General features: G+C 39.6%; 7 protein-coding genes and 1 long non-coding RNA gene across 11 annotated transcripts; 4 read left to right on the forward strand and 4 right to left on the reverse strand.

Annotated features, from left to right (window-relative positions):
* Positions 1 to 24,309: 24,309 nt before the first annotated feature.
* kcnj4 (potassium inwardly rectifying channel subfamily J member 4) lies at positions 24,310 to 32,011 on the reverse strand. 2 transcript variants are annotated; one of them, XM_077559223.1, is made up of 3 exons: positions 31,726 to 32,011; positions 28,765 to 28,882; positions 24,310 to 26,151 (listed from the first exon to the last, which is right to left on the reverse strand). In XM_077559223.1, the coding sequence occupies exons 2-3, from the start codon at positions 28,791 to 28,793 to the stop codon at positions 24,513 to 24,515; spliced, it is 1,668 nt and encodes a 555-aa protein (XP_077415349.1). In that variant the 5' UTR covers positions 28,794 to 28,882; positions 31,726 to 32,011; the 3' UTR covers positions 24,310 to 24,512. The 2 variants fall into 2 exon arrangements, with proteins under 2 accessions (XP_077415349.1, XP_077415350.1); XM_077559224.1 differs by lacking the exon at positions 28,765 to 28,882.
* Positions 32,012 to 32,708: 697 nt separating this feature from the next.
* On the reverse strand, positions 32,709 to 35,026 carry LOC144042801 (uncharacterized). The gene is made up of 2 exons (XR_013290979.1): positions 34,913 to 35,026; positions 32,709 to 32,927 (listed from the first exon to the last, which is right to left on the reverse strand). It is a non-coding gene; the product is annotated as an uncharacterized LOC144042801 (long non-coding RNA).
* A 1,428-nt stretch (positions 35,027 to 36,454) lies between these two features.
* kdelr3 (KDEL endoplasmic reticulum protein retention receptor 3) lies at positions 36,455 to 41,211 on the forward strand. The gene is made up of 5 exons (XM_077558860.1): positions 36,455 to 36,810; positions 37,663 to 37,763; positions 38,591 to 38,749; positions 38,828 to 39,080; positions 40,381 to 41,211. The coding sequence occupies exons 1-5, from the start codon at positions 36,720 to 36,722 to the stop codon at positions 40,422 to 40,424; spliced, it is 648 nt and encodes a 215-aa protein (XP_077414986.1). The 5' UTR covers positions 36,455 to 36,719; the 3' UTR covers positions 40,425 to 41,211.
* On the reverse strand, positions 39,459 to 43,077 carry LOC144044445 (GTPase IMAP family member 7). The gene is made up of 2 exons (XM_077558859.1): positions 42,884 to 43,077; positions 39,459 to 42,385 (listed from the first exon to the last, which is right to left on the reverse strand). Exons 1-2 carry the CDS (start codon positions 42,915 to 42,917, stop codon positions 41,361 to 41,363), a joined length of 1,059 nt encoding a protein of 352 aa, XP_077414985.1. The 5' UTR covers positions 42,918 to 43,077; the 3' UTR covers positions 39,459 to 41,360.
* Positions 43,078 to 43,682: 605 nt separating this feature from the next.
* LOC144042653 (ankyrin repeat and fibronectin type-III domain-containing protein 1) lies at positions 43,683 to 63,920 on the reverse strand. Of its 2 annotated transcripts, none has more exons than XM_077555522.1 (19): positions 63,787 to 63,920; positions 61,683 to 62,028; positions 60,917 to 61,214; positions 59,791 to 59,991; positions 58,528 to 58,641; positions 56,014 to 56,111; positions 55,570 to 55,660; positions 54,795 to 54,902; positions 54,549 to 54,648; positions 53,095 to 53,224; positions 51,642 to 51,761; positions 51,321 to 51,427; positions 49,365 to 49,479; positions 48,542 to 48,708; positions 47,981 to 48,158; positions 47,621 to 47,783; positions 47,018 to 47,184; positions 46,659 to 46,863; positions 43,683 to 46,577 (listed from the first exon to the last, which is right to left on the reverse strand). In XM_077555522.1, the coding sequence occupies exons 2-19, from the start codon at positions 61,842 to 61,844 to the stop codon at positions 45,859 to 45,861; spliced, it is 3,243 nt and encodes a 1,080-aa protein (XP_077411648.1). In that variant the 5' UTR covers positions 61,845 to 62,028; positions 63,787 to 63,920; the 3' UTR covers positions 43,683 to 45,858. The 2 variants fall into 2 exon arrangements, with proteins under 2 accessions (XP_077411648.1, XP_077411649.1); XM_077555523.1 differs by having other exon boundaries at positions 61,683 to 61,977; positions 63,787 to 63,900.
* Positions 63,921 to 65,110: 1,190 nt separating this feature from the next.
* On the forward strand, positions 65,111 to 110,936 carry mei1 (meiotic double-stranded break formation protein 1). Its single transcript, XM_077558031.1, has 33 exons — positions 65,111 to 65,307; positions 65,450 to 65,610; positions 66,111 to 66,234; positions 66,549 to 66,599; positions 67,434 to 67,507; positions 67,954 to 68,059; positions 70,246 to 70,455; positions 72,498 to 72,673; positions 73,119 to 73,233; positions 73,631 to 73,750; positions 75,023 to 75,122; positions 77,235 to 77,369; positions 78,671 to 78,785; positions 80,999 to 81,090; positions 83,221 to 83,368; positions 83,504 to 83,615; positions 88,744 to 88,804; positions 90,332 to 90,429; positions 91,435 to 91,615; positions 92,827 to 92,977; positions 93,176 to 93,358; positions 93,483 to 93,605; positions 94,287 to 94,476; positions 95,982 to 96,092; positions 96,383 to 96,493; positions 97,804 to 97,988; positions 98,275 to 98,359; positions 99,375 to 99,559; positions 101,889 to 101,970; positions 103,037 to 103,143; positions 103,325 to 103,456; positions 108,355 to 108,476; positions 108,915 to 110,936. The coding sequence occupies exons 2-33, from the start codon at positions 65,467 to 65,469 to the stop codon at positions 108,982 to 108,984; spliced, it is 3,999 nt and encodes a 1,332-aa protein (XP_077414157.1). The 5' UTR covers positions 65,111 to 65,307; positions 65,450 to 65,466; the 3' UTR covers positions 108,985 to 110,936.
* A 3,507-nt stretch (positions 110,937 to 114,443) lies between these two features.
* Positions 114,444 to 129,831, forward strand: ccdc134 (coiled-coil domain containing 134). Its single transcript, XM_077557296.1, has 8 exons — positions 114,444 to 114,725; positions 115,343 to 115,441; positions 117,793 to 117,929; positions 120,524 to 120,645; positions 124,478 to 124,562; positions 124,868 to 125,049; positions 127,926 to 127,997; positions 128,722 to 129,831. The coding sequence occupies exons 3-8, from the start codon at positions 117,824 to 117,826 to the stop codon at positions 128,845 to 128,847; spliced, it is 693 nt and encodes a 230-aa protein (XP_077413422.1). The 5' UTR covers positions 114,444 to 114,725; positions 115,343 to 115,441; positions 117,793 to 117,823; the 3' UTR covers positions 128,848 to 129,831.
* A 19-nt stretch (positions 129,832 to 129,850) lies between these two features.
* Positions 129,851 to 133,889, forward strand: LOC144043547 (uncharacterized). 2 transcript variants are annotated; one of them, XM_077557294.1, is made up of 3 exons: positions 129,851 to 129,995; positions 131,073 to 131,137; positions 131,414 to 133,889. In XM_077557294.1, exons 2-3 carry the CDS (start codon positions 131,134 to 131,136, stop codon positions 133,000 to 133,002), a joined length of 1,593 nt encoding a protein of 530 aa, XP_077413420.1. In that variant the 5' UTR covers positions 129,851 to 129,995; positions 131,073 to 131,133; the 3' UTR covers positions 133,003 to 133,889. The 2 variants fall into 2 exon arrangements, with proteins under 2 accessions (XP_077413420.1, XP_077413421.1); XM_077557295.1 differs by having other exon boundaries at positions 129,870 to 130,000.
* Positions 133,890 to 144,179: the final 10,290 nt, after the last annotated feature.

The raw sequence follows: 144,179 nt of genomic DNA on the forward strand, positions 1-144,179 counted from the left end.
TTGTCGGGTGGTCGGGGGAAGACAAAGAACATGGCTGAACCAGCGGATGCGGCGTTGTTCAACCAGGCTGGAGGCTCTAGGCTGGTTTGTGCGGGCTCTAAGCGCTTTGTTGGAGATTCACTGGGGCCACCTGATGTTCTGGATGGTTCTCAGAGCCCTACTGTCAAAGCTATTATTTCTTGCGGTCAAGGTCTTACTTAAGGGACATGTTTCAGAGCCATAAAGGAGACTGGAGAGTACGGCGGTGTTATAGATCCGGAGCTTCGTCGTGCATGAGATGGTTTGGTGCCGCCAGAGTGGTTTCCAAAGGGACCGCAGGGCAGAGGCTGCCAGGGCTCTCCTGCGGAGAATCTGGTTTAAAATCCTTGTTATCAGTCACCGTGGACTCTAGGTACACAAAGTTCTTCACAGGCTCTACGGTCTCATTACCAAGCAGGATGGGGGGTGGATCAGGTCCCTCACCAGCATGCATGAACTTGGTCTTGGTCCATTTCACATGGAGACCAAGCTTTTCTGCCTCTTCACTGTATACACTCAGGGCGTCCCTCAGCTGGCTGTAGGAGGTGCTGAGCAGGATGGTGTCATCAGCGTATTCCAGGTCAGTCAGTTGGTAGTTGCCAAGGTGCACTCCGGGTACTCGCTCACAGACCCTGCACATCAGGTGGTCTACTATGCAACGCAGCCCTGGCGAACAGATGGAAAACCAGTCGGAGTTTCGGCCATTGACGCGGACACAGCTGTGTTGGTGTAGAGCAGCTTGAAGAAGGTGGTGATCTTTGAAGGTGCGCCGAGGGCTTGTTGGATACTCCACAGTGATGAGTGGTGGACTGTATCAAATGCGGCCTTGAGGTCTAGGAATCCAATGTAGAGATGCTGGTCTCTCCGGAATTCATAGACCTTCTCAATGAGCAGACGGACGGCGGAGACGTGATCGGATGTGGAGCGGTTTGGCATGAAGCCAGCCTGCTGAGGGCGGTGGCCACTTCTAACGGCTGGGAGAGCACGGGTCAGCAAGATCTTTGTAAAGAACTTGCCAGGGATGGAGAGCAGAGTGTGCCTCTGTGGTTCCCACAGACAAGCCTGTCACCTTTGTGTTTCCAGAAGGGCAGGATGACCCCTTTGGTCCAGTCGCTGGGGAGGAGCTCTGTTTCCCACACCTTGTTGAAGATGTGGGTCAGCCACTCGACAGTGCCATCCCCACCCGACTTTAATGTCTCGGCGGTTATGGAGCAAATGCCGGGGGCTCTCCTGTTGTTTAGTTTTTTCAGAGCGTCTCTGACCTCCTCGGGAGGGAGCCAGGGTAGTGTTGTGCTGCAGTAGGAGGCAGAAGTGCTCTTTCCAGTGTTGAAGGCAGTTTGTCTCTGTTGTGATGAGGTTGCCGTCAGAGTCTTTAATCAGGGCTGACTTGATCTTGAGTAGATTGTAAACACAGCTCATGTTGTTATTGTTGGCTGCAGACACTAGGTGTTCAGCCTCGGCTTGCCAGAACCAATCCCTGTCCTCGGCAATCGTCTCATTTCGCATGCGGTTTAGTTGGCGGTACTCTGTCAGGTCGCTTCAGAGTCGTGCCTCGCGCCGCTGTTCAATGATGTTGAGCGTCCTCTAAGATATCCATGGCTTTTTGGGTGATGGTGAGCCCCTGAGAACTTTCTGGGCTGACTTAAGGACACTTTCTCTAAAGGTCTCCCAGTCGCTCATTTGGTCCAGAGCCAGGGCGTCGAAGGTGCAGTGGATGGAATTGCTAAAGTCCATGGCGATGTTGGGGTTTTTGAGGGCAGAGGAGTCGAGGCGGGACTGAGTCTTGGTCTGCTGGTTGGCTCGAAGCTTTAGCCTAAGTTGAGCCACCAGGAGACGATGGTCTGCGTTGCCAAGCTCGGCTCCACGGTACACCCGGCAGTTGGTGACAAATGACTTCTAGCGTCGAGAGATCAGGATGTGATCCGGCGCTTTCCTTGATCTGCCGTCTGGGCTGTACCATGTCCACTGGTGGATTATTTTCCGGGAAACCAGGTATCAACAACACAGAGGCTGTTATGGTGGCAGAACAGGAGAAGGCGGCTTCCATTATCGTTTGTTGTTCTGTCGGCAAAGGTGGTGCCAACAGGTGAGCCGAGTGACCGATCGCTGCTGCAGAGGGTGGCATTGGCATCCATCAATACGATGGCGATGTCATACAGTGGGGCTTGACCGGCAGCCTGGTATAGTTGGTCATACAAAGCATCATTCTCATTCTCATTAGTGACATCCGTGAGGGCATAGGCGACGATGATCGTCATCTTGCCATGTCGGGGGAGGAAGCGAGCAGATATCAATCTGTCGCTCACGATAAGGGATTTGCGGAGGGCATTTGGGATGGCATGAGCCACACCAGAGAGGCCCGTCCATTTCTCCGGGCCGCTGTAGATGTAACAGTGGTTGCCAGATGTTATTTCACCACTTCCCTGTCATCTAATTTCACAGAACCCTGCCAGTGTGATGTTACAATGGCAGAGCTCTCGGGATAGCAGGGTGGCGGCTCCCGGGCGAAGGAGGGTCTGGACGTTCCAGGTGGCGATACGGGCAGGCTGGGGTTGAGCAGGCCGGCTTATTTTCCTTGTCAGTTTCATAACAAAAAGGGGATTCACCTGAGTGGGTTGTTAGCCCTCCGCAGGATAGTCGGTTGGTGGGGCTGCCACCTCACAGCGTATCGGCACGCTGGAGTCTATTTTGTCTGGAACCTACCTGGTTGCCTGCTTGTCTTCATTAGTCGACGAAAATGCATACTAATTTAGACCCAGTTATTGTTTATTAATGAGGGTTTTAGTCTAGTCTAGTGTAGTTTTAGTCCAGTGAAAAATGTGTGTTGACAAAATCATTTTTGTTTAGTTTTCGTTGACAAAATTAACACTCGTGTACACTCTAAAAATGGATTGGTTAAAAAAACACAAAACATAATCTAGTTATAGTCATATTGGCTTGATTAACCAATAGATTGGTGAGACATTGACCATTCCAGGTGGTTATGGGCATACCAATTTTATTGGTTAAGAACAATGACATTGGTTACAATAGAAAGTAAGTCTAGATTGTGGTCACTTGGAAATATATGTATTGTATCAATTGTCTTCTAAATGTATTAATTACTAATATAATTATTATAAGTGATTATTTTTATTATAAGTGAGCTCAGTAACCTAGTGGTAGAGTTTCTTCCCTGAGACTGGGTGGCCATGGTTGTGGGTTCAATCGCTGGCCGGGTCATTCCAAAGATTATAAAAATGGGATCCATTTGCTTGCTGCTTGACACCCTCATTATGGGTTGGAATTGGGGGGGTTAGATCACCAAATGATTCCCGAGCGCCGCCCCTGCGGCTGCTCACTACTCCCTAAGGGGATGGGTTAAATTCAGAGAATGACTTTCGCCCCGTAGATGGGTGTGACAATCAGTGGTACTCTTTTTGTCTAACACAGATTAACCAATATCTTGGTCAGAATGACCAACTTGTATCGGTTGGCCCAATCACCAATATATAATTAAAGGCTACGTTCACACTGCAGGCAAATGCGACCCAGATCAGATTTTTTTTGCCCTAATGCGATCTGTATCTGACTTTTTTACGCCAGAATGAATTCAGATATTTTCATATCCGACCTGGGTCACTTTCATATGAACGCTTACTTAAAAAAAAATCGGATTTCACCAAAACATCGGAATTGAGCAATAAGACCTCCAGTGTGAACGTATAGCCGAGAGTGTCCAATCAACCTACCATGCATGGTTTTGGAATGTGGGAGGAAACCACCGTACCCGGAGAAAACACACACGGGCGCGGGGGAACATGCAAACTCCATGCGGGAAGGCCAGACCTCTGCACTGAAGTGGTGGTGCCAACCAGATGTCCACCCCACCTTATTAAATCATTGTTAATAATTATGATTATTGATAATAATGCATTGACAATTATTCATTAATTATGAGAAATCATTATCAATGACAATAAAGATTCTTTATTCGCAGTGTGGCGAATCAACGACTTGGATTGAGGAGCAACTTTCTAACTTTTCTAACAACATTTTTTTTTTCAGGTTAATCCCAGGAATCCGAGTCTAGCGCAAATCACAGTCTAACTATGCGCATAAGTGGAGTTTTTTTCTTTTGGTATTTTTTTTAGACTTTTCACTGGTAGAATTGGTTGTAAGGGGATGTTTGCGACATTTTGTGTAGGTGAAGTATTGTGCATATGTCCAGCCCAGCAAAGCTTTTTGGGAACGTCTTGGTGGTCGATTCTCAGTTTTATTATACAATGTGTTTGGGTGAGGTGCGACATGCAAATGTTTCCCCGCAAACTGCAGTTCAAATAATGCAGTCTCGGAAAATATATTATATTAATAAATATAATATTAATTTAATGAATAGATTGCCGGTGTCGAGCAAAAATCTATACTACCTGTTATTTTTACAAATTCAATCTATAGTGTCGAAAATGGCTTGCTCTTGCTTGGTTGAACAAATGTGCCATTTTTTGGGTCTTCTGAAAAGTGACTATTTGGTAGGTACCAACTTTTGGCCAAATGCCAGTGATATATTTGGAAATAGGGACCGGACCGGCCTGTGATCAGCAAAAATCGGTATGTAATTGACACCCATTATAAATGATTGAAAAAAAAACATACTATGATTGATACTATATTGATGATTTAAATGGAATTTTTTTTTTGTCTTGTTTTACAATGACAGGCATATCAAAGTTTGTAAAATGTGGCTCTAGAGTGAGTGAATGTCATGCACAGCACACGTTTTAAGCAAACAGTGTCGGTCCATGTGAAAAAAGGAGGAAGGAGAGGCTGACTGGGGAGTTTTGGATACAAACACAGGCGCTGCTCTTTGGCAACAAAGACCCCCGTGTCCACTCCACACGACAGTCTGTGCCCCAAAATAAAGAAAGTCACCCTCTTTTTTGTCATTGTTTGTCAATCTTGACTCTGTTCTCCTTCTGCCTCAGTTCTTTGCTTTTCATACAGGTGAAATCAAATGATGTGATCAATAGGCATTCCCACAAATAAAAGGGGTTTAAAGCATCTCAATGTACGAGAGGACAAAAGACCAGATGCCACTTAGCCAACTGACAGGTGGCGGGCCAAGGCCAGGGTGGCTGTGTGCTGCAGGTTTCATTCTTCTGACCTCTGGCTGTTTTGAGTGGGGACGCTCAGAGACATGCTCCGCTGATGTGTCCTCCAAACGAGTTAGTTTGTGTGACCACAACAAACTACTATAGTATATTTAGCAAATTTTCTTAAATCGTGAAAATGTTTTTGTTGTCGCGTTGTTTTAAGTGTAGGGCAGTGTTTTCGTTCAAACATTTTTATCCTCATTGATAGAAATTCAATATCATGGAAATTAATCACTAAGAAAAACAATCCTTGATTGTTTCCCTCCGCAACTTTTTCTTTGTTGAACATTACACAATCAAAGGATCGGTCGATGACATTGACAAATTTAGAGCACGATTTTTGTACATCTGCCTTCTGATTTTATTGTCACCTTCCACAGATATTTTGGACAAATATTGAACCATTCCTAATTTTAAACATCACAATGCTGCTGTTGCACCGGGAATAAAATAAATGAATAAATCTACAGTATGATTAATTGAAAATACGTGTCTTTCAAAAGTTATGGGCCATTCCAACAAATTGGTGTCATTTACTTGCGATGGAAATAAAATGTGTAAATGCACAATTAACTATAAAATATATATACAGATATATTTTTCACTAAGCCAAGTGTTCTGCACATTAATCTGATTTGTGCTTTAATTAATATATTTTCAAAGACAATGCAAAATTTAAAAAGGAAGGGAAAATACAATTTGTTGTGTTTTCTGCTTCCTAAAAATAGACTTTGCCAAGAAATATAATCATTTAATTAAATGCGATGTATTTTTTTCTTTACATATTTGTGCTACATCATACTTTATTTTAGGGTTTCACTCACTCCTGTTACCCTAAAACATTACTTCCTCTGAAAATTTGCATAACCCTCAAGTCACACAGTCCACAGGAAGTTGCACCATTCAGATCCTCAGCAGACCATGGGAAGGCCAAAGAAAAATTTACTCCTTGATGATATTTCTCATTGTGTCAAAGAACATCATACCATGCAGCCAAACATGGTGGTTGTAGTGTGCATGACTGGGGCTACTTTGCCTCTTCAGGCACTGGACAACTTGGTCTGATTGATGGAAGAATGAATTCTGCTTTTGACCAGAAAATCTTGAGGGACAATATTGTTTGTGTCCTCAAGCTAAAGTTCGGCAGCAGGACAACAATCCAAAACACACCAGAAAGTCAACTTCTGAGTGACTTGAACAAAAAAACAAAACAAAACAAAAACAGCTGAATGTTTAAAAAAAAATTTGAAATTAGAGCAATTCTGCAAGGGAAAGCCAAAATATCTCCACAGATGTGATGTTATAGAGCAACCGCACCTTCAGCCTTAATATACATGTTGTCAATGAAAACCTCGGTAATGCTACAGCAGTGAATGATCTACGGTATTGGAGGACCAATTTTTGCCAAATGCATGCTGACCACTGATGATTACACATGGTGTTAAATAGCATGTAGTGAGACGATAGATACAAATGTTCCTTGCAGTAACATGAATGTAAATCTGCAATTTGATTGCAATTTAGCCACACGTAAACTCTAACAACAAGCAAATCAGACAAATTTCAACTTTTTTTATTTATTTTTTATAGAATTAAGTTAAGTTAGGTTAGAAGGAAAGGCAACCCTTTAGTTTTTAATCTTGTGCAAAGCAATGATCTCAAATGTAAACGTGAACCAGAGCTATTAAATGGGAGGGAGCTACAATTGACCTATGTTGCAACATATACATTATTAGTCTGATTACATTTTTGTCTGATGGCCTTTTAAATGTGAAAGGTTCTTCTCGATTTTTGGTGATGAATCTGCATACTTAACAAATTTGATGTAAAAGTTTGTCGCCAAAAGAAAAATGACATTAGAAGATTGGAGGACAGACCTTTTGGATTTCTTTATTTATTTGTTGTGTGTGCGCACGTGTCTCTGCAAGTACTGCTTTAATGAATAGCTCGTTGTGTATTTCGCTTCATCAGAAATAATCTGGTTACCGGTACTTTGAATGTGTGAGGGGTAACATTTGAAGGAAAGTGTTACATGGGGTCAAGATATGGATGTGAGGTATTGCTTGGGGCTTGTTTAGGCTAGCGATAGGAATGTTCTGCTATTAGTGGCTGATTTTTAATTTTTTAGTCCTCACTCAATTTCATGTTTTCATGCTTTAAATCAAATAAAGGAACCGTCAATGTGAATGCTACTACACTTTTATTTAAACGTATTTATGATGTGAGAAAACAAACACTATAACGTAGTTAATTTAAGTAATTGTCGTATATTGTAAAAAGACGGACTAAAACCGCGCCCTTCTTTGGTGGCATCCAAACACCCGAGTGGAGTTGATACTTTTGACGTTTACTGATTCACTATACGTAGTCTCAGTCATGATGATTGCTTGATGATGGAACACGATCGATGATGGTGTGGGAAGTGGTCTCCAAGTGCTCACTTCACAGATCTGTAATCTCCCAAGCCAACTTCATATCATCCTCCGCCCGTGGAGGTCTGTTTGCAGTTCCTTCGGAACGTACTTTGCTGGCTTCAAACAGCCGCAGGAGTCTAGCAAAACCAGTTTCTTCTTCATCATCTATAGGGAATGGAAGGAGTTTCTTTGTTAAGTGATGAGTCAAGTTGGCTGTGTTCACACCCCCAATAGCACAAAATTTATTTTCAACCTAGAGATACAAGATGGGGCCAGAGGCTGCTGTTGTTTTTCACCAGATCATATTTATCATGTAAGCTACTACTCCAGCAATAATGACATTTTTAACAAATTTGACGAAAAGGGATTTATTTGAAAATTGATAATTCTTCTTTGAACTGATACTCACTGATGGTGCTGTGCTCCAGTCCTCACTTAGTGATGGTGTGAGTGTGAGAGAGATTTGACAATCAGATGATTGTCAACTGGCAGCGTACAGAGGATGGATGTATGGATGAATGAATGGATATTGACTGATGTCACTTCTGATAGGATTCACCTAAACGGATTAACTATATATATATATATATATATATATATATATATATATACAGTGCTGCTCAAAAGTTTGTAATTTTTTTTAATCGTAATACATCGCATGACTTTTTTTTATATCACTTCTAAATGTACAGTAAAATATTGTTTTCATACTCCTGCTAACATAAAAGCGGATTTTTTTTAACTAATAGAAATATGGCTGCATCTTTTAGTCATTTTATAATAATTCATAAATTTGAGTTAAAATCAAAGGATCTTTGTGCAGTTTGTTACTTTTTTTCACTCGCGACTGCCACCTCTGGCCCAAAGCGTAACTGCAGCATCGCTGTGTCAGGCTCGTTTTTAGTGCACATGCGAATACGTGCACGATCTGAAAGAGATGTCCTGTATTTTTAAAAACAAGTGTGATGCTGGTTTGTGTTGAGTTCATTTTTCTGCCACTAGGTGGCATAATTGTATTTGTAAGACAGTGGTGACAGCTCAGTGCATTTTTCTTTTCATATTAAGAGCTATCTAATCTTTAACATGAAGCAACTTGTGAAATTCTGCACATTTTTAAAATTGTAAAGTATATTGCATTTATTACTGCAAAATACTGCTGCGTTGCGACTGGAATTCCCTCAGTACAGGCTTTCCAAGTAAGCGGTGGTCATTAAATGTGCGTTAAAAAAAAATTGTTGCGTTAAAGGAACTTTAAATTAACTCAAACTTAACGCACTAATTTTGACACCCCTAAAATATATATCGCATTCTATTTCAAATTGCCAAGCTCTCTTGCTAAAATGCAACCCCAAGCTCTAAAAGCTCCCTTGCCTCACGGGGCTTCTCTGATGTTTTTCTCCACGCCGTATTAAACCGTGCAAGGGTGATTTGCATTGCCCCTAGTTAAGTTTGAGTTGCGGCCTAAACAATCTTCAGTTTGGCTCAAGTCCACACGAACGCCTGCAAGTAGGTTGCAATGACATTTCTGCAGCCAGCCACACAAACCCCGTGCTCTTCTTCCAACAAATGTCTTGCAAGGCTCAAATCATTTTTGTATGGAAGACAAATACAGTCAACTTTTCAGACATACGTTAAGTTTTATTCCAAGTGAAACTGATGCACGTTGTCTAACGTTAAATTGAAGTTGCTTAGAATTTGCGTTCGTTCACATTTACTGATGACCACATGTGTATTAGATTTTGTCCTGCATATTTATTATTATTATTATTATTATTACTTACAGCGTGATCATATACAACATGACATCCAAGCTTCTTTTTTGTGTTTGTAATGATCTTGCAAGGCCCTGCCCTTTTCCTCTGGTACTTTCCCAGAACAACTGATGATGTGATGCCGCTCTCCAAAATAGATCTTTTAATTACCAATGTTTTTCACGGTCTGTGAAATCTTCTTTAAAAATCCAACAGAATGTCCAAGGAAGGTGTGGTCGTCACTTCGGGGGCCTGAAAAATTCCCTGACCAGCTCAAAGAAACGTTATTTGTCTCCGTAGTCAGCAACCATAAAAAGGCCGTCATCAATAAACAGATGATAACAGATCATCTTCAGATCTCCTTCAAATCTTTTGGCAAGGGCTACATTTTGATGAATGCATGATTAGCATGAACACAGTGGCAAGCCTCACACTCTTTGACAACAGGCTTGCCGCGACTAGAGCTTTGCTGCAGCTGCAAAAGAGAATTACAAACGGCACCTTGTATAGCTGGCAACAGTCATTCCCATAATAATCTTACATCTGCCACTTTAAATGCGTCGGCTGTGTAAATCTGTGTACATCTCTACACGTATGCATAATATATACAGTAGAGTGGATGGCGTCTGTGTAGGATGGGGGTACTGATTGAAAATTGTGAATCGGGTGGAGGGCGAAGGACGCGGACTCATTTGCAAGAACATTCAGAAAATGATGTGCAAGAATTTAGCTGCAAACAAGGCTCTCCTTTGTTGGGGTGTTTCTCAATCTTGTTCAACTGCTTGCTGTTTTGGCATGATTGCCTTGCAAAAAATGTTTTTCATTTTAATGATGTTCACAAAAAACTGCCTTAGGATTCAGCATTGGCTTCATCTTGTTTGGACTCTTGCAAAATGTTCTTTTAATCAAGCGCGTGACAATCCTGTGGCACCGTTTGCATTGAATGATTTGAAGACAGAATTAATTAGGTGTCCTGGCTTTACTTCATCAGACTTTTTAGCAAGAAGATAAGATATGGAAAATTATCTATTTTGAAAAAAAAAGTCACTTTCTAATCATGAGTTTTTCACGGAACATTGAATTAACCAGAGTGAATGGGCGAGGGCCTCGAGGGTCTGCGGGTGGCTGGCCGCAAAGATGCCTGAATGAAAGAGTTTGTTGTTGGATACTGAGAGACGCAGATGAAAGAGGAGGGGACGGTGAATTTGTCGGGTGACGCTCCCTTCTCCCATCGCCTTCTCGCCCTGCGGCCCTGCCTGGCTTTGCCCATGTGAGCTTAGGGTTCAAATGCAGGGCCCACAGCTGCTTGTTCAGATTGACAACACACGCACGCACGCACGCAGGCAGGCCTTGTGAGGAATCTAGTTATCCCGTTCTAAATCCCAAACCGAGTTTTACCAGAAATTGCAACAAATTCCAGTTCAAAAACTATAACCCCTAAAATTTTCCAACCTGCTCTCATAAGTGATGGTTTAAAAGAAGAGGGGCAAAACACACACAGAAATTTATTTACTAGAGCGCTGTACTCACCTGTTTACACACAGAACAAGTTGCATATTGTGTGGCTAGCATCCTGCACATATTGTTTCAAAACAGAACAATTTGAAGACAATCACTAAATTATTATCAGCTGCTGACATCAGGCAGAAACCTCCAATGTCCACATTTGGTCCCCCCCCCCCCCCCCCCACACACACACACACACACACCCACACACCACCACCACAAATGGATACTATTGGTCAGTCCCCACATTGGTCTGTTATTCTTTACTAATGATTGCCCGATTGTAAGTGTTGAAAATTGCTAGCTCTCTTTGACAATGCAATGCTTCAGCTATGGCTCAACAAATGTGTTGTTTTTTGTTGTTGTTTTTCTTAAACAGTGATATTCTCTAGATTTAGGGATTCTACCCAACACTAGAAACAGGCAATATATTCCAAAAATAGGCATATTAGGTTAAATGAAGACTCTAAATTGTCCAAAGGTGTAATAGTGAATATTCATGTTTAGCTGTATAAGGCCCCGTCCACACGAAAGCCCGTTTCAATGTATCCTCACAAGTTTCTTATTATTCAAGCCGTTCGTCCCCACGATGGCGCGGTTTTGGAGCTTGAAAGCGATCACTTTTTGAAACCGGATTTCAAAACGCGCCCTGTACGTGTCCGTCTGGACACCATATGCAGGATACTCCTCAAGTGATGACGTAATGGTCGCAGCTCGATGACGACTGCGCGCGAACCGTCTGTCAACAACAATGGCGGATAGCCGTGTCAGAGTCGTTTTGCGCAGCCTCCTTAGCTTGCTTCTGCTTTTGCAGCAAAATATTTTTGCTTCTTTATTCCCACGTTCAACAAGCGGTCTTGTACTTGAATCACCCGCCATTGCCACTTCTCCTGTGTTCGTCTTTTTCATGTTGTTTTGATACATGTAAAGCTATGTTTGTTCTGTAGATTGCAATAAAGTTAGGAGAAAAAAAAGTGTTCGTCTTCTTCACTGATTCTTCTTCTACGCTTTCCTGTGACTGCGCTACAGCGCCACTCCACACTTGGCATATACATTACAACCGTTAAATGTCCTCAGCGTCTTCTTTTGGACACACGCAAGTCTTGAAATGCTTCTGTGTGTACAAGATTTGTTTGAGGAACGAAGCCGGCTTTGCTTCCGTCTGGACGGGGCCTAAATGTGCCCTGTCATTGACTAGTGACCAGTCTGGGGTATGACATACCACACTCACCAACACCCTATAAGGACAAGCAGCATAAAAAAAATGGATGGATGGATTTTAGTCACAAGACAGGTATCAGTTTATATCATTCAGTTCAGCATTCATTTTGCTTGCAAAATTACACAACACAGCATCTCTAATGGCAAAACAATTTAAAGTAAATGGCAAATGTTGGGCAAATTCTTTATGTATAAGTCGTTCATTTTATTATTATTTTTTTAAACATACAAAAAAAAAACACATTCACCCCTCCACCCCCAATTTAGCATAAGGTATGTTCGATAACACTTTCTTCAGACCGCTACCTGTTCGAGTACTCAACTCTTGAGTCGTCACCAAAACCGACACCAAGTACAGATACCACTACTACTTTTGATACATAAAATGTTCCTAAAAGTACACTCCAAAAACAGTTGGGGCAATGATAACCTAACAATGGGTCAAAAACTTTGAGTCAAGAAATGTTGGGTCAAATTGACCCATAAAATGGGTTGGTCCATTTTTGATCCATAATTGGGTTACTTTTGACCCAACAGTTTTTTTTTCTTTTTGAAGTGAACATTCCTTTAAAGCATAGGTGTCAAACTCTGGTCCTCAAGGTTTTTGGATGTTTCCGTTCTCCAACACAAGCTGATTCCAATCAGCAGGATCGTTATCAGGCTTATACAGAGCCTGCTATTAAGATGATCATGTATCAGCTGTGTTGGACCGGAGTTTGACACCTATGCTTTAAAGAAAGACCTATGGCAAGTTTCTGATGGTGAAACAGCCACAAGAGGGAGCCCGATACTGGTATCAGCTGCTGTCACTCATATCAATACCTTGAAATAAGGCCAGGTATTGCCCTGATACGGATACTCACCCATCCCTATTTAGCATGAACTTTTTTGTCACTAGTGAACAAATGTGTGGCATGTGTAAACTCTTTGTCTCATTCATCACTAACAGTGTTTCTGTTGCTCAAAAACAAAACAAAAACAAAAAACTGTTATTTTCTCATATGTGAGTCTTCATATGCCTTGTAGTTTGGTTTGGACCCATTCTCCTCTTTTCAAGGGTGTCGTGCTTTGGTCCCAAATATTTGGGGAATCTGTAATTGAACACCCCTAATCCATATGAAAAAAAGAAACAGGATGGAAGCAGTATTTAATTCTGATGGTAGTGTTTTCGGTCTCAACACACAAGAACAATGCCTACATTGACTGTAATTGAAGCTGTGAATTCCCTTCTGGAGGGATCAATAAAGGATCTATCATTGGAATTAAAGCAATAGTCATCGAAGCATGGAAGGATGGCAAAGCAGCTGATTATTTCAAGGGACAGATCAAGATTCGCAATCAAGACAAGAGAAGTGAGGAAAATAGAAACGACAAACCTGAAAGTATGTGGAGCCTTTTTTTTACTTTTTTTTTGTTGCTGTCAACTGAGAACATGTTTGACGTCAAAACATAAATACGAGAAGAGACATCAACATTTAATTTCCACATCTTAAAAGATAACATTAGAATGAAAGTGAATTGGACAATTTAGGTGCAAATTGGATGCTTGCAGAATGTGACTCATTCACATCACTACACTAATGCATACTTTTTTTGTCTTCAAAACAACACCTTTCGGATGTTTGTTTTGGGGATTATGACCTGCAGGATTCTTTCTAGCAGGTAAAATGTACGCTCAATAGGGTTTAGGTCTAGTAGGTTAACGGTTGCTTGTTTGCCATCCATAGAATGCTCTCTGGATTTCATGTTGGCTACACTTCTAACAATTATAGATGTAGTCTTCACCGGCAAAATCCAAACCTAAATCTGTGCGTATACTTGGAGTGCTATTTATGGTATTGATTATCAATTTTATTGGACATATCCTGGGAAACAAAACCGTCAGTCACATGTTCAAAAACCAGTAGCCTAATTTTGCAGAAATGAAGGAGTTATATGTAATTGTATCAGAAAATCTGAACTGTTGATCTCTTGTCTGATACGCATCTTTTGACATCAAAACCAAATTGTTATATTCTACAACGCAAAAAATGAATTTGCCAAACTGTTCCAACACTGTTGGAAGGGAGTGTAACACAAAGATCATCTCGCTGTCAGCGACCACACCGTGACAGCAGAACAGGCGTTGGAGGAGTGCGAATCCCAGGAGAAAGATGGAAAACAGTTGGCGTACACACACATGCACAGACAAATATCCAATAATTAGCATGCTAACGGGCAGTTAAATGTCTGACACAAAGACCCACTGTTGGGTCTCTGTCGCCCACTTCATAGACAATGCACAATACAGAGCCCCCAAATCACCCTAATAACCATCGTGACCCAGCTTGGCTTCTCCTATTTAACCATTCTACCCATGACTCTCATTCACTCACTGACCCGCTAATGAAAAGCTGATAGCCCCCAGGCCAGATCCTGCACGGCTCGGACCATTCCTCCCTTGTTCTCTGGCTTTCATGTTTGTCACCGGCAGATCTGCACTTCCTGTCCTCATGAGACTCAAATGTCCAACTTAGTGCTGGTGCATGGGAACAGCATTGACTTGAAGTGGAAGATCAAAACAGGTCATGAAGATTGAAATGGGAAGATGCTGATTTTTTTAAGACCTTCATCAAGTGTGTATGAACAATTTCAAAGTACATTGGATATAAGATTTTGCAGCTCCCATGTTGAAATGCCAACTCATCAATAAAATTTCCATCATTAATGTGACTTACCTGTGAAACTCACTTAATTAAAAAAAAAAAAATCATTTTGAGAAGGGAAGTAAAAATTAGCAACTGAAATAAAGTGGTTACACAAGTGTGACCTCCTTTCACACTAGATTGTAGCTTTGTTAAGGATCAGCCAAACTCATTCAATATCAATGAACATTCTAAGTCTTAATATATATTTTAGGCCATGAAGCAAGATATTCTTATGGTCTAATGCAGTGTTTCTCAAATGGGTTACGTGAAGGCAGACCAGGGGGCACGTGAGATTTTAAAAGAATAATTAAAACCTAACATCCATGCAAAAATGCTTTAAAAATAATTACTGATTTATGCAAATACTTCAGTAAAATTCATAAAATAAATGTTATTCAACTTAATTGTCCAAAATGGTCATATGCCAACCTAGCATAATTTGTCAATCATTTCAAAACTATTTAAAATTTAAATATTTATTTGTTTTTGAAAACAGGTCTTTAATATGAGGACAGTTAATGGTGATACTTTTTGTGTGTACAAATCTATAATTAATTTAATCCTTTCTTTCTTTTTTTTAGTAACATCTTTTTATTTCCAAAAAGTTCCAGATTATTGAAATGAAGTTCCAAAATGTAATAAATCAGACAATGATGGCACAACACTCTATTAATGCTTTGGGCTGGTATCATGTGACATACCATATAAAAAAAGAATGTACACATTAAATCTTAGTATAATGAAACATGAGTCCAGGATTAGCTTCAACAAGTAGTAGCCTATATTTCAAAATGTAATCAAATGGAAAAGTCAGTTTACATAAATTCACTAGAGCACTGCAGACGTGGACCATTTCATGTCATGTTGTCAAACCTGTGCTGACAGCTTGGAAGAGAATTGCATGGTACTGCTCAGAATGGAGTATTATTTATTTATCATTATTATTATTATTGTATTTTTTAAACAGTATATCAATTTCAAGGCTCAGTCGCATCGAGATTGCCAACACCTGATGAAATTGACTCATTTTACTTTTTTTTCTTCTTCTTTTTTTGTAATCTTTTTTTGGATCAAAATCTCCTTCGGCACATGCCACACTCAGAATGTCATCAGTTGTCAGCTCAGTTTGAAATGCTTTACATTACAGGGAGTCCATTCCTGATGCACATTTTGCTCAACAGGCTGGACTTCATCACTCCCTGCATCAGTGAATGCTAACATGGCAAGAAGAACACTTGCAGCAGCTATTTTTTTCTCTCTCTTTGTCCTCTTTGTTTCTAAACTTGCTGGTTCTTAAACTTTTCCACAGCTGCTACAATTGATATTTCTGGTGACCGGATGAAGGACAAAAGGCTGGGAATGTCGTCCAGAGGAGGGGTGGTCACTATTTTCCCTACAAATTTAAAACACTCAATTACAATATAGAACAGTAAACTAGTACAATACTGAGGTTACCAATTAAACTACAGATGGTGATTTGATATGTACAAGTAGTCTAACTAGTACAAGAGGATGCAGTACACAACATAGAAAAAACATGACACAACATAGATCAAGCAGTAATCATGTTGACACTATTCCTAGTAATACACAACTACTTGTACTTGTAAAAGTACTTCATCTAAAGTCCAGTAGTGATTTCCGATTGGATTAGTATTTAATACTGCAGCGACTCTGTTGAGTGAGTGTTTGGGCCAGAATTCATGTTGGGCCTAGAGCACTTTGATTTTATGTGCGGGTCACAAGACAGAATGGAGCTGCACCCAGCCGCAGCCCCTGGCGAAAAGGGATTGAATCTCTTTTGCTGTCTGACGTCTCAAGGACGTGTTGCTTTTGTCTCTGTTAAATAAATGTGAGAGTTCCGAGCCAATCCTCATGCAACAGTGTTTACATGCGCATACAGTATGCACTTAACGATTGATCGCAGCAGTCACACCGGTGAGTCCGTTACACATGTAAACACCATAACAGTGCCTTCACCATGGCTGACACATGATGTGTGCTTTGAGTCATAGTTGTAACTTTCCTTCACTCCAGATTTGTGTTGCCCATCAATCTGATTAATACTGCTTTTGTGGAATATGAGTTATGCAGCAAAATCCGCTTGTTTTATCCAGATCAGGGGGCGGCCATTTTATCACTTGCTGTTGACTGAAGATGACATCACAGTTGTTCGGGGCTCAGGTAGTGACCAATCAGAACACAGCTTCAGAAAACAGGTGAGTTGCGATTGGTCGTTACCTGAGCCCTGAGCAACCATGATGTAATCTTCAGTTGACAGCAAATGACAAAATGGCCGCCCCCTGAAAACAGGAATTTGCTGCTTAACTCTTTGACTGCCAGACGTTTTCAGAAACGGGTTGTCGCCAGTGCCAGCCGATTTAAGCATTTTTGATTGATCTTTCAAGGTCCACGGAAAATGTTGTGTTTGGACTATGGAAACACACATACTACCAAATGAAAGATTGAACTCTCATCTTTCATCAGAAAAAAAAGTTTGTTTCTACCTTATTCCGTTCTTCAGTAATCAACAATAGAAAATGGTTAGTTTCACCGAAATGCTCTGTTTTGAAACTAGCTTTTTGTGAAACGATGTTATTTCATGCACTCTAGTGAATTCTACACTTCTTTTTGTCCATGAATGATGCCACAAACACCTAAATAGTGCTTTACTTCTGTAATACACCACCACCAACAATGAAAAAGTGATTTTAGATTGCAAAATACGTTTATTTCCATTCAACAGTGTAACAATTTGACAAAACAATTTCGCAAACTATTTACAAATGTGAGCAACTGTGGTACTATTTACAATTATGTGGATGTTTCAAATACAGTTTTTCTTTTTGTAACACTGCCCTGCGTGCAATGAGAGGGAGCAGGATTTGCACAACAGATACGTTTCACTTCGACTGTCCGTTTCGCGTGCAGACGTTACACTTTCTTGACGGCCTTTTTTTTCCGGGGAATAGCAAGTAGCAGACTGTACACACTCCTCCGATGAATATGCATTGGACTCAGGGCACTCTTCGTCGTCCGATTGAACGTCTGCCTTAGCGTGCTCGGTTGTGCTCCGCGTTTTCCGGTGTTAGCATTGCTAGCCGGTGAACCTTTATGACGTCGTCATAGCCGCCGCGTCAGCGCTTCCAACTTCGGCGTCAACCTCGGAGTCACCATCATCATCATCGATGATGATCATCGTCGTCATCAATGTGCTCTTTAGCATTGGTCGATGCTTTTCGTCTTTGAAAAAAACTGCTCCAGCGTGAGCTGCTTGCAACCGGTCGCCATTTTCGCTTCCCATCCCCAGCCATTGTCCCCTCTAGCTCTGCCTCACGTCTTTTACTGACGCCTACCCAATCTTGTCAAAAGAGAGTCATTGCTGCCATCTAGGGGCCAAAAATAGTCATTAGGCTAACTAGATCTGCTTGAAACTTTCACCACAGCTAGCCTAGGCTTTCCTCCACCCGTTTCAAAAAAAAAAAAATATTTAACGTCATTGGCGGCCCTCCGTAGGTTTTTACTTGACGTCTTTTAACGTCCATGGCAGTGAAAGAGTTAAAGTACCACTAAGTAACTTTTCAACCATAATCAAATATTTTCATAACTCTTCTGATGAAGCATTGATTTAAAACTAGTTGAATTATACCTTTGCCATGGCCTGAGGTGGTCTGTATCATTTTTACTCGCAATAAGCAATTTTGAGGAGGATGGTAGGAACACTATCACACAATGAACTACAAATGTGCTGTCTGCTTAATGGCATATGTCACTTCCCCCTTTCTCCATTCATAACAAAGACGGAAGTCAATTTGAATGTCGATGGATGATTTCTGCTTTCATGGCAGAAGTTGCAAAACAACAGAAAAGTTTTGTCTGAGGAGACAAAAAAGGAAAAAGAAAAAGGGAAGCTACCCGGATCAACATTGGCCCGGCTTTCCCTCGCTGGTGTGCGCTTGTCATCATGGGAAATGTGATCTTCCTTCAGGCATAACATTACCGCACTTGTCCATATGGTGCTGCCATAATCAACATAAATTGAAACTTCCTTAGTGTTGCTTTAAATTACATAGAACAAACACAATATTAATCAGAATACCATGTTTAGACTCGTAGGGCTGCTGCAAATCCTGGCAAAGAACCATGCTGGAAACTCAGCATTACATCCAAGTTAGGACAATTGTTTACAGTTACTGTATTTCAATTGTCCAAATATAATTGAGCACCTGAAAATGTACATTACATTATATAAAAAGGCTCTAATTCATAAATGGTAAAATGGTATTCTGTAACACCTTTGAGAGTTTTTAAAGCTACTGAACGTAGAATATTCCATTTTGAATCATTACTGCCACCTTCTGACAAAAAATGAAACTGCACATATCCTTCTAATTTTTTCTTTAATTTTTTTCACTCACTCATACATACATACATACAGAAACGGTCTCCCAGGCGGGGAAGCGAACCCACGCCAACCTGCATCGTAGGTAAGTGACAGTACCGCTCTGCCACCTGGAGCCCGCACATAGTCTTCTTCACATAAACACCACGCACGTGACGTCACATCCGGGAAATTCTAACCCGAATACAGTCTGAAAACTAGACTTGCAGGAGTACGTATTGTGAACACCTGAAGTGTTAATCTACTAATTAAAAGACATTTCAGTGATAAATTGTCAAATAAAAAGGCTACTGTAAAGATATTTTTGGGGGGGCAAGTTCCATATCGCAGGTTCCAAAAGTTCCATATTGCATTTCTTGCAAGCGTGAAATAGATAACAGGCCTCGGATTTTAAAAACACTACACGCATTCAGCACAACCATGCACATGAGATGCAGTCCTGCAGGTTTCCCTCCTCCAACACACCTGAAGCTCATCAGCAAGCTCTGCATAAGCCTTCATTGGAAACAGGTGCATAGTAACAGAGAAACAGCCAAAACCTGCAGGACTCCGGCCCTCGAGGACCGAGTTTGGATAGCACTGATATTAGACAATTACAACAAAATGCGTTCCAATACTGTAAGTCCAGAAAATAGACCAATAAAAATAGTGTACTACCAGAAACAGGTTTAATTTATTGTAAATAAATAAGTAAAGTTGGATTTGACCAGCGAATCTCATCAGCATCGTAGGCAATAGCCTCATTGGCATATTATTTATTTCTTTATTTTAAATACCCATTTTCTTGCTGGAAGGTCCTTATGACAGATGGCAGTGTGCTAAAATTTGTCACAATTTTTACTCTAGCCAACCTCAGCGTCAATCCATGGTTGATGACATCAACTAGTGTTGCATGAATTTCATTTGACAGAACAAATTTGGTCCTCTTCTTAGGACGTTCTCCTCCTATTTCAGTTCTTCCACGACCTCCTGCTCATCTGCCAACCGCTCTCACACTCACTTTTTTCCTTTTGACTTCTTCCATTTTGGTTTAAAGCAGGTGAACTTACCTGCTGCATTTTTGTAGTCCTCAAACCTGATTGATTTGTCTACAAAAGGACAGCTTTTAACCCCCTAAAATTTGTTACACTTAATGATGCTGAACCTGTGTTTTTAAGTGAGGTAACACTGGACAGTTTTGTCCTGGTAGATGCTAAAGGGCTGGAGAAGATGATTTCCCAATTAAAACCAGTTACCTGTTCCTTAGACCCGATTCCAACACTATTTTTTAAATCAATGAATTTTTAACTGCAGATTTTCTTAATATTCTAAATTGTTCTCTTCAGACAGGAGTTTTCCCCAAATGCCTTTAAGACAGCTACCGTTAAACCCGTTCTGAAGAGAAGCAACCTTGATTTTAAAGTTGTTAACAATTATAGACCAGTGGCTAACCTGACATTTTTAAGTAAGATTTCAGAGAAAGAAGTTTTGAACCAGTTAAATGATTTTATAAGAATTCATGATTTAAATGAAACTAATCAACCGGTTTGTAGGATACATCACAGTACTGAGGCAGCCTTGCTCAAGGTTTTCAATGACATTAGAATCAATATGGACATGGGCATGCTTAGTCTTGCTCAATCTGCTGCCTTTCACACTGTTGACCACAACATTTTTATTAAATAGACTCTGTAACTTGATCGGCCTCTCAGGTACTGTTTTTAACTGGTTTAAATCTTACTTGACCGGCAGAGAATTTTATGTTACCCTGGGTGAAGGCTCCTCTTCAGAGAGACACGACATGGTCTGTTGTGTTCCCCAGGGCTCAATTTTAGGCCCGTTACTTTTTAATTAGTATATGCTGCCATTAGGAAACGTCATCAGGAGTCACATAATTAGTTTTTATAGTTATGCTGATGACACTCAGCTTTATATCTATGTGTCTTCTGATTACCCAGGATCACTTGATGTCCTCTTTAACTTTTAGACATGAAGTTCTGGATGGCAGCAAATTTCTCACAGCTCAACCAGGACAAAACTGAGGTTTTAGTCATCGGTCCTGAAGCTCAGAGACAGAAACCTTTACTTAAACTAAAAACATTACGTCTTAACCCCTCTCAACAAGTTAAAAACCTGGGTGGTTTTATTCCACATATTGAAAATGTTATAAAAACTGGATTTTACTACTTAAAGAACATAGCCAGAGTCAGTCCGTTCCTCTCAAGTTTAATTTTATGGCTGATATTTTTAAAAGGAGGCTCAAGACCCACCTTTTTAGTTTAGCGTTTGGCTGATTTTATTTTATTTATTTTTCTGTATCTCTTACTTGTTAATTTTATTTCACTTATTTATTGATTGACCTTTATTTTATCCAGATTTGATATTTTTATGTATTTTACCTGCTAATTTTCCTTCACTCATTTATGGTTTTATTTTTATTTCCATTCGGATTTTACTTAATTTTTTGTATTTCTTACTTGTTAATTTTACTCTTTTATTTATTTGTATCCTATCCTGTTTTAGCTCCAGTGTTCCTCACTGGGGACTGTACATGTTGGGGGCTGTGTTTGGCTCTGGCTGTGGGGTTGCCACCATGTTGGGTGTAAATGAACACAAAAGGTCTACACACACGCTTAGTGCATTTTGATCATTTTCTTTCAAAACCACTTCCCAATAATTTTTTGTTTAATTTTAAGTTTAAACCTTAGAAGGAGCAGATTTTTGTGTGGACTTTTTAGTGGGCCTCTGTACTGTAAATAGCTACACTGACATCTAGTGACGCAGAATGCAACAGCAAAGACAATTCAAAGATTTATTTATGAGAATGAAATGTAAACATCAAATATTAAAGTGTTTGGTATTTTTTTTTTTGAAGGAATCTTGATTTATTTAAAATGATATATTAATTGTATTTGGGGAAAAACGCAGAAAGCTGTTACAACAAAAAAAAAGTTACTATTGTTAATATTTACAAAAAAATTGTTATATGTTACATATTACTTTTACATCCCCAAAACATGAAAATAGAATAAAATTATCATAAGCAACATGAAACACATTAACATCACTCAAACCTCTTCCCTTCTGTTACTTCTGTTAACAATGACTTTTCATGGTTGACATCTTTCCAATGTGTGAATAATAAATTATAGTCCTCTGAACCATATAGATGTTTGATTTTCACTTTAGGGTTACAATCTTTTTCTAGATGGAGTGATAACTACCTGAACAGTCAACAGTTTCATTTCTCAAGAAACCTAATCACACGTTTCTTATTAAGATTATGTTTTCTTTCTGGGGTTCTTCACTATGATATATACTATACTATAATAATCTCTTATTTACAGCCAGGAATTGTTTTTAATGTATTTGTAACAAAGCAGGTGATTTCACACAAGATGAAATGTACTATTGTTGATGACAGATGACAACAATTAACACAAAATCACATGAGTCCCCCAAAAATCAAGAATTCTACCTTGCGTTCGCCCTTCTTCAATAAATATGTCAACAAAATTGGAATAATATGCTTCATTTGCATTTAAGTCAAATGACTGCATGGGTGCCTTGTTTTTAGTTGTGATATCATCATAAAGAATCAAGAGCCAAACGTCTGTGCCCTTCTTGAAGATTTTCCTTTTCTTTACAGTAGAGCTGAGGTTTAAAGTTGAACTGAGATGATACAATACACGCACATCCACTTCTATGTCATTTAAGAATGTTAAAATTTTACTCAGAAAAATACATTTACAGTTAATTAAGGTTTTAAGTTGGTGACCCTGGAATGAATTTGTTCTATTTTCATTATTTGAAATGGGAGATATTATTTCAAAATCTGAACAATTTGTTACAGTGTTCCATTTTGAAGCCTGCTGCACAGTGGGGTTATCCGCTCAGCACAGAGTCATTTGAAATAGTTTGTTCAGCAGGCAGCTCGCTGAAATCACTGAAAATCAAATATACAATAGATTCTCGCAGTAATTACTTAGAACAAAATTAATTGCTAGTCAATCTGGTGTCCACTGGTTGTGTTATTACTTTAGCTATTGCTAAATGCTATCTTGGTTGACAGTTCAGCAGCGCCAAACACGGCCATGCATTCCAACCTTTTTTGCTCGGTCCTGGCAGCTATTGGAAACTGGCTATGTCCTTTTACCTTGTGATACCACGTGGTAAACTTGGAAACGCACCTAAAAAAAAAACTCAGCTCGCGTTTGGAAGCAAGTTCGTAAGTAAGTTCATAAGTAAGTAACTGCAGCATTAGGCTGGTAGGATTACATTTTCCATGATTCTTAGACAATGAAGCAGGAAGTAGTCTAGTTCCAGTATAACATAAACATGGGAAGTCAAATGCGGATGAAAATGAGAATGCAAACGTGAATGTGAAAGTAAATAAGGAATATAACATAATTCCTTTTTATTGGTTTATGAATTGCTGTGACAACTGTGTGATTGACATACACATAGCCTAAACCATTAGCTTGCTGACTTATTTGCTGTGGCATATTCTTCGTTTGTAACGTCACAAAGTCTATCACCACACAATGACACGAATCATCATGTTTTCACCGCAACAACGACAAAAGTCATTCACTACTGTCTCTCTTCGAGTAGCCATGTTTAATTTCCTCCGTATCCGCCCATCGCTACTACTGTTTACTCACGGACTTACATTTGAATATAATATTTTTCATGTGTACATCCGTGTGTTGTCCTGCTTTTATGACATGAGCTCCGCCCTTCGCTGATCGTATCCTCTCACTGTCTGTTTAGTAATGTTTGCCTCGCCTCAGTAGTGTGCTTGATGCCGACACTGACCAGACTCAGCCGCTGGTTTCAGCGATGAGTCGGTTTTTCAGGCTAGCGTAAAAGTGGTACAAAACAATGGGGCTGGTAAAATTTGCTCAAAATGGTTTATCACCTTGTGAGGCGAAAAAAATCAAACATGTTATAGGCTATTTTCATTTCAGGCAGAAAACATCCTGAAAATTATGCGCACATAAGGATCTAGCTCAAGCTTCCCCAATCCTGGTGCTCGAGGGCCGGAGTCCTGCAGGTTTTAGATATTGATGATAGACCCGATTCTAACGATAAGGATCGTTATCAGGCTTCTTGCTGATGAGCTGGTTATAGGAATTAGGTGTGTTAGCGTACGGAAACCTCTAAAACCTGCAGGACTCCGGCCCTCGAGGACCAGGATTGGCCAAGTCTAATCTAGCTGTTGAGCAAGCGGTCTCAAATTAGCTCCAGTGCACAGCAGACTTCAAAGCTGTACTCTAATTTGGAATCTCCGCAGCTGAATTTTTTTTTTACGATACTGACAAGGCAAAAGGAGTTTAGATTCCTCTGTATCAAATCCCAAACTGCAAAAGAGTACTAAATATGGGTCCTCACTGAGCTCTTCAAATTTCTGGCTCATTCTTATAGGTCATTGGATCAAGTGGAATGGCTGTCTGTAGGATGTCAAACTCCATCTGGTTATTGTCCATGTCCAGAACACACATGACATTGTGACTCCCAGATGTCATGGTGGCAGCGTCGTTGAACATATTCTGGAAGTTCACAGAACTCCTTCTCTCCTCTGCTCTTTCCTTACCGACAATGCGAGAGGAGTCAAAGATGTCTTCTTCTTCTTCTTCCCCACAGCTCAGCGCTACCTCGTTCTCATAGCAGAAGGTACTGACAGAACAAGGGATCATTCTTTTTGAAGACACATATGCAGAAATGGGAGAAACCACAGAGGAAGTCCGACTCGTGGTCTCGTCCAGCTCTTTGGCGCTCAAGATGGGTGTCGTCGGCACTTCGTAAGTCTTTTCGAAGCGTGCGTAATCCACCTTATAGCAGTTGCGGTCCTCATAAATGACAGGCTCAAACCTGTGGCCCCAGAAGATCTCCCTGGAAAGGTAAGAACTACGGAACTGGGTGGTCATGGCCGTGGCCTCCACCATCCCTTCCAGGATCACGACAATCTCAAATTCATCCGTCTCCAGGTCAACTCGGCTTACAGTATACAAGGGACTGTCTTTGTCTATCTCATGGACTATAACCAGCGGGGATACGAGAAACAACCTGTCCGTGCCCTCATCGTAGCCCACATTGAGGTCCATCTGCTCCAACGGGATGAATTCTCCTTCTGCTGTGACGTAGGAACGTATGAGCTGCGCCCGGACGTGAGCCTCCACGATGTGGCTCTTACGCAAGTTCCCCACTCTCCACATGAGGCACAGCTTGCCGTCGCGAAGGGCAATGACCGCATTTTTGGAGAACACGAGCGTTTGGTTTCTTTTCTTTGGGCGTGCCATCTTGGCCATAATGGTGCCAATCATGAAAGAGTCAATGATGCAGCCCACAATGGACTGAACCACCACTGTTATGACAGCCACGGGACACTCCTCAGTGATGCAGCGCCAGCCATAGCCAATGGTAGTCTGTGTCTCCATGGAAAACAAAAGAGCACCGACAAACCCCTGGACATGGAGGATGCAAGGCATTCTTTTTGTCTGGCCCGCTGTAGCGTGTCCAGAACTGGGTGAATACAGCCCACTAGCTGCTAGCTCTTCACCCTTTGCCGTGAGGTGCTCCTCAAAGTCCCCATGGGAGAGGGAGACGCTGTAAAAGATGATGCCAAAGAAAAGCCAGGAGATGATGAAGCTGGCGCAGAATATAAACAGCAAGTATCTCCAACGGATGTCCACACACGTGGTGAAGATGTCTGCTAGGTAGCGCTGCCTCTTTTCCTCCATGTTACTGAAAACAACATTGCATTGTCCGTTCTTCTTTACAAAGCGGCTCCGTACCTGGCTGGAGCCCCTCGTCAGAACTCTCCCGTTGTAGTTGTTCATCCCTCCTTGCGCCCGTGTGCGTGTGGCGGGGACAGCAGCGGAGGCTCCTGACCGCCTCCTCTTCCTCCGCTCGCCGTCGAGTTTTGTCTCACAGGCCGAGTGCGAGAGGGCGTCGGAGGAAGTGTGACCGTTGTTGAGATCCAAGCTGCAGATCTTTAGACGCTCTTCCTCCAGTAAGTTGTTTGATACAATGCTGTACCTGTGAGGCAAACATGGGGGTCAAGGCTAATGTACCAGCCACAATTGAGTAAACCATGTTGACTCATTTTTGTTAGCCACTTACAGACATGCAGGAGGGTCATGAAATCAACAAGAATTTGTATACTTTAATTTAAAATGACAAGTGTGTAGTACCTCAGGATTTATTTATTATGTGAGTAGAGTCTTCCTAAGCTTCATTGAGATACGTAGGAGGTGTGTCAGAAAGGTTCCAGGACTGGTGTCAGAAAAGTAGATTTTCAAATCCAAACTACAAACTTTCCAGGTAAGAGTGGTAGCAGGACAACTCGTGGCCTGCTCGCATTAAGCGTCTGACAGTTCCTGGCCAAGACCATGGCCGTGCTGGAGCAACCTCCCTACTTAGATGACCTGGATCGTGTGAATGTTTCCTCCTTTCCTAAACTCAAGTAGTTTTTCAACAGTGCTGAAAACTTGGAGGACATCAAGATAGTCTTAAATGACAATGGAATTCCAGAAGAATCCTTCCAGGAGTCCACAATGTCATAGAAGAGAAGGCTGGGAAAGAGGAAAACCCTTCTGTCCTTTGGATTTTGGATTTTTATCTTTTTTGATACCAGTCCTGAAACTGTTCTGACATCTCCCACATTTTGCATTAGAAATATGTAATGAGATTCCAACCAAAACAAAAATGGCAAAAGAAAAAAAGAAAAAAAAGTGGATACACAGATTAATTCTGCCATCTAGTGGAAGAGCATTTAATTGTTCTACCAGCCACCATGTGTCGTCGTACATAACATGACTACTAACATGACACATTACAACAACAATAATCTGACAAAGACTGAACCAGGGAACTCAACACAAGATAATTGGCAAGACAACAAGGTACACCTCGTCAAGACACGAGTGGCTGAAGGGAGCTGATTGGTTGACACAAGGAACAGGGCTGATGAGAACAGGTGTAAGCAAAAACAAAAAAAAGTCAACAAAAACACAGATGATAACACATTTTTGATTCATGTCAGTTGTATGTGTTGATGTTATGGCAATAGATTTCTTTTTACCTGTAATTTTGTCATCAGGAGCGCAACTACATTTTTAACAGTTGTCTAATTTCTAAGCTTTAGAGGAGACATTTAATTGAAAATCAACTTTTTAATTGTATTTTTTGGGTCTCTGGTGTGTCTGCTCAATTATCAAGTGTGAAATGATACACCAAAGAACAGTACCTACTGCCTTTTTTTATTTATGTGTTTGCACGTGAGTTTTTGATAACTTACATAAAAAGAGCCTTCTTTGCTCGGGGCAGCTATTGTTAACAAACTAATGATAAACAATGTTCATGTATACTGTAGTGTACGTTGTTCCCACGACTCATTTGAGTTAAGTAAATTCACTGAAAAAGACGTATGAAAGATAATTATTGGATGTCATGTATATGCCTATTGCTAATTTAATTAAAAAATCTCAACTACATTTTCTTACCTGAGTATTTCAATTCTAAAAAGTTGTCTCTCCTTTAAATGGATTACCATTTGGGAAGGTGAGTTCAGTTTATCTTCATGGGAGGGATTAGTGTCATGACAGATTATAAGATTATATACTGTACAGTTTGTGTATGAGGCTGAGTCAGTCACAGAGTCCATTTGGAGTTGAATTAACATACATATACACAGAAAGGGATACTTACAGCTATTGTATGTATGTGGAAGTAGTTTGAAGAAGAGAAAAACAAGCTTCAAACTGGCATGTTTTAATGAGTAGTTTGGTGTGAAAGAATGTTCTTACACTGTACAGTAATATAGTTGCCAAGAGAAACCAACCTCATATTTTCTTCAATAAAGTTTAAGTGACATGTCCAAGTGTTCATAACACTTTTATCCATGTACAGGTAGTTTATTAGTTTTGTTAATTAAATATGAAGCACTTTGTTAATCATTCAATACCCCTCCGGATTTGTTGATCTTAATTGAGTTCAGATGAGTAATATCTACCAATGTGAATAATCCATTCTTTTACCGGCAATTGAATTAGGAGCCACGTAAAAAAAAAAAAAACTAATGAGATACAGCCAACTGATATTGAGACACGCATACATAAAACAATTTTTCATGATCAAGATATGATTTGTGTTCTCATAACAAGTGCTAGATGAGGAGGAGAACTCTGTGTAGGACAGTACAGGATGGCCTTTGTGAGAATCTGCTTGCTGTAAATATCCTTAAGCGCCTGACTCACACTGTATAGGTGTCCAGTTAACAATCATATTCTTAAAAAAAACAACTTTTGATTACAAGACTGGCAAATGACATTATGCTGACGTGCTTACATGACATGCATTAATATATGTATTTTCTAGTTTTATATTGGTAGGTTGATCATCCAAGTAACAAGTCCTGTTTTTTATGCAAGGCTGGGACACATACTATAGTCGATTAATGAAGAGAAAGAAAAATCATATGGTCAAAAGAAGATGCCTTGATTGTTAAACACTAAATAAAAAGGTTGTGGCCTGCCTAATACTGCATCATTGCTGATGTCTGGGTTCATCTACCTCCAAAACCGAACCAATCTGTGACACCATTCAAACAGTCCCACACAGAAGACTGCCTCCATCACCTGTGGGACCTACTTGTTCCCATGGCAACAATAATCCCTCATTTGAGGTTTAGGTAGGAGGCCAGAGTCTGAGAACTCCCACAGATCAGGCGTCCAACATGCAGGCAATACTCGGGCCTCTGAGAAGACCACTGCAGAAGAACAGAAGCAGATGAGCACATACACTCTAAAAACAGTTGGGTTAAAAATGGACCGATCCTCTACTTGGGTCAATTTGACCCAACTTTGCATCAAGAAATGGGTCTTTTAGTGTAAAACAATTCATAAATATTGGTCGGACCCTTTACTTGGGTCAAAGAATTGGGTCATTTTGTATAAAACAACCCAGAAAGTTTGGTCAAATTGACCCATAAAGTGGATCGGTCCATTTTTGATTCATAATTGGGTTATTTTTGACCCAATTGTTTTTAGAGTGTGGAGTATGTGATGGACGGTCACACTGTCCATTTGGAATTTAAATAAATCTGTCATGTTTAGAATCTGTTTTCCTTGTGTGTCTTCCTTGTCTTGTTAAGTGTGATCCTGCCCTTCCACGTGTTATCCAATCAGTGCCCTCAGCCACTTGTGTCTTGCCCAGGTGTGTCGTTAGTGTTTGTGTATTTAGTCTCCTGTCTCCCCCCTGTCTGTGTGGGTTCATTGTTTTCCCCACCATGTCATGCTGCTGGTTGTTTCTGTGGCATTTCACCATGTCATGCTGCTTGTTTTTTCCTTGTTGTTCCTCCCCATGTTTTGGTTTATCTTGCAATTTAGATGATCACCTTTTGTTTGAAGTAAATCCCTTTTTTGATTGCAACCACTGCCTCCTCGCCCTGTCTTCCCGCATTTGGGTCCTCAAACTTTCCCTCCCTGACAAAATCAACAGGAAGAATGACTTCAATCAGGGCATATTTGTTATTCCGGGATGTTTCTAAAACCTAATCTGGTTTTGTCCACGCTATTCACAGGGCAGTCTTATATCATCTCTGTTATATTGGTGATATAAAAATGTGGATTTAGACTTAATCCCTATTTCACTCAGACATGTTTTACAGACATCTGAGACGGGATTATCCTGTCGCAAGTAGCAGGGTGGGCCCAGTACTGTATATAAGATTGTGTCATTTCATGACACTTCAATGCAACGAAAACATTGTTTAAAAATGCTGAAAGATAACAAGTAGGAAATCAACGCATTAGGAAAGACACATTTAATCCACTGGTTACATACACTCATCAAGATTAACATTACAACAAATTGCACATTAACATAAGGTTCAATACAAGATGTAAACTAATATTCTGCATTTAAAATTAGGCTTTTTTTAAAAGACTGTTATAGAGATAATATTTAACAATATGTTCAGTAGAACTGTATCATAATATTTCAGTCATCATATTTTTTACATGTGAATGTAAAATTCCCACCCAACAGTATGAGAAAATGTTTCTATACTTGTGAAAGGGGCGTTATAATTTTATTATTTAACTACATTTCCTTGATCGACTGTGGGGTTTCAAAAATGTCCAGAATGTTTGATCACACATGACAAAACTTGACTCACCGACATTACCGACTGACTGCTCGTCACAGTCACGAACACTGAGATCAGAAAAGAAGTGATTCTTTCGTGAAGAATAAGATAAGATGCAATAAGTTGCAGAGAATTTTTCTAATGTGGGTTCCACAGCCGTCTTCCGAGATGTGTTATCATTCTATCATCCATCATACCTATTGTCATAAATAGCCATCTCAGATGCATTTGATTCAATTACCAGAGTCATCTATAAAGATGATGTAATGTAGTGTTAATAAAATGATAAATGGTATATTAAAAAAAGAAAGAATGTTGAAATCACCACTGGCATTTCAAACTGATGGATATAGTGTATTGTGTGCATTTACCCCATCCTTTCTTTCAGTTTAAACACATTTTGCATTTAATATTTAACAAATGTTTGTTTTTACATGTTTATATAGGTACAACTTATTTAACTTTTACGTGAAATACATTTGAATTGAATCTTAATTTACTACCAGTTTTTCTGTTTTCCTATAAACCCAAAAATATTTTATCACAAATTAACAAAATTTTATTAAGTCAAAGCTAATTTATTTTTTAAGTATCCATAAACTAGCAGATTTCCATTTAATAAAAAAAATATTAGCACAAATTACTCATCAAAGCGTACAAAGTTACACCAACTGCAAAACGTTAGGTTAGTTTTTGTAAAACTTTTAGTATTGTGTACTTAATCTATTTGATTATTTTGAATGTTCAGGTTTACAGTGTGTGTATTTTTCCTCAACCAATCAGAGTATACACTTCTCTAATTGGTTGAGCAAAAAGCACAATAGTCTCAAGCATGTATTGGATAGGATGGTAGAAGGGAAGGGATTTATTTTCAACACTTTAGATTTGTCAATAATTCATTAAAAATTTAATTATTATTATTTATTATTATTTTTGTAATAATATATTTATATATAATTATTTTTGCACTGTGATAGTGGTGGTAATTAGGGGTGGATTATTAAAATTACTGCATGTTTTTACACATGATTATTGGGTTAAATCGAATGAAGGTCCCGTATTCTGTGTAAAACTAAAACTCTATGATATAGGAAAGATCAAAAGCTAGTTGTAATTTGTCTGACAGGTACACAACAACAACAACAACAGCAGCAGCAGTTCTTGATGGATCTTTATGTTCCTTCTTATTTTACTACCTTCCAGTGTTGTGACCTCTCTTGTGCCAAAGAGAGATTTCCTACTCCTGTCCTGACAACATAAAATTACCATTGTTGACCTGGTCATACTTGACCCAGCATGCTTGATTCTCAAGCTAGTTTTCTGACCTTCTTTATTTATTATAACACTTATAAACTGACTGTTGATCTTCAGCTTTAAGCAGACACATTCAATAATTACAATATTGAATATAACAAGTGATCTCCTGACATTAAAAACTGTGACTATAATTAAAAGATACTCACCTAATTGCGATTTGACAGTTTTAAGTGAACTTCTCTGTAAAACTTCACAAGTCTAGCTTCACTAGCACTTTCCACAGCAACTATCCAACATGTCTCAATGTGTCTGGTGTATGAGCGTTTTTTTCCTTCTTCCTCTCTTTCACTTTCATTTAGCAATTTCCTCTCCAATACTTCATCATTTCTTCCTTTTAATCCGTTATTGTCCTCCTTTGCGGATTGTGTAATCCTGCCACTGAGCGCTCTCCTGTGTGCAGCCTGGTCTGAAACTCCTCTGTCATGCTGCCCTGTGCACAGCATGGAATATACTGTATGTCATGGGAGGGAGAGGAAGAGGGATGATGATGATGATGATGATGATGATGATGATGATGATGATGATGATGATGATGATGATGATGATGATGATGATGATGATGATGCGCTCCAGTATGGACAAATATGTGTCGGTGTAAAATGTCAAGTTTGCATGTTTTCTGTACTCGCAACATGAATGAAAAGGTGCATTTTTATGTTTTTTGGTTTTTTTAATTAAGTCCACAGCCCACAGAGTAAACACAAAATAATACAAAATACTTCCCTCACAGCAAGTGTCCATGGTTTGTTGAAGCTTTCAAGCTGTGCAGCTTTCAATTCTTTTCTGCTTTTGTGCTGCAATGGACTCCCACTCCCGTTCGTGATTATTCCACAATGGATGTCATGAGGGGCCACATGGGAGCGTAACTATTTAGAATTCCACATCATTGACGGTTTTTGAAATAAGCTACTTAAGTTTATGTGATATTAAGAGAAATCCCATGTTTAGAAGAAGGATTGTAAAAAGTATATGATCATTATGAATGCATTTACACAAACAGATGTAGTCAACATCATGCATCCCCTAGCAATGCATATACAATGTTTTTTTTAATTAGAGAAACTAATGCAACCTTGAAATCTAAATGTGTACTGTGTACTGTAATTATCACCCAAAAAATATGAATAAATACATTCAGTAATTAATTTATTAATTTATTCATTCTGACCAGTTTAAATTCCAGATACATTGTAATAAAAGCATACATGACACAAACTAGTTGTGTAGAAAGGAGTCCTCAACCTGCCTAACTTCACCCACAACCTCCTCGTTGTTCCCTCTCCTATCAAGCGTTGATTGGGATCCTTTTTCAACACCACCTCCTCGGAGTAGGGATGTGGGAGTAACTCTACCAAGAGGAGGAACAAGGGGGTGGCAGGAGATGTGTAAACTGTAAATAGCTTCAACACATGAGCGGCGAACACAAAGATACAGTAAAAGCTGGAAAGAGATTCCCGGAAATTGAAAGGAGTGTATGGGGAAGGGGTTGAGCCACATGGATGAATAGATGAACGTGCAGTGTCTTGAAACTTGTTTGATGATGATGAATCCCATGATAATTCAATTCAGAATGTAAATAATATAGACCTTTAGGCATTCAATCCAATGAATATACAGTATATGACTTCAACTGCCTGTTTTGAAAGAGAACATCAGGTCTTAGTGCGAGATGAGAAATTGATGGTCGGGACCCATTGTACAATATGAACAATACTAGATGGGTGAGAAGGATGATGGGGAGACCTGACTCTCTGTATGTATAAATAGAAGCTAATCAGGCCTGGGTGTCAGATTAGTTGCTATAACCTTTAGCTTAGTCTTGGGGTCAGATTTGTCCACTGTATGTCCTGTCTAGAGTACAATTGATGCCCCTGTCTGGATGTTTGTCTTCATCAATTTGTTTTTTTGTTTTGTTTTTTTTAATGAAATGGCATTGATGTGGAAGAACATCCATAGCTGTGTCGCTGTTAGTTAAACTTTGACAATCAAAATTATAGCATTATGTTACATACACACTAGCCACTGCAAATACATTGAGCACAATCACAACTAAGCCATCATCAAACTCTGTAACAATCTTTCAAACGTTAATATATCTATTAATAAGCATTTCCAGTGAGAGTGATGTATTTATTGTATTTATTCCCCCCAAATTTTTTTTGTCACATTATTAAAAAAAACAAAAAAAAAACTGAATTGCTCCAAATTATGTAGATGGCACAGTGACCATCCATCCATCCATCCATCCATTTTCTTAGCCGCTTTTTCCTCACAAGGGTCGCGGGGGGTGCTGGAGCCTATCCCAGCTGGCTTCGGGCAGTAGGCGGGGTACACCCTGAACTGGTTGCCAGCCAATCGCAGGCACAGTTACATGTGTTTTTGTCCAATATTGATGGTTTAGATGATTGCAACATGGCATAGTGTCCGAGAAGTATATGATACAATGTGGGGTACTGCAAGGATACATTTTAGGGCCACTATTGTTTCTTATATATATATATATATATATATATATATATATATATATATATATATATATATATATATATATACATATATATATATATATATATATGAATGATCTTGCTGCAGTATCAAACGCTCTATGTGTAATATTATTTACAGATGATACCAATTTACTTATTTCCAATAGACATTTTTCTGCACTCATCACTGAAGTTAATAATGGCCTTCATGCATTTTCAAAACAGATTCAAATGAATAAATGGGTACTAAATGTGGAAAAATAAATCACATTTTACGATATTTGCAGGTAATAGGAATTATCAGTTGGATTCTGTGAAAGTGCTGATTGATGGGAAGAAATGATCAAAGTTACATCAACAAGATTTTTAGGCATAACAATTGATGAGAAAGTTACTTGGAAAGAGCATATTAGATTTGTTTGCAATAAGGCAACTAAATCTCTGGGAAAATTGGTACGTTTGTACATTCATCTCGTTTTTTTTTAAACATTAAATTATAGTTTGGTTTATCCATATCTCACCTATTGTAATATTGTATGGGCCAGTGCTTTTCCTACAGATCTTCACCAAATTTTATTGCTGCAAAAGCATTTTCCCACTTTAAAAAAATTTAATGTATTGGCTATTTTTTATGTAAATATTCTTCAAATATGTATATTTATTTTCAAATTGAAGTTCATGGTTCAGACTTGCCTCAAAGTTTTCAAAACATTTTATTTGTAATTCTCAAGATATTTGGTCAAGATTTGGTGCTGCAGAAGCTTGACTGGTTGTATATACAGGATTTAATATGTGTGCTGCTATGGAATTATTTTGCTAAAGTAATGTTGGAATGAAGGATTCTTACCATTTGCGTGTTCAAGCCGTTGATTAATAAAACATACCATGAGATCAGTGAATTCAGGCATTTTCTTTACATTTATTCACAAAATCGTGGACAGGAGAAATAGCAGCCACCCGCGCCATCTTGGATTCTCAACTGTGTAGTTTTCAGCTCCGCCTGTGGGTAATATTCTCTTTGTTCCCCAACGTTACCCCCCAGAGTCACATGACTACGCCCCCATTTGTCACAATGATATCTCAATACAATTGGTCAACCATGCCCCTCCCATCTGTCCTGTAGGAGAATCAACACCCTTTAAACATTTGAATTGTCACACAAAACTATACTGAGTAAATCAAAGCAATTTTGTCCAATTCTAAATAGTTATAACTAAATCAAAACAGTTATAATTAAATTGAAACAGAATATTTCTTTCAGTAATAATTCAGTTATGTTAAAGATGTTTGTTGAGGCTATACATAGCATTGATAGTTATTATTATTATTATTTTACTTTTTCAGGAACCTCTATTTCAACAAGTAAATTTAAAAAGTCACCAAATTTTGAAATGCTCTGGTTGAAATTACAGCCCTAATTGTCTTGTTAGGCGGTCGCTTTCGACCCAGTTACAAAACCAAGAATATAAAACAATAGAGTCAAACCACAAGTGCACACGAAAACTAAGTTAGAGAGGGTACAGGGTACACAACCCATTAGGACCACAGAGTCAAACTTCAAAATCTGCCTGTTCAAACGGCTTTTTCTTAATCTCGCTGTCTTTTATTATCGTTGTGTTGTCAATGCTGCGTTCTGCTGTGTAAAGCATATATTATTATTTATTTCGAGTGTCCAAATTAGCGCTATGTAAATTTGATGAATTATTACTACAACTATCTACATGTGTATTTGCCAGACTGTGGCCAATGGTTATATTATACAACACGAGTGGTATGTTTGTACACTGTACAGTGGTTGTGGATCCACATCCGGTTGAACGCTACTCCGCATCCGTACCCTGCCTCAACCACCAAAAGAAAAAAAAAATTGAAGAAAAAAAGTGGAGAATACTGGTATTTCTTGAGGAGCTGGAAAATTCACTTAAATGTGTCTCTTTTTCATGTGTGTCTCTTTCCCTTTTAAATGAAAGGGTAGCAAGAAATAAAGGCCCAGAGTCCCACATCAAAGAACAGTTTCATAATAAAAAATATTACATAAATTATATTAAATAGAAATACTATTAGCAACTCAAAGAACAGAAGTTTTTTGTCCTCAAAGTACGGTTGATGTATTGAAGTAGACGTCGCATCGTACAGTTTGCATCAATTTTGTATGCAAGAAACAGTAAACAATAAAGTGCTCTTCAAAATAAACCCACACCTTAATGTAAATGAAAAATAAATTGGTATTTTCACATACAAACCTGATTAAAATGTTCTCTACAGAAATACCAAATACGTATTCAATTGCAATAAACTAGTGAAGAACACTGTGTAAATTGACTATTTTCAAAATGAAAACAGGAAACCGTCTAGTTCCTTAATGTAACTTAACTGGACAGTCGCCTTCTGCTACGTGAGCCGTCAGCCACGTCACCTCCTATTGCAACGATTTTCATTCCAGACAACTGTAGAGAATTTGTGAGCAGGAGTTAACCAGTGTACGTTTTAGTTTTCTTTTGTTTATGAATCGACACACAAATTGACCAAGTGTGTTAACAGCGAGTAGCATTTAGCTTTTTGTTGTTTTTGTTTTTGGTAGCCTTTAGGCTCGCTCCTCGCTGCATTTGCTCGTCGGCCCATTGACCAAAAATATTTAACAAACGTGGAACAAAATGAACGTGTTTCGCCTGGCTGGTGATACGTCGCATCTGGTGGCCATCATAATTCTCTTATTAAAGATACACAAATCCAAATCATGTGCAGGTAGGTAGACCTTTTTCCCCCCATGTTTGCACTTTAGCCTATTGTGCACCCTTGCCAGGTGACATTGATTGATTTGAAATCAGGTCATGCATTTACACTACATGTTCGAACATCGCGGAATATTATATCAATCACAAGTTTTAACGGAGGAATTTGAATTATAAGGCTATAAGAGTGGGAGCTACGTGGCAGTTAGCATAGTGACCTGCTTCCTGTTCCATTTATGACACTCATACACTGCTGTCTATGCTTTGTCTTCCACACAACGTTTATAAAGATCCCATTGATATCTTGAGCTGTAGTATTACGCATCAAGGGTCAGAGCAGGACAAACAAACCGAATGAAATCCCTGCAACTTTGTTCAGAGCTCTCCAGTATCAAAGATCGCTTTTAAGCCACAACTTGCTTTTCCAAAACAAGGAGATGAAGACCAAAATTGACAGCATGAATCGACCAATACATTTCCTGGTTCAATTCGAATACAGTCCTCTTCATAATGCTGATCATATTTTGTCTTTTGTCCCATTAGAATAGTAAAAAGTCAAACAGGATGTTCTAAGTGGGTCCTTTGAGAGAATAAAGATATAGACTGGATGAGTCACAGAAAGGAAAATAATTAGACATCCTTGGAAGTTAAAAACAAACCCCTATTGTGACACCCCCCCCCCCCATCTCTTTATAAGTGAACATAAAGTGCAAAAAGTAAAGGTTCATCATGAAATTTCCCCCGAAAACCCAAATATCGCAACCTTTTCATGAGCAGCGTATGCAGAATGTCCACTAAATCCTACAAAACACAACATTGTATTTCTGCTATATTTTAACCACTCTCATTGTGTTTGTGTTTGTAGGCATCTCTGGGAAGTCTCAGGTGCTGTTTGCGCTTGTCTTCACCACCAGATACCTTGACTTATTCACCATATTCATTTCTCCTTACAACACAGTCATGAAGGTAACTAGACTAAGCTAAATTGATTCGCCACTGGCATACAAAGTTACAAAAAGGAAACTAACTGCAAACAAGCCATATTCCTTGCAGTATCATAAAACAGTGAAAACTAGTGGAAATTTTGACGTTGTAATCATGGAGATACATGAGCTATGGATGAAAACATGGTAATCATTAACGTTATTGTTCATTCCTCGTATCACTAGCCATACTTAATTTTTAATCGTGTAAGATTAGCACCCCCCCCCCCCCCCTTTTTTTTGTATGTGTATGCATTTATTTTCTATACTGTTGATCTTCATTAGGATTAGCTGATTTTGGGTGTGTCGAAATTATGCTCATGTCATATTTCTAGCAGGGAGCACCAAAATGGTACCTGTAGCCACCAGGCAGCTCCCAAATGATAACAAGAGCAGCCTGCGGACCTGTTCCAAAAAATAGGTCATCAGGAATTGGACATTGTGTTTTTTTAGGAATGTGAAGTGATAATTTGATCATGTAAAGCACAAAGATTTGCAAAAATGAAATGTTGCAGCATGTCTCACCTCCAACGCCTTATGGTATAATAGTGTACCAAACTGGTAGTCCTTTGCATTAATCAGTAATCATCAAGAATTATCTCTCAGTTTCCAAAAGGTTGGAAACACCTGATTTAGAGTCAACAGTAAACCCAACATTCATGTTTTTGGAAGTTGAAAGGAAGTGTTATCGAAAATGGATAGATGAGTAAACAAAAATTAAAGTTAAAAAATTGGGGAAAAACTGGAGGAGTTTGCAGAAAAGTTCCTTTGACATCATTCATTGTAATAGAAGTTCCACTCTGCCATCAGGTGGTGTTTTTGGCGCTGTCCTACGCTACCGTGTACATGATCTACGTGCGGTTCAGGAACAATTACGACTCTGAGAATGATACGTTCCGTGTGGAGTTCCTGTTGGTGCCAGTTATTGGTCTTTCTTTACTGGAGAACTATGCATTCACGCCCATGGAGGTAAACAAGCTTTTATTCTATAGTGTGACATTCGTGTAAGTTGTAAGTCATACATCTATGTTGAATTCCTCTACCCAGGTCCTTTGGACCTTCTCGATCTTCTTGGAGTCTGTGGCCATAATGCCGCAGCTTTTCATGATTACCAAGACGGGCGAGGCCGAGTCCATCACCACCCACTACTTGTTCTTCCTCGGCCTGTACAGAGCCCTTTACATCGGCAACTGGGTGTGGCGCTACCACACAGAGGGCTTCTTTGATCATATCGCTGTGGTGGCTGGCATAGTGCAGACCATTTTCTACTGTGACTTCTTCTACCTTTATGTCACAAGAGGTGAGCTCAAACTTTTACAGCAGTGAAATTATATTGTAAATTTGATAGGAGAGGAGAGAATTATCTTCTGTCATAGTACAAGTGACTTAATTGATCATTTTTAGTATCACGTACGCTCGTACAGTATTAACAGGGTGTCCATAAAGTATGGATACATGGGTAAAGGGGCCGGCGTGGCTGTGGTAGCGCGGTCGTCTCGCAACCCAGAGGTTGTGGGTTCGATCCAATGCCATTGTGACCACGCCAAAATATCCTTGAGCAAGATACTGCACCCCCGGTTGCTCCTGATGCTGCATCATGAGTAGCTGAATGTAAAGCGCTTTGAGAGCCTTGTAAGGTGGAAAAGCGCTAAATGAAGTACCATTAATAAAAACATACTTCTTAAAACAAAGCAACTTTATTCAATTATAGATAAATAACATTTCCAACATGAGTTCCATCATTTTGAATGTATAATTGGATGCAGTTTGCAAAATTCAGGTGACCTCGATGGGATAGGTTTGATTTCAGCACATTGACTGGTAATGCGTTCTCTTGTGGTTTAAATCTGTCATCTTCATAAAGTACACCTGATGTTTGCAAAGTGCATCAAATTATGCATCGGAAAATGCTGACAACTGTTCCTAAAAATATGAATTACCTCAGTTGCTTGGCAAAAGTCAAAAAGGCATTGCAAACACTTCCATAGCTCTTGTATTCAATTAGAGTTCCAAGTAGTGTAACGTTGTACATCTAACTCGGTGTAGCAACCACTAATTAGTACAGGCTCGACTAGTTTGCTGTCACAGAGCTCAACTCAAAAACACTGAGTAAACCCTTGCAGTGCAGCTCAAAATGACTGCGTACTACATCCACAAATAATGCTTTGTTTGTACATTTCGGAATTTGACCAATTATTTGGGCAAAGTGGGCTTCTAAAAGTCACACAAAAACTCTTAATTGGTCTTTAAAGTTAAGACTGTTTCATTGTGTTAATATTTGACTAGCACCAGTACTTGCCGGTAATTTATTTCCACACCTATGGCATTGTTGAATGGATTAGGTGTTCATTTTAAAACAATGTACACAGACCTTTAAACTTCCTATTCAGTCCAGCTTTTGAAGTTCCGCATTTCAGCTTGTATTTGCTATACAAAAACAACACAACCTTTAAATCCCCTTTTGCAAGACCAAGTCAAGTGAAAGGCCCACAAAAAAAGCAAGTGACAGTGTGTAGCGTTTGCTGTGGGCTCACATGCTAAGCAGGAGTGAATTATTGTTGGGGGGGCGGTTTAATCCCTGGTTTGTATTTTCTTTGCAGTGCTAAAAGGAAGAGGAAAAATGAGCCTGCCGATGCCTGTCTAGTCGCTAGTTGGAGCACAGAGACCACACACCCCTCAACTGTACGTCTTTAACTGTGGGACAGACGAGCCGACATTCCGTCGACCAAAACAAGTGCTTTACTTCAAATTTAGTTCCTGCCTGGCTGGTACTTCTTATCTGTGTCTTAAGTATGTATACATTATTTGATGTGTTATGTTTCCGTGTTTTTCACTTTTGTAAGATGCAAACATGACACTGAAAATGTATCTGATGTTTTTACATGCAGCCTAAATTTGGGCACCTTTACAACACTATATGAACAGGTTTTCTTTAATAATAGATGCTAAGGCCGCAGAGAAAAATGAATGCAGATTCCTACATTTTATTTAATATGAACTGACGAACTGTAGACTCAAAACTGTTTGTCAGATCCATAGTTTGTCTGAAATCTACACGAGTGCTTACAGTTTGAAATGTTCAAATGTTTTGCAATTATCACAAACATTACATTGTATGTAAAAGTGTATTTGTTGATAGAGTATAAAGTGCCTTCTTTCATTTGGAGTTATTGGACACCTTTGCAATACTTTACCTGTCCCCCCTTACTGCCAAGGATGTGACCTTTTTGTATTTTTCCTTGTTTGTTTTCTCGGGGTAATGTATTTCTTCATGGGAGTAAAAGGGCTAACAATTTTTGAAAGAACATAAGCCAAAAATGAGACGTACAAATATAAATTCAGTCCGGTGCAAGCTATCGTTTTAGCTTGTCAGGATTTTTTGTTACTTTAAATGTTTTTCTCCCTAAATTAAATTGCACATCATTTATTAACATTGCCTTTACTGTGATTTGTGAACACTTTAATTGCAATTATGTGATGGGCCGGCACCTCATGTGGTCTGTTGATGATGTGAAAAGTTTTTTTTCTTCCATTAGCAATGTGTGTTTTATAAGACAACCGAGCCTGGTGTGAAATCACTTCAGTGTAGGAATGTTTGACGGTGCTTGTAGAGCACCTTACTTCCTTCCCTCACTGCACCCCCCACCACTTTTACAGCTGAACTGATGGAAAACGGCGAGGTGACCAGAGCCGCCGCTTTCTCCACCACCTTGGCTTTCTTCAAAGCTTTGCCTTTGTCTTTGCCCGTCTCGGTGATCCCAGCCCCTTCTGCCGCACCTGTTCCAATGGCAGTCAACAACTCGCACCAGAAGAGCCTCTCTGCCCTCCGCCTGGCCTCATCTTCCTCCTTCCGCCGCCTATTTTGTAGCTCTGGCTCTTGCCCCTCAGTTTCGTCATCCTCAGTATGAAGCCACCTTTGTCGCCTTTCTTCCAGAATCCTCTCCTGCGCGTCCCCGATGGCATTCTCGGCCTCCTTGAACATGTCATTGCTGTAGCAAGCGCCTCCATTGTCTGCCACGATCTTGTCGATCTTTCTCAGAAGTTGCTCCACTTGTGAGCATGGGGTCATATTCTCCTCCTCGCTGTTGTCGAAGACATGAAACCCTCCATGGCAGCTGCTGACGAATGCAGACAGCTCATCATTCTGCTCTATAAAGTCTTGAACATGTCTTCCTTGCAGCTGGTCTCCCCACGTGAACAGCACCAATGTAAACCTGGTGGCTGCAGATCCAAATGTTGCCTTGATCCACCCCAGGACATCTCTCTCCTCTTGAGTGAACCTGCCAAGCTTCAGGGTCACTAAGAACACATGGGGTCCGAGGGAGGACAGGGTTACACACCGTCCCACTTCTCTTATGACCTCCTGAGGGGACAGGTCTGTGTGGAAGAACCCTGGCGTGTCAATCACAGAGATGCACCTTCCGCCTGCTGTCCCAGTCTCCTTCATGCAACGTGTGGTGACAGAACAGGGGGAGACATCCACCCTGAAGGCCGGCCTACCCAGAATGGTGTTGCCTGCTGAGCTCCTTCCTGATCCCGTCTTTCCTAGAAGAGCAATCCTTAGCTCAGCCTTGGTTGTGGGCTGAGATGCGTCACATGCTGCAGCTGAAACATGGTATAAAAAAAAAAAAAAGTAACATACATAATTTCCCAGTTACATAAAAATACATTTCAGAATTTCTAGAAAACTCAACGTTCATGGTCCTAGATGACTGTGCTTCACTGGACATACATTTTTTTATTTTTTTTATTAGTATTTTATCATTTCTTTATATTACACAGAATAGTTGAGATCACAGTTTGTGTTATTACAGAGTGAATGATGGCAAATGACAAGACTATCTGCCAACATGAAAATGTCGACATATTAGAAACCTCTTCAGCGTGGTGACGCAGTGAAGTTCCAACACACACATAAACAATGTCGACTCGTAATACTGTATCTTAAGGCAACATTTTTGTTACAATGTCTCAGGTGCGTCTATGTGGCTAGTAACCAAACCTACAATATTTTGTCAATCATCTAACGAATTGTTTAGGGCGTTTTGGGGGGTAATTTTAGCGAATAGCGAAATATGATCATGCAATTTGCAAGCGACATACCTCCAGATGACGAAGCATTTTCAGATGTTGACATTCTGACAGAGAAGATAGCCTACTGTGTTTAACAATCTGGATTATTTTTATAGAGTATAATGATATAAAAATGAAAAAAAAAAGCCTAAAGTATGTCATAATGATTTTCCTTCACCATGCTGCAGAGGCATACATCGCAGCATTCAAGTTTAATTTCATGGCCGTAGTGACCTATTTAGGCCAAAAGGGGGCAATCGCATACATATTCTCTCTCTCTCTCTCTCTCTCTCTCGCTCTCTCTCTCGCTCTCTCTCTCTCTCTCTCTCTCTCTCTCTCTCTCTCTCTTCTCTCTCTCTCTCTCTCTCTCTCTCTCTCTCTCTCTCTCTCTCCCTCTCTCCCTCTCTCTCTCTCTCTCTCTCCCCACTCTCTCTCCCTCTCCCTTTACCTCTCCCTCTCTCAGGGGTGTGTCATTGTGAACTGTGTTCTACCACAAAGAAAACTGGTGACAGCTGAAGCTCTCGATCGAAAAACACATCTACCTGATAAAAGTCGATGGAAAGGTTTTGTTCCTACTGTCACATTAAGAACAGTTTTAATATTAACACTGCATTTGGACATTGAGAAAGAAAAAAAGTGTAGGTCTACTTAAATGATTCAATTAAAATGTATTGCACATATGCCAAGTTTTACTTAAACATTTAAAAAGAATCAGTTCTGAAAGTTCAAATGTAATGTAGCCTTCTTACATTAAATTCAACTGAAGTGTACTTAAAAAAAGTTCTGTACTGGATTTTAAAGGAAAGAAGGAAAGAGACAAGTAAGTGCATTGTATTTCACGTTTAAATTTTATTTGTATTTTTAAATTCAGTGTCACTAGCTCTTGGCAAGCTCACATATCACATTTTGAGAATCCCAGCTGTACACCTATTACTATGGCGAAATGTCAATCTAGACAACACTGAGTGTTGAACACTCAAGATATTAATTTGATCTATGCATTGTTTTTCTGCACCACAGGGGAAGGTGTAACCTGTCTCAGATTACTTTGGGTGAGACTTGGGTACACCCTTGACTGGTCGCCAGCCAATCGTAGGGTATGTATAGACAAACTCACATTCACAGTTTCACACTCACATTCACACTAAGCGACAAACTAAGAGTCGTCAGTTAGCCTAGGAAATATGTTTTTCGAATGTGAAAGGCAACATCACTGAATTTTACTTAGTTACTATGCCGCGGTTCCTGCTGTATATTTAAAAATCCATCGTATTACAGTTGTATTTTTTTTTTGTTTGTTTGTTTTTTGTCTAGAACAGCCAAGTGAAGAACGCATATCACATTATTATACTTCTTCGTCATATGTGCTTGATGGAGTTAAGATCTTCTTCCACACCCATCTTTTCTAAGCATGCTCCTTGCTCCTTGTCATGCAACAACAGAGAAATGTCAATAATATTAATAATTGTAATACTATTCATAATGATAATTATTATATTATTATTATTATGCTAAGTATAATAATAATAAAAAATATTAATAATTATTATTACTATGCCAAGTATAATTATTATCATTATTAAGGGTTGTGTCCCAATACTTCAAGGCATATAGAGTAGTATATAGAGTAGCTTCCATTTTGACAGGAGTCAGCAAACAAACAAACAGATGAAGAACTTTTGCCACAAATATTCAATCATTTAGTTTCAACACACTGCAGCTATAAACTATTTGAAAATTCTCAAAGCAGCACTTGTAAGGAAAAACAGAGCAGAGCAATTTATAGAAGTCTCTGCTGCCCAGGCAGTGACGTACACAAAAAAAAAAAGCCTAGTTGACAACACACTGTGTATCACATTCTATGTGATTAGGAAAAAAAAGTTTATGCTTAAACACTTATTACGCTCCCAAACAATATACTTCCCTTTTGAGTATGAATAGGGATATGGTTGTCAACCTAAACAGTTCTAAGGCACATTAAAAATTGGTCGATATGTTGGAATCAATGAAAGTAGTAATTTCTATGTTCTGTAATAGCCTATACTGGAACTACCCCACGCTATTGTGTGGCGGCCGTGGCTCAGGGTGTAGGGACAGTTGTTCAGTAACCAGAAGGCTGTTCGATCCTTACTCTACCCAAGTCATGTGTCGTTGTGTCCTAGGGCAAGGCACTTCACACACGTTGCCCCCAGTGCTACTCACACTGGTGTATGGAAGGTGTGAATGTTTGGTGGTGGTGGTCGGAGGGGCCGTAGGCGCACACTGGCAGCCACGCTTCCGTCAGCCTGCAGCTGAGGCTACTTAAGTAGATTGCCGCCACCACAGTGTGAATTTGTGAGTACATGAATAATGTATCCATTCCATTGTGAAGCGTTTTATATAAATCCAATGCATTATTATTATTCCTTAAATGAATTATTATTCTTAGCATTTTGCCATCCAAAAGTTATATTTTACATCCATACATTTTTGTTCACATTTGTTTAAAAAAAATCTGTTCTCTTCAGTCAAAACATGTGAATAGCTTTCTTTCTTTGCAGCCCAATTTTTATGTTACAGTATGCTGAAAAAAATCCACACAATATGTTTGAAAATACACGCAAATATTTGACACATTTAAAGATAGAATACAGGTAGTTATTATTTTTTATGTCATCATTTGACAGTAAAATTTTGCATTACCACATTTTAAGCGGCAAAAACACCACTATTACATTCTGTATTTGTTTCCTTCTATCATTTTGTGTTTTGATTTGAGTTGAATCAGCAAAATGGTACGAACGGCACAAACTGATTGTTAGGCAGTTCAGGAAGTGCATAAAGGCAGCATATCTATGTATTCTAATACATTAAGAATAGTGAATAGAAATATTTGATTTGTTTCACTGTTTCAGTTAATATGTGCCATTAGATCCAAACGTTGGTGTGATTGATCCAAAAAGTCAGTGTGATAAATGAGCTGGCCTGCAGCTGTATAAATGAGTTGAGTCTTTGCAGACACTTTATCAAGATGAGCTGTTAAATGGTCTGTCCCATACCGCCTGGTTCCTCACTGGAAAAGTCAGTCCCCTTCTGGAAACCTGTTGAGATATGTTATCTTCTGGGGGACTTTCTGTATCACATAGCGTGGCATGTGAGCTGGGCATGTCTTGCTCTAATAAAGCAGCATGGTTAGAGTTTGTGTCTGTCACACTGATGCTTTGATTAGAATGCAGGATTGGCTCAGCCCCATCCATCAACTGTGAATTCCCTGACTCAAAGCAGCTGCCCTTTTCACTGATCCCCAGTCCAAAGCTTTGAAGCATATCCATCACTGACTGTGCAGAAGGACTACTTGGGGTCTCCTCTTCGATAAGACTCAGCGTGGGCAAAATATCCACCAACTCAGCCATCTCCATTGGGTGGATGACTTCGGAGATGCTGGAGTGGAAGTGCTCCGTCGCACTAAGGGATTCGGGTGCATCCAAAGCTGTAAACCCGACTTCCGACGGTCCGACAGCAGCAGACTCCAGTCCGGATTCAATTAAAGTAGCACATAACAATTCTGACTGGCCAATGTTGGTCATATCCACAGTTGATTGGACACTGATGTCGACTGGGTACCCTCCCTTTGCAACGCCTTCCATTGATACCAGTGGGGTCTCCTCAACGACAACCATATTTCCTGCTGTAGGGGAGACTTCGGCCGTGACAACATTTGGTGGAGCAATGCTGACTAAAGTCTCTGAAAGGAAAACAAATACAAAGGAATTACTTTAATTGTCAATTGCTATTTGAATATGATTGAGGACATCCACATTTTTACCTGTGGTGGGCCTTTTTGACTGTAGTCGAAGGGGCCACGTCAGTCTGGCAGTCAATCTTTCATCCTCCTCCTCGGCGTCGGGGCAAGGCGGCGGGTCTCCGCCCATCACCAACCCAAGAGGCACCGCTCCCACCCACTGCTTAGATCGAACGCATTGCAGACAGTCCATAATCCAGCGGGCATCTCGCCACACAACATCCAGACGCTGATAGAAAATGGCAAGAAATTCTGATTATTGTCATTGAAAATTCTTTATTAAGAATTGAGAGAAACCCCATGGGATGCAACATTTTGTTCACCTGAGTGTTATGTTCCACAAAATAGCACTTGAGAGTTTAAAAAAATAAAATAAATCTTACATGGGAAAGGTCGGTGACGTGGTTGAGACGCTCGCGGGCCACTTGCACTTCCCTGGTGTCCAACGCCTCCCGCAGAGCCTGCTGAGCCAGGTGAGAGTCCAGCTCCAGCCTCACCCAGGCCTTGCAGTACTGGGACACAAAGTCCCGCTCATATGTCCAAAGGTGAACTAGTTAAAATGAAAGTTAAAAGGAAATTCACATTAGCGAAATAAAGCAGGTTGAGTACTAATTAGTTTTTTCTTAAATGTATTCTACGAGTGGGAATTACCAAGTGGGGTTAAAAGAAGGAGACATTTATGTCAAAGGAAGGTCAAACCTCCACAAAGATTAGCCTGATTTATCTTCAAAAGGTTTTGTGCTAATTACATGAATCTGAGGGTTATTGATTTTTTCCCCAGAGTCCTCCTTTACAAATAAAATCTATTTTAATTAGTATTAATGATGAATTTCCTCCATGACGTACTGTATATTCCAACTGTGGCAATTAGTCACAAGATGAATCACATTCCTTAGCTGTTAATTAACCTTGTTTGGCATTCCATCTTAGTTTGAAAACTACCAAAAGAGAAGCTAAGGATGTGTTGAGTTGACTTTTGGACCCACCCAGCTCAAAGATCTGCAAGGGCATGGTAAGGCCGGGCTCTTTGGTTCCCAACAGAGGCCAGTAGCTGGAGCTAAAGTCTTCACTTGGAGGAAGAAGCAGCAGCATGGACACTTTGTCGCCTAACTGCAGCAGCTCTCTGGTGTATATGCCATACTGATAAGCCTGTCACAGACACATATGATAAAAGCCATACTTTTATTCCCTATAGAAAGGGGTGGTTTGTCTATATGTGGCCATTCTTTGACAGTCGTCCAGTCCAGAGTGTACTCTTGGCATGTGGGAATGTAAACTTAGCTAGACACGGGTAAAATGGATGGCTCACATGGACGGATACATTCCAGTTGTCAATCTGTGTTTACCCTGTAGAGGGGGATGTTGAGCTTTGTCAGAAGATGTGAGACTGCTGATCTGAGGGCCCTGATGAACTCCACCAGACTGCTGTTTTCCACCATGTTGTCATCCTTGCTGCCCAGTAGGTTCTGAACACCATCACTAGTTGTTTCATAAACATTACTCTGGAGCCATGCCCACTCCTCTCTATACAGTGCAGTTGAAAAGGCAAAAAAATATGAAATGCATCATGAATAGCAAGTCACAGAGACCCTGTGGTACTCTGATAACAAATAATGCATTAACAAAGTTTGTGATAATGAATTTCCAGCGCAGATTTATCAGGACTTGATTTCCTTTGGTAGTCTTGTCTTATCTTTGTTCATAATTAATGGGAAAGAGCAGGAAAGTGTTCAAGCTTAGCTGCTAAATAGCTTCCTTTTAATGGAAGAAATGGAAACCTTTATCTTTTTACACGCATTCATTCAACGACTTTCCAATAACATGAGCTTGACCCATTACGCATCTTCATAGCATACAATCATAATTTAAAGTTGCGCTTTTCCCAATTGTAATTTCATGGGTGTTACCTGGTGACGTGGGCATTGTGTCTGACCCGTGTGTGGCAAAGTAAATTGGGCAGTCTTTGAGGCACCAAAACCCTGATCTGGTCCACTGAGCTCCATAGTTTCAGGATGCCCACATATAGACCCGATTTGGCCCACTGATTGCTGTGCCTATGGTAGTCCAGCTTCTCCTAGGAGCAAAATGGAGATTCTTTGTCGATGAATTCAAGAGATGTTTATTGATTGCATGTAATGTTTTATTGTTTCAGCTCAGCATTAGTCTGCTTTAGCTAAGGGCATGGCGACAGACACAGTTTGAAGTCAAAATGTGGACAAAAATACTAGCTGTTGGAGAGATGCTAGTCTGTTCGCTGGCTATTGTTAAGTGCCCTTAAGCAAGGCACTGTCATCATCCCCCAGCTCAAGAGATGCAGCATTATTTGCACACCACGTTCACTTTGAATCACTCCTCGCATGCCAGCATGTGTGATTTCATCCTCTGAATATTGCGCAAAATAACATTTACAGCAGATTGTGAGTTGAATTTCCCCTGTGGGAAACAATAATTTAAAATAAACAAATAAATAAATAAATAATAAGCATGCATTTATTTTAATCTTTATCTTAGTTTGTGAAAAACATTGCTCATGTCAGAACATTTCTGTACACCTGCGAGATGGGACGACATGAAAACTGTTTTTAAAAAAATCCTACTTTCCAAATATAGCATTTATTTTTTTGCCTGGGATAGCTTTAGGCTGAATATCTATGCATCATTAGTCTTTCTGTCTCTCTCCCTATCTCTGTCTCTCGCTCTCTCTTCTTTTTAAAAGCAAACAAGCCTCACCCTTAAGTGTTCATAGAGCATATCCATTGCGGTGGGTTCAGGCAGCAGAGGAGCTCTGCTACGGTTCTTCTCCAGGCGAGCCAAGGGCATCCACTGCAGTGGAGGCTCAGGAGGGCTTGAAATGGAGAAAACCAAAAGCATTAATGTATAACTACACACGGATGTATTACACACGGTAATTGACTCGCGGATACGAAAATAAAACATTAGAACTCATGAGTCTATTTGTGTGATGATGAAAGCCCACCATTTTTCATAACTTTTCTCAACCTGAATACTCATTGAGGATGAGGGGCTACAAATTCATCCGATGACCAAAGCGCATGAAGCTCAGCTTCCCCGACAGTCCCACAGCACCATAACGGGACAGTGTGTAATATTTCTCGCCATCTAGTGGTGAATAATAATTCATTTATTGTAAAACTCACTATTGATTTCAAATATACAGTATGCAAAAAAAAAAGTCAACATAGCTACATTTTCAAATATAATAGAAGGTCTAGTAATCGCTAATTTGGTGGCCCCGGTCATGACAGGAGGCGAACTTGTTTCGCTGCCATCTTCTTGCAACAGATGCCCAAAAGACAACTTCGTAAACGTAGTTAGTCCTGGCGGTGCTTGTAGCTAGTGTCGGACCCAATGGGTCGACCGCCGCTTACTTTCTACTGTTGAGGCCTGCAAGGGGTCGTTGCTGAGTCCCGTGATTTGGGTGTTTGACACCTTCTGTTTTACTCTCGCAAGCTTTTACTAGCTTTTTTATTTTTATTTTTTATTTTTTTATTAGCCTCTCCCACTAAGTCTCGTTAGCCACTCCGACCTATGGCTCCGGCTAACTCCCACTAGCCACTCTGGTTAGCTGCTTCGACTAACTCTGGCTCGCTCAGTCTTTCGGCGTTGCTCGTCAAGGTCCTCGCCGAATGCCAAGTCACCGTCGCTCGCCGAGATGCTTGCTCGCTCACGCAAAATATTAATTGGTGCGCTTGTGAAATGTGGTCTCTCTGAGTCCACCGCATTACACGTGCTTTGAAATGCACGCACTTGGGCTGTATTCTATTATTTTGCGACGTCTAGTGGTTAACTTTTGCACAGTGTTACTTTAACTTTTAAGTACTACAGTCATCCACTAGACCTGTGAGCGGAAGGCGAGCATGCTCTTGGGTTTAACAAAGCAATGAGATAAATGCATAAATCTAATTTTGTGTATGCATGTATATAACAACAATGATATCTTTATGTGAATTTTAGGAGTTTCATGTAGTCCAAATCAATTGATGAATTGATAATTAATTGGTCATTAAATTAGGACCACTATTTCATGCATACTATATATCGAATAATTGTTTAGGGTTAGGTTTAGTGTTAGGGTAGCTGGTGTTTAACTTAAAATTGTCAAACTCCCCTGATGTCACCCTCACAAAACTGAATATTCTCTGAAGTCATTCATGAAAGCAAACTGATTATCTTTCGCGTTTGATCGAAATAAGACATTTGCAAAAATCTGCTTTTACTTTGGAAAACAATTATAAACATGATTTGCTATTTTCTCACTTGTTACATACCAAAACAGTATTTGAATCATAATCAATTTATTGGGAAAAAAATACTCAGTTTAATTTATTCTTAAAAAAAAATATATATATATATATATATATATATATATATATATATATATATATCATAATGATTTGCAATCATAGAGAACCCGTACTTGATGTGTAGTTAAACCAGAAATTGCATCTCCACATTTATATGCAATCTCCAAGGAAATGTTTTCAGTTCAATTTGGACTTAAACTTGTTTTCTCTCTCTCCTTTTGTGGAAAGCAGATCGATAGTGTAGTCTAGTAGATGTCAGCCCTGGCAAACAACTCCAAGCAATATGCAATGTTTCAAACAAAAGTTCAAAACTATTTTGCTGACAAACTTTTCTAGTTGTCTGGTTGGAATCAGCGCTCACCTGGCAGCATTTGGGAACTCCTTTAATGTCACAAGTAAAATGTTGCCCTGTCGGTCTTTGAGTGGTTCGTAGTACACTTGGCCAAGGTCCATTGTCCCCAGTGAAGACTGGAAGCAAAGCAGGGAGAAGAGGTAAAATGAGGATGAATATACTGAATGTTAACATTGGGGATTAATTCAACAAAAGGGGGCTTAGAACAGCCTAGGGTGGTGAAGTGAAGAGGTAATCACTAATCAGTAGAAATGCTTATAAGCAATTAAAATAGCAATGAACTTATTTGAATTCTTCTTAGTATGCAGCATTAGCAATTAAACTTCCTACCTGCAGCTGGGAGACCGCTTTTAAAATATTGTGCCTGTTCTGTAGGAGGGATGAGGAAGATGAATGAGCAGAGGAGAGTGCTTGCTGGAGCCAGGGTACTTGCTGCCATGCACATGACAACTGTAAAAAAAATAGATGGGCATTCCATTCTAAATTGCAGTTCTTGCATGGACCCTACATGTACGTACTGAATAATTGATGAGAAGGAAAAGCTGTGTGATGACTGCATTCCAATAGGGATATACTGTACTGTACACTGATGCACAATTTAAATGAGATTTAATGTAAGAGTCTCAAAAACTGAGCATTTACAAGCATAATGGTTTGTTTTGCATGCCAATTTATCTACACAGCTCTCATTTTAAACCAGTAGTTTAAGTTTGCACCACTGCACTTCCAACCCAAAAATAAACATATTGTTAAATTAATTCCTATCTGAAAGTGCAATGAGAACTGAGCATTATTACGTGAACCTCGGCGAGACCCTTGTTAATCGGTATGTTGTGTTTATTCGAATGTTTACACGAAACACACACACAGCCAATTCCCATGGAACTTTGTGAGTGGGTGGTGAAAATGAAAATAAAAATATGAATATGGGAGTTTTTGATCTTCGTAACCAAAGTTCCCTGCTACGGATTAAAATAATGAAAGCTTGGTTCACTATTTTTTTTTTTTAGTGTTGGTCCATTTGGTCATAAGCACACGTTGCAATGTGACTTCACAGGACAGTGATATGTTATGTTGAACAGAAACATCGCACAGACACCTCCTCACGACCTTTCACTGGGTTCAACAGACGCCTACCAGAGTATACTGTACTGTTTATGGATGTGTACAAGACACTGATGTTGTCAGAAATTGCATGCCATTATGAAGATGCTGTATTTGCTTTCAGGCAGTAGCTGCCAATGTGTTTTCACCAGAGGTCTGCCCTTCACAGTAAATTCTGTAGTGTAAATTGGACTTTATTAGAGTCAATTTTGACGTTCGTTCATTTTTGGTCTGTTGGAGTTAGGAAGATTCCATGCACCTCCACATACACTTGAAGGAGTGGAAAGAGGCATCATCTTGCACAAGACCCTGGGTATCACAAATTGACATGGTGTCAGCGTATACAGTAGAGTCTGAAATCTGATTGGTAATTGCGGGGGTTAAAAAAAAATCAACATCCACATGCATGTACTGGAAGTAGTTCAGCCAAAACAAGCAAAAATAACATGGTAGTTTCATTAAGCCTCTAAATTGTCCGGGTTGTTTGTCTATTTGGGCTCTGCAATCGGCTGAATGAATGGATGTTCAATTAGCAAACACTATCACACCAATGAAAAATGTTTAAGATTGAATAGTTTCAAAATTCACCCACTATTCTTAACATGGAAAGTTTTCAAATACTTCCTGTCATTATAGTGTGTATAGTATATGTTCATGGACGTGTCCCTGTGGAGCTCACCTTCGCAAACCAAACAAAGTTGTGAGTGAGAGTGGTTGAGCAGCACTGGATCTCCACCAGTGGGAATTGATCTTCAGCTGTCACCAGGATGTTTTCCTTGTGGTAGAACACAGTTGCCAAGTACACACCCCTGAGAGAGGGAGAGATATATAGATAGATAGATAGATAGATAGATAGATAGAGAGAGATATTGAGAGAAAGAGAAAGAGATGTTTTCATGTGACATTTTGCAGGCTACATTCCTGATCCATAGGCAACGGATCAAGCATTGATCCTCATGAGGTCCGCACTTGTTGGTTCAGTGAGTCTGTTGTCATGACAACCGGCACCTGTTTAAGGACATCATTCTGAGTCTTGATAAATGTGCTATTACCAAAAGTGACTCAGCAAAAAAATCTTGGTCTTATACCAGTATTTGACTAAACCCTCTCCAATCAAATGAACATAAATTATATGACCAGAACTGTGATTTTTCATTTCCGCAATATCCATAAGATATAACCTACACTATCTATTAGTGAGGCAGACATCATAATTTATGTTTGTTATGTCTCACCCAAATTATTGTAACATGTTGCTCTCTGGTCTCTCCTTGTCTAGTATTAAAAGCCTGCAGTTAATACAAAATGCTGCAGCAAGACTCTTGACGTGGACACTAAAGTTTGATCATAATACCTCAATACTGTCCAACATGCATTGGCTCCCGGTCCACCTGAGATGTGACATCAAGGTTTTGTTACTCATAAAATATTACACGGCTCAGCCCTTTTCTTTCTTGTTGACTTAGTGGTACCATATGTTCCGTACTGAAATGTTTGTTCAAAACACGCTGGTCCACGATGAAAATTAGAGCCGCTACCAAAAAATCGACTAAAGACTTATTTGTATACTCTTGCATTTAGTTTAACTACTTGTAGGCCTGCTTTGCTACCGCCAGTAGAGGAAAGTAGAAGTAACATTTTTCATGTATCTGTACTTAGAGCAAATTCATGAAAGGGTACTATTTATTTTTTGAGAGCGAGTACCTGTACTTTGTTCTCCTCTACTTTTCTAATTGTGTTTATGTTACATGCTAATATTTTGTCATGCATGCAACAAAGATTTTATCAGGGGACGCCATTATTACTTGTCAATACTGATAATCAATGCCTTGACTATATTGTCGCACAGGTAGAATGCTAACAAGTAAAAAAAAAAAAAAAGGGGGGGGTCATGCCATGCTAATTAGGACTCTTGTGTCATCAGGATGCTTTTAGCAGTCACTTGAACATTCCATTGATGTCAGCCAGCATAATACTGTAGTGCTCAAAATAAATAATCCTCCTTCATCTTCAGGCTTCTGCTTGTTCAGTATCCAGTAGATGAGATGTAGTTTATTGCATTATTCACAACACATTAAATCTCGAACTGTCAACAAGGCACACTGAGACAGGTTAAGTGAGATTAAGGGTTACCTCTGTAAGAGTCGAACAAACTTGGTAGCAGACTGGAACAATTGTTTGATGCCCCGAGACATCGACAAATGCTTTCTGGGGCTCTGGGCTTTTGTGTTCTCTGTGAAATGGCAGAGAGGTGATGAATTGAATGAGTCAGAATTTTTCATTTTATTTACTGTGCGCCCACATGTAGTCTTTGACAATGACTGGAAGCTCTCTGGAGCAAAAAGGCATATTCCATTTGTACCAGCAAATATGTGTTACCTTTGTAGTATCCTCTGTTATGAGGATCTCCGGCATCTTCCAGAAGCTTCTTCACTAGACTCTCATGGTTTCTGTATTGGGATTTCACACTATTGCACTCTCTCCAACCTGCAAAGGGGGAAAAAAAAAAGAGTTATGCAATACGGGAAAACTCATTCAATAAACTAGTAATCGCGCACCTGCTTTCATTTAAAGTGCTTCTGATTAACCCCAAATAATGATGAACTATTTTATAGTATGCTTTTCCTGAGTTTTTTTTCTCTTTCGAGCAGACGCCTGAGTATTTCGTGCTGACTGACTGCTGTTTTGAAGTCATCTTAATTTCATCCACCTTGTCTGAAGCCCGAGACACTCATTTTTTACGTCACAAAAAACTAGTATTTGAACAGGGGTGTGTAGACCTTTTCTATCCACTGTAACTACTACATCAACATCACAAACACAATACGATTATTAATAATCATAATTTTTTTGTATTAGGATTTAATCAAAGTATTATTGCCACACTAGTGTCATAATCATTGTGTGGCATCATTTCTCCATAAGAGACTGAAGTTATTTCCAGCAGTGAATGTTAATTCAACCTCACAGCAGCAATGGCACAAAACCCACAGTCACAGTGACATCCTTTTTAAGCCTCCCAATTTGAATAATTCAGTAATCTACCCAATGAGTGGATCCTACCACTGTCACATCAAGGCTGATGGCAACCTTTGCGAGAGCAGTAAAAGAATTGAGCCTTTAAAAAATGCTCATCAAGGTTAAACATACTTACTGGAGGGAGCAGCACTGACTGGAGTAGAAACCTGAGGCGGGCCCCATCCTTTCACATTATAGGCGCTCGCCCTGACGAAGTAATGCACTCCCTGCATTTAAAGAGGCTCCAAATTATTACATTGCATGAACTGGATGAAGCGTCAATTTCAAGATAAAGAAGTCCCTTTCATTGCAACTTCATCTGGTTAGTATGACAGTTGGGTGAGATGTGTTATTTTACATCACATGTAAAATTGTTGAAAACAGTAGATGATAATGATAAATACAATTTGTTTTTGGCTCATTGAGCTTGAGCGTGTGCATTGTATTGTGTACATGTAGCCAAATTAAAGCCATCATTTGCATGTGTACGGGCGGAGAGAGAGAGAGAGAGAGAGAGAGAGAGAGAGAGAGAGAGAGAGAGAGAGAGAGAGAGAGAGAGAGAGGTAACTTGATGTCTTACAGCGAGGAGTCCCTGGATACTGCAGGAGGGATTCTTGGTCTCTGTAACTTGGGCTGAGCCAAGGATGCGCTTGAAGCTTGCCGAAGTGCTCCATTCCACTGTGAAACCAAAACAATCTCATTGATAAATTATTCTCTTTCCCCTGTCGATTGAACTTGAAGTTTCAGTGACTTGGGTAAGGATACTGTACTTGCCATTTGTGCAGTTAGAACGACAAAAAAAAAGTTACAGCTACAGTCTATCTACATTAGATGATTGTGGTATGAATGAACTGTTTAGATAGGGCTGCAAATGGGTGGACTATTTACAGAAAGTATTTGGAAACTTTCCATATTAAGAATAGTGGGTGAACTTTGGAACTATTCAATCTTAAACATTATCATTGGTGTGATAGTGTTTGCTAATTGAACATTCACAATTTAGATGCTTAATGAACCTACCATGTTATTTTTGCTTCATGAAATTGTATTAATTTATTTCTAACAGTCTATTGTCCTGCTTCAGTAGTGTTTGTTTTGGCTGCACAACTTCCAGTACATGCATGTGGATGTTGATTTTTTTTTAACCCCCACAACCACCAATCAGATTTCAGACTCTACTGTTAGTGCTGACACCATGTCAATTTTTGATGCCCAGGGTCTTGTGCAAGATGATGCATTTTTCCACTTCTTCAAGTGTATATGGAGGTAAATGGACAATCGGAGAATGCAACCACTTTATCAGTGTTTCAAAACAGTGAATAGGAAAAAGCTAACAAACAACTAGTTAGCTCCATAAGAATTGATGTAGCCTGCAGTGTAAATCGTCTATTAGCTCTCCCTGCAATTTGCTGGGAGCAAAGCCCAACACAGTATTTTTGAGTGCACCCCTCTCATCCTATGACGAAGAGATGAACTTTTTCAGCAGATTAATGTTGCTAATGAAATGGCTAAGAGATGTTTTTTTCTATCCGACCCCTCTTCAAGCAAGGTGGGGTATGTGAAAAAACAATGGGTTAAATTACAGACTTCTAACATTTTTACAGTGTTCGTCACTCGGTGGCACTTCACCAAAACAACAGACAAGATTATGCACAACAACAGATAACACAGCACTATAATACTGTCACGGTGTGGTCACGGAGCGGCATGGTGTCTGTCGGCGTGTGGAGTGGAGGACCCAAAATGCAGGTAGGGAGGAGAACCACGGCAGGAGTGCAGCTTAGACTGTTATGCTTTATTTTACAAAACACACTAACCAAGGAACTGGTTAGCATAAAATAACAAAGGAACTGAAAAAGTACAAAATCAAAATGACAGACAGAACTCCGGGGGTGACCGTGACAAGCGGCAATGATCCCACACGGAACTGATCACCACCCGGGAATTAAATACACCCACACAAATTAGGGTAACTAATCACAGCTGGGGTCAGGCACAAGTGGCTGAGGGCCCGGATTGGTCAGCCTGCGGAAGGGCAGGAATCCACTCAGGACCAATCGGGATCCTCAACCAAAGTCAGATCTTCCCAGACATGACAGATACTCTGAAGGAAAAACACCGAATGAGCTTCAAACTTCATCCAAACATATGGAGTCTTCATCATTCCCCCCCCAAATCAAACTTCAACCAAACAGTTTGAGCCTTCATCATTCACCTAAGTATTTGTCAGAGCCCAATGGAGTTAAGGAAGCATTTTCTTGAGGGCTGTCACACCTGGACGCACGCTCAGGGTTAGTAGGTGTTCTCTAAATGTCCACTAGATAGCGACCAACTTAACATCATCCACAAGCGGAGAAATTGCAGTTCCTTTTAAATGTAGTTTGCGTGCGCCAATCTCCTGCATGGACTCCAGCAAATAGACTGCATGTCTCTCATGTGCTGAATTTAAAGGGAATGAGGGGATACCGTTCCATTGGATGGCAAACCAATCAGCTATGTTCCCTCCCACAACAGCACACAATAATGCAAACTTCCCTTTCCACTTGTGCCCTTCAAGCAAAATACCAAAACAAAGAAAACTCCACCCACACTTTGCTTGAATGGTGTTACTGTATGTTGTTTTTGGAATTGTAGTAAGATACTGTTTATATCTTTAATTTCTATTCTATTAAATGTCCCAGTTTTGTTTGTAATTGGTTTTAAATGTTTTACTTTATTATGTGAGGTACATTGGGTATGAAATAAGATATATACTGTAAATAAAGCTGCCTTGCCTTGCCTTAAGGTTCTATAGTGTAAGTTGATGTAACTTGAAGTGTATTATCAACTGGCCCATTTCATTAACTAATTATCAACATTTAAAATCTTCCTCACAGTACAGGTCATCTGAATTTACATTATATTGCTGTTTCAATAAAGATTCTGCCAAAAGTTGATTATTCTTAAGACATTTAAATTCATTCCTGTTGCCAAACCCCAAACTAAGGTTAATTCCTGTCCAGTCAACCCGAGAACTTTGCTGAATGTCTAATCAGTTGTTGCAAAAAATGTATCAATCACACTTCCCTGTAAAATGATTTCTTTGAATACCTACCCTTGTAGCAGGTGATGAGCCCCATGCAGTCCCCTTCCAGCTCTTTGATTGCCACAAACAGAGAAGATGTGCTAGTCACCACAATGGACACTTGACTGGGAGGACTTGGGAGGTCTGGATAAAATATTTCAAACATACTCAAGACAAATGTTTAAAACAAGCAATATTGAACACACACGCACACACACACACACACACACACACGCACACACACACACACACACACACACACACACACACACACACACACGTTGTGTCGCAGTCAGAGGGGTGCTTCTAAAAATATATTAAAGATGATAACAATTAGTATGCATTCAATGAATGGATTTACAATGATATTGAGGGTTCAATACACGCTGATGTCATATTTATGAATGAAATATGATGGCATCCATCAAACACATCGCAGAATCTGCCTGCCTGCGCCTGTATCAAATCCACCAAAATCACATTACACCACCTGCGCCACAACTTAGATCTGGTTTCATCTGGTCTAAAGCCTAGTCTACTTTCTGTCATCAAAAATTGCCAGGTGCACCGGGAGCATCTAATAAAAAAAAACAATCCCTTGCGTCACCATCTGCCAAATTCCCAAACATGGTCAACTATATACTTATTCCAGCATGAAAGTTAAGATTTGTCTGTTGTTACGACAAGCGCATGTGTGTCTGTCTGTGAAAATACGGCCCTACAGTCGGTTCTTGTTAAACTGACCCAACTGTGCAAAAGTCTACTTAACAAAACAAATTGCATGGCTCAAACTTGAAAACAACACCACATAGTCTTAATTGGCACTGCAGGAGCTGTCCTATTGGGGATTATTATGCCCTACAGTTAAAAAAAAACTGTTATCACCATGTTATTATGGTAACCTAGGCAATAGCTTCCAGACATATTCTTCCGTCTGAGCAGTTTTTCACTATTCTGAATATTATTTGAGAGAGTAGAAAGATTTGATTTCAGAAAAAAAGTAAATTGGAAGAAAAAAAACACAACTGAAGTTTTAGAATCTCGTTATGTTGTTTCCTATTAGGAGAGAAAGCTTCATTTTACTGCATCAAGTTGAGCCTGACATGTTTATTCTGTAACAACTTGCCCATTAAACTGTCAGGTAATTGCTTGTAAGAGGAAAGCAACAAGAGTCAAGGCAGGTGCTCATACAGAGGGAGCATTGTAACAACCTGAAGGATCAAAACAAGGACTTACGTCATTTTGAGAGAATTTAAAAATAATAAAAATGCATGCAATGCAAAGACCACTGACCTGTGTGGTGGAAATTCTCCTTCATCCGGCAGTAAAGTTGCAATCTGAGGCTCCAGAGTCTGATTTGTCTATGGACATCAGCCTGCGCTTGAGACCCTGCCCCGGCCTTCTTCAAGAACTCCTGCTTCCTCTCATCCACCCTTTCTTTTGCCAATGTCACAAGATCATCAAGCTTTACTGCCCACTCTTCTGGTTTGCACACTAGCAGTCATGCCATACAAAGAGAAAGACCAAGGTGTGTTCTTTAGTATGATTTATATTAAAGCATTGGATTTTAACATTGCAATAGCACTGTCAATACAATAAGACAAGAAATCTGGGGGAAATATGTGATTTTTCCCGTATGGGGAGGGGTTTGGGGTGGTGTGTGTGTGTGTGTGTGGGGGGGGGGGGGTGTCTTTGGATGGACCAGTCATGATAGTCTTTGAATCTGCAAAGTTGTGAAGAGTAATGCTATTGATATTTGAGCTTAATTTGATCCCACTTGAAACATAAAGTGGACAATTTTGGCAATAGGTTCATCTACGACGCACAATTGCTTTATTTCCCCCCAAACACTAGTAGCTTCTCCTGCCTCGCTCCTCTGTCAGTTTCTTTGCTCCTTGATGGAAGTGTTGGTCTCAGTCATATCTGACTGAAGCATACACATCTCCAAACATACACATGTGAATGTCTGGACCACACCCAATTAGGGAGTGGTTGCACCCTTCACTTTCTCTGATTGGTTCAGACCGAGGTGCGCCTAATACGTGCTGTAGTTGAACCAAATGGAGGCTTTCAGAGTCATGTAGACTTCTTCCCCCACCCCTCAAAAACCTCTTATCTGTTTAGGCGTACCGTTGGAGAATTTAGGGTGCCTATAGGCGCCCAAATTGGTCTTAGTCAAGAGCCATGTCTATTATGTTTCCCTTGTTATGTACCGTAGGTGGAATGGGTGACCAAATATTACAAACATCTCTCAAACAACAATATTACGTGTAGTTTTATATCTATAATGTAATCCTTTTGTTGTGTTTGCTTTGGATTTAATTATGCAAGTGGTCAATATGTTGTTGGGTTTATTTCCTGTTAGAAATTGTATTACTTTTTCTAAACACGCCATGACAGTTTTAAACTGTGTACTTACAAATTGGGTTATGTCTAGCTCCAGCCTTTACCAGCACATGGAGCAGAGGTGAATTGTGGGTAAGGGCAGCCACATCCAGGGGGACAAGGCCCTGTTCGCTCACTCTGTTCACCCCCCTCTCCCGCTCTTTCGCCCAGTCTCTGTCTTTCTTTTCTCCTCGTTCCCATAGGCTTCCTCCTCCTCCTCCTCCTCCTCCTCCTCCTCCTCCTCCTCCTCCATAGTTATTGTGGATCCGGGACAGCAGACTTTGTACGGCCAATGTGTCTTCATTCTCCACCGCATCCCACAAGGTCTTGTACTAATGGGGCAACAAGATGATGGTACGGCCAAAGGTAAGTAGGTGGTTGGGTAAAGGCAAAAATCAGAGAGTATTTGAACAGTGACAGTTTCAATGATTTTGCCTCTATTTACCACCACACCACTATGAGTCAATCAATCAACATGGTGTTGAAGTGTGGACTGGATTAGATTGAAATGTTGTCCAATTCTGGACCTAAGTCTTTTTAATATGGTTAAGTCAGAGTCCGAAACAAATGAACAAATTATACAGTAGCCTAAATTTGAATATCTAGCCTGGCAAAAATATATAATGACAAAGAGGCAGGATGTAATGACAAAGTGCTGCTACAGATCAACAATGAACGGTCTCCTGTATTTACTTCTCGACATGTAGCTGCTACAGTAAAGAGATCCCTTTTTTTTCTAAGTCTGCTCTACTGTAACAACACTTAGTGATCCCCCCCACAAACAAAAATAAATATCTTACAGCATCTGCAGATTTTCGAAGGCGCTTGGGTGTGTCTGTTCCACTGCAGACGGAGGACTCTCCTCCCCTTAGCCTGAATGACAGGTTTCTATAGATCCGCTTGGGTGAAACGGGACCCAAGGAGCGCCGGCGATGGGGTGGGTTCCTCATGGATACAGACATGACAAAGCAGGAGAGAGGAGAAGACGCAAAGGGGGACAAGAAGACAGAAGGTGGCAAGAGTGAAAATGGCAGGGTGACAAATATATTTTTAGTTCATAGTTAGGAATTATTAGGACCCCCCAACCTTAGAGGGCTGGAAGGGGGGAGATGGGATGAAGAAGTGAGTAGAAGTGAGAAAAAGAATCTTGGGCAGAATAAGAAAAATGCAAGGAAAGATGAGTCAAAAGAAATAAAAAGAGGAGAATACAAATGAGAATATACAGGCAGCCTTGGACAGATTTGTTTATCGTAAAATCCATGTGTGTCTGTGTGGTCCATCTAATGAGCTTATTCTTGACATTGTCCATCCTGGTTACTCTCAAAAAGAATATTATCATTTTCAAAGCCGGCTTCACTGCCGTCATATCAATACACTTTTCCTTTCACTTTAGCTGGGGATCTTCTGGCACAGATCAATTTTCATTTCACCCCCTTCAACCTGTCTGTACTCTCTTCTTCACCTCTTTCTCCACACTCATTAATTTGAACAGTTGATCCCATGTCCTTGAACTCCTTCACTTTGTCCATCTCTACTGTACTTTACCTTTTAACCTTAGCATCCCACTGGCTCCCTTTCATTGAGCCACACACACTCTATCTAGCAGTGACTGATCTTCATTCCTTGTACCTCCAGGGCCCCAAATTTGTTTTACTTTGGACTCCCCTGTTCAAGTGTTAACTAATACATCTGTTAGTGCAATCTGAGGACAGAGTATGAAAGTTTTTGCCCTCATGATGCCAAATCCGTCAGAGATACACAACAGACAGTACCTGCTTAAAGAGACCTGCATCTGCCAGTATGTGGGCATGTGACAGCAAACAGGGACAATAACAATCACTGTTATTGGTATAATTATCTCAGTTTGTTTATTATGCATTACCATCAGCTTTAAAGTGCTGACGATGCAAGTGGGAGAGGGAGATTAGCTTTGAGGCATCACAGATAAGTGAAGGCAAAGGATCTGGGAATAGAAAACAACTGTACACAAATTGCACTTCAGAGTAAAGCAATGAATAGTGCATTAATGCCTACTTAGAAAGGAGCAGCAATGACTCATGACAAATACACATCCTAAGGCCTTTGTGGTTTTGCATATGAAATTCTGTTGCATCTCAGCTTGTGGTAACAAGCTGTCTGTTTTTTCCATCTAAGTGGGGCTTACATGTTGCATAGGTTTTCAAAAACGCATTATGGAGGTTAAGTTCAGAAATGTTTGAATTAGGGTTTCATCTTTAAAATCCCCCAAAAATAGATGTATTACTTTATGTAACTTACATGTGCTAACAGTACTAATGTAAACTTGAATGAATGAATGAACATTTTTCACATTAATGATGTAGAACATTCACCTAAATGTAAAAACAATTGAAGACTTGCAGCTCTTAAGATGGAGCCAGCAATAACATGCCATTATAGTATTAGAACTTTATATCATAATACAATGTCTTATCCAATATTGTTGCTTTCGCCTGTATCCTTAAGACAAACCAGTGGTGTTCCGCCATTCTAAAAAGTAGAGATTTCCTGCTGATGTTTCATTTTAAATGTCATTAGAACATAAGCAGTTTGTTTTGCATTGTGTTCCTTTACTGGCCCGTATGCGTACTGAGCAGCAAGGCACCACAGCCATGACTGTTGGCATACAAGTGAAAGCTGTGGAAATTACATTCATGTGGTTTCAACATTTATAACTGTTTCCTTTAACTACCTGTATCACAGTATTACTGTGATATTTGTTTGTAGTTGGAATGGTGTTTGCAAATAGAATGCAAGACAGAAATGTTTATTAGGGGAACATCACATCCAGTTTAATCTAAACAAGACAGTTAGCTATTTAAAAACAAAAAAAGGGAAAAAAGAGGTCATAATCTAAAACGTATAAGATTTAGTTGTCATGCTTACCTTCACATCATTTAGATTCCAAATTGTTGCTTCAACATGATCCTTTAATAGGAATAACCATCTTTTGATCAGATATAATCCATAGACGTGAACTCAGAACTTTTCCTCTCTGTGGGTGCATGCACCTGAATGCATCTCGGTGGTTTGAGCACATCCCTATGACCCTTCTATTGAATGGGCCAGCCCACCCTCCTCCTGCTGGCGTTATGTCAGCTGCAAGAAGCTCTGTGTCAAACTTGAGTACTGTATTGTGGCGTTATTGTTCATTATTAAATGTGTTTATTACAAGCAATACAGTTATTGCATTTTAATTGGAATAATGTATTTATATTTGTACCGTATGTTTCCAAACTGACATTTTTACATATTGATAAAAACACATTTCTCACACTAAAATGATCAAATGATTACATAAACGTCCATGTAAACGCTGCATCAAACAATGTGCAGAGTGATGATGTGATAAAATGTACTGGAGGTGACTGCAAAGAGATGAAAGCCGCCGTAATGCTGTACAACAGGAAGTGGCTCACATCAAGCAAACATAGTGACAGAAAAGTAAAGCCATCCGTTTGCACATTTGTTTGTGTGTTTGGCTGCCAGTTGAATCTATGCATCTTCTTGCTTCGTTGACCGTAAAACATATTTCTATCACTGTGGCCACAGGCTGATATATTGACTCTGTTGAAGCACAAATATAGTATTCCAAATATTGTCACCGTGACCTTTTTATCAAGCTGTTACAAACTTGCGTCCACTTCCTGCACAATAAAAATGCATTCAGAGAGGTTGAATATTGTGCGATCACACAGATTTTTACGCTAACAACTTGTTTACATCTCCACACGGATATACATAAGTGATTGTTTATTTTTAGGAGAAAATTTAAGAGACAAGAGAGAGCACGGTTGTATAAAATGTGTCTTAAGCGAGGTAGATTACATTTTAAAATGTTGATTCCGTTAGTTGCCTTTTTTTGACATGGAAGTGGCAAAAGTGGCCTTCACAACAAACAAAGGTGCTAGTCTGCGATACTTTTATTTTCAAGCACTTAATTATTGACATAGTTGCCTAATTGTTCCAATTCTGAAATAATGAGGGAGGGCAAGCTAATATACTTAATTTTCTTTATCTCTTAAACTTTTGACATTACTTTCTATAAATCTTAAGTCTCTGTTAAAGTGATGGATCTAATTATTTATAATTGACTTGTGGAAGAATCATCCATGTGGTATTTGTTTTCACTACAAACGGATTTAGTCACTCATATTCATATCAATAAAGTTGCGTGTTAAAAAAAACGGGAGACCATGGCATTCTCGTTGTTAGCTAGCTAGCATTAGCATTATTACACACGGATTTTTGCTGCTGTTGCAGAATACAGAAAGCTAATGTAATGTTATTAAATGTTGTAAATATCGTCAAGAGTCAAGAATTATAGAGACATAGAACAGGAAAACCATAACTAAACACAAATACGTATTTTTTTTCCTTATTTTTATTAATAGTAGCAGTTAGCTAGTAAGTATTAGCTTTAGCTCCATTGGATATATTGCAGCTAATTACCAGTAGTTAAATATAATGGTTCATCTGCTGTTAATGTAACACTTACAATTATTTTATAGATAATAATTCGTGTATTTTTTGTGTGTGTGCGATTTAGAATGTGATATCACCAAAATGGCAAGCGAGGGGATTATATATGACAAGATTCACTTCAGGCACGACCCAAGATGGAGTGGGCGCCTGGGGCCTGTAGATGGAGGGGGGCTGCTTCTCTGCGTAACATGTATGATTGAAATGCTGGAAAGTGACGATATTTCAGTGAGTAACATTTGATTTTGTTGTTGACTCCCCACCCAAAAAAGGGATTATTTTAGTGGTAATTGGTTGCCTTGCTTAAACTACAAATATATAATAAACCTCCAAAGGTCACTGAAATATCTTGGCATTGACAAATGGAATAATTAATAAATACTTAAAATAGGATGATTTTAAAACACAATGAAATGAAACTGGCCTCTGCAATTTTTATTTTTAGATAATACCACAAAGATGTCATGTTGTTAATGCTAATAGTAAGATATATTATCGTTATTATTATCTTTTTAAAGTAATTCTGTTTGATCACAATTTAAAAACAATGCCTAATTGTCATTAGTTATGTTTTGAAGTTATTTTTTTATTACTATTGCCAGAAGGGTTACAACTTCCAACAATTTTGCCTACTTGTGTATAAATATTTTATTTTCATCTGTTATCATTTTTGGAAAACATTTTTTGATACTTGATTTCTTCCATTCCTTGTTCTCTGTTTTTCACAGTCAGTCAGGAAGGCTTATTCTTTGTCTGCTGTTAGTGGATTGCTAAAGTGTTTTCCTGGGGCATTGAGGCAGTTGCTCCAACAGGACCACCGAGTCTCCCTGCATTTGATACATTCTCTGCTGGGTAAGAAACATCACTGCACAGAGGTGGACGTCAAACAATAATTATTTGTATAGGAAATGTCATTATGTGGAACTTGATTTAATTAATTCCAAATGAAAGACAGCATCCATCATTTCAACTTCTCCTCCAACACAGACCTTCTCCTGAATGCAATGTTGATGTTTGCCTGACATCACAATAAAAGGTTATTGAGCAAATCAATACAAAAGGCAAAGATATTGAGCAAATCATGGCCACCACGGGAGTGATCATACATGCACCGCCATTTATGTTACCCTATTAAATTAAGCCCATCATCATTGATCTCTCCACAGGGATGCTTCACACTATGGTGGACCCAGCCACTCTAGAAAAAGTGGATCAAGGTAAAGAGCAAATGTGCACACGCATTCTTATGTTGTGCAGAAACATAAATACAACTTCCATAACTTGTAACTCTAATTGTAAGAGCGTAGAAGTGCATGACTAATATTCCTCCACTGTGCTCTGACAGTTATGACTTTTTTTTGTAACACTCACATTAGCCTGCTGTGTGCTTTATCCTTTATTGCTGACCCCTCTGTGAACCAACATTTTCCATTGCTGAGCCAGAAGTTCGAATACAAGTTCGAATACAAGTGACAGAATGATTTTATAGCTGCAGTTTAAGAAGGCCTCAGGGAAAACTTTGATGTTATACTGCACTGCTCTTGGAACTTGCGATATGTGAAGATTTTGAAACTCATTTGATGTCAACACAGAACAATGCAGTTATATTATGTGTTTTGGGCAAGTAAAAGAAGATGCAATTAAGCAAATTCATCGCTCATAAACCCATTCGTAGGTGAGATGTATATTTAATTATGTACAGTATCCATAGCAGTGTTCCAAATAATCATTAGTCGTCTTATCAATCAATGAAGATGTCACATAAGCATTGTGTTCATTACTAATACTAATGTAAGAGCTTTAAATTCAATTTATGGCCGTAAATTACAGAGAAAGTCAATAAATATTCATCACATTTTAAACATACATTCATTTGGGGGGGAAAAAATAACTGCCAGAGGTTTACACAGCTGTTCAATTTGTATTAAGGTTTCTTAATGATTACCATTGTCATGTGCGGCCTTTATTGGTTGCATTCAGTTCACATGAACTTCAACACATATAATTACCTGGTTGGTACGCTACCGTAAATGTTTCTCTCTATGCGTTAGTTCTGGTTCTTTTGCTGGTGGAGCTCCAGAGTGACCTGCCGTTACACTATGTTTTGGATCAAATAAACAAACAGGTAAGAAAGACGCTAACACATTTAGAGCGGGTAAAATCTCCTTATGTGCACATGTTCTGTACCCTTAAACATGTAGCATCACTCTTGCAACCAACAACACATCCTCCAACAATTGTTTAGTAAACACAACTCATGCATGTCTCCCCTTTCTGCTGTTGTGTAACCTTTGGGGGAGGAAGCAGTGGTTAAAAACAGGAGCAACCGTCATGCACTGCAGGTGGAAAATAGAGAAATACTAAACACAATTCACTTGATCTGAATTGTGCATGAATAGAAATATACATACAATGTTTCTCGAAAATGAGGCAGGACCATTTTCGGATATGCTGATAACTCATGGGATTGGAATTTATTTGAGCACTCTATGCACCTCTAGAATTATATTGATGTCTATCTTTGTGTCAGTGTTGTGTTATGTGGTTTTATGGTTTTTATACCTGCTCTAGGTGATTGACCAGATCAACGTGATAGGCTTCCTGCCAACGTTCAACTTCTTAGGGAGTTTGGTGGAAACAGTTCCCAGTGTTGCCTTTATCCTGGTGACTCAGTATGGTGAGACCCTATTTGACTAATGTAAGATAGCAAGCTGTAAACTCAAAAGGAGTTGTAACAATTATGTTGTGTTTGTGCCGCCTCATGCGACTCTCAACTGGCCTCCACTTACGTTCATGTATGAACATCCACGCAATTTCATTGTATTCAAATTTCTTCAGGTTGAGGGGAAAAAAAGTTTTTCACCCCAATTATTACCTTGTTAAATCTCCATCAACGCCTCTTCAGGTCCGAGTGATGCGAGCGAATGTGGCTGAAGTGGATCACCGCGAAAAAATTGCAGTTCACATTTGAACACCAAGCGATTTACAGTAACGCTGCACATCTACCAACGCGCTACAAAAATGGTGGCTGGATATACAGTACACTGTATTATTTGTTTTTGAACTGCATTGTCAAGAAAGAAGCGGCTTGCTGCAAAGAGAGAAAAAGGGCAAGAATAAATGCGAGTGTGTGGATATTTTGGGCGGCTGTTGGCAATGATTAATTGCCGCATTTACCGACTACATCTGTGCATTATAACAGCAGAGTCTCTCCACAAGTAGTCATTCAATAGAAAGTCAATGCAGTATTTGTTTATGACATCCCACAGGTATTGAATGAATTATTTTTGAAAAGAACGATTCTTTCAGTCGGCCTTGTGAAATCCACTCATATGCTTCTTTCTTTGCAATTTGTTCACCTTGATAAGCATCTTTGTGAGTTTTACAAGTTCCACTTGGAAGCAAATAGTATTGAGGCGCCTGATGCTGATGCAAGATGCAGGCTACCCCTATTGATTGTATACTGGATGTCTGTCGGTGGCCTGTCACTCAACACATCTCCGTGGGGTTGTTTTGACTGACAACAGCCCTGCACTGACAACATGAACACAGTTGCTGTCTGCTTGTCTACCGATCAGATCAACTTCACATCATACTCCATTGTAGCCAGTGTTGCCTCCACCCTTTACTTATTTTACTTTGGCACCTTTGTCAACGTCATCCTATTTTTCCTCTTTGTATTCCTTGCTTTTCCAACTTTTTTCTGTCACTTGTGTCTTCAGCCTCCACCCCCCCCCCTTCCTCTTCCCTTTCTTGCTGCTTGAGTCTCATCTTGGCCGCCTCATATTCCTTGGTTTAATCAAACATGTCTGGAAGCCTTGCTTGGCTCTTGATCTGCTTCACAGAGCAGCCTGGCTTTAGCTTGACTCGCCTACTTAGTCAACGCTTCCTGTCTCTCCTCGGCTGAGTTTCTCCTCCCGTTTACAGCACTCTTTATGCTCCTTTACTTTCCTCTTCCAGTCGCTCGCTACAACCTATTTATGTGGTATTATTTGACCTTTACGGACGTATAAAACAGTTTTTATCTGCTTGAATCTATCTCTGACAGCTTTGCTTATTTGAGCTCTAATTTGAGTTTAGGCTTTTAGCTGGCTGTTAGCGATGTACATTCTATAAATCAGATATGGATGGTCATTAAATAGCTTTGTTAACAATAAAGCCTCTATTTAGCTGGAAATCATACCTAAGTTATGTCAATGTTTTCTCGCAAAAATGCTTATAGTGCTTGGACCTAACTAAACCTTATTCATTTTAATGGGTGATTCTTTTTTTCTCAAGTAGCTGTGTGGTATCTGCCTGTCTTGCTTTGTTCCTCCATTCTGTACACTTGTCCCTACCGCACCTACAACTGTCTCATTCAACCTCGAGCTATCTTTCTTTTGCAATTTTCTCCTTAGCACAAACCTTTTTCAAATCAGTGCTACACTTTCTCATCACAACTAAGAGTAATGAGCATGTGATTTGCATTCATTTTTGTTGATTCTCGCTTCCACCTCTCATTTTGTTTCAGCTCTTCCCTGTAGCAGAACCACCGCACTCATCTTAATGGCAACATTTGGTGTTAGTTCATTTTTGGTCACAGCTAGAAGGCTTGTTAAACTGGAATTTAACAGCAGAACTTTGCTGCCAATGGCTATTTTTTCTACACATGTGGGCACACACTCACACACACACATACTGTATACTCACAAACAGCTTAAAAAATATATATATATGTGTTATGTGATTTCACATAATGCATACATTACAGTATTTAGAGAATATTTAGTCACAGTTGCACCAATACAGTTTTTTTGTTTTTGTTTTTAATTTGTTTGTGAATCTTCTTACAGCCCGGCATGTTTAATCCTTTTTGTCCTCCAGTGCCCTTACTTGAGCGCCTGTGCTCAGTTTTGCTATATCCGGATGATGGGGTGAAGGCATCAGTTGTCTATGTTTGGCTCAAGTTGTTGGGGACCTGTGGGGGATCAGTAGCACAGTCCCTGCCAATCACCATTCGGGACCGAGTCTGTGTCCTGTTGCTGCAGACCTTTGCCAATGCCAGTTGCCCCCAACTTATCAACAATTGTATTGGTGAGTAAAAGTGTTACTGTGTTAGAGTGTTATTATTAATTTTTAGTGCTAGGCATAGATTTAAAAATATATATATATATTTTTTTATTTCAGATTATTATCACTCCACTTCTTGAGTTCATCTAGATTAATCTTCTTCATTTGAATTTTGACAAAGGCAGTACATGTTACTGAAATAATGACGCTTACTGATGATAAATAAGTCTTTTATATGGTAAAAGGCCGATAAAGTTAGGCCAGAAGGCACACGAGCAGTCTAATTAACAACATCAATTAGGGCCCGACCGATATGCATTTTTTTAGGCCAATGCCAATACCGATTTTTGGCAGAAAAGAATACTGATTACAGATTAATCTGACAATTTAAAAAATATATATTTAATACATGAAATTATCCCCCCATTCCTTTTCAATGGCTGTCACTTCCACTCGAACCTTTGCTATTTAGATTTACACTGCTTTGCTTTGCTTTCGCTATTAAGATTTACTCTGCTTTGAATGACAAGTCCATAGTTGTTACGGTCACGGAGTGGAGGACCCAAATGCAGGAAGGTAGGAGAGCCACAGCAGGGATGCTGGTAACTTAGTTTTAATCAAAAACAAGGAAACACAAGATCACGCCCGAGGGCGGATAAAACAGCGAGTAGTGTGGGATACGGAGTAGATCCACGGAGAAACGCTACTAGTCAAAGCACTCGTGGTGTCCACAGCACCTGGAAAGATTGCGCCTAGAACGGTAGCAGAATCACAACGTCAGGTCTGGTGAGTAGCGTCACGGAGTAATAACCCGACACTCCTCGCTGTTTCTGCCAGGCTTTCATCTTGGCCTGATGAGCTAATGGGCAGCAGGTGTGTTTGGCGGGATCCGCCCTCCAGCTGTTTCCCCAGCAACTGCAAGGGAAAACAGAAACAGCTGACCCCAATCATGACAATAGTATGAGTTTATCAACAATTTTCATTAAGTATACAAGGTTATTGTATACATTTATGTGTAAATAATAAAATCATTCTTACTTGTGTACAACTGCTGTAGTGTATGTGGTTAGAGTACATAATTGGGCTGGAAAAATAGCAATCACGATTTTTTGATTGAGATTGAAATCACAATTAAGAAAACAATTTCTGATTTCAAAACTTCCACTAAGAGTGCACTGCGTCCGCTGTGCCAAAATTGCTCCACATATGCACTCCCCCCTGTTAACGTCCTAATCACTAAGGATATTGCTCTAATGATATATCAGCGCAAACACGCCCACAAAGTTTGACAGCTGAGAGAAAATTTGCTTCAGGGAGCAATAGCGCCCCCAATTTTTTTCTGAGTTTAGATATATACAAATATAAATAATATAATATTATGTTTGACTATTTTACAGTCTTTTTCCCTTTTGCTTGGCTTTTATTAGATTTAGTTTACTAACTGACTTCTCACACAATTTTTTGGGTGGTAAGCACTCCCGCCTCGACAACCCGCCCCAAACATTGAAAAATCGAATTGAATCGAAAATCGGGAACTGAAAATCGAATCGAATTAGGCTTGAATGAATCGCATTTGTATTCCATTTCAATTTTATGCACTTCATAAGTGTTCAGGATTTTGGGAAAAGTACATTCATCTGAATTTAGATTGGCCTATATTAATCTGTTTCATGTTATACATCAACAGCGCTTATTAGGCGCAGTTGGCGGTGTTCAACACTCCACATGAGACTAATGGGGTTCATATTAACGTTTAATGTGCTCTATTTATTTTTTTGATAACCTCAACAGTACAGTGTATATTAAAACATGTTTTATTCATCATGCAATGTATCAGCACATTGCATTTATTCAGCATTTTATAGTCCTCAAACAGAATTATTGTGGTAACATGTTGATGTACAGTAGCACACTACAGTAGTGATTCAGAGACTGCTGTTTTCAAAGCTGATATACAGTATAAAAAAGCTTCTTGTATGACTATGAACATATTAATGTCTATTAGTGCCTTGTATAATGTTTCATATGCCATTAACTGTTTTCACACCATATCTTCCATCTCATAGCTTTGCTGTGGATTCTAGTGCAGTGGGGAGAAGCAGTTTCAGTTCTTATGAGCAACGCTGGTGATCAATTCATGTGCAGCCCGGATCAGAACATCATTTCCAACAGTCAAACCCTCAGCCAAAACCAAGAGCAACAGATTCCTGACCACTGCCATCTCCCTCTCATCCTGAAAAAGGTCTCTGTCCAAACATCCTGCCTGCATGACCAAAACTTGCATTTGGATACTGAGAAGGTCTAATCCTGGATTAATGTGTCTTTGACAAGGGAATCAAGGGGTTCTGCTCTGGATAAATATTTTTGCTTCATGTCTGGGAAATCGACGTGTAGATGTTGTTGGGTTAGCTTATCTCGTGTGGGCTCACATGGCAGAACAGCTCATGAGATTTTTGTTGATGACTTTGTACAGTTATACGAAAAATTAAAAAATCTGCAGGTAGAACACTAGAAATAACGTAAAATAATAAAAAGACAATTAATTTGTACCGCTGCATCTCCAGCTGTCATAACCCTTTCAAACTAAACAATAATAGTAAATGTTGTGTAAACTCTGCAAACCCTTTCAAATCTGTATATCTTTATGTGATTGGTGATTTCTAACAAAGCCCATTCTCTATTTCCAGTTACTGATGAGTGGTGATGATACATTGCAGGTGACCAGTGCAAAGTGTATTGCATCTATTCTTGTTCATTCTCCCATTCAGTATGGTGCTCCTTTTATCAAAGTTGACATACCAGGTAAAATGTACATATATTCCAAAAACGCTTAGGGCTCTATTTTCTTGAAAAAAAATCAAGTCAATTTAGTAACTGTAATTCAGATACACTAAATACTTGTGAAAGATCCAGTAAAATACTGTAATAGATTTTCACAGCAATTTAATGAGATTTTTCAAGAATTAACTGGCAACTTTTTTTGACAGTTATTTCTTGTAAATTCTACAGCCACTTTGTTACAGTGAAGGCTTGCACGAAAATTAGGATGCTCTAGCTTTTATGCTCGAGCGCAGCTACACCGTCTATCGATATAGAGCCCTTAGTGTTTCATTCATTTCTAATTCTCTGTCTCTGAGATTGGTATTTGTTTTGTCTGAAATGCCCCCCCTCTTCCCCCTCTCTTTCCCTCTCCTAAAAGAGTTTCTGTTTGACCGGTTGGCTGATACATGTAGTGAGGTACTGCTGTGGTCTGTCTACAGCTGTTTGGTGCTACTGATTGAAGATCCATTATTCTTCTCCCAGTGTCGCTCAGTTTATGGTGAGGGAGCTTGCCATCATCCAGTTTACTCTGTGTTTGCAGTAAACTTGTGGTAAATGAATTGAAAATTCTTGAAACTTCCGACAATACACACACCTACTATATGGCGAAAAGTAGTGAGGCACCTGTGATCAAATCCCTATAAGGTTTGAAATAAGAGAAGATGTCTTGGCATTAGAAATTGGGAATATTTCAATCAGACTGCTATTTTGGATGAAAGGGCCTGGCCTGCAGTCACAACTGGCCCAGTTGCAAATCACTTAACCTTTTCCACATGGAACTCATCCAACTTGTCTTTGTCCAAAATATCTTGGTAAGATAAAGACTTAAGAATTGAGGAAAGGGATCTTTGACAAATCTGAATAATGTTTGACTATTGATTTAGTTAAATTGTCTAGGGCGGGGGTCTCAAACTCAATTTAAAGTTGGGACCGCTGGACATGGAGTCTGGGTGGGTCTGGGCCGTATCAAGTTTTCCACCAAAAAAAATGGTTCAAGTATTCATAAAAGTACAACTAATCCAATCTTCAGAACATTATTGGTTCTTCTGAATGTGAACACGATTGATGTCCTGATGATCATTCACATCTCACTGGTACTTTGCATACTCTTTAACATGTCTAGCTGAATAATGGCGATCTCTTGAGCGCTGCAACTTTCATTCTGCATTCAAGACATGTCGGGGTACCCTTGTGCTTAACAAAAAGCAAGTTTTTCTTGAATTTGGCTGTTGTCAACGCCAACCTTCCTCTTCACGGAAGGTTTTGAAAAAGGCATGACTCAGACTAGGAGACAAGATGTCTTTTCCTTCCACTTGGTGTCACTTCAGATTTTGTTTTTTGCCAAAGCCTGTCATAAGCCTTAGCTATGGTTGCACATAAGTGATTTAAGATACACGTGCGCACGCACGCTCAACGCCCAGGGCACCAATATGGCAAAAAACATGTGGGGGAAGGTGGGGTGGTTTAGGGGATCACTAACATTGAACTTTGATGTCAAGTGTGGCTCCACAAAATGTCATCCTGCAGTCCCGGGCCGTGGATTTGCGCCCCCTAGACTCTAGGAGATCAGATTCACTTCAGTACCGTACAAGTAAATTAGAAAGTCATAATGCTGCCATTGTTTGGTGGGTGTGATGCATTCCAATTTTTAGACCATGTTTTTTTGTTTTATTTAATTTTCATTTTGTGATGCTACAGATGTACATGCTAGTGTGTGTGTGTGTGTGTGTGTGTGTGTGTGTGTGTGTGTGTGTGTGTGTGTGTGTGTTAGGTATTGAATCCCTGGTGTGCAGTCTGAAGCAGGCACAGCAGCTGACCAACATGGATGTGCTGAAGCAAGGGTTTTTTCTCCTCACTGAGATGCTAGAAAGGTTGGACATGCTCAGTAGCAAAAAGTGTTTTAAAATGACAGCACTACACTTGTAATATGTCTACTAGATTAAAATCTCAGGAGGATAGACATGACATTTCCTACTACGAATAGTGTAAAATGGGTTGAATTAAAATTGGCGAGTTCATTTAACTGAATGGTGCATATAACCTACTATAGAATCGACCGCCGCTATTCGCAGGGGATAAAGACTGGGCCATTCTGTGAATAGCGAAAATCCGTGTATAATATTAACATCCTTTGAAATGCATTGAGAGAATTTATTTTTCCTCCAACCCACCTTCCAAAAAAAAAAAAAAAAAAGAATTTTAAAATGTGTTAAAAAATATGTAAAAAAAACAAACTAAAATATATTGTGAATATGCAAAAAACGTGGGTGCGGAACCACAAGTATGCAGTGGTTGACTATTTTCCCATCTCAATCCAATCAATTAATTTTGTTGTCTCATTTTTGTCATCTCTATACACAATAGTCCTCTAAACGTTTGTATGCAGTGAGTTGAATGCAATGCAATAACTATTGATTCATGGTGACACACCAATTGAAGTCTGGCAAACCATTATTGTAGATATTTAAATCATTTTAATTTGCAAGAATTCAACCATAAACAAGATTTCAAAATCAACATCAAAATAATGAAAAACGACTTGTCTACTGTTTACTGAGAAATTGATAAAAAGCTCACTTTTGAAAGGGTGTCCACTCCACTGTATGTTGAGCACTGTATAATTTGTAATTAGAACTTTAATTAGATTTAAATAAACTGTCTGCTGGCTTGTAAGTGGCTGTAGATCAGCAGCCAGTAAAACACTGTCACATCTTTGGAAGGTTGACATAATTTTAATTGGATTTTTCCCCGGTCACAAATTACAGATACTGTAGATACCTTAGGAAATGTTGTCCTTTACATTGTGTGACAGAGTATAAAGCAGTAAGTGCTCTTAAAGTGCCGAACAAGCATAAGTGCAGTACAGTATGTGTAATAGGGCCCAAATCGCATCAAGGCTCATCATAGTTTTGAGAGCAAAGTAGAAGCCTGTTTGTGGTATTAGTTTCTTTTAGTTTTTAGTTTCTTTATTTAAGAAGGACAGTGGTGTGCAGACACGTTAAAAGATGGCTGCACCAGATTTAGCAGCATGCTAATTTCCATCTGTAAAATAGTCCTTGATCCCTCAGCAAAGAACAAAAACATCATAGTTTACAGTAAGGCTAGGTAGGGTAAGACAAGGATCAGTACAGTATACACTTAGTGTGTGTGTGCGTGTGTGTACGCAGAATTGAAAGGCAGACTGCTATTGTGGCATCAGCGAAACAATAGTTTTGGTGCTGCATAATGTAGCAGTGACAAATGTCAATATTTGGAATGTCAATAGTAGTCATATTTCTTTATTATGTGTTTGCCATCTCTGTGTCTTCTGTAGGTGAAGAAGTGAATTTTTTTTAATTAAAAAAACAAGAAACAATTGTGCATAACTTACATTAACAGCAGGTTGTTATGTTTTTAATAGCCATTTTTCAAAAGCTAGTACAGTATTAAAAACATTACTTCCATTCATGTATAATAACCGAGTTTCTGCGGATCCTTAAAAAGTTGTAAAATGCTTTGAAACCATGAATCTATAAACAGGACTTGCATCTTGCAACTGGCATCAAAATCTTTTAAATCAGTATTTAAAAAGTCTTATTTTTTAATACATGACTGCAAGATTTTATGTTTGTTAATACTAAAATCTCAAAATGAATTAACATTAAAGAAAAAATACATTTTGACTGAATCTCTCTTGGTAATATGATATCACACAATCACAATAGCAGAACTAACACAACAGTTTTAGTCAGGACTCTTAAGAGCAGATGCACATCATTTATGTACGCTAGCAACTTTGGAAAACCTGGGACATTGGGAACACTGTGACGTTGCGTTTACATTTAGTTTGAAGTGAAATTAAAAAGTCTTGAATTGAATTTATCTTAAGATGTAGGGTAGGAACCTAAATAAAGTCAGGTGATTTACAAGTACAGTATACTTAGTTGAGTTTTGCTAAATAGGAGTGTGTGCTTGCGTACGTTTGTGTGTCTGTGTTTGTGCAGGCAGCCCACAAATGTGCACTTATTCCTCAGTCCTCCAGCATTTGTAGCCGTTTCAAAGGCTGTGGTCTGTGGACTTTCTTCTACCTGCGTGAGAGTGGCCACACAAGCTGCCAGTGCTGCCTCCATCCTCTTTCGGTACAAATAAACATGACAACCACACACATTGTAATGCCAAAGACACGTGGATGTTGTGTTCCTTCAACTTGCAAAAGCTGTAAAATTGGAATACCTTTCTGGACTGGTGACAAATAATTGTGTATTGGTCAGTCCAAGAAACACACAGTGCTTCATGTTTACCCGACCGACTACCACACAAAATGAGCCAGGTCACTAAATGCCATATTCCCCCATTCTACCGTCCACTCAAATCTGCCATTTATGCACCTTTGTGCCAGGTACAAACTCTGGGTGGAGCACCCCTATAATGTGGGCGATCCCTGCCTGGCTTCATGCAGTAGGCGGGGTAGGTGGCGGTGTGTTAGACAGGATGTTGCGCAAGTCCCACAAGCAGCAACACATCAGTAAGGTATTATTTACCTGTTTAAGAAGTATTCTATTTTTTAAATGAATGTCTCAAGAAAAACCTGTGCTCCATGAGTTATAGCCAGCCTAATGCCCAATTCACACTGACTGCGGAACGGCCGCGGTGCGTTTTCTGTACGGCCGCCGCATGGACTGCAATTCACACTGCGTGCGTTGTGTGAGCTGTCCGGGTCTGGAAATCTGAACCCGCCAGACCGCAAGATCACGGGGGTTCACATTGGATAGTTGAGTTCACGCGATAACAACCGTGTATATAGAGTCTCATTGGTAAACAATAGCTACACTTGCCTGTTGTCACATGATCAATATGCTTTTGGACATTATTTCTGGGACTTCTACCATGGGTAAGTACGTTTTGTGTCTAAAAAGTATTATTTTGTCATGTTTAATTTATTCTGAGCTTGCAAACGGTTTTATTTTGAAATATACCGGATCTACCTTGATGCCGACGCTCGACTTCCTGTCCGGCTCGTGTAATTTTTTCAGCTTCATGGAAATCTGCATGTGGCGTCCGGAAAAAATAGAACGCTTGCGGCAACCTAATGCAGCGCTGCATCCGTTCCGCACCGCATACGCAACGCACTGCAGCTGGTGTGAATTGACACGCAGACTCGAATGCTTTCTATTCCTTGCGGCGGCCGTAGTCAGTGTAAATTGGGCGTAAGACTCCAATGAATTATGTTTGTTTGGTGGTTGTGCACATATTCCCAAGCTACGTATAGTGAGTATGTGAGAAGTCTGGACGGGAGGATGCGTGTAGATGAAAGCACCGCAAGCCCGGCATGTTAAAATTTTTTTTTTTTTTTAAAGACTTAGGCACGAATGGGGGAATATGGCTCTCGGTCACTATATTACCACATTTTAATGTCAACCATTGGTTATAACTTCTCCAGATTGAACCACCAATCCAGACCAGTCCAATACCAGGAGTTACAAGGAATACTGGAGACCATCACAAACAGATTCTCTGAGCTTCCCATACCTACCTTGAGTAGTCAGCGAAGTAGAGTGAGTTTGCTTTGATATCTATTAGAGTCTCGTACAATCAATTAAAAAAAAAATACTAGCGTATAGAAAACATGCATAAAAGGTCCAATTATAGACCTTGTTTATTCATCCTGTTCTGAGGTATTTTCTTGCATTGCTATGCAGTTACACATTGGTCTTCATCTTCAAATTCTTCTGACCAAATGTTTTTTTCATGCTACATTTGTTTATCATTAAATGAAAGGAACACACTCATGTTGCTGTTAAAACAAACTAATGGCAAAAAGAAAGCCTTTAAGATTTATTGAGTGATTTATAGATGTGTCAAGTTTTATATTCATGGCGTTGTTCAAATTAAAGGTGTGGTTGTTTTAAATGCAAAGCTTATTCACTTTTGTTTCCCATAATAAAATAGATAAGTGCCTCGATGACTGGCTGACTTTGAGTCATGATTTTGAAGTACAAAGCCTGGTACACACCTGAAGATCAAATGGCTGATTTTGAATTATTATTGACTTCTGATAAAGCCAGGAAATGGCCAAATGTTTCAAAAGATGACCATAAAGAAATTATCTAGTAGTGTGTGATGTTTTTAGAGTGATTTTTTCCCTTCCCAATCTTCTCTGAAAACGGTCAGTCAACAATTGGAAACATGTTTGTATTTACGATGAAAAACCCTCATGTGCTGTGAACACAAAGGATGGTCAAACCACGTACTCTGTGATCTTGATTGGAGCGTAATGATAGCCACTCAGCAAGCAAACTCAAGCAACCCTAACCCCTAAATTTCATTTTTTTCTATTTCATCTACTACTACTTCCACTACCACCATGGCTAATACGCTTACCTGCTACTAGCACTCCTAGGGTCCATTTTACAAAGCATGTTCAACTAAACACCGAGACTAACCCTGAACAGCGAGTTGACATGCCCTGAGATAGGAAACTCTGCGTTTTTGGTTCCAGGACAGCTGATTTGAGGTAGTTATATCAACGCAGAGTAGTTTCACTTGCTGTTGCCACTACACTACAAAGTCCACATCAATGGAGCCCCGATTTGTCACTATGGCAACGGGGAAGCGCACAGCGCGGCGCCACCCTCTGCTTTTGCGTTATTTTTTTTTGTTTTTTTACCCTTCTCAAATGAAAATCTAAATGTGATTATATGGTGAATTCGAACATGTCTTTAGACATTAAAATGCAACACCGCAGCAGCTAGAGGAAGGCGGCGTGGGAGAACGTTGCTGCTCGGGTGTCGGGTCAATGCGTACATTTAGACGTAGTCCTTTGCAATCACAATATTATTACAGGGAAAACCTGTTGAATGGTAACTCAATAATTCATTTAATTTGGGTGCAATCCTGCGGGGGAGAAGCGCACTTGACTTAAAATGAAATATAAAAAACATTATTTAAAAGGTTATAAGAAAAAAAACGGAGCGCAACACAATATGTAGTGTGATGTGAGCGCATATACTGTACGGCTGGTAATGTTGCAAATGTAAGGACGGATTAAGTTGTGTATGTAGATTAGGGACTGCGGAGTGAAACGGTACCGCTCAAAAAGGAAATGTCATCCTATCTATGCGCGGTCTGATAACAATCTCACGACGAATATTTAATTCCCTATAATGCAATAATGCAACACCGTCATCAATAGGATCATTGTCAAAAGTGTTTGTGACAAAAGTGGACTTTACGCTATAGACTATAAGGCGTATTTACGCAAAAACTCGCCGCAGCAGACTTTATGAATGAAATACATGTGTGGCTGAAAGGAGGCGGGGACTGAAAAAACCTTGAGGTTCAATGAGAAAAACCTGCAACCGACCAGGTTTGGTCCATGGAACATGTTACTACGGTAACTGATCGAGAGCTTAAATGACCTCTTTTTATGAAACAGGCTAGAGTTACCTCTATTTCTCTGGTTTCAGTTACCTACCTTTCAGAAACGGAAAACGCAGAGTTTCCCACATTTCAGGGTTTCTTGACCCAGAGTTCTCACTAAACCTGCTTTGTGAAATAGACCCCTAATATTAGTCGTACTTGTACTATGTGGCACCATGCTGCCACTCACAGGTCAGACCTGGTACTATGCCAGCCATCTGGTTTGCGGTCAAGACTCAATTGTTATTGGGTAAATTGTGAACTGAGTGGTGTGCTGTTTAGTCTTCTTGGTATAGCAAATTATATGAGAGTAGTTTTTATTACTGTCTATCTTTTTCTCTATCATTAGGTGAGTCTGAAGAAGTTAGAGCACAACAGCCTGGACTCTCGGGCAGAAGGCTTTTTACTCCAGTCCCTTCTCTGTTTTCAGACTGCTTGCAGGTCAGACCGGAAAGTCACATCTTTGCGCAGTCAAATCATTGATCAGTCTTGTTTTATTTGCTGATGTTTATGGTCCTGTGCTTTATTTTGACAGGCAAGTTTTGTTTTGAATTGTTGTTGTTTTTGTTGTTTTTTGTCATTGTTGTTTTTAAATTTTGGCAGGGTACCCAGACTACTAACATTTGAACATTATCATATGAGGTTTTGATATACAGTACACTATGTTCTTTATCCCTTTTTTGTCCAAAATTGAGTTTTTATGAATTTGCCTCTTTACACCTCCACAATGTTATTTTTTGATGAAACCTAAAATCTAGCATTCCGGTGAAGACTTTCCACTTTAATTTATTATGTTTAAGGGATGGATAAATTAGGAACAAATGCCTTTTAAAAAAAAGAAAAAATAATGTATCAATTACACATGTTCAAGTAGCCTAAACGTATTTGGTCATTTGACATTTTTGTAACTTTAATTTACATAATTTTTAGTGATCATAATTTGTCACCATCATTTATTTACTGAAAACAAAATTGAAGAACGGAAAACATCTATTGTCTCCAAACCACAGACTCTTATTCTAGCTCTGAAGAGGATTTAATCCAAATATGAAAAAAATAAATACAACATCAACCGCCAGTAGAAAACGGGAGTAGGAGACTTGGCGGTGGAACCTTCAAGTGCAGAAAAGTATACAAGGGGTTACCAAAGAAGAAGTGGGACAGTGAGGTGACTGAGTAGGATACAAGAATACAAGGAAATGCAACATAGGGCAAAGGTGTAGGTGACAAAGACTAAACAAGAGGCATGTAGGGTCTGTCCCACACATGGTGTGGGTGAAAGTTGTTTTCACATTGCTCACATCATCATCCGGGGGGATCTTGAAGATAATCTAACAATGTCACGCACGGAGCCCAGCGAGTCCGTTTCTGTTTCGGCTGTGCCAGGCTGGCCCTGAATACTCCTCCCTCTACAAATTAGGGAGGCCGCTATGATTGGCAGGAAAAACGCATTGTTCCATTCCATTCTACAAAGATGCACAATGGTGCAAACATCCATTGTGCCCAGTTTTAATGGCGCAAAATCTACGAAAGTCTACCAAATGAAAGAAAACTCCACCCATACGGACAGCTTTACGCCAGAGTTGCACTTGGCACCAAAATAGAGCCAATAGTAATGGGAAAGATGTGCAGCTGGCTAGGGTGATTATGAGTCTGATGAATACTAGATTGAAAGAAAACTTTGAGGAGTTGCTGAACTAGGAAAATGAAAGAAAAAAAGTCGCGGGTTTGTCTTTGACATCATGCGGCAGAGCAAGTACCATATTTTTGTCGGCTCACTTGGGTATATTGTATACTGCCAGCATTAACACAGCACTAATACCTAAATAAATAAAATAGTAATAAAACAGTCTTTAGGAATAAGCGGTTCAGATAATGGATGAATGTAAGTTACCATCTGCAGTTTGACAGCCATCAAGCAGCATTTCTGGCACCTGAACGTCAGCAGTTCACACCCCCTGCTGTTGACTTAGATGCACTCTCCACCTCTGTTTTGTCAGAGGCAACTAGGCGGTCTCAACTGTGGATGGAGTGCACCTTAAAATGAATGACTGAGTTTCTACTTACATATGAATGGACTGTCTGTCAATGCGCTAACCGACGAGCAGCATTGACAGTCCATTCATATCTAAGGCTGTGCGTGTCGTCGAATCGCGCTGGAAGGGTGGAGTGGCAGAGAAGTATGCTAGTACCGGACATGTTTGAGAGAAGCATAACAGTGGTGAGGTGTTCTGGAGGTGTAACAGATAAGTGTAAAGCAAAGGTGGGACTGCATTAGGGCCCCTAAGAGGAAAAGCCTAAATGAAATTGGAAGAAATGTCAACCTCTAAAATTAAACTAGTCGTCGCTTCGATTGCAAAAGTTATTTCAACTCCATTGTGGTTATTTTTAGAGGCAGACTCATAAAAACTCTCCAAATACTTCTGGACACAGCAGGAAGTTACATCCATCCATTATCAACGTTTATCCGGGGTCTGGTCGCAGGGGCAGCAGTTTTAGCAGGAAGCCCAGACTTCCCTCTCCCCAGCCACTTCAAGCAGCAAGTTACTATGTGTATATACTGTATGCTAGATTGACTGAGGAGTGTGCATCAGATCCTGTTCTGAAGGAGAACACATTCACAGCTCCATCAACGAACAGCCATGGCCCTGACTCACTAGATTCTCTAAGCCAATGCGTGCTGCGTTGTTGTGACTCTGTCTGGATACCCACCATTGTTGTGAGTGTTGGCCGCACACACCCTTGCATAATGCAAACATATGTTTAGTCATCTTCTCACCTAAATCTTGTGAATCTCTTTACTCAGTTGTGTACAGTTTTCATGATTTTGGTGTTTGTGTGTTTGTGTATGTAGAGGATGTGTGAATGTGCACCAAATCCTCAGCTATTACAGGTCTTCTACTCAATCTTGTCCTTCCAATTCACCCTCCTTCCCTCTGTCATGCCAGCCTTTGCAAATAAGATGGGTAAGTGAATTTTTGAGATTTAATTTCTTTCAATGTGCCTACATTCAATGTGTCGATATTTATGATTTTAGGGTGGCTATGTATTGTAGGCCACTAACCTAGTAGCTAACATGGCTACTAGACTGTTCCAACATTCATTGTCCATAAACTCATCCTGACCATCCTTGATCTAGTTACTACAATATCCTCTTGTGGTCAGGACAATGACTATAGACTGAATGATGATTAGGAGAGAGGGTGGAAAGGCTCTAAGGCTAGAAGCTTGTGGGGCAGTGTTCAATTTATTTTACCATGGTGTAGATAGGGTGAGAAATGGAGCTGTGGTTATCCTATGTCGCTTTTCCATTAGCCCCAAGAAGCAGACCAGACCACTCCGCTTGGCCTGGCACCACACCACACGGCCTCTGTTGCTTTTCCATTACAGCTGGTGCTAAACAAGTGCACAGTAAAATGTGGGAGGGGTTGGGGTTGGATCAAGGACTCAAATAAACAGAAGCGTTCATCTATAGACGAAAAAGCCATTTCTGGGTTTAAGCCGACAAGACACAGCCGCCTGCTGTCAAGACCAGTATATACGGTACTCATACTGGATACTGTGCTTCACCTCAACACTCAACCACATTGACAATTTCATATGTACCATGCAGTCATACGGAATGGAGAGCTCTGTCTCATTCATTTGGCCGCCTCTCCGAATCAATGGTTCATCGTCACGATGCCCAAAGCCACCATCCCTGAGGCGGGGGTCACAATCGTCGTTGTGGGGGAGCGGCTGGAGACCTCCCATTCAAGTTAATGGGATCCGGCGAGAGGTGTATTGTATATTCTGTATTTTTATTACTTTGACAGCAGGCGGCTCTGTTTTGCTATTGTAAAACCTGGAAATTGGCGTGTTCAGCGACGTTGCTTTCTGCTTCTCTGTCAGATTGCGATGATGACACAGCGCCATATGGCCTGTGTTTTAGAACCACCTCCGAGATGTTTCCGAAAAGCGGTTCCATTGTAACCGCACAGCCCTGAAAAAGTCTAATGGAAAAGCGACTACTCGGGGCCAAGGAATGTTGTCTCTATGTGGAAACAGGCTAATGGGAAAGTTAGAGGTTATCTTAAAGTTAATACTTGCAGTCTTGCACCAAACGTAGAATATGAACAAAAAGAGAACGACAAATTCTGGAATGGGGTAGTTCTTCTTTTAAAGTAGTTCAGAGCATCTCAGGCAGAGAGAGACTTGTGATTGGTGCAGATCTTAATGGACATGTTGGTGAAGGAAACAGGGTTGATAAAGCAGTGATGGGTAAGTTTCACATCCAGTAAAAGAATGGTGGTAGACTTTGCCAAAAGGTTGGAAATGGCTGTACAGTATTGAACACTTTCTTCCAGAAGAGGGACGGACATAGTGACCTACAAGACCAGAGAAGCACACAGCTAGTTAACATATTGTGCAGATGACACAATATAAAGGAAATTAGTGGCTGTAAAGTTGTGGTAGGGGAGAGTGTAGCTTGACAGCATAGAATGGTAGTAGGCCTATGTAAAATTACTCTGGTGGTGGTGAGGAAGATTTAAAAGACAAAGGCAGAGTAGAAAACCATTTGGTGGAAGCTGAGAAAAGAACAGTGTCGTGCAGAGATGAGTTTCCAGAAGGCTGGGCCACTAAGCCAAGGTTAGACAGGAAAGAATACGTGAGTTGTTTTTTGCTAGGAAAGGGCAGACGGCGACTTGGTGGTGACATATGCCCACATCAACCTTTGAAAATATAAAAAATAATTGCACCAATAATTTGTATTTTAAGAACATTAAATGAATGAATGACATTGTCGTCGTCCTCTCCGCTCACTACGGCTTAATGGCACTAAATAAGAAAATTGCTTTTGCACCTCCTCAGTCCAAGCTCGCTTTGTGATAATTTCATCTTTCTCGTAACTGTTACTAAACTGCCGTGTTCTTGGCGCAAATCCATTGCCATGTGTGGTAAATCATGCGCAAATTGGTTCCCAGCTGTCAAACTTTGTGGGTGTGTTTGCGCTGGTGTATCATTAGAGCAATATCCTTAGTGAATAGGATGTTAACAAGGAGAAAGCTACGGGTGTAGATGTGGAGCAATTTTTGGCGCTGTCAGGGGACGCAGCGCATTCTTAGTCGATTTGGCCCAAAGTTTTTAAATGTGCTAGATAGGCGGACAGAATAAGTTGAGGTTTTGATAAATAAGAAAAATAAGAGAGAAGGAAAAGTAGAAGTGGCAATGTTAGTGGACCAGAAAGTACAATTACCGAAGGAAAATTAGAAAGGCACGAAGAGATGAAAAATAGAAAGGCAGTTGGTCCTGATGACATAACTGTGGAGGTATGGAAGCATCTCTAGGAGATGTGACTGTGGATTTTTTTTTTTACCAGGTTGTTAGATAGGATTTTAGAGGGTGAGACGGTTCCAGAGAAGCTTCTCCAGAATAATGATCCCCATTTTTAAGAACAAGGGTGATGTGCAGAGTTGTTGGAACTATCAAGGAATCAAGTTAATGAACCACAAGAATAAGTCATGGGAGAGAGTAGTGAAGGCTAGACGCAGGATGGAAGTGAGTATTTGTGAGCAACAATATGGTTTCATGGTTAGGAAGAGTATCTTTGATGCATTATTTACCTAAGAAGTACAGAGAATGTCAGGAGTTGCATTGTGTTTTAGTAAATGTAAGATGAAACGTCTTCAACAAACAGTCCAGTTGCCTCGATTCAACATTTGTAAGGCAGTGACGAGGCCAGCTATGATGTACGGCTTAGACACAGTGGCACTGAAGAGACAACAGGGAGCCGAACTGGAGGTGGTGGAAACTAAGATGTTGAGGTTCTGTTTAGTAGTGACCAGGTTAGATAGAATAAAAAAAATAACTGATCAGTGGGACAGCCAAGGTAAAATATTTTGGAGACAAAAGTAGAGAGAGCAGAATTTCATGATTTGAGCAAGTCCAGAGGAGAAGGTGAGAGAGCTAGAGGCTTAAGACTTAAGAAAATGTTAATGGTTGTAGTGAGGGAAGGCGTAACAGCAGTTGGTGTTAGAGAGGAGGAAAAGGAGGGGCTAGATCAGACATGGGCAAACCCCGGCCCGCGGGCCAAATACGGCCCGTTATGCGTTTCAATCCGGCCCGCCGAACTTATCCAATAAGGCTAGGGGGAAAAAATTCAATTTTTTTATTTTTATTATTATTTTTTTTATTATTATTATTATTATTATTATTTTTTATTATTTTTATTATTATTATTTTTTTTATTATTATTATTATTATTAATTTTTTTTATTATTATTATTTATTTATTTATTTTTTTTTATTTATTTTATTTTTTTATTTTTATTTTATTTTTTTTTTTTTTTTTTTTTTTTTTTTTTTTTTTGTTCAGCTCAGTGGGCCGAGTGGTTAGAGTGTCCGCCCTGAGACTGGGAGGTTGTGGGTTCAATTCCCGGCTGGGTCATACCAAAGACTATAAAAATGGGACCGATTGCCACTCTGCTTGACACTCAGCATTAAGGGTTGGAATTGGGAGGTTAGATTTAGGTAAGGTTTTATGGCGTTATTTCGCTTCTTTAATTACGAGGGCGCAGAAAATAAAATCGCTGTCGCGGTCTCACGTAAAGTGAAGGACTGCTGTGAGTGACGGGTGCAGCTGGAGAACGCGCTCTCTCCAGCTGCAGCAGTACGAGCAGTGGATGACTGGTGTTGGGATCCACTTCCCTCAGACTCCTGTGCAGATTATGTTTTACACCAGAGTCACTGCTGTGTAACTTCTACACACCCGGAAAATATGATCACTGGGTCGGGGTCTCACTGATAAGCTTGTTTACGCACAGAAAGGGGACAGAAAGATACGCAGGGCACATTCATAACAACGTTTGCAATTTATTAAAATAAACGGGAGAATGACAGTAAGCTTAACTCAAGATAACTGATTCATAAAATACAATTCTTCCTGGATTTGGACATTTACAGCAGGAGACGGCTTTTGTGTTGAACACAGCAATAATGTCCTGATAGTCCAGAGAATCAGTCAATTCTTTTTTGAAAGAAAGCAGGGACAAAGAGTTCAGTCTATCAGTCAACATTGTGGCAGCGTGTTTTGATCCTTTTGACAGCTGAAGATAGTCTTTCTACATGTTGTCATGGGTGAGGTGAGGAGCGCGCATGCAGGAGACTGTTGATATTGGTGAATACATCCCCTGGGCGTGCGTCGAGCACTTCTATGAGCATTTCCTCGTTGGCTTTTGGCTTCTTTTTGAGCTGCTGCACAAACACCGTGTGCTATGCGTCCCCCACGGAGATGGAAAAGTGGTCAGAGACGGATTGGATGTACGCGCTTTGTCCTCAGCGCGTGACAGGCAGCAGCGGCTATCATGCAGCCGCATGTGTCACACGTACTGTGGGCCCGGGTTAAAAATGGGTGGGCCAATGGAAAAAAATTCTTTAACTTTACGCCTTGAATTGAAATCTATTAATAATAGATGCAGTCACCAGGTTTGACAGATCACAGTGTATGTGCTATTATAATCTATTTACATTTCTCCTCCCACTTTGCCAAATAGTGTGTAAATGCCGCATCTTGCATATTCATTGAGGCAAACGTACTACCTGGATTAGGGCTATTTTATAATAATCATAATAATAATAATAATACATTTCATTTAAAAACAGCACCTTTCAGAACACCCAAGGTCACTTTACAAAGCATAAAAACACAGCAAAAGTTGAGCTAAAACAATAAAAATGAAGCTATTGGAAAAGCTGTTTTAAATATGTGGATTTTGCACATTTGAAAAACGCAGTCCTAAGTGCACACTATAAGTAAATTGGGTTGTACATTTATCTGTGTGTTTTTACTGTGCTATGAGATCCAAATGCTCCTGGTCCGGCCCATCTGTCAAAATTTCAAACCCATTGTGGCCCGCAAGTCAAAAAGTTTGCCCACCCCTGGGCTAGATATAGGTCGATGTGGTCAAAAAAAGAAGAAGAAACCCAAACCTATATGTGTATGAATATATATATATATATATATATATATATATATATATATATATATATATATATTTCATCTGCCGTTTCCCTATTTGCTGTCTCATTCGTCTTCTTCACCTTTTCTTCCCCCAGCATCTTCTGGTTTCTACAGGATGGCTTTGGAACACAAAGCGGTTTTCTGCGTGGAAAACAGGTACACTGTAATACCCAGTTCATACTGACTACAATACAGATCTGGAACAGGCTCCGTACAGAAGCTGCAAAAAAAGAAAGCATTTGAGTCTGTGTCAATTCACACCAGCTGCGGTGCTGTGCGTCTCCGGAGCCGGAGCTCCGGAAGATTTGAGTAAGGTTTCTATTTTCTCCGGCTTCCGCATTTTCATGAAGCTGAAGAAATTACACGAGCCAGACAAGAAGTATGTCAAAATAAAACCGTTCTGCGAAGACAAAAAGAGAAATAATTAAAACATGACAAAATAACACTATTTAAACACAAAACATACTTACCCATGGTAGAAAAGCTAAAGTAATATCCAAAAAGCGTATGTGCAATGTGACCAGTTGGATCCTGGCATTTGTGGCAAGCAACCGGGCAAGACAAAGAAAGCGTGTGGCCAAAAAAGAGATAAGAGAGAGGAGCCAAAATTCTAAAGAGGGGCGTGAGCCCTTTCTTTTATAAGTGGCTACTGGCTAGCATCCTCACCAGGGGTCCTGTCTAGTGTCTCAGTTTTCACCAGAGGCTGGTGGAGAATTACCAGCTTGGGGAGAATTTTGTAAAGAAGAATCAGGTTGAATTTTGATCCCATCTTTGCCAAGCTTCTGAGTTCAAGATTCAATCAATTCGAACACATCACAGGAATGTAACCTGAAGCTGACAACGGTAAACACGTGCACAAATGGAAAGTTGGGTGGGGAATATGCCACACAAATGAAATACCTTCACAATACTTCATAGGATCAACATTTCAGAATGGCATACATTTCATTGTTCTGTTGCAAAATAAGACAGTCAGTCAGATTTTGGAAAAGGTTTTTTTGGGGTCAGTCAGTCTCCTGCATTCATTGCAGATGGGTGGGGACTTGCTGTGTGTGGAGACGAGACAGACTCTTGGTCAATCAACCCCCACTTTGGCATGTCCTAGGACACCTTCCTTTGTCTTTGATGAGGCAAAACTTACATCTGGCAGATAGTCGCTACACTATCAAGTTTATCAGTTTGGACATTAAATGTCTTTGTAATGTTTTCAATTAAATATAGGTTATACATGTTTTTAAAATCATTGCGTTCTGTTTTTATTTATGTTTAACACAACGTCCCAACTTCATTGGAATTGGGTATGTAAATGTGCCAAAGTGTAGACTTCGTATTTGTCTCTGTTGGAAAACATACATGTCTGTATCTGTTTTAAACCAATGCAGCTTTCTTCTCTCTGTGTGTTTTTGTGGTCTAAATTGCAGTAGACAGTAAGTGACAAATTGAACTATGTATTAATATTAATGAATGTGCAATGTTTCATTGTTGAAAGATTAAATGATGGCATCGGTAGCATCCAGTAGATAGTTATAGTCAGTCATAGTTCATTCTTTTCTGAATTGACTATGTGCTTTGTTTCTTTGAGGTGTCTCCATTATGTATTTATTATATAAGTAACTAATTTTCTTGCACTCTTTCTGACAGTTCCATATTTTAATACTTATTGTCTCTCACATATTCTTTCAGAAACACACATTTAAATGCGGCTTGCTGTGAATTCCTGCAGAAACTCAGTATGTGTTTGCTCTCCCAGTCCGTATCTGCTTCTGGCGTCTCTCAGCAGGGTATGCAGATACAAGCACACGGTAGCACCACACACAGAGCGCAAACCACCTTGGTGTTTCACGATTTAGTTTGTGAGTCTTCGATTCTGTGTCAATGTCTTCTTGATCAGAATATATTACAGTATATTAACACCAGCTGTTTTCCTTTTCACAATCTGTTTCTTTATTGTGTTGCTTGCGCTGAGCATCCATTCTGTATTGCTACCACGTCTTTCATTTACTCTCCCCTCATGAGTTTGGGTGATGGGTCAACATTTCCATTCATCTACAATAAACTTATCATCTGACAATATGCAATATGTTTGTGTGGCTCCACTGGAAACAGACAAGGCAGTGTGCAGTCATGTAAGACTTAACAGCAGCTTGCCCATGATTACCCCGCTTCTCCTTTTCCAACAATTGTGTTCTGAGGAAAGGGCGTTTGAAAGGGCTTGTGTGTCAGTGCACTACCCCAATCAAACACCTTTGGGATGCACCAGAACCGTGATGGTGAGCCAGGCACTCTCGTCTAACATCAGCAACCTCTGACTATAAACATCTGTGAATAATTGGACAAAAGATCTTCTTGAAAAGTGGAAACTGTTGTCACTGCAAAAGTGAGAACAACTCGACATTAACGACTGCATTTAAGTCATGTCATGATAGCTCCAGTCAGGGTAATGTATCAGTGGTCTAATAACCAATACTCAACATTTATTACTTTACTACTATCTACTATGAACCGCTGTCATTTCTCTTTCTGTATTTTTCCCCCAGCTTGGTTATTTACGTAATCTCTGAACGACTTATTGTCTCTCGTTAACCATTTATAAATCTCTAATCATTGTCTGCAATTCCTTCATAAATTAATTATTTTGGTACTTTTCAAAATTCTTTTCTCACTCACTCATACGTGTTTATCGCCTTTATTAAATTTTCAACGTTTCATGAGGAACACAATTTTGAGCAATGATTCTTCTTTCCTTGATTAAAATTCTATTGTATTTCCTTGGTTTCCACCCCCAGATGCAGACGAAATAGAAAATCTCCTGCAGTACAATCTTTCCTCTCTGTGCTGTCGGCTCTCAGACTGGCCGACTCTGCTGTGTGAGTCCCCAGGACTCCAACTGTGTGATTACGAAGGCCAAAGAGCCACTCAATACTGTCTTGTGATAATACTACACCTCGCCCTGCAGCAAGGAGACAGGTATACACACATTTTAAACATTTATCAGGCAGTATGCATCTGCATATAGTGTGATGTTGATACATGTAAAATAAATACATTGAAAAATTGTCTTAAGTATGAGGGGTTGTCAGAAAGGCTAGAGTTTGGTGGAGGACCCAAATGCAGGGAGCAAAAGCAGCCAGGCTAGGATGCAGTAAAAAAGGGGATTTAATTAAGAAAAAGGCAATCAAGGTACTTGGCAAAAATAACTAAGTCAACAATATCCAAAAACACAAGTCAAGGCAAAAACCAAACCGGAACACTGCGCAGCAAGGACCTGATGACGACAGGACATAGCATAGGGGTGACAACAACAATGATCCCACAAGGACTGACCAAAACCAGGGAACTAAATACACACACACTAACGAGACAACAAGACACACCTGGGGCAAGACACAAGTGGCTGAGGGAACGGATTGGTTGACACCAGGATGACAAGCACAGGAGGACATGATAAAACTTGACGAGACGTTGACAAAGGGAGACACACTAGGACAGGGGTGGCCAAGTTCGGTCCGCGAGAGCCACTATCCAGCCTGTTTTCCATGTCTTCCTCCTTCAGCGCAGCTGATTCTAATGATCAGCTCATCAGCAAGCTTTGCAGAAGCCTGACAACGATCCTGATCATGAATCAGGTGTGTTAGTGGAGAGAAACATGGAAAACAGGCTGGATAGTGGCTCTCGACGACCGAACTTGGCCACCCCTGCACTAGGAAAACATGACCAATAAAACAAACCCAAACACAGACCATGACAGGGGTTAAGGGGGGAAAAAGTACTCTTGATGTTATGAGAAGCTAATTAAGCAGTATGCAGTGGACCCCTTTGGATTTCAGTATTTTAAAATGTTGTGTTTGTTTTCTTTGGGTTTTCTGCCAAAATCATAAAAAAATATTGAAAAGAAAAACAATGATAGATGGTCCATGTAAAGAGGATATACCTAACAAAGTACAAAAAAAGGCTGTTTTTGTTAGTCCGGGTAGATTTAAAAAACAACAAGGCTGAATGTTTACTCAGTGATAGGAGTATGCATTACATATTAGTTTCTTCCTTTTAGTACAATAAATAAATGTATCTGCAATAAATACAATAAATGTATCTTCTGCCTTAAGTTTGGTCTTCAAGTGCAGGTGTATGTATCTGGAATTACTTGTTTCTCTTATATTTGTGTTGTGTGTATGATCTAGGCTCCTCCCAGACCAGACAGTGTTTTCCAGTGTAGTGTGGCTCTTGCGTTCAGTGCAGGAGGAAGGCAGCAACAGGCTCCCGACCTTGGTCCTGCGGTCTTCTCTTTACCTGCTAGCAGTGACACAGGATAAGAGCACTACACTTGAAGGGGTAACTCAGTTTACATACCACATCATATCACATTATAGTTCTTTTTTTTTATGTATTTATTTAATTATTATTTAAAAAAAAAAATCCTTTTTACAAAAGTCAATTTTTATTTCAGTACTAACAGTTTATAATTTTCTGGTGTGGTAGCACAAACTCCAACAATTTTTTGTTTCCCCCTTTTTTGCCAACCTTCTCAAGGCTCCTTTAGACTGCATCAACAAGGCCCTCTCCTGTCAAAGTTTCTCATTGCTTTACATCCACCATCCTGCCATCCTCCACTTCATTTGTGGCCAGCCGCTGCTCAAAGAAAAATTTGGGACCCTCGTCTTGGAACTTTGGTTGACCAAAAAAGCACAGTCCACAGATTCAGAACTGACTGTGGTGAAAAGCATTTTGTTTATTCCCTCTCATATGATGTGTTAATAGTATGATAGTTAGTTTATTCCAAATTAGAGCAAGTCTATCTTATTAGACTCATCAAAGTTGTGTGTTTGTGTGCGTGTAGACAGACAGACATGTTAAAGCGAAGAGATGTACTGGGGAGGAGGAAGAACAGGAACCCACCACAGAAATTGTAGAGCTACTGTCTGTGTTAAAGAAGGACCCATCTGTCATCCTGATCCTCTTGGTAAGATAAACTTGCACTGTTTGGTCCACTTTAACACTTTAAACGGACTAGGATTTGTTTCCTACACTGGTCTTGACCTTTTATATAGTTGTCAATAGTCTACACACAAACAAATCCTTGTTCAGATCAAACAACTGTAACTTTTTGAGGTGGCCTCGGTCTGCTTCCAAATGGGCTCTGGTCCGGTTTGCGAAACCTATGTTCAATCTTCTTTTGCAGCTCTAATAACAGCACAAATCTGCAGAGCAGGATTGCAGCACGGAGGACTTCCAATGTTTTCCTCCATCTCTGTGCTCTTTATGCCACCCCTGTCATTTCTGACCAATGATCGTCACACACGTTGATGTATTTACAGATTTTAGTTCACTTGCAAAATGTACACTGTGAGTGAATGCGAAACGCACCAAACAAATTGATTCCGCCAACTAATGCACTCTTCTGGTGTACACTCAAAAATGCATAAATAGGTGATTGGTGACATGCAGCTTGAGTGTCATTTTGTCACAGTACACCCATGCCATTGTGCTCTAAGACCCATATTCAGTCATTAGAGATCTACTAATTAAGGTCAGGCATGCTTGTGTTAAGTTCAAATGAACACTTACGATAACTCAAAGACAGATGAAGTTCCATGTTTTGTTCCAAATCGCCCGTTTTCTTTTTGACTGTCTTACCATATAGGACATAGTTTGCACCAGGGAGGCCGCATTTGCAGAGCAAGCAATGTCAGTTCTGATGGTTCTCTTGGATGGTCAAAGTGACTTTGAGGCAGACCTGTGCACCAGTTTGAAACCTGCCTTGCTCCAGCCGTTGCAGAAACTCTGTGTTGAGAGGATGGGCCATGTACAAGAACAGAAACCTGTTGAAGAAGGTAGACAACAGGGGGTCACATTTAGTGTAGATGCATTAATGTTGTCAGACTGTCAGTGCAATATTGGGTTTATACCAACTGTCTTTTTTTTTGTTTTAATCACATGATTGAATAACCACATTGTAAAGCTAAGAAAATATTGTTGCTCTACCATCTTACCAATTAATTAATTAATTCGCTGCATTGTTGAAACAATAAAAAACAGTTGCACTTATCATTCAATTTAACCTCTTTATTTTCAAATGTAAAACCACTGGATGAAGTTAACAGAAGTCCAGGAACGCTGGAGCCTATCCAAGCTGTCTTCGGGAAGTAGGCAGGTACACCCTGAACTGATTTCCAGCCAATTGCAGGGCACACAAAGACAATCTAGGGACAATTCAGTGCTCAATTAACATACCATGCATATTTTTCGGAATGTGGGAGGAAATTTGAGTAACCGGAGAAAACCCACGCAGGAACATAGAAAACATGCAACCTCCAGCCAGGAAGGTCAGAGGGCCGGTTTCGATCTCACAACCTCTGGACTAGGAGGGAGACATGTTAACCATTTGGCCACCATGCCGCCTGCTATGAGCATATGTTTATAATCGGACATAAATTAATATTAATTTATTTAAACCAGATAGGAAACTGAGAACAAATTATTATTTACAATGTCAACTATAGGGCTAAAATAAAATAACAAATTAATAAGTAAAATAAGTTATGAAACATCAGCTAATTCCTGTTTTTAAGTTGGCAAAAAACTAGTATAGTTCAATTTAATCAAAACATTTTAGTACAAATTACTCATAAAAACATACAAAGTTACACCAACTTAAAAAAGTTAAGTTAGTAGTAGTTTTCATAAAACTTTGAGCATTGTGTACTTTAATCTATTTGATTATTTTGAATTTTCGTGACAGTTAGTTCTGCAGCCAAAATTGTAAGGTAAGGTAGAAAAACTGTAAAATGGTCCCACATCATTGCATTACATTTTTCTACTTCTTTAGTAGTCCATTCAAGTGTCAAACTGAAATATTTGAGCTTCAGTTAATTATAGCTGTAGCGGGTGGATGACTACTGTACAACCATGTTCATAAAAACAAATATCAAATTCCTTATCATGTTCTTCAACTACACATCGTATTCTTCATCTATTAAAGTGCATTAAGTTGTGTGCTTAAATAGTTTTTTATACATACTGCTTTGTAACTTGAATACCATGATACCATGCTTTCGTAATACATAAAACATGGTATAATGTTTGCAAGGTACTGCGTTACTGTATCTTTAGTTGTTACTTGTTAATTTGTTGTATTCATGCAGATCAGCCCAAATGAATGAAACACTTATAATAATGCGTGTAATTTTTAATATTTTACTGTAAATAACTGATTGGCAATGAGAACATTGGTTAGAAAAAAAATTGGAATGCTCTCATTTTATTTCCTTTTCATAGTGATGACATACTATCATTCCTTTAGAATCTTCATGAAAAGTGTTTTTTGTCTCTCCTGCAGTTAACTCGCTCCCTCTGGTGCTCAGGCTGCTTTGTGTAACACATGCCAGCATCCCACCTTCCCTACCCTGCAGCAAGATGGACGAAGTGCACTTCAAGCTGCTCTACCATGGTGAGGCCAAAACAGCTCTGCTGGCAGATCACACTTCGCCCTCAGACATTATCACTCAACATAATATTGACAAATAAAGCTCCTACCGAGTAGTCAACACCTACTCTTCACTTAACTGCAATCAACATGTATCTACTACAAATGCATGTGTGCTTTACTCACTGCACAAACACTCAGAACACTTTATTCCCAAACCACTGGGAAGCAAATAGAGGATTTTATGTGACTTTTTTTTAAATGAAGCAGAGCGGATTTAGCATGTTCTGTATGTGTGTGTGTGTGTGTGTAAGTGAGTAATATTGCAGGTAGGCTGAAACAGTCCAACACAGAGAGTCTGTTGCCTGCCCTAAACTACCTGTACTGCTGCCTGAGTCTCTCTCCTGCACACTGCACTGACAGAGGTTTGCACATTCTCTTTCTCCAATTTTTGCATGTATTTTCCAAGACAGTCCATTTCCCCGAAAAAATCTAGCTGTACTCTGTGATATTTTGACAAAAATGATGCTGTAAGAATGGTTTCAGTATTGAGAACGATATTTTTTTTAAATGGAGAAAATGTTTACACTGGCTGCTCACGAATCAATATCAGCATAAGATGCCTTGGAGACAAACCCCTTTTACACAACAAAAAGCTGAGCTTTTTTTAAACTTCATATTCATTTCATCAAGGAGATGTTCTGCTTTTAGAAAGTCAAATTGTTAATAAATGAACTGTAAGCAGACAATGTGCATGCAAAGAGCAAAATGTATTCGCTTGCTGACAGAGTGGACATTTTCGACTAATGTCCACATTTATTATTTTTTTTAATTGGACAGTCATGTGCATTCACTTGGCTCTTGGAGCCCCAATATGGAACTGTTAAGACTTGTATTTTTTTTTAGGTGAAATCACTCTTATAGGTCTAAAACCACTAGTATCTATTTTAAAGAACATCTGTAAAAAAGCTAAACAATCAAACATGGTTATGAATCTACCCTCACCTGCTGTATTTAGTCAAGAAACCCACTGTACTCATTTTTAAGATACTTTATTGGCTAAAACAGACATTCACACTATATGGACAATGGGACAGAATGTGTGGCTACTACAGTAAAACTTTAGTTAGTCTCGCTTTGTAACACCTGTCTAATAATGTCCACTCTTCTGGGAACACTTTCAACAGGAACAGAGTGTGTTTGTGAAAATTGTTGTTATTGTCGTCATCCTCACAGGTCACTGATGTTGGCTTTATGATCCTTACATTGTACACTGGGACACAGGGGTAAAAAAATCTTTGAAATAACTCTTCCCTTCAAGCTGGAAGCACATACTTGCTTTGGTAAAGAAGCTGCTTTACATTTACAATTCATTAGTTTTATCGGAAGTCGGAACCCCTGATGGATTAATTAAAAAGTGTTTCACAAGACCTATGTTTACGAGTTATAAAGGCTCCAATCTCCACTAGGACCAACAAAATGGGAGTTATCAGGACAAATGTTTAACCATTATTAAAATATTAGATAAACTATAGATTTTTTTTTTCATTCAAATGTTAGTGTATTGGTCACAAGTTATGTATAGGCGGACAGGTTATTGTGTACTGGTTTTACCAGCTCTATGTGAGTTTATGTGTTTGTCTTTATTGATTGAGTCACACACAAAGTGACAGGCCTTGACGTGCAACCACACATACACATGCTGACACACGATGTGGCACCTTCTCCTCCCCAGCTGTCTCCATGCTACTCTCCAACTGTGGAGTGATGGAGCAGCTCCAAAGAATCCTCTCCTCATCCTCATCCTCATCCTGTGCACCATTCGATTTCTCCTCAGCTGAAACTTGCTCAGCTCTGCTGTGCTGCAGTCATCTACTTCTGTCCTCCCTCATCACTTTACAGCATGAGCACTCCATCCAGGTACATGTTGTAGCTCCTCACCGTACAGTACTGATCACAATCAGGCTACAAACACACGTAGTCAAGGGCAAGACACAAATGAGACAAAAGAGCTTAAATTCTAATGACAAAACTGGAAGGCTGCTTTGTTTAACACATTTTCATCTCACCTCACAGCCTCTTCACATCTGAGGGCAAAATAGACTCTTATACTTTCAATAAGCATTTCGTCCAAAGCTTGCTTACACCTCTGATTCACCCCACTTTCTGTTTTTTCCTTTCCACTGTCTCTCTCTATTCATTTAAGGTTCACAAAAGCCTAATTTGGAGCCTGGACACAGCTGTGCAGCGAATACTCATTCAGAAAAGGAATACAGACACTCTTTTGCTGGGTAACAAACTCAACATTGTCATTCCTCAAAATACATTAGATGAAAGCAAAGTGCCAGCTTCGGTTCAATTCAAATGCTCTATAAAACAATAAGTCAGTATCATTCCACTGTTACCTTTAAAACAAAGGAAAGTCTAAGTACAAGTGAAATTCAGTCACACACCCATCCATCCACCCATCTTCTGAACCACTTATTCTCACGAGGTTCACAGACGTCCTGGAGCATATCCCAGCTGTCTACGGGCAGTAGGCGGGGTGCACCCTCAGCTACCTGCCAGCCATTTAAGTGCATTATCAGTGCAGAGTGATCATGATGAAAGAGGTATATAAAAGTACTTGAAATCATTACATTCTTTCATTAATTGTGTGCCACTCCAAAGAAGCTACTACCATCATTACTAGGTATCAAAATGGCCTCACACCAAACGCAATTGCTTTTGCATTGTGCCTGAAAGAACCATTTAGCAAATCAATTCAAATTTTCCTCTCTCCTGTCTCTCTGTTTATTACCCATTTTCACTACCATTATGCCAGTGGTGTTAAGTAAAATATGTCTCGCTTCTGCTGTATAACAGACCTCCATTTAATGTAAACCTCAAGATTTTGACTGTGTTAACCAGAAGTTGGACGGAAGGTGAGAATGTTTGGTGGTGGTCGGAGGGGCCGTAGACGCACACTGGCAGCCACACTTCCGTCAGCCTGCCCCAGGGCAGCTGTGGCTACTTAAGTAGCTTACCGCCACCTCAGTGTGAATGTGTGAGTGCATGGATACTCCAATTTCCTCTCAGATGCTGAAAACATAAATTCCATAAACTGAAGACCCTGATGAGGACAAGCAGTACAGAAAATGGATGGATGGATTCTTAGGCACAAACATTGGTTGTCGCTGAAAAAAAAATTATATGCATGAGTACAGACTCCTACATAAGTTGTAACATTTTAAAATCCCATCACCTTGTAATGTTTTTTCACTCGAGCCATTTACAGTTTTGCTTTTTCCTATTGTTTATTTCCAGTCAGCTACTTGAGGTTGCTGCAGGCTTTACTCGATGTTGACTTAGCCTCTGCATTGGTGTGTGTGACCACTGGTCCAAGCTTGGTTGGCCAAACACCCCTGGAACTTGAAGATGGTGCATTATTCCCACTTGGCTCCAGAGGGGCTCAGTGCCTCTTAATTGCTCTCAGTGGACTTATTTTACAGGTTGTATGACCTTGGTGGGAGATTGAGTATTCACTATAATTAGTTTGCTGTCTGTATACTTTACTGTTTATATTTTTATGCATCACAGCTTGTAAATCTTTCTGGCTCTCTCAAATCACTCTTTGTTGCTCTTTCTGAATATTTTAGCCTTGTGACAGCAGTAGCAATAAGTCCGGTGTAGAAGAAAAGTACCTTGCTAGAGGCACAGTAGAGACACCTCTGGATGTGTTTAGGACTAGGCCTATATCGGCTCATTTTCAGTGGAGTTGTGAATGCGGCGTTGGTGTTCTGGTGAATCACACAATAATGACCCCAAATTTCCCACATTTCTTGATTTCCACATTGCTTGATTTTTGTCTTGAGTGGATTGAAGAGTTGTGATAAATGTAACCTAGACTCTGAATGCAGAAGCATAATTTGTTTCTGTATATTGATCATATAGAGCGGATCATGTTCAAGTTTAAAAAATACAAAATCAGTAAATAAAATAAACATATGTTAGAGAAACCAAATTATAACTATATTGGAACTTGATTTTTATCTTGAACTAAAATATATTCAGTACTCACAGTACTGTATTAAACATTGTACAAACTATCTTACAAGCAATTACAGACCACACCAGTGGGTCATCCCGTACAAAAAAATAACAATGATAGTGCCTGCATAATATTCAATCTTGCTATTCTGTGTCATATTCTCTTGATGCCCTAGTTTTTTGGAAGAAGAAAAAAACAGAGCACTTCTCCTTCTGTTCACCTTCTTCTCTTTCATTTGTCCTGTATTTTACCTCTACAGTCTACCCTCTTGCGCTCTTGCATTCTCATCCCTGAGTGCTTTTTTCTTTTGTAGACTTTCTTTGATATTGACCTTTTGCACGTGACGTCACAGCCCTCATGGGAACGCCCCCTACAGGACGCTGGACAGCAAAAGAGCCACTTGCCTGTATTGTAACCATTGAATCTCGTACAGCCTAAAGTCGTTTATCTAATCGATTATCTTATAAAATGGTCATATCTTGCTGTGCGGTTGGTTGTACAGACAGACAAAGTAGTAAACCAAATGTTGCTTTTTATCGCATACCTACTAATGAAGACAAAAGACGTTTGATGATCGATAGCAGCAATCAACAGAAAGGACTGTCAGCCCACAAAGTATTCACGGATTTGTAGCAATAATTTTTTGCAAGGTTGGTAGATAAATGTTCATACATTTTACTAGTAAACGTACACTCTAACAAAGATTGTAACAGAGGTGTCAAATTGTATATTTCAAATCGAGCCAGATAGTTAGCGTCCACTCCAACTGCACGAACACACAGCTTAGTTTTAAAATGCACCTTCTTCCAAACTATTAAGTGCATTTGACTGTTTAATAATGGGGGATTTCGTCTTTGTGCTTGGAGTTTTTCATATTCATGAAATTACTGCATAGCTTGCCACTACGATAGTCATTTGTTCCATGCTAGTAAACATAGTAACATAACATCATCACAGCGTTTCAATATAGAACGGACTGTGTAAAAAATAAGTCAGTTGGCATGATAAACAAGTTTTACCTTTGCATTACGAGGTATATTGTCCCCCGGTGTGAGCGTAACATCTCGTCCCAGAGACTCAGCCAGCGACGAGCTTTTGAATCAGCCCCGGTGTAAGGAGAAGAGACGGCATTGACTACATAATGATATAGGTCGTGCGCTGTGAATTTTGGCAAAGTCGGCGATTTGATCAACAGCAGACGACAGAAGGTAAGGGGCTGTTTTCAAACTAGCGATCTCCAACTTAAGTAAATATCGCGCTCCATGAGTCCCGACTAAATGTGCAACTTCGACTGACAGGCGACCTTCGGTTGAAGTAATAGATTCCATGGCTCTATGGGCAATAATAACTTTTAATTTGTAAAATAACAGTCGCTAAGTCGCTCCGGGTCACGCCCACTTCCATTCAACAATCATTTCTTTCCGCCGTCCGTCATAGGGCAGTCACGTGATCACGTGACGTCGGTGCAAATGGTCAATTGCTGCCTGATCTATTCAAGTATTTTGGGAGACAACTGCCACATCAGGAAATACATTTATTATTTAAATCCTTATCATGGTTTTCTGTTTGGTCTTTCATTATCCTTTTTTATTTCTGGTTGTATCGTATACCGGTATTTAAATATATTATTCATGTTTATGTCAGGCATCAAGATATGCTTTCTCTGATGCTGCCCATTCAGTTAAATTGCATTTTAATATTGTAGGAATAAGCGGTTCAGAAAATGGATGGATGGATGTAATTCTTCTTCTCCCAGGAGGTCTAACGACTTCTCTCCTTGTCTTCTTCAGAAGAATGAGTTACTGCTGCGAGCCTCAGTCAACTGCATATGCTCCGTGCTTGGCTTCCTTCAGAGGAAGAGTCCTCAGACAGGTATTATTTGTATTCATAAAAAAAGTAATTCATGTCAGCTCTGCCTTTTCAGTATATTGTTCCGCTAGTCCCTACTTAGTCTACCCCCAGACAGTTGACTTCCGTTTTCGCAGACATCCCGCATAGACTCATTTTCAGGCTATTGGGAAAGACAACACAGCCTTCATATAAGCTGCCTTCACCAAGTTGGAGGGGGTTGCAATGCAGAGTATTCTTCCTGTTATAGCTTTATAATCAAAACTGATAACAGCAATATACAGAAATCAACAGACAAAAATGAGACAAAACTAAGCACAGAGTTTTTCCATCAATTCCCGAGTTAGGGCACTTCCTTGTTATGTTGTGCACAAGCAAGCAATGTTTGTTTTTGTTTTTTACGGCATGGACTTTGAGGCCAATCACTGCTAAACGGTTGTCCTCTTTGACCAAGCACCACTCCTCCACAAAGTTTCATTAAGTCAAAGGGTTAAACAAGTCACTTCACTCAGTCACTATTTTTCTTTTTAAAGACAATAAGGTTTATTTTCCCTGACTAGTTTTGGAATCCGCTGCCACCTACCTCAGAAGTTGTCAACAATAAACGTCCGCCGTCACCTGGTGTTCTATGGAGAAGTGTGCAATAAGTTCCTTCATCTCCTGTTGAGAGTTTTCTGATCTCCGTGGCCTCTTTTAGCCATCTTTTGTATTTGTGTTCTTCAGATTCAATAACTGATTGTTTTCATGCCAAGAAAATAGGGACCTAAAAGTCAGTTTGCTTGCGATGTCATAACATTTAAATGTAGGAGCAAACCAAACAGTTAAAGACATTTAAAAGCAAAGTAAATTAATGAAAAGGTAGTGTAATAAAATTACAAAAATAGCATACAGTCAGTGCAAGAACAAGATTTTGGAAAACATAATTTTAAAAATGCTTTGACCCACCTTAAATATTGGTATGGGAAATAAGAGCATACTTGTTAATGAACCTGGATAAAAAAACATTTAAACGTTATTGATTTGTTTTGAATATTTCTTAATTTCTCGACTTACTAGCGTGTGTGTCTGTCTTTTGCGTGTTGTGTTTTAGCCAATTATGAAGTTTGTCAGCCATGGAGTCGATTCCTTCTCTACTGCTTGCATAGCTCGGGCGAGAGCTTTCTCCTGCACCCAGCCATTCTCAGGGTCATCACACTTGTGAGATGTTACGCACACACACCACACCTCCGAATCAAGCATCATTTATGGAGGCTTTTTCTAAGCAGCACATTTATTTGTGGGGTTCTGTGTATGTGATAAAACACGGTACGAGTAGTACAAATGTGGATCTGTGTGTTAAAGCCCATTTGTGTGGCCTGTTTGTTTGCTTCCTGTGTAGCTTTTGCGGCATGGCAATCTGGTGGTACAGTGGGAGCCTGACCTGCTCCAGGTGATCGATACAGTAGAGAAGAAAGGGGTTAAGAAGCTCAACCAGGAAGCATCACAAGCCCTCAGGCTACTCCTCACACAGGTATCCATGTGCATGTGCTGAACACAGACTATGCAAACAAACATACACACAAAACCACATACACTCTTAAGACACCTGAACCTATTATTGACACTAAACGCCAGCCACCATTTGGAATTGAAAAGCTTCCCACTGCCCCTGTATGTCACGAATGGTTCACTATGGCTTGCATGCAGATATAAAGTCAAATTTGATGTGTACACGTAAAACAATATCGTACTGATAGAAATGTATTCTTCGTCTTACACAACATGAAATATTATGAATACAAATTATTAAGTCTTATTATTATCTTATTTGCTCCCTAAAATGTATAAAAACGTTCTATTTTATTGTCATGGTCCCAAAAACAAATGTATACATTTTTTATGTTTTTTTATCCAAGAGCATACAGAAGGATTTGATGCAGCTCCTGATCTGAGGAGGTCGCTTTAGGCAGTGGTAGTTATTACAAAAAAATGGCCAGGAGGTGGCAGCAGAGTATAAGAAATCAACCAGGGCCATGTTGCAAAAAAGCTTTTTCTCCCCAGTGTTTTCAACAGATTTGTGAATAATTAAACATAGCTATATTCTAATGCTCATTGCTGCAAAACGGAAACAGGTACAAATATACTTTTTACCTGATGAAAGAAGAGACTCTTAATCTTTCTAATATAATCTTTGGGTAGGTGTCATGTTTTTATAGCAATAGAACACAATTTTCTGTGGGCCTTGCAAAATCAGTCAAAATCCAGTAAAACAGCCGGAAAAATGGCTAGGAGTGAATGAGTTATTGTTATTATTATTATTATTATTATTATGAATGGGTGACGAAGACGGTCTTTTTTGTGGTATGGACCGATTTGGGTTTGGTACTTCCGAGCTCCGATTGACATAAAATTAAACGGTGCCGTGTTTAGGTTCTGAAGCACGTCTTTCTAATAAGTTGTGATTGCGTGAGAAGAGCAGTTGATGATTTTCCATGGCGCACTTGAACGCAACATTTACGCACACCAGCGTACTGACATCACCCACTCGCGCAAGATTTCACACGGTAAGAATTAGAATACTTTCCGGGTTTGCAAACGAGCAAGATTTTTGCGGCACCAAGCCAAACAAATGCAGTTTATAAAGTATGACGGCCTCCGCACAATGTTCCCGGTTCCCCGCAATCCTCGGAGGTCTCGGTGGTGTCGTCCCTCACTGCACCCGCGCATGTTGCTTGCACCGAAACTGAGGTCCATCTTCCCCCACCAATTTTTTTTTCTTTTTTTGCTATATTTGAGTCCAATGGGGTTCGAATTTTGAACTCAGAGCGCGGCAGGCTTTACGTTCTTGAAAAACAACTGCAGAAGAGTGTGTTAGAAAAAAAATCGATTCGATATGGGGCCGAATCGATTTTTAAACATCAATTTTTTATGGGAATATTCAACAAAACATCTTACTTAGGGTTAGGATTCACACATTAAGCATGGAAGAATGTTATATTAATGGAACATTAAGCCTTAATATTTTTGTTTCAGTGCTGTTCAAAAATGAAACAGACTGCAACCTGTTTGTTAAATGAAATCCCCCATTGAAATGAATGGCGGGCTACCAGGGGTCGAAATTCCCCCATAGGAATGAATGGCGGGCTTAACACACAGTTTGTTCATATTTCTAAAACAAATTAATTACAACTTCCACCGATTCTACTGTACTATATTTGCAGTCCTGGACTGTACTGGCAAAGTGGTTCCTTTCTTGGCATTGCCTGCACTGGTAGAGAAAATCCTGATGACACATTAATTGATGCAAATAATACGCTTTAAAAACTAAACGCTGAAATGTTTCACCAAACACCCTTATTCTGAATCCATTATTCTACATTTGCAAGCCACACCAGCATCCCCGCAAAGATTTTATTATCATTGCTCTTTTTAAATCTTCTGAATTATTGAACATTACCGCTATGAAGATGTTGCACATGCCAGCTTTACTGCTTCTAAGCGCAACCAGAAATGTTTTAAAATTGTTGCTGAATAATTGATGAAAGCCACGTGTTTAACTGTGATGATAGTCAAACAAAAAACAAAATGAGTACAAGCTTCTCATTGTAGTTTATTTGTCTGCAGAGGAAACCTTTCATTATTAAGGTCTCAAACTTAGATTTTACCTATCACAAATGGGTCTCAAGGTAATAGTTAATGGTCCATGTCAGGGATGGGCAACTTAAAGAAAGGAAGGTGCCACAATTTTTTTTCCGTTTGTGCTACTCGGGTTGGGCGACACATAAGCATGTGCACTTTCTATTCTAACCAAATGTAGACAAAACGGCCATTTTTAATAAGGATAAAATATGTGCATATGTTTTTATTGATCCAATTGTCAAATGCATATTGAAAAGACCCACTGCTCCATTAAAACACAAATATTATATCTTATTTTCCCTCTGTGCAAAGGGCCCTCTTAAAAATTCTCATTCAAAGACGGCATAAAACTGCCGAAGAGCAAACCAACATTACGTGTATTAACTCATTTTGTGCATGTTTTCACAAGAACCAACTCACTCAAAGATTTTAATATTGTGCTCCCACATGTTAGAACTGCATGCTATTCAAATCCCCAAATTGATAGGCTGGCTCGCTCACCTATGTGAACACTGTAGTGTAGGGAAGTAAAGTTTGGCGCGGCTGCGTGCCCTCTCTAAGGCTTGTCCATTATAACAGCCGCTTCTCCAATTAAGCCACCATACGCGTTTGTAATACTATTTAAGGGGAAGTCAACACCCCAAAAATTACTTTACAATAATATGTTCTGTATGAAGCCCCACTAGTGTAAACACGGTATTCTGATTAATATTTTGTAGTGGGATATGACTTTGGCAGCAAAATCCACTCGTTTTTATTCATCTCAAGGGGCGGCCATTTTGCCACTTGCTTTCGAATGAAAATGACATCAGTTGCACAGGGCTCATTTAACGACCAATCACGGATCAACTGTTTTTTTTTTTTACTGAGCCGTAATTGGTTGTTACGTGAGACCCTAGCAACTGTGATGTCATTTTCAGTCGACAGCAATTGGCAAAATGGCCGCCTTCTGAGATGGATAAAAACTGCTGGATCTTGCTGCTGAACTCATATTCCACAACTATTATTCATAATATCATGTTTACACTAGTGTGGGTGCATGCAACATATTATTGGTAAGATTATTATTTTTTTACTTCCCCTTTAAACGTTGAATACAATAACATTTTTGGAGGACACAAATTTACTAACTCCTCATGTACTTAAAACAAACTGTCAACACTGTGAAAAACATAAATTGCTGTTTGTGTACTTCTTCTCTGATGCATATTGGTGGTGAGTAATATCTGCTATCCGGTGGTTAACAATGGTATTACATCTTTCTATGGCTCACCAACAGTAAACTTTTTTTTCTCCAAAGATTATTGGAGGGCCACTCCGAGCGTGAGCACGTGCTGCATGCGGGCCACGGGACGCCTGTTTCCCATCTCTGGTCTATGCCCCTGACTGTAGTGACCCGCGTGGATAAGTTTTAAGTATAAAAAGCAGCAAAGTGAATGCAGCTTTCTAAGTGTTTGGTGTCACTTTCTGGGCATGTCAGGGGAGAAATGCTTTTGGTGTACTGAGAGTAGCTCAGAATAGGAAAAGTGACAGAATGATGGCCTCTGCCAGTGGAGTGTGTGTGCGGAAATCATCAGGGAGTTCGCGACCAGACAGACATCAGTCTGACACACACTTCTTTTGATTTGAGTTTTTCTCTGCCATCACCTCTCCTCTTACCCAAACTCACATGTGTGCGCGCGCACACACACAGTTAGGTGTTGTTGAGCTGCCTGTTTTATAGTGAAATCTCATTTTGTGAGGAAGCTATCAAACTGGTGTAATAACAATATTTTAGTTTCATGTTATGCACAATATTTTAGTTGTATTAAAAATTACTTACATTAGTTTTTCTGTTAACTCATTCACTCCCAGCCATTTTCACTGAAGCAACCCCCTTTGCACCTGGCTGTTTTATTGGATTTTGACTGATTTTGCAAAACCCACAGAATATTGTGTTCTATTGCTATTAAAACATGGAACCTTCCAAAAGAAAGATCAGAGTCTCTTCTTTTATCAGGTAAAAACGTACATTCTATCTGTTTCCGTTTTGCAGCAATTAGCATTAGAATATAGCTAAGTTCCATCATTATTCACAAATCTGTTTAAATTAGTGGGGAAAGAGCTTGTTGCAACATGGCCCTGGTTGATCTCCTATACTCTGCTGCCAGCTGCTGACCGTTTTTGTAATAACTAACCATTGCTTCAACCGTTCTCTTCAGTTTAGAGGCTGCATCAAAGCCTTCTGTGTGCTCTAGCATGATAAAAATAATAAAAGTCGTATAAATACATCTTTTGGACACTGTTAATATTTAAAATAGAATGCATTTATATGTTTTTGGGAGCAAATGAGTTAATTATAATATGTGTGTGTTGTGATTGTAATTAACTTACATTAGAGTCTGTATTTACTGCCATCTCTCCGTTTTATGAAAGCACAGTGCTTGGATAGTAGCACTTACGTGTGTGGAAAACATGTGTGGAAAATGTCTTAACATGCCTTCGAAAATTTGTTGAGTGCCAGATGACTCAATCTCATAGCCAATGAGTCCCATGTGCTTCACAAGCCACTGCTCTCTAGTCCAATTCAATCCTTTATTTATTTTTTATTTTAATAATGTCATTAGCTTTGCTAATCTTGCGTGCGTTGCATGACTTTTGTCATTCTGCTCATATTGGGTTTACATCCCACTCCTCTCTATTCTTTGCTATCGCTCCATGTCTTGTTATAATATAATGGTTCTTTATAAGCTCTTATCTTTTTTCCTTGAATTTCCCAAAACCGAATTGCCTGTTAATTCTTTTATTCAGATGCAGAGTGGTGTCTTTCAGCCTCCACCCACAGAGGAACACAAGCAGAGAGCAAGGAGTGTGATGGAGTCCCTGGACTCACTGCCGCCCTCCGAGAGTCCCAGTTTGCCCGGCAACATCCTGTATCCCAAACTTCAAGTATGGTCTGAATTGTGTTTATACATATTGTACTTCCAACAGCAGCAATCCATCCTCATTGGTTTTGTCTGGCAAGTCATTAACTGTTAGTGATGTAGTTTTCACTGTTAAGTCCTTTGAAAGTGTGTGAAAAACACACTTGTCACTGCTTTCTCAGTAACAGCCAATATTATATTTTAAAAACTCAGTTTGTTTGTTTTTTTTGCTTTAGCACATAGACCAGAAGGAAAATGTCCTATAAATCATTCTAGTCTGTTTGCTGAAAGCAACATTTGATTCAAGAGAAAATGGAGCTTCTGCCATCATTTTTGTTCTACAATAAAATACAACACAGTCCACAATACAGACTACAAAAGCTCTCATCTCTCAAAACCACACAGCAGTACTTTGCCACAATCTTGTTCCTTAACTCGTTACTTCAGACGTTTTGGGAGCGTGTCCATCTGTTTGTCTGACTTCACAGTGAACAGTGAAAGTGCTCTAGAAGAGTGACACATACATTTGGAAAGCAGCATTTGGCCATCTTTTTTTCCTCTGCAATGTACTTTGTGAATTCAGTTCTCAACCTGCATGCCCCAATAGTGTTTGCACAAAATTTGAATTTACTGTGTGTTTGTTAAATGCAAATGTATCATTTGAATGCTGCTTAAGAAAAAGCAAATTAAACAGACATGAATAATAGGGATCACTTCAACATTGCAAATGGCCATCATACAGTGGCATTCAGGACAATAGTAGTGCATTTAACCACATGAGTTCTATACAACAGTAGAATTTGTTATTCCTTTACAGAAAGCAAAGTACAATTAGGCTGTGCTGGACCAGTCACTGTTACAGATGCTGTTACATTCTAGGGTGACTGGACTACATTTCACCATTTCACACAAAGAAGCCAATCATTTTTAGTTTTACTAATTCTAATTTTCATCTAATCATTTTTCTTCACATTTCAATTTAGTATAAAATGTGCAGTGTCGCCAAATTGCATGCGTATATTACCTACAGTTTACTGTGATTCTTTTGAATTCCTATGAATCAAATTTTGTTTTTATTGTTGTAACGGGTAGAAGCAGAAAAGGGTAAAAAAATATAACAGAAGCTCCAATCACTTACATGCATCATGGACCACCATCAGCCATTACAAAAATATGTTTGCAACGCCATTGTGGTCTGCAGGCATGTTGAGTTATGTTGCTATGTATGAATGTAATGGGAACCAATGTGGGACTGTCACACCTCTTCAGAGCCCACATAGATCCAAATGTATTTTTTCTCTCTCTATTATAGGGCTCATCTTTCGAATGTATTGTTCGGTTACAAAATCAGTGTCATTTATTTCTGGGGGGGCAAAATCAACCATTAAGGGAAGATTATCATTCAACTCAAAACACATTACAAGTTTCAAATAAAAGTTGAAGTAAAAAGAAAAAGAAAAACAAGAATAAGAAGAAAGAAAAGAGTTTATATGTTCAAAAGGGGTAGGAGGAAGTTAAAAAAACGTATCTAGTCCTACCATTTATTTGTTTTATGTTGATAAAATGATAAGGTTAATTTACTTCAACAAAAGGAAATGTATGAACCTAATCATATATAGAAGTGCACTTTAACATACGCACATTTGCCAGCAACATATGTAAATGAAATTCATAGACATATACCATAATACATTTATAAATTATATCCTCATACTCACATATACAATTTTCATTACACTCATACAGACACATCCAAAGAAATTACATCATACAGTATATACAATTTTAACAGCTCATGTCTGATGTAAGTAAAAAAAAAAAAAAAGAACTTTGCTTTTAAACCGTTTTTTTAATTCAGCAAGTGACTGACATCTCTTCAGGTGAGTTCCAAAATCATTCCACAAATTAACACCGTTTACAGAAACACACCTTTGCTTAATATTTGTTCTTGTTTAAATTTTTTGGTAGACACTTGTACCCCTTATGTTATGTAAAGACTCTCTCTAATTTCAAACAGCTTCTGAGTACTGTGGCAGAGTAGATTGTTGTGTACTTTATTCATTATTAGTGCTATTTTAAATTCAACTAAGACGTAAAAATTTCATTGTATTTAATTTAATAAACAGAGAATGGGTTGGCTCGATTTATAATTCTTATGGCTCTTTTTTGCAGTTTGAAAACAGGATCAGTATTTGTTTTATCTGCGTTTCCCCCAAATTTCCACACAATAGGTCAGATATGGTAATAATAATGAACAATATATGTGTATAATGATTTCTTATTCAGGACATCCTTAGTTTTAGAGAGTATCCCTGTAATTTTTGGCATTTTCCTTTTGACATTATCTATGTGAGACTTCCAACATAATTTTTCATCAATACCTTCTCCAAGAAATGTATTTTCATACACTCTTTCTATTTCAATTGAATTTACCATAATTTTGACCTGTTGTGTGTTTTGTCTAGTACTAAAAACTATAAACTTGGTTTTGTTTAAGTTGAATGATAATTTGTTTATGTCAAACCAGTTTTTTAATGTGTTCAATTAATTCTCCACAGTAGTCAGAAGCTGAGAGTTGTGTCATCGGCGAATAAGATGCTTTTGAATATTTTTGAGACACAACAGATGTAATTTATATACAATATAAATAATTTGGGGCCTAGCACAGACCCTTGGGAGACTCCATGAGTAATATTCAAGTGTTTTGATTGTACTGTATATTGTTAAACTGTAAGTACTGATGTCTATTATCCAAATAACTTTTCATCCATTTATATGCCAAACCGTGTATGCCATATATTTTTAATTTATTCATTAGTATAGAATGATCTACAGCAGAGGTGGGCATCGAGGGCCAGAGTCCTGCAGGTTTTGCAGGTTGCCTTTCTCCAACACAGCTGATATATGATCAGCTCATCAGCAAGCTCTGCATAAGCCTGATAATGAGCCTGTTGATTGGAATCAGCTTGCGTTGGAAGTGAGAAACCTCCAAAACCTGCAGGACTACGGCCCTCGAGGACCGAGATTGCCCACCTCTGATCTACAGTATCAAATGTTTTTTTTAAATCAATAAAAATTCCAACAGTATTTTTTTATTACCTATGTTAGTAGATATTGCCTCTACGAGTTCCGTGACTGCAATTGTGGTGGTCTGTTTTTCTCTTAACCCATATTTTTCACTTAAGAGCTTATGTTTTTCAATGAAGTTGTCCAGTATATATGAAAATATATTTTTTATAGTATTTTGGTAACTGTGGTAGCAGTGATATTGGTCTATAATTAGTGGATATATTCAATTTTTATGAATAGAAATAACTTTTGCTTTTTTCATTTTTGATGGAAATATACCGGCTTTAAACGACAAACTACATATATATGTGAAAGGTTACACAACATATTCTATAATACATTTTACTAATGTCATATAAATGTTGAAGCAGTCAGTTGACTTTTTATTTTATTTTAACAACATTTAATACTTCTGTATCATTAACAGCATTAAGCCACATAGTGGATGATTTTTTTTTATGTGCTTACCTATTTCATGTTTGTTTCTTGGCTCAGGGATTTCTTTTGCAAAATTACTGTCAACATTAACAAAATACTCATTAAAATCGTAGGTTTTTTTGCTGCTATTTTTAATTACATGATTTAGTATTTTCCATATTTCTTGTGTGTTGCTTTTATTCTGCTCTAGTAATGAATGGCAATAATCTTTCTTTCTTGTTCGTATAATATTCAATAGTTTATTATTGTAGGTCTTGTGCTTTATTTCAGCTTCCATAGTTCTCGATTTAATAAATCTTTTGTATAAAATGTTTTTCTTTTTATATGCATTTTCTATCCCTTTCGTCATCCAGGCCTTATTGAGACATTTAGATTTTCTTGGGACTATTATTAATGGACAATGTTTATTGTCTAGAGAAAAAATGGTAGACTGAAATGCACTGTATGCGATATTGGGCTCATCGTTTGAATAGACCTCAGACCAATTGTGTTTTTCTAAATCCAACTTAAAGGCAGGCATGGAGCGTTGTGTTCTTAGTCTTGTTTCTGATGTGTAGGTTATTGTTGGTTTTATTTTGATTTTTTAAAATCAAAATAGTCCGAAAAGATGATCACTTATATCATTAATAAGAAGTCCACGTTCTATTTTATGGTCAATTTTATTTATAAATATATTATCTATTAGTGTATCTATATCAATTGTTATTCTGCTAGGTTTCATAATTACAGGGAATAGATTATTACTATACATTGTATTTATAAAATCTGTTGTTTTCTGTAATCCAGTCTGTTACCTATCCTTCCATTTTCCATACTTCTGGTCCTTATTATGATCACAGGTGAGCTACCTTTGGGCAGGAGGTGGTGATACACCATGCTAGCCACTCGTCCGAAATGCTGGGGTGGTCACAATAGGGTTGTTGTTGTTGTTGCCAGACATGTCTGGTGAATGACAGTCTCACATATCAACTTGTGGTTTGCCTGCATACTGGCAAAACGGCACAATAGTGGCCACAAATCAGATCTTCTGGGGGGAGATTTTTAGGACATTAACCAAAGTGATGGTGTAATCCTCCTCCTTTTGTAGATGACATTTCTAGTTTTATAAAGATGGCTTAATTCAAACCAGTGGTCCTCTCTGTACAGTACAGTACAGAATTTTGGCATTGTTGTGCTCGATTGAAGGACACTTTTTTGTTTATTCATTTATTTATGCAAATCAACTGTTGACACAGGGCCAGAAGATGCTGCTCCTCTATGCTGTGCCATGTGTTTGTGTAGGGGTTCTGGTCTCTCCAATTTAGAGGTAATTGCACTACTCACTACACTACACTGCAGACACAGCACTGCTGAGTTTGCCTCTTAGGATTTTGTAACTGCTTGGGACAACTGAGACAGACACACTACACACTCGCACCCTTCGACAGGAACGCACAACCAAGGGGCACAAGGGCGAAAGCGCAAGCACTGGGACCCAGCCCACACGTAGCAGACAGCAACGCGCTGAAGTGTGAAACCCGGAAGTTGGAAGTTCTGCCTCCTCTGTGGCATATACACCATTAGTATTAGGCTAGTAGTTTTTCAATGGACTATATGTCACAGAGGAGGCGGGACTTCTGGATTTTCACCCATCAACTTTGTTTCCGTTACCAGTTTGCGACGTGTGGGCCGCGTGCCAGTACTTGCGCTTCCGCCTTTGTGCCCCTCGGTTGCGCGTTCCCGTCGACAGGTGCGAGGCTGCGAGTGTGTAGTGTGTCTCAGTGTCCGAAGCATTTCAGATAGCCGTGACGTGCTCCCGCTCATCGGTTGGGGGATGCAGGGGTGGGCGTGCAAGTGTTGGAACGCGGCCAGCAGTGGCCGGAAACGGCGCTGATGTGTAAAACCCAGAAGTCGGAAGTCCGTGGCATTTTCCCTATTTGACAAGTGAACGATTTAAAAAAAATAAAAATAATAATTATTAAATAACGTGTAATGTGTAGTAAAGTACCATTCACAAACAGTTTGATCTTCCTTCTGCTGTATGGCCGTAGTTATACCAAAATAAATAATTTAAAATAAACCCCAAAATCTCATCTATTATTAAAGATTAAAACAATATACTTTTTTCCCTTTTATTATGGTTAGTTTTATAAAAGTAAAATGTAGTTTCAGCTAGTTATATTTTTAAGCACTCTCGTTTTTATTAATATTATTATTTTTATTTATTTTTTTATTCTTCATGTTTAGGTTTAGTTGCTAATTAGCCGTTAAAATATTTGTGTTAACTAGTAGTTTTTTTAGTACAATCCACTTTATCATCATTGCTGCAGTGTACACCAACAAATTACAACTAGCAGACCTCTTACAAAACACATTCTCTTTTACCTTGCAAATTTTTATTTTATTTTGTTATACTGTATTCCCAATTCCCAGCGGAAGCAGCCGTGCGGAAACGGAACGTAGTTGTGTTGGTGTCTACCTCTAACCACTCCGGAAGGAAACCATTGCCTGAGCAGAGTGGCTGTTTGCTGTCATTCGTCCGAGGGAAGCCTGCCGGTGCGCTCGTGGCATCAGCGGAGTGGAGCAGCAGCAAGTGCTGTCCATATGTAAATGAACCACTGCAACCCAATGTGTGCGGGTGCGCGCGCGTATTTGTCACCTGAGGATCTTCATGGATAAAGTGACTGTCTCTTCGAGGTCTACGGCGTGATTAAATTCAAGATTAGTGCGGGGCGAGATTTAAAACGAGCCTCCGATTCTCGCGCTAACGCGGTGAGTGATCAGCGAGTTTCATTTATTGGTCTGATTTTCCTGTGCTGGCTAAGAGGTCCGATGTAGTCATTTGTAAAATATTCGTTTTACAGTGAATACAGTTGTGCATATCCGTTTGACACAATAGCTTGAAATAAGTACTGCATACAAACTGACTCGACTGTCCATATGGTCGCCTTTGAATGAATGTCATGACGGATGGGAAGAGGAAGTAGCCAATGTGATGTATCAAACTTCCCCACACGAGGCTTTAAAGAGCCTGTGAGGATTCGAGCTACACTCGTCCAGCAGCCTGATCAACATTTTCGCTTGTCCCACGATGAGCTGCTCATGCCTCCAGGCTCACTTATTTAAACGGATGTGGAGCTCCAAGCTGCCTCCCACACTTGATTATTTTTTACTAGTTTTACACCACTGGGGGTAGAGCAGGAGCAGAGAGGTATCGCATCTGCTGATTGTGGATGCTTGTTTTCATATCACAGGGACTTCAAAAAAGAAAAGAAAACAAGTGTAGCTTCTTTCATTGATTTTTTTCATTATGATGACTATTTTAATAATAAAAATGTGATTCTCCAATTCCACTTAGAGGACATTTAACCTAAGCCTCTGCACCACAGGACATTGTCATCGCCAGGCAAGACTTGAGCACACTCCACTGGCCTTGGAGCAAAACACACTAAGTTAAAGCAGCAGCAGCTGAAACAAAATCCAACCAGGTGAGAAAATAGATGATGTATATATGTAAAATACCATATTTTTCAAATGTAATTGAACATGTGTTCCTTGCAGAACTGGTCGAAATGATCACATCACGCATTTGCACTTGGATTTTGATCTGTGCTCGGGCTGCTTAACTCAAAAACCTGTGTGGCTTTTTTTAGTTGTTGATTTCAGTGTACCCTGCCCTGAGTCGTCACATTATCGTGGTAAAGGTGAATACAGCTGCCGTTGTAAATGATAGAATCTCAAATATTTGTTTCAGGTAATTGTTTCACTAAGCTTTATTAGCAAAACCTACTACTACGGGTGTTTTGACTGCCTTAAATGGCGCCCTTGGTGATAACAATCTTGGCAATTACCATCTGTCGTACAGCTACGTCGTCCTTCTGCCCGAGTCGTGCAGGATTCTCAAATAATGCAGCCAGCTGCTGTACATTTAGAAGGAGGCGCAGGTCCCCTTCTTCCTGGCAATTAGATGGTAATGTTCAAGCGCTCAAGCACCACTTTGGGATTTTTAGCACTCAGTCTCAGAAAGCTGAAGGCAAGAGCCAAAAGATGAATTCAATTTGCATTCACCAGGTAATACATATGCAGTTAGCTTCAGTCCAGAACTTTAAAGTATATCGCTGGCATCAGGCCGAAACCTACCATGTCATAATTTGGTAAATGATATATTTTTTCCACATATGCATGTATTGATCAGTCCACATTTGTGGGAGTTATTTTTTTCTAAATTTTGACTAATATGAAGTAATGAAATTAAAAGGACTTACTGTCCTTTAACAATGCAATGTTAATAGTTGAACACAGTTTTCTGAAAAGTGATGTTTTTTGGAGATATGAGAATGTTTGATTTATTTCTTTATACTGATTGGTGTCTTAACATTTTAAAATGTCAACTCCAGTCAAATGTTAAAAGCGCAATACACTACTTAAAGTCAGGGCAGGCAGGAGAGGCAAAGCCTCCCTGTCACCGCCGCTGCAAAAAAATTAAATAAAACTAAGAATGATTACATTCTCCAATTTAGTTATCTGGTCCATTTGGATTCTTTTTCAATCCAATAAAATAGCTGAATTTGCACATTTCTTCAAATACATGAGTGAGAAGGGAACAGTGACATTCATAACTATATAAATATAACGGTAAGACCAAATGCTTTCTATTAAAAAAGAGAGAGAGAGAGAAAGATCAGCAAAAATATAAAAAAAAGACAATATACAATACTGTATAAATTCTAATAATCAGAAATAACAAAAATGAATGGAACATTAAGCCTTAATATTTTATTTCAGTGCTGTTCAAACATGAAACAGACTGCTAAACTAACTGTTTGTTAAATGAAGTGGCTCAGTTATAAGCCTGAATTTTCAGATGAATAAATACATTTTCATAGAAATCTTACAGTATACATGTACAAGTTTACTGGTTAGTATTTTCTAAATTTGAGTTTAAAAAATCACAATAATCAATTTATAGATTTGTATCGGGATTAATCTGTATCGAATCGTGACCTATGAATCGTGATACGAATTGAATCGCCAGGTACTAGGCAATTCACACCCCTTATATATATATATATATATATATATATATATATCTATATATATATATATATATATATATACTTCTCTGCTATCTTACACTTGCACTGTACTATTTGCACTTGGTATTTCCACTCTTTCTCAGCAAAGAAATGTTCCCTTAATCCTCTTGTCAAAGTGTACTCAACCTAGTCACCTCCATCCAACCTTCTCATAGCACATTCATTGATTGTGCCCTTGCTAAATTATTCATGTGTAATGTGAATTATTATCCGGCCTCTTCCTCTTTCTGGTCTTGTTTTCTTTAGCCTTCATAAAATCTTGATTTGATGAGGCTCACTTTTTAGTTATTTATCTTCTTGCCCTCCCTTCCAAAATGGCTCAGAGGGAGGGAAAGTAACAGCCGAACATCAAAATCGAGTGCTGTGGATGGCGCAACAATCGGACTGGAGGAGAAAGGAGGGAGGGCAGTAGGAGGGAAAGAGGATGCTACTCTACTTCAAAATGTTTTCTGGGGAGTTTGCAAGTGGCAGACATCAAATGTTTCTATTCCGTGGAACATTAGTAGCCCGCCTTGTTAAGCTGACTACCCTCCGGTGTTCCATATTGAACATTTTCCCAATGCATGTCTCCGCCTTCTCATAAGTCCATAAGTACCAAAGTATTAGCATCATGCTATTTTCTACGCTGATGAACACAATTCAGGCAGATTTTGGAGATGGTCGTCCACCAAATGTGATCACAGTTCAGATTGTTTTTCAGCATTTGGATGGAATCAATGTTCTGCTTTGGCATCTCTGCGCAGGTGATTGGCGTCCTGCCGCCTCCTACTGACCATGTGGAGTTTATTTGTGACGGCCCTGGCGTTCGCCTCCACTGCCACCCTCAGCTCGGGAGACACTGACTCACACAGGCCGAGACACGACTCGAACCTGCAGATCTGTATCCTTCTGCTGCGGCTATGTGCACGTGTGCCTGTTTTGGAAGTCTTAAATGTTATGTAAAAGGCTGGTAAAGTAGAAACACTGATTTAACGCTGACCAATTATGACTGAAACTTCTTTAATTAGTAGAGCAGCACCTAAAATGTTCATAATCTGGACTCTTGCAAGCCTCTGGCCAATAGTTTTCAGACAGGATTTGGGTTTGAATTTCCTACCCTCTGTCTGTGGATGTGATGTCACGTGTGCATTGTGTATGTGAAGAAGGGACACAATGCAGTTTCATTTTTCAGCCACAGGTGGCAGTAGTGATTTGAAATTCAATTTCTTGCTTTCAGTAGATTTAAGTAAAAAAAAAAAAAAAAGTTCTGACTTTTAAAGTAAAATGATTTTAATTTTTAAAATTTGATTTTTAGTATATTGTTACAAAAAAAAGTACAGACTTTGAAAGTTACAATGTTTTTTTTTTCAGTGAATTTAATACAATACTCTATGGAAGCGTATTGCATTCAGTTGGAGGGGGGAACTCTAGTTTTCTGACTTTTTTGGGGGGGGGGGGTATTTAAAAAAAATCATTTCTGTTTTTTTGAATATTTATTTTCTGTTTTACAGATTTTTTTTTTACTGTCATAAAAAAAAATCAAAAAAAACGGGGGGCAAATTATTTAGGAAAAATAGGGGAAATTATTATTTTTAAAAAACAGATTTTTTTTTTTTATCTGGAACAAGTCACTTGGAGCTCAGAGGTAAAAAAATAATAATAATAATTACTCCAAAAAACAGAAGCTGGTGCTTTGTTTGTCTAAATATTTTTTTTCTGTTTCTCTGAGTAATTGTTCCTCCTGTTTTTCTGAATATATTTTTTCCTGTTTCTCAAAATATTTTATTCAGACAGAAAAAAATATTCAGAAAAACTGAAAATAACAAATAATTACACAAAAAAACGAAGCCCCCCCCCCCCAAATAAAAAATAAATAAGACTGGAGTTTTTTTTTTTTTTAACTCTTTCACTGCCAGATGTTTTCAGAAACGGGTTGTCCCCACTGCCAGCCGATTTAAGCATTTTGAGTGATCTTTCAAGGTCCACAGAAAATGTTGTGTTTGGACTATGGAAACACACATACTACCAAATGAAAGATTGGACTCTCAGCTTTCATCAGAAAAAAAGTTTGTTTCTACCTTATTCCGATCTTCAGTAATCAACAATAGAAAATGGTTACTTTCACCGAAATTCTCTCTTTTGAAACAAAAAACGGAGAAAAAGAGCTTTTTGTGAAACGATGTTATTTCATGCACTCTAGTGAATTGTACACTTCTTTTTGTCCATGAATGATGCCACAAACACCTAAATAGTGCTTTACTTCTGTAAAACGCTTTCACCAACAATGAAAAAGTGTTTTTTGATTGCAAAATACGTTTATTTCCATTCAACAGTGTAACAATTTGACAAAACAATTTCGCAAACTATTTACAAATGTGTGCAACTGTGGTACTACTTACAATTATGTGGCTGTTTCAAATACAGTTTTTCCTTTTGTAACGCTCTCCTGCGTGCAAGGAGACGCCAGGACTCGCACAACAGTTTACTTTCACTTTCGCATTGGTCCGTTTTGCGTGCAAACGTTACACTTTCTTGACGGCCTTTTTTTCCGGGGAATAAAAAGCAAGTAGCAGACTGTACACACTTCCTCCGATGAATATGCATTGGACTCGGGGCACTCTCCGTCGTCCGATCGAACGTCCGCCTGTGCGTGCTCGGTTGCGCTCCGCGTTACGACACCATCATAGCCGCCGCGTCAGCGGTTCCAATTTCCCCGTCAAGCTCGGATTCACCTTCATCATCATCGAGGATGATCATCGTCGTCATCAATGTACTATTTTAGCGTTGGTCGATGCCTTTCGTCTTGTAAGTGTAGAGCTGCTTGCAAACGCTCGCCATTGCCCGTTCCCTCCTCCATCTAGCTCCATCTAACGTCTTCTACTGCCGCGTCAATGCTTCTCAACCACGGAGTCACCACCCTCATCTTCATCATCGATGATGATGATCATCGTCGTCAACAATGTGCTCTTTCAGCGATGCTTTTGGTCTTTGAAAAAAACGTCTCGGGCGTGAGCTCCTCGCGACCGGCCGCCATTTTTCCTTTGTCTTCCATTCTCATCTCCTGCTCGACGCTCTAGCTCCGCCTCTACTGACGCCCACCCGATCTTGTCAAAAGAGAGTCATCGCTGCCCTCTAGGGGCCAAAAATAGTCATTAGGCACAACAGACAGACTGGAAACTTTCACCAGACATGCGGAAGGGTTTCCTCTACCCGTTTCAAAAAAAAAAAAAAAAATCATTGGATGACGTCTTTTGACGTCATTGGCAGTGAACCGTAGGTTTTTACTTGACGTCTTTAAACGTCAGTGGCAGTGAAAGAGTTAAGTGAATGCAAACACTTCTATAATGCTCTTCATACAAGTCTTAAGAGGAAGAAAACGAATACTTAAGTAAAGTACAAATACATGAAAAATCTAGCTAAGTACAGTAACAAAGTCATAACTTGCATAGATTAAACCACTGGTGTTTTTCCTTCTTCCTGACCTCCTCTCACCAGATAAGCGTATGTTTGAGACAAAGAGAAAAGATCAGCTCAACGCGCTCAAGAATCTGGTTGAACTGAATGACATTAACCAGCAATATAAGATAATAGACATCATGCTCAAAGGCCTCTTCAAGGTAACGTGTGACATCTACAGAAAGTTGCATTCATCTGTTTCTAGGGAAAGTACCCACAGACATTCTTCAACTTTAGTCTTGAACCTTGAAAAACATTGCAGATTATTGAAATATATACCGTGTTTTTTTTATTGAATTAATTATTAGTTGACCACGAGATGGCGCTAATATTACACGTTGTCAGTTTAAGTTATAAATTTGAGTGTGAATGATTGTTGTTGTTTTTTCTTTATTCAAGGAATTGTGATGTGATTGTGTGAATAGTGGTGAACATTTTTGGGCTGAGTCCATCTTTTGCAGCAGGTTCTGCGGGACGGCAGGCAGTCTTTAGGCAGGTTGGGACAGATGAAGTGTGGAAAATGCGCGTTTGCACCTTCAGTCCGCTGGCAGAACAGTTCCTCAGTATGCGCCCCCAGATATTGTCAGGTCCTGCATCTTAGTATTGTTCTCCTCACATCTGCTGGGTGTCAGATGAGAGGCGTGTCATGCACTGCCATTGGCGACCAGTCCCATGGTGTACCGCACTTTATTGTCTGATGTCTGCTGGGATAAGCGCCAGGAAAAAAGGTAGAAAATGGATCGATGGATATTGCAGGGCCTTATCGATTCTTACCTTGTATTTCATTATACACTTTGGGCTAATTGTTTTCTTCCATGCTTGGCTGTAACAAATATGCAGTTCTTTGACACTGAAATTAAATCCATTTACAATTTTGCACATCACTGTACACTGCCACAGTATGTTCCTTATGGTTTCTTTCTTGGATAGTACATTGTCATCATAGCAAACTGGCTGTAGTTCTTTTTAATGACGTGACAGCTCCTATGCATCCGTCACAATAACCAAATCAAACAAGCACTTGGACATGCAGCTTCTTGTACTTGACAAACTAATAACGACTGCAAACCTCCTTGTACAGACTGAGACTGAGGACAGCAGAGAATCAAAGGCTCCTATTCCACCAATTATATTCCTCACCAGGTTTTCAAGCTTTTGTTAGAATATTAATTCCTCCCTCCCCTCTCACAGTGGCTGTGGGCTATGCTGTATTGTCAGCCTGCATTTCCCATGAGGGCGGATATCCTGGCGACTTTGCGTCTCCCAAGGACTCGTCACCCTCTAGCTCAAATGCATCGTCAGCAGATTTTTGCCACTTTGTACAATCACCTGCCACAGACGCATGGATACAACTGCACAATCTGATGACATAATCTAAGGAATTGTCCAGTGATTGATTGTCTGTGCCTGTCACTTCTGCTCATATCTCCAGTGTGCACTATTTTAGATGGCCCAGATGAACGCATCTTCCACTCAGCACAATTGTCCGAGCAGACATGTCAGAAAGCTACATTAGCTCCCAAAAAGCTGCTCTTCCGAGCGCCATTGATGTCGCCCGCTGTACACGTGATGCTAACCGACCTGAACGCGCGTGTAGTTGTACAACCATCGCTCTTGAGTTAAGAAAATGAAATTAAAACGCTACCATGCTGTCCTGGCTCAAAGCTTAAAAATAAAAATAAAATAAAGACCACGGCCAAACTCTGAGGCGGATTCGCAGGCTGACACAGCACGAACGTAACCTGGGCTGTGTCCGAATGTGCACCCTACTCCCTATATAGTGCCCTACTGAGGGGTCACGTCATTTGTAGTGGCGTCCGAATGTCCAGGGAGCGAAAATGTAGGGCACTCAAAATTACCCTCAATGCACTCAAAGTAGTGAACATCGATGCTACGGGTTGATATAGACCACAATGCATTGCGAGAATGAAAAAAAAACATGGCGCAAGCGCGGGAATAAAAGTGATGCATTAAATATATACTCCAGAAATAATTAATGTGTTTTAGTTTAAAATATTTACAGTTACGGTGGTCACGTGATATGCGACGAGGAGAAAGTAGTGAGCTGACTGACTGTCCGAATCGCCAAACAGATTGAGGGCACTACATGTTAGGCCACTATATAGTGCGTGGCTATGTAGTGAACGAGGGGTTAAGGGATAAGTGTGGACGTTCGGACACAACCCTGGACTGCTCATGCAAGCGAGAAGTGAAGCCGGTGCCGGCCATCTTGTGTTGCCACACCTATACAATACTGTATATTGAATGGGGTAGATGCCACGGACTTTCGACTTCAAGGTTTCACACATCAGCGTCATTCCCAACACTCGCACCCCCACCCCTGCGTCTCAACTCTATGAATTGCTTCGGACATCTGAGACAGACACACTACACCCATCAATGGGAACGCGTAACCGAGGGGCGCAAGCGCAAGAACTGGGACGTGGCCCACGCGTCGCAAACAGGGAACGGAAACAAAGCTGACGTGTGAAAACCAGCAATTCGGAAGTTCCGCCGCCTCCGTGGCATATACCCCATAAATACTTTTCCCGCTTACTACTTTTAACGTAATTTTCTTCCTCTATGGTGAAAATACCACTGTGTGACATCCGGTTGTACCAATAAGTATAAGTAAGTGTGGGTGAAGCTCTAAATTCAAATGTCATCAGTTAGAATGTGAATATAAATCTTCTCTCATGAGATATTTTTCCAAGTGCTACTCAAAGATTGGTCTGCATAATCATGTTGTCAGAAACATCAATAATGAAATGAAAGCAAAGCACACAAGAAAAAACAATCGCTGTGAAATGTAAATCTAACTTCTGCAAGTCACGATACTGAGATAATATACAGTCCACTCGCTGAATGGTTGACTTGATGCAAACAATGAAGTTCGTTCTTTGCTAGGTTCTCATTATCCCATACAGGGATCCTGGTGTAAAACAAACACTGATAAGTGTTTTCAGTGGAAATAAATATTAGAATGTGTCAGTAACAACCTAATTACTGAGCATGAGTGGCTAGAATTGGTCCCAAGCGCAATTAAGTCCTGTATTTTGCCCGAAATAATATATATGTAGTGGAATTAGGGGAGTACCAGCACTTTGTTTGTTTCATTTAAAACACTGCTTCCGATTAAAGGGACATTTGAGCATACGTAAGTTCCGGTTCCATTTACTTTCATCAAAATTTGTGTGTTTTCCACTCGATTCCTGCGCGATTTACCTCCCCTTTAATGGGGTACATAAGGCGTGTATCATTCAAGTCCTTTACAACATTGCACTATTATAACACGAGAGGGTGCTGTTGCTCAAGTTATAGCCATGCTGCACATGACTGGATAGATGTCTGCTGTTGACGGCGATCCACCGATGTCGAGTCTACTCATGTGACGTAAAAACACGACACTACATTGCTCGTTGTACGCTGCTACTTAAGTGTCTTCACGTTTTTAAGTTTTTTCCGCCTCTCCCATTCATGACTGTGTTTTTATTGTACATGTTCTTTAAAAAAGAGCGGTTTGCCAAAAGTCAACTGATTATTGAGCCGTTTAGTTTACAAGTGTAGTTATACTACATACTTGTTGATAATTAATATTAATCCGCATAGTTAATAAATAATCCATCCAGAATTATTACTACTTTATTAAAGTTTGTGAGAAAGCGAACCGTGTGTAAATCTGTCTAGTTCGAAGCGAGATAACAGAGTTTACATTTGTTCAGATCACTCTCTTTCGCTCACAGTCAATACAACAGACCAAACTGCCTGCCTGTGACAAGATGGCCGACCCGTGCGGTCAGTGGATTCTGCGTCATAAGACATTTAGTTTTTATAAATATCTATGCTCAAGCCTATGTCTCAACAGTAACCGGAAACAGAGTACGCGCATGATAGTTTCTGCTGGAAGTCCCGCCTTCTCGTATTACCTCAGTAGCTTAAATTCAAATTCAGTGGTTATAAAAAGTGTTATATTAATATCATGTTGTTGCTCAGGTTCTGGAAGACTCCAGAGAAGTCCTGGTCTCAGCCAACATGCAGCCCGACGACCCATTCCCTCTGGACGATAAAATCAAAGAAGGTCTGACTCTCTTTTTTATTTTGACCTTTCACCTTTCAAACACTCCCTTCAGTCCTAATCAACCTAACTGGTTTGATTCGAACGACTTTGAATGTCTGTCTGCCCTTCTTTCCTCCTCCATCAGAGTGAGCGGCTGCCAACAGCCAAGATGTCACCATCCTGTTTGATTTATGCAGGCCATTACCGTGTTTTTGTCTTATTGCACAAAAGTCTGCATTTCACACCCTTTCATCTATCACTTTCCTCTGAGCATGTTGTGCTTATTTCTTCTGATTAACCTTCTTTGCAATTACTCTCCCATGCAGCGTATTCCCACATTGTGGAAAACACAGCATTTTTTGGCGATGTGGCGTTGCGATTCCCACGCATTGTCCACCACTACTTTGACCGCAACACTGACTGGGGTGGACTGCTGCGCTGGGGGCTTCATTTTTGCAACCAAACCGGAGTTTTCACAGGAGGAGCCCACCAACATGTCCTCACGCTGGTAAAGATGACCAAATTTAAGTAATATGTTTTTAAGTGATGATTTGTTAAAAATTTGACACCTTTATGTAGAGGAGGGTTTTCTAAACTTCTTCACCTAAAGAGGCAAATACGAAATTTGAGTCTTTGCTGGGAGCCGAACAAAAAGTATAGTTAATAACTATTCTAATTGAACTACGAAATTTATTGGCCTATTCATGGATCAAACGTCTGTTGTGAAATTTGCTGTTGGGCAAATCATAAAAAAAAATACTTGAGGTCAAATTAAGTTTATCTGTGAAGGTCGTTAGTGGATTTTGTGCCATTCTGAGATTTCACCTGAAAAACAAATATATTTTGTGAGAAGTGTATACTATTCATAAACTACTACACACAAAGATGATACAAATTGATCAATCTTTAACAATCGATAACCCAATAAAAATGGACCCACCACGGCCCCATTTGAGTCCCAGGGAAACTTGAAAGATACAAACTCTCAGGCCACAACATTAGGGAGGGGAGAGTGGGTGTAAGTAGTGCCCATTTTTACTTAAAGTGTCTTTTACGCAAGGGGATTACAGGAATGCCTCCAACTGAAATATGTTCATATAGTTTAGGATGCTGTGCATCCCTGGGAGCAATCAATTTGGCTCTTCAATAAACTGAGAAATCTAACTTTTGAAGAAAATAAGTGGTTTTGTGGCACAAGTTGCCCCCAGTGCGGGATAGCTTGTGCCATTAGTCAGAATTCAGTGGGGCAAATTGTGCCATTGATAACTGAAGTTTAAAAAAAACAAGACATTTTAATCTCACATGATAATGCTATATAAAAGGAAGACAAATTCAATACAAAACTTTAATTTGCAGGTTTTTTCTTCTTTCATTCTTTTTCTTTACCGGTTCAGCTTTTTTTTTATCTTCTCTCTCTTTGTGAACTCCATCTTAGGTGTGTCAGTCACTATTCTTGCTTTCACTTTTTTTTTTTTTTTTTACAACTCTCTACTTTTTTTATGTGGATTTTGGCAAGGGAAAAATAACCTCTGAAGACACATAACCCAAGGGAGCAGAACAACCAGATATGTCACTTGTTGAGTGCTCGGGAGGGGTAATCCTGAGCCTAATTATTTTCTTATCCCTCTATTTTTTTTTTTTATGGCCATCCTGCAGATTTTTGCCTCCTTTCCAGCCAGACGTATGGTCTTCCCCTCTTTCACTGCTCCTTAATTGAAACCCGGTCTGTCTTCCTTTTGTATCGGGTGGAATGATGAATTTTGGTCAAAAGTTAACTCATTCACTGCCATTGACGGCTATAGACGTCAAAAATTCATTTGAACTATTTCTATTAGTTTAACTTTTTTTTTTTTTTGTTAACAAGAGTATGAAAACCTAGAAAAAAATATTTTTTGTACATTTAGAACAGCTATAAAATGTGTGATTAATCGTGAGTTAACTAGGGAAGTCATGCGGTTAATTACGATTACAAATTGTAATCGCCTGATGCCCTTAATTTTTTTTTTATATTTTATTTTATTTTTTTTATTTTTTTATTTTTTTCTCAGGAGTATCAACAATACTGAGCTCTCCTGAGAAATATTTTATTTTTTAAAAACATATATATATATATATATATATATATATATAATTATTATTATATTTTTTTTTAAGAAAAGATTATTAAAACATTAGGGGTGTCAGGCGATTACAATTTTTATAAGAAAAGATTATTAAAAATTAGGGGTTTCAGGCGAATACAATTTTAATTGTAATTAATCCCATTACTTCACTAGTTAACTCACGATTAATTACAAATTTAATACCTGTTCTACTACAATAAAAACAAATCTAGGTTTTCATACTCTTGTTAACAAAAGTGGGGAAAAAAATGTTAAACTAATAGAAATAGTTCAAATGAATTTTTGACGTCTATAGCCGTCAATGGCAGTGAATGAGTTAAGAATGGCACATACTTTTAGTGATCAAATGTAGGAATACAGTTTACAACAACAATAAAATGCAATAAAGTAATATAAGAGTAAATAATCCTAATTTAGGGGAAGTTGTGCCTTAAGACTTATTTTGTTGAATTATATACTTGTCACACTGGCTTGACTTGGGCACAGGCAGTGTGGGTTTAATTCTTACTGAGTGAAGGTGCAAATGTGAGATTGAAACTTTCTGTCTGTCTCTATATGTGGTCTATAATTGACTCTGCCTTTTGCCCAAAGTCGCCTGAGATGGGCTTCAGCCTCCAGCGAGGATGCGACCCTGAACAGGCGAAGCGCTAGATAGAGAAAATGGTTGGCTGAATACTCTGAACTGAGAGCACTAATGGGACATTAGCCAAGGAACCCATTAAACTTAGCAGTATTTGAATAATTATAAAGGTGTGCAATTTGGTGTTGATCCGAATTAAGAATGTTTGACCTTCCTCGATTCTAAATCTTTTTCAAGGATGGAATTTTTGACACGGCACTTGAATAGAAGCTCATTGAACTGTGCAAGGGTACCTAATGTTGTGACCAGTAAGTGTGAGTAGTTGGTGTCTCTTACAACTGAGGTTACAGAGAAAAAGCCAAACTATATTTCCTCAAATTGCGTACTTTAGATACAAGACGGGTTTTTTCCAACTCAAACCGGCTAGCATGTTTTGCATTAGCTTGTGAAAGTGAAAGGAAGTATTGTCGGTTTCTGCAAATAGTGGCCGTCGGTCCCCCTATACTGTGTAGCAGGTTCGTTTTTGTTCTTTCAATGCTCCTAACCTCTTTGTCCCATCTCTACATTTAGTTTGAATAATCCTGGTGTAAAGTAGAGCAACTGTATACAAACCATAATGTCAGCATATCATTTTGTTAATTATACTTTCACTTGTATGTTTGTGCTTCTCCCTTTGCCAAGATGTCGCAGGAACTGGGAATAACAGAGAAATCTCCAGACTTCATCAACCCTTACCGGACAGAAAGAGATGATGTAAGTCAAATGTCAATATAAGACCCCAAACAATTACTTCAACTCTAATCAATTCTATTTCCAATCATGTCCAAGGATACAACACAAACGCGTATACGTACGACTACAGTATGCTTTCTCTGGTTCACACACCTGACATTCATTACCCAGCGCTTCAATTTAATTACCTCCTGGGGCACATGCGCCACCAGGTGGCTGAATTAAGGCACAACACTCCAACAAGAAAAAATAATAATATAAATAGAGCCCCAACAGCAAAGCAAAACCATATTTTAGTATTGTTTATATATATATATATATATATTCTTTTTTTTTCCTTTTTTTTCCCGAGGCTTCTTGGGTTAGCCGTAGCTGCTAAATCTATATTAATCCTACGCAAGATTATTTATTTTGCTATTTCTTTGTTTGTTTGGTTTTTAAATGTCACTACAGGATTGCCAATCACATAATTTGGTCGAGAAATATTTGGTCTGTAGTCGGGGATTCATGGTTTTGAATTTACATGCGACCACCATACTTTTTTAGAGTCTGCCTTCGCAAAGATAATAATGTTGAGTTTCCTGATCAGAAATAACAGCTTTTTTTATGCCAAGTGCCTCCACTTTCAAGGGCTCACAAATATTTGGACAAAGTGACGCAACTTAAACTGAACGCAAAAGATCCTCTCATATTACTGATGTACACAGTATGTATTGTACTTTACGTCTGTTTTTCTTGGCCACAGGTGCTTCACACTGCGGAGGCCTTCCAGAAGCTCCTGAGGGAGGAAGAGAAGAGGAGGAGGAAGGAGGAGAAGAGGAAAGAAATCCGAAAAGGCCCTCGCATCTCTCGCTCCCGTAGCGAACTATAGCAGCACACCTCAACAAGGCTTATCGGAGAGAGAGAAAGAAGGAAGGAAGGAAGAAAGAGAAAGGATGTAGGTTTCCCCATGTAGACTCTGATGATAGAGTGGGAAACAAAAGCTATCATCACTTTGTCATCACGAAAGACGTGCATTGTGGAAGATACAGTAAATGGAACATCTACATGATATATTTAAAAAAAAAAAAAGTGGATTTTTTTTTTTCTTTAATGGGGTGCGTTTCTGAATTGCTGTACTCTTTACACTGATTTATCATTAGAAGATAAAGTGTTGTGTTAGAGGAAAGAATTCTGAAGTTTTTACTATTGTTTTTAAACCTTTACATTGATAAGATTTCAATATGTGTGTTTTAGGAATTAGTTTCATGTATGTAATTTACTTCAAAACCATTCACCAAACTGGTGTTTTGTCTAGATTTACTGTCTATGCTTCAGGTTTCCAAATAGAAATGGGAGGCTTGTCTTGTACGTCAATAAGGAAGTGGCAATTATACTTTTCGTTTTGCAAGAAGTCAACAGCTGTACTTTGCTCATGCGCTGTCTCTGACTGTGCAGTTGTTTGTACAGTATTGGGTTATGGTTTTATTGTCACACAATTCTGACTGTTAAAATGTGCACACCAGCCACAGCATTACTTGCATTTGCACCATCGAACCAGTTCCTATATGTAGTGTGAGAGACTTTGTAAATATATTTACAGTTTTTCCACCATTATGGAAGGTAATCACAATGTTCTAAACACTTTTGTGATACAGTGCAAATCTGAATCTACTTTGTACTGTAGCTTTCTTGCAGTTACAGTGCCAATGTAAACAGCATTCAGCTCCTGCATTAGATTTGGATCTCATTGTGTAAATGCTGAATTTCTAATGTTGTGCCCGATGATATCCAGTGGAAGCACATTGCTGCTGCAAAATGAATAAGCCATTTTGCTATGAAATGTAATTAAAATGTGAAGGATGCGTGCAAAGACTGCCATTTGTGGGCGTGTATGTGTCTGTCGGTGTATGATGTAGGCGTCCTTGGACAGGATGTCGAGGTGGGACACGCAAAAGAAAAGAAACGTTGCGGACCACGCAGGCAACGTCATTGACAACACAAACGACCTGCTTGCATCTGAATATCGACCTAACGAGTGTAAGGTATTTCAAAATGTTGACCTTTATTTTAATAGCACGTTGTAGCAAATTAGCACATCGAAAGCTGATGCTAGTTACCGTAGTAGGTCCCATTTCTCGGAAGTTTCGCTTTCAGTTTAGAACTGTAATCACAGCAAGAAGAGTTTACAAGTCATGTTGATTTGTGTACAGTAGACTTAAGTCACAGGGGTCTTCTGTTTATGAGTTTGACGACATGTTTATTTTAGGTTACTGACTGCGTAGTACGAGGAGCAAAAATAGTAACGGCAAGTTTTTCCAACCTTTAGCTTCATTTCGTATATACGCCCGTCTACGTGTTTTTATTTTTTTACAATAATGATAGTTTTGCTAATGCTTTAAAACTGTCAGTGTTCATAAAAACGTTCTAAGCCATGGATCTCCGGCACCATCTGGCGTCTAATTTAATTTACAAGAAACCACCCACCCTATGCCCAAATGCATTTGACAAAAATATGACAGCCTTTCATTTTTTAAGTAATGTCATTGTTAAATAATGTACAAAATAAAATAGACTGTAAGTATATTCAAAGTATAATCAACTGATGACAAAAAACGGAGTGTGAATGATGACATTTTAAGTCCAGCCCCGTTTACAATCCAACTGGTCAGTTTTGTAACTGAACGAGGTCAATAATCGACAGTTCGTGAACTGAATCAGTATCTCTGCCTGATGGACGTTTTTGTGAATGCACTCATTCAGGCATCTGTGAACACTTGAATGACAGCTCATTTTTGTTCAAGTGGGCCAGCCAGGTTTCGGGGGAGTTTCAGGAAAAGAACTCGGCTAAACACACGCTAAATAACCTCAATATGGGGGGGGGATAAAGACGTTATTTGTCGACCCAACCCACACAGCCACCCGCAGCTGCATGTGTATAGGGTCACATGGCTGGCCTGCGAAAAGCAAAACAAATGTCATTTTTATGTTTTTAAAAATAAGATGCACAAAAATAGCTTTGATTTTAATGTGTATGTATTCCAAGCCTTTGATTTAACATTTTTGCATTTAAAATGTACACCGTTTTAATTCCTGTTTATTGTGTGAACTTTACAGTAAACTTCGACCGGGTGCGACAAAGCAACAGCAAGCCACTCTTTGCCTCCTATTCGGTGAAATGTGTAAGCACCAGAGGTTTTGTTTCCTTTAAGTGATGGTATACAAAAGTCCCCCATTTTGTGACCATTCCATAGTGTTTTAATATGTTTAAGTGTGAATATGTTTCAAGCATTTGGAGGGTTAAAACCCGTTTTTAAATATATGGTCTCAGTACATTGTACTGCTACACTGAATGATGTGACTGAAAAGTGAAAGTGTGACTGAAATTACCGCATGCTAGCATCTACAATAAGCAGGTTGAGTCACTATAATAACGAGTTTCAACACATTTTCTGCAGCTTTCCCATCACTGAGTGGAGAACAGCACGAGCCAGTCATGGAGGAGGTCTTGGGGGTCACAGAGTTTCAAGACCTCAGGCTGGTTGTTATCGGCAATACCGGAGCTGGCAAGAGTGCATCTGCGAACAAAATCTTGCGCCGAAGACAGTTCCTGTCAAAGCCGGGTGCCAACTCAGTGACCCGCAAATGCCAGTATGGGAGCACTGACTTTGTGGAGGATGACGACCCGAAGAGAATGAGGAGCGTTACGGTGGTTGACATGCCAGGCTTCGGGGACACGCGCCTCAGTAAGGAGGAGATTCATACAGAAATTGCTAAATGTCTGTCTGTCTCCGCTCCTGGGCCGCATGCTTTTCTCTTGGTGGTGCCGATCGGACGTTACACAGATAACGAGGACCAGGCTGTCATCAATCTGGCCAACATATTTGGAGATGATGCTGTCAAACACCACACAGTGGTTGTTTTTACCAGGGGGGATGATCTTGAGGACATGGAGTTTGAGGAATACCTGAAAGATTCTCCTCCTGGGCTTCAAGATCTCATTGACAAATGTGGGGGCAGGTACCAAGTGTTTGACAATAAAAACGGCAGTAATGTGGCACAGGTTAAAGAACTCATAATGAAGGTGGACAAGATGGTGAAGCAGAGCAAAACAGGGTTTTATACCAATGCTATGTTTGAAGAGGCTGAGGCAGCCATTAGAGAAGAGCAGAGAAGGATGGAAATGGAATTGGAAACTGACAAAAAAGAAAAGAAACACAATTCACAATGGCCCAGGAAGAGGAAGTTGCAAAGAGAAGAGAAGAAAAGAAAGCGTAGGGAAAGCAGCCGAGACTCAAAGAAAACAAGGGAGGAGGCTTTCTTTTCGCCAAAGGTGCTGGAGAGGTTGAAGTGCATGGTGGCTGCTGGCCTTGTCGGCCTGGCGGTCGGCGTCGCCTTTGGCATCGCCGTCCCATTGGCAGCGGCCAGCTCGGCTTCTCTCGTGGGGAAGGTCGTGGGCTTGGCTGCAGTTAAGCTTACCGGAGCGTCTGCCGTGGGTGTCGGGAACGCCGTGGGCGCGGTGGTTGCGGCAGCCTCTGGAAAGACCGCGCTGGCTGTCGGAGCAGCTGCTGGGGGGCTGGTTGGCGGTGCCATCGGAGTCGTTAACGGTTCAGAGGCACAGAGTGTGAAGGAAGGAGCTTGTGATACTTTTGAGCAGGTTAGGGATATCGGACTTTTTGCCAGTGAGGCTGCCGTAGTCGTGGGGGCTGCCTTGGGGGCAGGGGCGGCCGTGAGTGCTGCTCTTGTGCCGCAAGGTGCGAACGGTGCATCTGTAGCGGTAATGGCGGCGCAAAACGCCCCAGCCTCAGTTGGAGCTTTAGCTGCAGAAACACCTGCTATATCTAGTGCTGCGGGAGCGGCAAAAGTAGTTGAAGATGCCGTGAAACTTGCTCCTGCCACCGAAGGACGATCTACCATAGATGCAATAAGTGCGGTTGGGAAGGCTGTAGCAGCCGTAGCCTCAACTGGTGGGCTCGTACTGAAAGTGGTCAAATGTAAATCCAAAGACTCCGAGAAGACTTCTTATAAGTTCTCCTGGAATAAATGAACACGGACAGTGTACCTCTGATTATCTCCAAAATATTGTCCAAAAATTACGCAAGTGATGCAGATAAAAATTATATGAAGTCTGCACATTTGTTTAAGCATATGTATACGCAAAGGGGCTTTTACTTTTGACCTATAGTGTCAGATAGGTTTGAATTTTCTTCCCTAATCGTTTTAAGACGACATTTTATATTTTCCTGTGTTGTCTTTTGGGATAAAGTTTTAAAATTGCCTTGATTTTTATAAAACATTTAAGTGTTATGAATGTGATAATACTTTTCAGAGACAGTTAAGCTTTACAGATGTTTCTGTAATCAAATGATTTGAATCACCTGTTGTGTGATTAGTCATGAACCTGACGGTTTTGGATCAAGGCCATAAAATGTGATTGGTCTGGTTAAATTAAAAGCCGTTTCCCATTAGGGGTTGAACCGACTCATTGACGAGTCGACTATAGTAATCCACATCATCGATTAATCGACTTGGCTCAACTTTTATCACATGTGCTTTGACTACGAGAAAATCTCAAGTCGTTTGACCCCTACTTTACATAAGTCATCATACAAGATGTTTATTAATTTTTTTTTACTATAGGTGATTCTTATCACTTGAAAAATCTTGCCATATTATTTCGTGTTGCTGCCTTTTCATTACTTTATTTTTTTTGTATTAGATTGAGAAGAAACTTATGCAAATTTAAATGATACAAATTGTTTCATTTGTAAAATAACTGAACATGATGTTAAATGAGATGTTTGATGAATTGTTTGTTTTTGTTTTTTAGGTTATATTTCCTACATACTGTACTGATTATAAACAAATTGCCTCCTTTTTGTGATGAATCATGTCTGTCAAATGATAAATAAATGTAAATTTCACAACATCTCATCCTCTGGTTTGTCTGTCTTATTGCAATTAATCTAAATTGTGGAAGTACTTTTGTTTGTGTTTTTTAAATAAATATATAAGCATCATTAGACAATAGAATCATTGTTTGTTATAGCCTTAAAGGGGAAATTAACACAAAAATATTCTTTCCAATAATATGTAATGTGTGCCTTCACTAGTCACAAATGGCATTCTGATCAATTTTGTGTTTGTATAATATTAAGTTAAGCAGCAAAAAAAACACACACACACACCAATGTTTAACCATTTCCAGGGGCGGCCATTTTGGCACTTGCTGTTGACTGAAAATGGCATCACAGTTGCTCAGGGCTCAGGTAACAACCAATCAAGGCTCACCTTCAGACAACAGGTGAGCCATGATTTGTATATAAAAAGACTTCTCAAGCTTTAAAATATCGCAGAGCACCGTTGGAACAATCCTATTGAAATGGAGAGCGTATCAAAACACTGCAAGCCATGGAGGTCCCTCTAAACTTTCAGCCCAGACAAGGATCAGATATTGTTCAGAGGTGTAAGCAACCAACAGGCTCATGATCACTCCGGGCGAATTGCAGAGATCCACAGCTGAGGTGAGGGAATCGTTCCATAATAACTATTAGTTGCACACTGCACAAATCTGCCCGTTGTGGAAGAGACACAAGAAGAAAGTTCTCAAGGAAAACCATAAAAAGTCACCTAGGAGACAAAACACGTTGAAGAAGGTGCTCTGGTCAGATGAGACTAACATTTAAAAAAAAAAGCAAAAAGTTCAACCTGCTGAATGCAGACAATTCAATTTTGTATTGCTACTGCCATGTGTGGCTGAAAAAAATAAGTTTAACACATCTTAGGAGTGAAATTAATGACAAGTAAGGGATTGTCAATTATTCTTTCACATTCGTTTTACAGTAATAGACTTTAACTTTCGTTTCACAAGAAACCAGTAGGCATGCTTTAGCCACACCTTTCCTGTGCAGTTTTTCTGTGTAGTCTTTCTTCATCATTTTCGATTCATATAATTCTGTTAAAATGCGCACACCAGCCACATTATTTGCATTTGCACCATCAAACACGATCCTACGTACTGTGAGAGGCTAGACCGAGCCTGTCTTTTGCAAATATATCTACGTTTTTCACACATTATCTAAATGAGGTCATCAAAACGTTAGAAACACTTATGTGATAGCCTTCAGTAGAGATCTGAATCACTGCACTTGAACGTACTGTACCTTTCTTACAGTTACGGTGCCAATGTCATTAACATTCAACTCATCTATTGGATTTGGATCTCATTAGAATGTGCAAGTGTTGTATTTCTATTGTCTCGCCCGACGATTTGCAGCGGGAGCACATTGCTCCTGCAGAATGAACAAGCCATTGTGCTATGAAATGTAATGTAAAGACTAAACTTTAAACTTGGGTGTGTGTAAGTGCTTGGCAATGCATTGTAGGTGTGCCTGCTTGGACATATAAGTGGGCCACAACAAAACGACAGGCAAATGACCTGGTTGCACTATACTACGTCGACCTACCCAAGACCAAGGTAAAGTATTTTAAAACCATTTGAAACTATTTGTCTTCATTCAAATAGCTCGCAGTGGTTTTGGATGCGCTCATGCTAGTTGGTAGGTCTCAAGTTGTAAGTAGTTTTGATTTCTGTCTCGGACTGTAATTCTGGCAAGACTTTGCATGTAAAATTGATTTGTACAATTGATTAGAGTTACGGGGGTCTTACCATAGGTTTATGAGACATGAAGTCGCCTTTGATTTATCTACAAGGCAGGTTGAAGAAGAAAAAAAATGATGTCTGCTTTTTCTAGAAGTGTCTTCAACTACAGCCATTAAAACTCCCATATTATGCTACCTCTCCGCATATTAAAATAGTTCTCAAATGTGTCAAAGACGTGTGACCTGCATTATTAGAAATTTACTTTGGCTCTAATATTTTTGCTGTCCTTTAATCAGCAAAAAAACGGAAAAAAAAAACTGTGCACTTTTATGTAAATAGCTGCACCAGGCCACACTTTGGCCGCACCCTTGTTTATCAAACAGTACGTTAAACGAATGCGTCTATAATCACGAGTGCTCCAGGAATGCTCACCCGGTTGAAACTTTTGTTGACTTTTACACAAGCTTTTTTTCATGTATTTCCAGCGCATGTTCTAGTTTGTGTTTCCTCTTAACTTTAACGGTAAGAGTATTCCTGCACAATTTGCAAACAATTGTATTTTTGCATCACACCTGACCTCTTGTAACCAAACAACCTCCACAAGACAAATGTAGCTCTCACTTAAGACACACACACACACAGATTTGACAAGCTGTCCTAAGCCGGCCCATGGAAGATAGTTTGAGTCATATTATAATGACCTCACTACGATAACATCCAAAGCATAAGCAGCTTCAGCTCAGCCATTGTTTCCCAAATCATTTGTTGTGTAGCCATCGTAGCAAGTGTGGGAATCTCTCTTTTTTTGCGTGTGTGTGGCGGCCGTGGTTCAGGGTGTAGAGACGGTCGTTCAGTGACCAGAAGGTTGGCTGTTCGATCCCCGCTCTACCCAAGTCATGTATCATTTTGTCCTCGGGCAAGGCACTTCACACACATTGCCTCAAGTATTACTAAGTGTATTGTCCAAAACCTGTATGACACTTACAAGTCACAGAACGAGTTTTGGAGGGTATGTGCGCATGCGTCGGTCAAGGAATAGAGATTACTGTCTAAGGAAGTTGGATCGATGTATGTGAAGGTGGTTAATAAAGCCTTCTGTGAGACCAAAGGCTGTCATTAATGATCAGAACATAAAAAGCAGTCTTTACAATACTGTACAGAGAGAGTTGATTCTTTGAACAGGCAGTGTTGTGATGTTTTAGCTGTGCGTTTATTGATGTAATTGTGTTTTTTAACGCTTAGCGTACGAAGCAAAATGTGAAGTGTGCCCTTAACTCTTTGACTGCCAGACGTTTTCAGAAAAGGGATGCCGTGGGTGCCAGCCGATTTTAAGCATTTTGACTGATCTTTCAAGGTCCATAGAAAATTATGTGTTTGGACTATGGAAACACACATACTGCCAAAACAAGATTGGACTCTCATCTTCCATCAGAAAAAAAAAGTTTGTTTCTACCTTATTCCGTTTTTGAGTAATCAACAATAGAAAATGGTTAGTTTCACCTGTTTTGAATAAAACGTCTTTTAACGTCTTTGGCACTCCTCCATAGGATTTTACGAAACGTTATTTAACGTTTTTGGCAGTCAAAGAGTTAGAAAATATGTGAACGTGCAACACAATGATTGGGATGTTCATCTACAGGCTGTTGGCTATGGAATCAACTTTGCGATTGACCCAGTTAGCAGTAATTGCTATTGAAAACAGGTACTTTGTGACAGTGGTGTAGTCCAGCGTATACGCAGGCTAACGACTTATACCCACTTCTTTTTCAGTCCGTTTTGCGTCAACCCACTTCTAAATCCTCAATTTTGCGTCTACCTACTTCTGAATCCTCCTGGATGCGCAGTTTTTGCGCGCCATTCAGCCATGACCCACCCTCCGCTGCCTCTAACTGGCTAGCCAACACTCGCTTTAAAAGGCATGAGGACTGATGCGCCAATCAGAGAATGAGTAGGGCGGGTCATGCCGAAGACTTTATTGCTAAGCCTGGGTGTCAATGCCAAGCCAGTTGATTGACAGGTAATTCCGTCTCCTGCGCGATGATAGTAAATGTGAGCAAGGCAGAAATAAATAAACGTCGTTTCAGTGAGTGACGGCATGCAGGCTATCCGAACATACTGTACATACAATGAAAACATCATTCACAGGTCTGGCAAGAAAGTTGTTTCCAAATAAGTCATTGTTAACTACTGGCAATCACTGTACAGAGGAGTTTTTTGTCGCCAATACATTGTAGTTAAATTGTGCGTTTCGGCTAGGCTAATATTATGAAATGTAACGCTATCCTAACGTTAGCGACTTAGCCCTAAACAAGCTAAATTAGGATCATGTAGGGCAGTGGTTCTCAAGCTTTTTTTCAGAGATGTACCCCCTGCAAAATATTTTTTCAGCCTAGTATTTTTTATAAGCATTTTGGATCAACAAAACAAAACAGTGCTGTGCCATCATGTGTCTGGTTTTAACTTTGACTACAGTCCCACTATGTATCGAGGAAAAAAAAAGAAGCAAAGAAGTAATTATCTTATTGGTAAATAAATAATTGTGCAATAATTATCAACATAACGTGTCCTCCTTTGGGATCATGGTACAGGTTGGTTTTCAAAACAAATAATTCCGTTAACTTTAAATAAAAGCAGAAACTGAAAAAAAAATCAAGATGGTTTGTGGCATGAATGTTACTTTTTAAATATATTTTAAAATCCCACGTACCCCGATTTGAGAACCACTGATGTATGTAAAGAACCCACGTAATTGTTTCAGTAATTGTATAATTAACCCAGTTTGCAAACACTGTTATGCCAGATTGCAATGTTAGGTGAATGATACTGTAAAAAATGCCCAGGGCAGAGATTAGCTCCGTGAAGCTATTTATTTTTTAGGTCTAAATAACGTTAACCACATTATTGTATACAGTATACAATGACTTAAGTTTTATAGCCTTAGTAACTAACTTACTGTATATGATATAGTTTATTTTTATAGTAGATAACATATTATTCATGTTTACCTCACAATAAATACATTTTACATTACAAACTGCTTCTAATTAATTCATGCTAATTTTATTATTGTGCGTAATTACAAATGGCGGCTTTTCCCTCACATGTCACCGTTTCTATAACAGGGCGTTTTTCTAGAAGGATTTTTTTTTTTAAGTAAGTAAAATTTATAATATAATATAATTAATATATCTCCAGAGACCACTACACCACTGCTTTGTGTACACCGATCTAAATATATGACTGGATAGCCGATACATACATACATGCACGTGCAAGCTGTTGAAGTCACAAGGCGGCCCTCTTGCTCCTCCCATCTCACGAGCAGGCTACTGTATAAAATATACAGTATATGTACAGATTAGACATGAACAGCTTGTAGGGAGTTAGTTAGTATGGGGCCGGGGCGGGTGGTCACTATTTTTTAACAAGTAAAAAAAAAAAAAAAATTACAAGTGTATGTGCTGCTTTGAAGACCCCCTTTTTCTTTTATCGCTTAGTTCCTTAGACCCCAATATTAGATTTTTATTTATGTTTTCCGTACGGCATCCGCACGGACTGCAATTCGCAGCGCGTGCGTTGCGTGAGCTTTCAGGGTCTGAAAATCTGCACCCGACAGACCACAAGATCACTGGGGTTCACGCTGGAGAGTTGAGTTCACGCGATAACAATCGTGTATATAGAGTCCTATTGGTAAACAATAGCCACATTTGCCTGTTGTCACATGATCGATATGCTTTTGGACATTATTTCTGGGACTTCTACCAGGGCTCTTCTACCATGGGTCAGTACGTTTTGTGTTTAAAGGGTGACTTCACCAAATCAACTTTTTTTTTTTTTTTTGCTGATAAACTGTAACTGGTGTCTACAAATGCTGTCTATATGTCCTGGTCATTACTTGACATGACATTTTAGTGCATGTTTGTTTAAAGCTTGAATTTCACCTCCATTATAAACCAATCTCTCCAACCAATCTTGTACCCTCCGTTTTAAAGAAGGCAATCGTCATACTACTTCTCAAAAAACATACCCTTGACCCGGAGGTCCTGTCAAATTACAGGCCCATCTCTAATCCCCCCATCATTTCTAAAGTGGTTGAGAAAGTAGTCGCCATCCACCTTCAAACTGAACAATCTCTACGAAAAAATTCCAGTCTGGTTTCCGCCTCGCCCACAGCACAGAGACTGCACTGGTAAGAGTCACTAATGATCTCTTCATGTCATCCGATGCTGGCTCTCCCTCTCTCCTCATTCTCCTGGACCTATCCGCTGCCTTTGACACAATCGACCATGGTATCCTACTTAACCGGTTCCACCACACCTTTGGACTCACTGACACTGCCCTCAGATGGGTTCAGTCATACTTGACAAATCCGACAGAATACATATCCTTGGGCCACTCTACATCAAACCTACACACAGTCACCTGCGGTGTTCCCCAGGGGTCAGTTCTTGGCCCCATCCTCTTCACTCTTTACCTCACTTGGTCAGGCCATCAGCCGCCATTGTTTTTCATTTCATTGCTACGCCGACAACACACAGCTATATATGTCAATGCTACTGCTGCAGCCCCACCCTTTTCATCACCGTCATCCCCGTCACAACTCACCACTTGTCTGGAGGAGATAAAGATATGGATGGAGCACAATTTTCTCCAACTCAACAGCTCCAAAACCGAAGCCATCCTGGTTGGCACTCCTCACCAGACCAAATATAAATAAAATCCATTATTAATATTAATTCTCATATCGGTTTGATGTTGTCTGTGCTGCCGCCTGCCGATGGTGACTACATTGAGCACTTATAAAACATGAAATAAAGAAACGTGTGTCAAAACCTAGAGTTTTCTATTGTCATTGAAATATTGCGTAATGATTTTTGGTGTACCCTTTTTGAATCACTTGAATCACAGTACTTTTAACCAATTTTTGCTGTGCAGATGGGCTCAAATTGGGCCTCATAAGGTTAAAACCCACATGGGCAACTCTGTTATCTCCCGTCTGGAGCCCACGGGCTGATTGTGGTGTTCCTGATTGTACCCATAAGGGCTCCTTTCACACTCACGCCACACAGATATTTTCTTACAAAATAAGAAACAAATAATTTTCTTACCTATTGGTATTCAAGAAGACCAATAACACGATCAATTACATTTTTATTGTTATTGAACGGCAAAGAACAACAAATGGTCACTGTTCCATCACGGTCAAACAGAATTATTAATTTTCCAACTCATATGAACCTGGAGCCTAAAGTACTTGTTGAGGGGGCAAAATGTTTCTAGTTGGCAGACTTCCTTAAATTGGCTCGAAGGGGGAGAGGTTTTCCCATATCTTTTTGGAATGCTGTGCAGCTCTTTCTTCTAGGTTTGAACATTAATCATGTGCTATCAAACTTGTATGAAATGGCCCATTAATAGTCCAAATAACACACACTCTTAAAATAATTGCCTACGTAATTATTTTTTGCAAAATTTATTTTTTGCCTAAATCATCTCCTTATGATGCAAATTGATTTTTTTGTGTGTTTCCTATATTAAGTTGAAATATAGATTTTGTGCATTTTTTCCCAAAAAGAAAATCTTACTTAATGGCGTACCGCACGATACACGTCGCCACACTTAATTAATATTCATGAGGCTAGCGAGGGGGTCAAACTCGGCGGGCCAGTTATGCTAGACGCATGTAAACAGTTTATGAGCGAGATGTCTACTTAACTAGACCTAATAATTCTGTCCAAGGATGATGTCCCTGATGCCAAATTCACTAGTATATACGTTGAAGAACATGTTCAACTAGAAAAATTCCCATGTTCAATTAAAGAGATGGTTTTAGTGGAGAGGGCTGGAAAAGACAGGAAAGAGAGCCGACCTGATCCAGAGGTAAAGTTTTTTTTCTTCCCCTCAAAACGTCATCCTACGCAACCGACAATGACATTGTCCAGTTTCAACAAGCTATCCTTTACCACCATATGCCATGTGTGACATATCTGGTTGTCTTACGTCTTCGACAGTTGTTGGGGGTAAATTTGTATTGCTTTTTTGTGTGTGTGACTGTAGCGATCGCAATTCTACTCCGAAATTCTTGGGCACAACCAACAACACTCGCTATACCTCAATTATTTCAATTATTTTATCCTTTCCGCTTATAAGGCTGTTTCCTTAATAGAGAAAAGGCCCTACAGATAAATTATCATACATATCACAGTATGCTATGTTTGAGTATGAAAGGCAACACAATAAAAAATCAGGCGCTAAGCAAGACAGGTCCGAACAACGGTGGCAAAGCCATTTTACAATTTTTCGTCCTCATTTCATTATTGTTGTTCGGCAGCCGGGGTAGGGCCAAGCGGCAAACAAAAAAAATAAAGAAACTCGCTTACCTCTACAGGACGGCGGTGGCCGGCAAAGGATCAAGATTGTCATTTGTAGGAGCATGCGTGCATGCATGGCCCCCAACAAAATGTCTACTACATATGAAGGTAAAAGGGTTCACGTCTCTAGCGTTAAACTGTTCTTTTGGACGTCCGCACAAGTTGATCCCTGTTCACATTCATCCCTCTGAATTTTTGGCTTCGGGAAACAAATAAAGAATACATCCTTCATATGTGTACTGTTGTAGTGTTTGGAGTCTTTTCTGCAAGTTCCATAACAGCAGTGTTTATGTTTACTCGGCATGTTTTTTCCCCCGGAGATAAACGAGAACAATACAAGCAATACTAGCATGGCTCGTCTGCGAGTGTGCTTCTGTGTTGACCCCAAAGCCCAACTTGACCAAGTGGTGCCCATATGGGTCCCAGCTGTATGTGTTTGCTGGGGTGTGACACTTCACGGGTTCAGGAAGTGGTTCGACTTTTGCACAGCATATAAAGTGCAACGCTTCTTCACAAAAGTTGCATGTCAGTGGGTGTTTAAGAGCGTCCCAAATTTGCCCGTAACACGTTTTTTTTTTGTTGTCATGGACGCTGCTAAAAAAAGAAGAAGGTTATCCCTGGTTTGGCAACACTAATATTCTACACAATAAACAAGTGGAACGGGTGGCGTTACTTTGAAAATTTATGTCATTTGCATTGCAAGGTGAACTGCTCGTTGCATGCAAATTGTCATGGTTCTGTTTTCTCCCTCTCTGCAATTCCGGAGCGTGGCAGGAGGCGGCAACAACATTGCAGGCAGAGGCTTGCTCACACACCTGACTGTCATCAGCTCGATTAGCCATCTGCCTACTTAACCTAGCCTGGCAATAGCCAGATTGATTTGTGCTTCACTCGAGGGAGTTCTCCACAATATAAGTCTGGGACAGCTCCACGGTTATTTGCTCGGGAAAGGCGGGGCATGCTGTACAATACTTCGAGCTGATTGGACGAAGCAAAATCGTGTGCACGTCTACCTAACTTTTGTTCCGACCAATCACGGCAAAGGATGAAAATGTCGTCACCGACATGCGACTGACTAAATGATATCATGGCGTTGAGTTTATATTGTCGGTTTTACCATGATGATATGCGGATACAAGAGACTAATTCAGCGAGGACAGAATTAATTGCACAATATTAATGAACTGATTAACTTTTCTTTTTTTTTCCTGGAGAGCTCAGTATTGTTCATTCGGTAATTTTACCGATTTGACATGTCATCATCATTGCTCTCTCTTTTTTTTTTTTTTTGTATGTGGGTGAGTATGTGTATGTGCGTGCGTGCGTGTGTGTGTATTCATTACTTCACCTAAAACCTATTAAAAAATCCCATACCGTTCACCTAAACCGAACACTTCCAGCCAGAGTCGTGAGGCCGTCAGGAGACCCGAGGAAGGACCAAAGAAAAGAAAGGAAAGTGAAATCATGAAATCCTTGAAACCGACCAAACACCACCCACCAGGCCACCAACCAGAGTCCTTCACCAACCCCAGAAACATCTAAATTCCAACAAATCAGGGAGACCTCAAGAGACCAAGGGAGAGACTGAAGAAAGGAAGGAAGGACAGACGAAGCAGAGTGAGATCCACAGACAGCAGCCTCCACCGATTCAATGACCTGAGGAAGAAGCAGATTGTGTCTGAGTTTCGATAGATGCTGGTGTGGTGGATCTGGCATGCATGAAAATCTCCACCAAAGAGGGGAGCCGTCGACCCCCGCCAGGACAGAGCAAGCGCAACACCTCAGGGCCCCCCAGGCCATGGCAGCGCCAACGGACGACCCCCGGGCCCCGCAGCGGCTACCGGTCAGAGAGCAAGCCAAGGAGCAGCAGCGCCCCCCACCCCAACACGGCCCACGCCCCCAACCCAACGCAGCAGGACGGGGCACTGCAGGCCCACTAGGAACCCCGCCGGTCCACAGCCCCCGCTCCCCCCACAACCCCCACGACCCCCATCCACCCCGCCATCCACCCCAACCCAGCCCCAGTCGCCCCCAGGCCCCCAAACCCACAGACACCCTCCCACCCCCAGCACCCCCCCACCACCCTACCCAGCCACCCCCACCATGAACTGATTAACTAACTACATGAGTGTAACTCATAAAGTCAAATATGTTACTCTTTTTATATATATATATAACAAACGTACAGTTCAGCAACTTCAACATGTTAAAGAAAACTAATAAAAACAATACCCAAATTAATAATACACAAAA

Source organism: Vanacampus margaritifer, chromosome 2, assembly GCF_051991255.1.
Source record: "Vanacampus margaritifer isolate UIUO_Vmar chromosome 2, RoL_Vmar_1.0, whole genome shotgun sequence".
Lineage (NCBI taxonomy): Eukaryota > Metazoa > Chordata > Actinopteri > Syngnathiformes > Syngnathidae > Vanacampus > Vanacampus margaritifer.

Excerpts from the sequence above, each read along its gene's own strand:
- kcnj4 (XM_077559223.1), bottom strand. The coding sequence starts at position 28,793 with ATGAGGGATTATTGTTGCCATGGGAACAA. Across the intron at positions 26,152-28,764 it reads TATTGTTGCCATGGGAACAA|GTACAGCATTGTATCAAACA; the intron begins GTAGGTCCCACA and ends TTTGCCTCACAG.
- kdelr3 (XM_077558860.1), top strand. The coding sequence starts at position 36,720 with ATGAACGTGTTTCGCCTGGCTGGTGATACGTCGCATCTGGTGGCCATC. Across the intron at positions 36,811-37,662 it reads CAAATCCAAATCATGTGCAG|GCATCTCTGGGAAGTCTCAG; the intron begins GTAGGTAGACCT and ends TTGTGTTTGTAG. Across the intron at positions 39,081-40,380 it reads CTACCTTTATGTCACAAGAG|TGCTAAAAGGAAGAGGAAAA; the intron begins GTGAGCTCAAAC and ends TTTTCTTTGCAG.
- LOC144044445 (XM_077558859.1), bottom strand. The coding sequence starts at position 42,917 with ATGTCAACATCTGAAAATGCTTCGTCATCTGGAG. Across the intron at positions 42,386-42,883 it reads AAATGCTTCGTCATCTGGAG|CTGCAGCATGTGACGCATCT; the intron begins GTATGTCGCTTG and ends ACCATGTTTCAG.
- LOC144042653 (XM_077555522.1), bottom strand. The coding sequence starts at position 61,844 with ATGTCTGTATCCATGAGGAACCCACCCCATCGCCGGCGCTCCTTGGGT. Across the intron at positions 61,215-61,682 it reads TTCGAAAATCTGCAGATGCT|TACAAGACCTTGTGGGATGC; the intron begins GTAAGATATTTA and ends TTGCCCCATTAG. Across the intron at positions 55,661-56,013 it reads GTATCCAGGGACTCCTCGCT|GGAGTGCATTACTTCGTCAG; the intron begins GTAAGACATCAA and ends CTTTAAATGCAG.
- mei1 (XM_077558031.1), top strand. The coding sequence starts at position 65,467 with ATGGCAAGCGAGGGGATTATATATGACAAGATTCACTTCAGGCACGAC. Across the intron at positions 96,494-97,803 it reads TGCACACTGCACTGACAGAG|CTGTCTCCATGCTACTCTCC; the intron begins GTTTGCACATTC and ends TCTCCTCCCCAG. Across the intron at positions 97,989-98,274 it reads AGCATGAGCACTCCATCCAG|GTTCACAAAAGCCTAATTTG; the intron begins GTACATGTTGTA and ends TATTCATTTAAG.
- ccdc134 (XM_077557296.1), top strand. The coding sequence starts at position 117,824 with ATGTGGAGTTTATTTGTGACGGCCCTGGCGTTCGCCTCCACTGCCACC. Across the intron at positions 117,930-120,523 it reads CGACTCGAACCTGCAGATCT|ATAAGCGTATGTTTGAGACA; the intron begins GTATCCTTCTGC and ends TCCTCTCACCAG. Across the intron at positions 124,563-124,867 it reads GGACGATAAAATCAAAGAAG|CGTATTCCCACATTGTGGAA; the intron begins GTCTGACTCTCT and ends TCTCCCATGCAG.